This window comes from Micrasema longulum, unplaced genomic scaffold, assembly GCF_059751315.1.
Source record: "Micrasema longulum isolate JH-2025_06_02 unplaced genomic scaffold, ASM5975131v1 h1tg002085l, whole genome shotgun sequence".
NCBI lineage: Eukaryota > Metazoa > Arthropoda > Insecta > Trichoptera > Brachycentridae > Micrasema > Micrasema longulum.
The window spans coordinates 397-144,575 of record NW_028279252.1 but is presented as its reverse complement, the minus strand read 5'-3'; the positions used below and the strand labels follow the sequence as shown (position 1 = coordinate 144,575).

General features: G+C 33.6%; 6 protein-coding genes across 7 annotated transcripts in view; 4 read left to right on the top strand and 2 right to left on the bottom strand.

Annotated features, from left to right (window-relative positions):
* The window catches only part of qsm (Zona pelucida superfamily protein qsm), a 70,728-nt gene extending 5,974 nt beyond the window's left edge, over window positions 1-64,754 (top strand). The window contains exons 2-9 of the mRNA XM_088239171.1: window positions 48,614-48,709; window positions 52,646-52,752; window positions 54,077-54,213; window positions 56,440-56,520; window positions 57,418-57,567; window positions 59,901-60,048; window positions 61,614-61,746; window positions 62,178-64,754. Coding sequence (XP_088095297.1) covers window positions 48,614-48,709; window positions 52,646-52,752; window positions 54,077-54,213; window positions 56,440-56,520; window positions 57,418-57,567; window positions 59,901-60,048; window positions 61,614-61,746; window positions 62,178-62,413 — 1,088 coding nt within the window. The 3' untranslated portion in view covers window positions 62,414-64,754. The remainder of the gene's footprint in view (window positions 1-48,613; window positions 48,710-52,645; window positions 52,753-54,076; window positions 54,214-56,439; window positions 56,521-57,417; window positions 57,568-59,900; window positions 60,049-61,613; window positions 61,747-62,177) is intronic.
* Window positions 64,755-69,015: 4,261 nt separating this feature from the next.
* On the bottom strand, window positions 69,016-76,509 carry Prosbeta7 (proteasome subunit beta type-4). Its single transcript, XM_088239172.1, has 5 exons — window positions 76,265-76,509; window positions 73,910-74,116; window positions 71,934-72,069; window positions 70,935-71,083; window positions 69,016-69,268 (listed from the first exon to the last, which is right to left on the bottom strand). Exons 1-5 carry the CDS (start codon window positions 76,408-76,410, stop codon window positions 69,106-69,108), a joined length of 801 nt encoding a protein of 266 aa, XP_088095298.1. The 5' UTR covers window positions 76,411-76,509; the 3' UTR covers window positions 69,016-69,105.
* Window positions 76,510-78,147: 1,638 nt separating this feature from the next.
* RpL23 (ribosomal protein L23) lies at window positions 78,148-85,729 on the top strand. The gene is made up of 4 exons (XM_088239167.1): window positions 78,148-78,196; window positions 78,405-78,488; window positions 82,939-83,066; window positions 85,448-85,729. Exons 1-4 carry the CDS (start codon window positions 78,184-78,186, stop codon window positions 85,643-85,645), a joined length of 423 nt encoding a protein of 140 aa, XP_088095293.1. The 5' UTR covers window positions 78,148-78,183; the 3' UTR covers window positions 85,646-85,729.
* Window positions 85,730-88,044: 2,315 nt separating this feature from the next.
* On the bottom strand, window positions 88,045-99,877 carry CCT5 (chaperonin containing TCP1 subunit 5). Its single transcript, XM_088239170.1, has 9 exons — window positions 99,649-99,877; window positions 97,270-97,504; window positions 95,341-95,573; window positions 95,058-95,216; window positions 94,769-94,915; window positions 92,200-92,562; window positions 91,484-91,638; window positions 90,271-90,362; window positions 88,045-90,087 (listed from the first exon to the last, which is right to left on the bottom strand). The coding sequence occupies exons 1-9, from the start codon at window positions 99,754-99,756 to the stop codon at window positions 89,957-89,959; spliced, it is 1,623 nt and encodes a 540-aa protein (XP_088095296.1). The 5' UTR covers window positions 99,757-99,877; the 3' UTR covers window positions 88,045-89,956.
* A 923-nt stretch (window positions 99,878-100,800) lies between these two features.
* On the top strand, window positions 100,801-111,908 carry Nacalpha (nascent polypeptide associated complex protein alpha subunit). Of its 2 annotated transcripts, none has more exons than XM_088239168.1 (5): window positions 100,801-100,848; window positions 102,778-102,923; window positions 105,487-105,608; window positions 107,898-108,263; window positions 111,695-111,908. In XM_088239168.1, the coding sequence occupies exons 2-5, from the start codon at window positions 102,797-102,799 to the stop codon at window positions 111,707-111,709; spliced, it is 630 nt and encodes a 209-aa protein (XP_088095294.1). In that variant the 5' UTR covers window positions 100,801-100,848; window positions 102,778-102,796; the 3' UTR covers window positions 111,710-111,908. The 2 variants fall into 2 exon arrangements, with proteins under 2 accessions (XP_088095294.1, XP_088095295.1); XM_088239169.1 differs by having other exon boundaries at window positions 100,801-101,192.
* Window positions 111,909-113,996: 2,088 nt separating this feature from the next.
* LOC148273078 (acyl-CoA-binding domain-containing protein 4-like) lies at window positions 113,997-142,829 on the top strand (the record flags this gene model as incomplete). Its single annotated transcript, XM_088239166.1, has 2 exons — window positions 113,997-114,163; window positions 142,718-142,829. Coding segments are annotated over exons 1-2 (173 nt in total), but the record flags the coding sequence as incomplete, so codon positions are not given.
* Window positions 142,830-144,179: the final 1,350 nt, after the last annotated feature.

Genomic DNA, 144,179 nt, shown 5'->3' with positions numbered 1-144,179 from the left:
TTCTGAATTCGTTCAAGTTTATCGAGTCGCTCACAGCTTAAATCAGTCATGGAAACATCAGCGTAATCTAGAATGGGTAGTAATTCTTGTACATGATTAAAATAAAAATATAAATAACTTTGATTCTAACCACTTATTATGTACTTAATTACCGACCGGTTTCGAAGCCACACGTGATCCTTTATCGAGGTTTAATCAATAACATAATATAAATCCTATTAGATTTTTTTTTTAATGTTGTTGTGTTTAAAATGCCGCATGTACACTATATGAGTTAGGCTGTCTACCGCATCACCGTTCACTACGGCAGTTAAAATACGGGCACCGCCGTCCTAGGAAACCCTAGCTTTAGAGAAGAAAGTGGAATTGTGGATGGGTATTAAGAGAGTGCCTTAAGAATTAGAACGAAGAGGTAAACCATGAACTGATAAGCGTTTACGCAGGTATATAGGAGCGTTAGGACTATGAAGTACATTAAACAGAAGTGATAGTCTCTCCGCTGTTTAATTTTGAGCCATTTCAGTAGCCTACGATATACTCACACAAACACACTAGCATGTATTTCTGTGGATATCTGTCATTGGTTTTATTCTCTGTATATTTTTTTACATGTATTACTGTTGATATTCCCAATAAATAAAATAAAAAGAACCCTTATAGACAACATTATTTTTTGGTATGTGTATTTTTGTACATACACAAATCTGGATTTCTCCCGAGGGGGAGTAGGTATATATTTTTTTTATCAATATTGGTAAATAAATGGTACCTGTGTCGATATTCGCTAATAAGCGGAATGGGGAATGTTGTAAAAACGTAAAGTGGCCACTCAACCCAGCCAATGACAGGTCATAAGCCCTGTAAACGCTCGAATATCGATAATCCTGAATTTGAAAAAATTCTACCTCATCTCTGTAGGAATATTGATAAAAAAAATATGAACCCTTATAGATTATTACATTTATTTTACAAAAATATTTTATATTTTCTACTTTTAAAAAGTTTGTCTGAGTCTTTTGTTCAGTTTTGCCCGGTAGTTTAGTGTAGAATCTCGATGGACGTACTAATATCTTTTTCTCTGTAATATGACAGTTACATGCGAGTCTTGTAGTTCGGCCGAACTGAAACGGAAAGAGAAAACGCAATACCATCAAGATGCAGTGGAGTGGGACAAAAAATACTGTTAAACGAGACGAAAGTGTATTTATTCTGTTCTATAATAGGTAATGCTAGCAAAAAACCTTGTCATTCATTGTGTAATGATCGTTTTTTAAAAGTGATTGTGAAAGTTGATCTAAGCTACGAATTATTGATTTGGTATGGGGAGGGATGTGGAACGGGTAGATGTTTAAGGATAGGAATTTTTAAATTAATAAACAACACGTTGACCAAATAAACAATAAACATTAAATAGGATAACGCGATAGAACTTACCAATAACTATCAACGTGCTAATAAGCGACGTGATAACAATGAGAAACTTCAGCCCTACGGGAAATTGGATACAAAAAATGTTTTCTTACGCGGGGTAAAAATTAGAGCATTAAATTGTACGGCAAAGTTTCTTGAAAATGTACAGAAAAAATAATAAAAAATACTTTGATAAAAACGCACTACTTTAAATGACGTCACTGGTTCATGTGAATCGACCTATGATCTGAGAGCTATGGAAGATTTCCGGTCTGCTTGTCGCTTCTGGACCAATGGGAAGAACTGAATGAGAATAAGCGGAAATGAACCTCTGACGTCACACGCGGAGTTATTTCAGAAATACAAAACTTTAAAAAATCGCAGTACCGATAATACGATATGTAAATATTTAAAAAAAAAATTTGACTTAGTTTAACAGTCTATTAACAAATAAAAAATTTGAAAAAAACCACTGAACTTCCTCATTTCTCGCCATGCTTGTTTATCGTGTTCCCGATCACAATGCAACATCCGTGAACACCTAATATTCAATGTCAAAATATTTACGTTTCGCGACGTATAATCCTGCTGCGCAATCACTGTTGCTATTTTTTAAAAATTTATTTATCACGATATTCATTGCATTTAGCGGGGGCTGGCAAGCCAAATGTCAAGAAAAGCAGTCGCCATCGTTATTGTAATTTAATTGTCACTTTTTTGTATTAGATACTCCTTACTATTTTGCTGAAAGCCGATTTTTCGCCAGTGAACTGTAAACAAAACGGGACGAGCGTTGACTTAGAGATTACACACGCGTCGACTCATGACTGTGATAACTTAAGCATGTTCATTATTGTTCATTGTAACTAACTAACTAACCATCATGCCATTTCCCCGGAGGGGTAGGCAGAGAGGATAGAACGCCACACCACTCTGTCCTGGCACACTTCCTTTGCTTCCTTCACATTCATACATCTTCTCATGCACGCACGTCGATTATTCCGACTTTTCACATGACCACTTTCAAGAATTTGTTGTACTTGATCATGCCATGTCTTTCTCGGCCTTCCTCGACTTCTACAACCAGACACATTCGCATCATAAATCTTTTTAGCCGTTCTTTCATCATTCATTCGCTCCACATGACCGAACCATCGCAAAAGACCTTTCTTAATTTTGTCGATAATGCTTAACTCAGCCTTGCATTCTGCTCTAATTTCGACATTAGGGCACCTATCATACATTGTTTTTCCGCACATTCGCCTGAGGGATCGCATTTCAAAAGCATTCAGTCTACTTTCGTCCCTTTTTTTCCAACTCCATGCTTCGCTTCCATACATTAGGGTTGGTACCAGAACTCCATTATGAACTGCTAATTTAGCCTCTTGCGATAGACACTTATTTGCTACGACAGACTTTAAGGCACCATTAACTCTGTTACCGGCACTAACCCTCCTTTCAATATCCTTGTCCATATTTCCATCTCTAGTATAGTAACATACTACCCAGATATACAAATTCTTCGACCTGTTTCAAACTATCTCCATTTACTACAATCTTACATTCAGTCATAGTTACATTTCTTTCAAAGACCATGACGTTCGACTTTTGCACATTCATTAGCAAATCACTCTCCTTGCACACTTCGTAAACCAAAGATAGTGTAGCGTGTGTAAGGTATGAAAGAAGAATGTTCATTGTGATCGCTTCAATGCTTAGCATGTTTTTAAACACGTCCATAGTTATTTGTGATTGAGCTACTGAACGCTAAAGGGCCCCGATTAAACTGAGAAGTTAACATTTATCTTCAATTTTATCTACAAAGTAAAATTAAGTTTTCCATATGAAAAGCAGAATATGCGCACATTTTTTTCTTCTAAACATGTTCAATTATAGGTGACCGGCGAAGATACTTTAAATGTTCATGCAAATATACGAATTTTCGTACACAAATATCGGTTTTTCTTAATAGACAGTCGAAGATGACTCTGTTAACTTCCCATTCCCTTCCCATTTCAACCGTCCATGCGCTCAGTAGCTGCAAGACTTGTTGTTATCTAACTTCTAATTTTATACATTTGCTTTTTTTTCGTTTTTAAAATATCACTTAAACTCTAAACTTCATTGTCAAAAAAAAAAAATTAAAAAAAAAATGTAAATAGGGGCTAGATTTCTAATTGTCCATGCGCTCTGTAGCTGCAGGACGTTCTGTTATCTAGCTCGTATACATCATAATTGTAATATATCATAATTGGAGACGAGGAACTAGAATCCCAACCGTCCATGCGCTCTGTAGCTGCAAGACGTGTTGGGATATTTATTTATTGTTCAGCGCCCTTGAGGTGATTTTCACAAAAATGGCGCTGTATAAATTATCCAAACATTGTTATTATTATTATTATTGTAATCAGGGCCCAGGACCACAATAGAAAGTAAACAAAGTTATCTTCACCAATGGTTTGAGATTATCCAAATGTTTGTAAACAGGCTGGATTTCTTGTCATATCTAAAGTTGTTGCGACAGAGATATAAAACGTTTTTGAGAAGGGAATATGCAAGTCTAGGCATTTACAGGGCTTATGACCTGTCATTGGCTGGTTTAAGTGGCACTTTACACACTGTGTAACAGTCACCATTCTGCCTTTGTTAAAACATCCACATTTCCCTAACTCTTCCATCTGTTGACCTTTATGAAGTAGCTGAGATTCATTTGGCTGAACCAATTCACCTACTACGTAACTCCGGAAAACATTTTTTTAATTTTTATACTTCTACCAGTTAGTTTAATCAGCAATGATTTGAATATGTCCAAATGTTTGTAGACAGGCTGGATTTCCTCCCTTGGGATCTAAATTTGTTGCAACAGAGAGAGAAAACATTTCTGAAAAGGGTATATGGAAGTCTAGGCATTTACAGGGCTTATGACTTACGAATGCCTGGACTTCCGGTCTTACTGGAAAACTTTTATCCATCTCTGTTGAATCAAATTTTGAGTTATGTTTAATGTCTATAGAGTAAAATAAAGTTTTCTGTACGAAAATGTGTATATTTGGGAGAAAATCCGTTATTAAACATATCTAAAAATAATTTTTATTTCAATATTATTTTTTTTCTTACGGAAAATTTCATTTTACTTTATACAGGGAATTCTTTAAATCCTGACACATCCGAAACCACGATGATCAGTATGAGCAAGAAGACATTTTGGCACATTAAAATAAATTTTTAGAAAGAATAAAATTTACAAAAATAAAATATTTAAAAAAACAAATGGTTGCTTACTTCTGCAGGGAAGAAACGAGGAAGGGGGAGGGGGGAGTCTAATATACCGTCAACCGCGCGGCGGCGCTCCCCTCGTTTCTCCCCTGCAGAAGTACGCAACCAATTGTTTTCTTTTTTATATTTTCTTTGAAATACATTTGTTCGTTCTAAACATTTTTTTTAATATGCTAATATGTCTTCTTGACCATACTCATCATCGGTGTTTCGGATGTGACAGGGTTTAAAGAACACTCTGTATAATGGACTGTTAGCTAGAATAGAGATGTCTTCAATTGTCTTTAAAGTAAAAACTAATTTTCTGTACGAAAATGTGTATTTTGTTGGATTATTTTTATCTAAAGTAGGTTATGTCATATATTACAAACAAAGATATTCCATTTTTTTATAAAAGTGTACACATTTTCATTTAAAAATCGGTTTTACCTTATAGGCCATTGTTTTTGTGATTTTTCAAGTGTTTGTCTACTCTTTTCTATGGCCGCGTATTAAAAAAGGTAAAAAACTGGTTTAAAGGAATGCTTGCTCACTGATATTTTCTTTTGGACATGCCTAAGTTGAGTGTCGCTTGCAATTTATTATTGTTAATTAATTAAATGAACCTTGTCGGGAATCGGACCCGAGTTCTCTTGCGTGGTAGGCAAATGCGCTGAGCATTAGTCCACAAGACATATGAATATTCATGTAGGTATATTGAAAAAATCGCGTAATTTCCCCGTTAAAAAAAAGTTTTTAACAAACCAAAAAATTTAATCAAACTAACCATATTACAAAAAAAGTCTTTTTTTTTTTTAATCGATACACGATGTTGTGTGAATGAAAAGTACTTACATATGAGCAAATAATATTTTACAGTATGATGATATTTGTGCATAATATTATGAACCATAAATATTTTTTAAAAAAACAATTTTAGAATAGAATAATTCTCTATTTGAAAATGAATGACTCCTATGTGGCTTTGCATCATTTTGGAACAATTTAATAGTAATACATTCAAGTTTCCTCTCAAACATAACCATAATACACGCTTCACGTCTAATGATGGCTTGGCAGTACCAAAAGTATGTAATAAATATGGAAATAAAACTCTCAAATATTTGGTACCTAGAATTTTTAATTTATTACCAAAAGAACTTAAATTTAACTCACATTGTAACAAGAGCAGAATAAGAGAGTGGCTACTCGATCAAGAGTTTATGTATGAATAGTAGCTTAGGTGTAAATATTTTAATTTTTCATATATTTTCTTGTATTTAAAAAATAAATTTATATATTATTATTTGTATAAACATGTTTATTCTGATCTTTCCGGCTGTTAATTTTTATCTGTTATTCATTGTTTTTATAAATGTAAATAATATTATTAAGTTAGTATAAATATAATCTTCACCAACAAGCTACAAAAAGTGGCTTGATGGGATTTTAGTAAAATTATAACAAGTGAAATTTTTATAAAATTGTAAAAATGTATAATTATACTATAAGATAAAAAAAAAAAATATATTTTATGTTTTGGAATTCAACCATAAACAAGTACCTAGGTACATCCTTGCAAATATATTTAATTTATAAATTGTTTATCACATATGTCTTGACCATTATTTTAAATTTTGATATGTTTTTTTCTTCATAAATATTTTTTTCCATTTCGTAATACTTTTTAATTGCTTTAAATAAAATTGAATTTTGTGACTTTGCCTTTTTCCTAAATAGAAGTCTAATTTTGTTCTTTTCTCTAGTATTGTGATCGTGTTCATGCTGGTTCCGATCAATTTTTTTCCAAAATTCTGTCTTTTTATTAGAGTTTATAATTTTATGAACAAATATCATTGTATTGTAAAATATTCTTTGATTATATGTTAATAATTTCATTTCATTTACCATCGACTTAACCCTCGTGTATCTGTTTTTTTCAAAATGATTCTAAAGGCTTTATTTTGTAATACAGTTAGTTTATTTATGTTTTCTTTGTTTGATCCAAATAAAATGCCACTGCAGTAGTTAACGTGTGGTTCAATAATTGCTTTGTAAATAGTTTTGCAAGAGTCCTTATCAAAATCGTGAAAAAATCGCAAAAGCGTAAGGCTGAACACCTTACCTTCATGTAACAAAAATTATAAATATACGCTGCGATCGGTGTACCGATGCAGTGCCCTATGCACTATTAGGTACGGAAAGGGAATGATGATCATGATGATTCAAGATTCAAAATATTAAAAAATGATTAAATGAAAAACGCAAATCGGGTTGCGTGTGTACCCACGCGTTGATTTTATAAAAATACAAAATGGATAATCTTAAATACTTTTTTTGTCATCTTTTTTAAGGTGATTCTAAAGCTAGGGTTTCCTAGGACAGCGGTGCCCGTATTTTAACGGCCGTCGTGAACGGTGATGCGGTGGACAGCCGTCGTAACGTCGACAAGAGAGTGGTTTCCTAGGGAAACGGTGTTAAATGGTGTTGATAACACCGTTTTCATAGGAAACCACACTCTAGTCATCGTTACGACGTCTTTCCACCGCATCACCGTTCACTATGGCCGTTAAAATACGGGCACCGCTGTCCTAGGAAACCCTAGCTTAAACGATAATATGAAACTAATTATTCATAGATGGCGCTTTTATTATTTTTTATTTTAAAATGTAATTTATACGTTTATTTTCAATGGACATTTTACAAAACTTTTGGTTTGCGGAAACTTTACACTATATTGATTGTAACAAATACCATAACAATATAATGTACGTCCTTTTTACAAAATGCTGTACAAACCAAAAAAAATATTTATCTCCTTTTTTTATAATCAAAAATTGCATTTATCAATAAAAAAATATAAAAGCGCCATCTATAAAAATTAATTTCATATTTTCGTCTTAACTTTATTTACAAAAGCTAAAATATTTGACCACAAAGTTAATTAAATATATAAATAAAATTCGAGTGATACTTTAATCCACAAATTTGGAATATTCAGTGACCGGTTTCATCGCTTTCGCGACATCTTCGAGACTGGTATCTTTATTAAAGAGTTCAATGTATTTATACAAAACAGAGGTTAGGATAGATAATTCAAAGTTATACAAAAGTAAATTAAATAAAGTTATTTTTATCTTAAGGATCATTATCGAATTTTTTTCTTCGGGTTAACTAATGAGTTGATATGATGCTATTTTAATGAGTATTTTATTTGATGTTTAAAGCAAAACTTTCGTATATTGGAAAAACTAGTTGGACAAATAATAAATAAAAATAAATGCACCGCAGCCCTTTACAATAAAAATTCCTTAGCTAAGTTATTTTTATCTTAAGGATTATTATCGAAAACTTTTCTTCGTGTTAACTAATGAGTTGATATGATGCTATTTTTATGAGTTTAAGTATTTTATTTTATGTTTAGGGCAAAACTTTTGTATATTGGAAAAACTAGTGATAAAATTGGACAAATAATAAATAAAAATAAATGCACCGCAGCCTTTTACAATAATAATTCCTTAGCTAATTTGTTGGTAAATACTAAAGACAAAAAATATAAGTTTTCCAACTCAGGAACTTACCTTCTTAATTGTAACGACTGTAAAAATACATGCTACGTAGGCCAAACGGGTAGAGCCTTTAAAACACGCATAAAAGAGCACATACAATCATGGTCTAATAATAAAGATAATTCAAATTTTGCCAATCATTTAATAGAAAATAAACATTCCTTTGAATTAAAAAATAATGTAAAAATAATTCATATTGCACCTAAAGGCCATAAACTTGACAAATTAGAAATTCTCGAAATTAACAGATTAAAAATAAATCCGACGTATAATTACTTAATGAACAGATAACACACGTGCATATTCCATTACTTTACCCATTGTAATATAATTTTACAAATGACTGTTTACCCTTTGCTTTTCAGAAATCATTATTTACAAAACCACACTCACGAAAGATAGGACACTAAAAATAAAATAAAATACTCAAACTCATTAAAATAGCATTAAATATCAACTCATTAGTTAACCCGAAGAAAAAAAATTGATAATGATCCTTACGATACAAATAACATTATTTCATTTATTTTCATATAACGTTGAATTATCTATCCTTACCTCTGTTTTGTATAAATACATTGAACTCTTTAATAAAGATACCAGTCTCGAAGATGTCGCGAAAGCGATGAAACCGGTCACTGGATATTCCAAATTTGTGGATTAAAGTATCACTCGTCTTTTATTTATATAGTAAATTCCATTGAACTTCCATCGAGAATTTTCACTTACAAACTTAAATGTTTCACAAAGTTAATACTTGAAATATAAATAATAGTTTATGAACTAACTTAAAACATAAATAAATAAATGAAAATCTCCGACTTTGGTCGCCGATCGTTTTAAATTTGACCTTTGTCACCAGCTTCGTCTCCCATCTTTTCTAATGGTGCATTTTCCAAATGCAGATACGGCGTATAATTGTATATACAAGTTCCATGCCTGTATTTCTCGTTTGGCGGCGTGTGGGACGCGGCCGAGTCGGTCGCCGCGAAACCGGTCGGCGCAAGGTCGCCGGTATGGGAGACATCTTGTTATGTTGTAGAAATCGATGACTTACATGGGACGATCAAAGCGTACTTAATTATTTACCCAAATTTATTTCAACAGAGAGGGAAAACATTTTTGAGAAGGGAATATGGAAGTCTAGGCATTTACAGGGCTTATGACCTGTCATTGGCTGGTTTAAGTGGCCACTTTACACACTGAGTAACATTCACTATTTTGCCTGTGTTTGAACATCCATATTTCTTCAATTCTTCCCTTTGTTGATTTTAGTGAAGTTAAAGAGCTGAAACCTTTATTGTTGTGAAGAGATTCATCTGACTGAATTATTTCACATACTCAGCAACGCCTGAAATCAATTTTTCAATTTTTAAACTTCTTCTTGGACCAGTTGGGTTCATTACAATATTTGAGTTTGTCCAAATGTTCTCAGACAAAAGGCTGGATTTCACCCCCCGGGAGTCATTAAGATTAACAAATTACAACAGGGATGGAGAATATTTATAGTTATGTTTAGTTACATGTCAAGCATTGTATTAAAACAATTAATTAACATGCCCAGATACGAATGATTTTTCGTGTGTCAATGTAAATCACTCCTTAGACGTTACTACAAAGTTATGTCGTCACTTTTGCTGACAACTGTCATTCTAATCAAGCTATGATTTAAGAACTATAGGGGTTAATTCTGTACTTTTATACGAACTTCTTGACCTTCGCGAAACAAAAGCAGTTATGCTGATGACACCGTTCTATTTACAAAATTATTCACAAAATGCTTATCTTAACATCCTACATAAAAATAATTGTCTTCAAAATGCTCATTGTAATTGCCCAATACTGGATAGGACAGACAATGTCAAATACATTGGAGTTATTATTGATATAAATTTAAAGTGGAAACAGCAGATTGAAAATATTACTAATAAACTTAAGAGACTGTCGTATATATTAAAAACAATTCGAAATATAATTAATGTACAGGAACTTTTTAAGCTTTATTTTGCATTGTGCCAATCAATTTTGGAGTACGGTATAATCGGTTGGGGTGGTGCGAGTGACACAGTTTTAAATAGTGTATTTGTTGCAAAAAATCCATAATTTAAATAATACTCAGAGTCCCGATACAGACATCCACTGAAGAAATATTCCACAAATCACAACTTATGACACCAAAACAATACTCACTTATAGATTCAAAAACTACTCTTACTCTAATGAAAGACATAACCCCCACAATACATCACATACAAATAATATAATCACTAGATCCTCAACACATATACAACTTAAACAAATGCAAACTAAAACCACTTTCGGACAAAGGGATTTTGAGTATTATTCAATTAAAATCTTTAACCTACTTCCACTATCTATTAAAACAATTATTAACGAGAAAATGTTTAAAAAGGCTATAAAAAATGGATAGTGGAGCTAGGTAGAAGTAAAATGGATTGTCTCATTCGCCCATACCAATATTGAATCAACTGCTCCACAACTGTATAGCTTATGTTAGGTTTTTGTTATTTTAATTGTGTGTTTTGTAATATAAATAATATAGATGTACATAAATACATTGTTTTTAAAACTGTCTAAATATTTGTTAATTATCTTCGTTTTTTTTTTTAAGTTAGTCTTCTTTGTTTATTCTCAAACGTAATTTAAAAAAAAGTACATTGTTAAGTGTCCTCGGCACGGGAAACCCCAGTGAGGTCACATTATTTTTATTATTAATTATAGTTTTTAAACAAAAAATATAAATAAATAAAATATAAAAAAATACTGTTTGATTATCTCCATATTTTTTGCAGTATTGAATATGTCAAGACCGAATCATTGGGATTGGTGTTTTACGAATAATGGTGAAACGTCTGACTGACTCACAACGCGTGGGTTGCGGGTTCGATTTCGAGGTCGACGCACGCACAGAATTCACCTACCTTTTCACGCCCACAAAATACAAAATAAAACTTAAGATAGAATATGGAACTGCCTACATAGTTTATGTATAAAAATAAGTACATTCACGGAGACTAGAGCGCTGTGCACGTGCAGACCCGAGCCCACTGCGTGATTCAATTATATTATTTAGCGAGAGCCGCAACTTGTAAAAGAATGGCACCTTTCCTCTCAGAATTTCCCCTTAGCTTTGCTAAAAGCTGTATAAAACAAAATACGCAGCAGCGCTGGGAGGATCATTACCGCGCTTCTCCTACTGGTAAAATCACTAAAATGTTTTTCCCAACGCTGGCTGATGCAGCAAACTTCCGTCGTCATCACCAAAGTACTTTCGAAACGATCCAAATTTTTACCGGACACGGAACTATGAGAAGTTATCTATATAGGTTTAAATGAAGGAATGATGACTATTGTCCATGCGATGATATTTTTTCGCAGAGTATCGAACATCTGTTATTTCAGTGCCCATTTTTCAGTTTACAACGCCATAATCTTGAAGCAGAATCAGGAAAGATGGAATATCCTTAACAGATATCCACACTGTAGTTAAAAGTAGTTATCACGCGCCATTGTTCTTAAACTTTGCAACAATGGTGATTGGACCCATAAAGGTAATAAACCAAAATCAGTGATCGAACATCCCATTTTCAAACAAACATTTCAAGACAAACAAAAACGATTTTTTGCTTTGTACATGGCACGTAAGGTACAGGGGTCCAAAAATATATACAAAATGTTTAAAAAGATTCAATTATATTCGATTCATTTAATTAACATGACATTACATTACATTACAAACTTAAAATTTAAGACGTACTTATTATTAAAAGACATAAAGAGACTCTTGTCAAAATAGTAGGAGAATCCTGCTCCGGAAAACCCCTTCGGATATATGGAACAGATCAACGTCCAAAGCGATGTTGTTAAGCATAGCGGTAGCCCTTCCAACAGGCAAGGTGTTAAGTAAATAACAGCATTTATCGATTCGATATTATTCCTGGCCGATTACCTTTCGTTCCCATCCTTCCTTTGACCTATCCTTATGGTACCTACCTAACATCAAGAAAGAAGATATTCAAAATTAAAAGATTCGGATTTAGAACAAAAACAATACAACATTTTGACTTGACATAAAATCGGATAAAAAGTGGTTGGAATCGTCACGCGTCGTGGAAAACATTGTCTCATTGTATAGTTCATTTTGTGATCCAGTGCCAGAAATTGAAGAACATTCAGATTATATTAAAGATAGGTATCCACTCCATGTACCTATTCCTTTCTCAAATATTTCCCAATAACAAAATAGAATGAAATACGATTTTCATTTACAGTCCGCCTTTTCGTTAACAAGGTGGTCCTGTATATCGGAATATAAAACAATCTATGCTGACGCTGTCTTAGGTAATTATCAGGAACATACAAATTAATCATCAAAATCGCAGAATTATCGATCATACCGCGAAACAATCGATAAAAATGTGCATCGCATGATTGGCCCATTTCACACCACGTCAAAAATCTACACGGCAAGATGAAATACAAAACGGTGGATCAATATTTAGTGTCGTATTATTTATTTACTCAATGCCTGGCAAACGTAATAACCAGCTCACCATGAGACCGACCAATCTCCAGTCGATTTGCTTTTGCGGGATTTTTCCCTGATAATATTCGCCGAATTTAAATAATGATTTTAATTAAATTATCATTAAAAACTATTTTGTTAAGTTTTTTTTATTTTTTTTATTTATTTACAATTTTAAAAAGCCCGTTAGGGTTACATTAGAAATTTAATATCGTCTAGTCATTTTATGTCTCGTCTAGTCTAGTTAGTTCAGTCATCATGTGCTTTTTCAGATTGATTTTAAATTTGTCTCCAGTAAAAGTTTTCAAGTAGTAAGGTAGGTCGTTGTAGTGTTTAAGTCCATTATGTAGTATTTTTGACTGTCCTGTGTTTGTCTTTGCTTTTTCAATATGATAGTGTTGTTGTTGTCGGGTGTTATATTTGTGTATGTCAGCATTTTTGACTAATATTATGTCGTCGTCTTGTATGTTTCCCAGTGTTATTTTGTGCACAATTTTTAAAGTCTCAATTTTAGTCAAGTAGTTTATGTCAAACTGGTGTTTTTTTGTACAGTTCAGTCGTAGAGGTCAGGTAGGGTAGGTTGTATGTTAGTTTAAGAATTTTATTTTGTTGTCTTTGTATTCTCGTTATGTCTGTCTTGTTACCAGTTCCCCAGAAGGCGATCATGTAACTCAATTTACTTTTGGCATAGGCTTCGTACGTCATAATTTTTTCCTTTCTTGATATAAAATCTTTAATTTTGTAGAAGAGGCTATGTAGTGATGCCATTACTTTAGTGAGTTCGTCTATGTGTTTTGTCCATTTTAATTGTCTGTCCATTGTGAGTCCTGGGTAAGTCACATGTTCTAGTTCTTTAAGAGTTTCGTTGTTTATTTTTATGTTCATGTTATGGTTCTTCTTTTGTGTTTCGAAATGTATTATATTGCATTTCTTGGCATTTAGTGTTAAGAAGTTTTTGTTTGTCCATTTTAATAGTTTTTGCACGTCATTGTTGATGGTTTTAGTGGTTTCAATGTCATTTTTGTTTTCATATAAAATTCCTAAGTCATCCGCATAGATTGTTTTTTTTCCCATTATGTCACTGTGTACTATGTCGTTAATGTATATTATATAAAACAATGGTCCTAACTAACTTCACTGTTTAACTTATTACTGTACTGTATTATAAGGTAATTATATATACCTAGAATAATTATGATTGTAAAAGCAAATTACTCTACCAAATCCCAAAAGGAACACTCCCACACTACCAGAAGTCAAACTAGAGGATGGGTCATGGCGTCTACCGCAAACTCTGAATTCGGACAAAGAAATTTCAGGTTTCTGGGCCCCAAAATATTCAATATGTTACCCGAACATTACAAAACCATGACCCGAATCCAATTAAATAAATTTGTCAAAAAATGCTTACTGGATTTAGGCAGAGAAAAATCGTAAAACTTACTAAAAAACATTCTAAAATTATAAATGGTATATTTAAATATTTTGTAGCTCTATAAAAATTACAAGTAGGTAGTCACGGTATTGTTTATATTCGCATACAAATGTCTGCCTTAAAACAGGTTGTACCTAGTTAGGCAGACTAGACATGATCCAGAGAAATCTATTTCCTAAGTGTGCATGTAGTAGATAAAGTAATTATTAATATTGTATAACTGTATAGTAAATTAACAAGTAGGTAGTAATGTTATTTATTATTGTTATCAAAAACATTTTTCACTTTGTGGTATGACATTTTACACTTATTTGTTTATAAATTTGTACTAATGTATTTTTTATGTTCAAAGCATTAACTTTATGGTCAAACATTTTGATTAATCGTCGTTGCGCCGGCAATACGTGCAGCTCGAAAAACCTGCATATACCAAAATTTCATTCTACCAAGTTTTATTTTGACAAAATATTGAACTATATTTTGTTAAAACAAATTTGTTTAATCTTAATGAGAAGTTAAAAATATTTTTAAAAAAAACGCTTAACAGACATTGCCGGTGCAACGACTCAATGTTGGTAAATATTAGAATGTGGCGAGTTGTGAATTATTTCATAGGTAATCTGGTAATAATCTGGTAATCTTTTATATGTTTAATTGTCAAATATCTCCTTATAGTTTTTATGTATATTTTATTTTTACTTTTTATGTTTATTCGTTTACATATGTTTTATTTTTCTTTTAATTACTAGTATTTAAACGTATGTTTAATTTTCTAATTATATATGGTATATTTTCTAATTTATATTTGTTCTTCAATTTTTAATTATCAACGATATATTTTCAATTTTTTATTTATGCTTCAATTTTTATTATTATCGGTATGTTTTCCAATTTATATTTTTGTTTAATTTCCTTATTACTAATGCTATATTTTATAATGTGTATTTATGCTTCAATTTTTATTATTGTCGGTATCTTTTCTAATTTATAATAATTATGTCTCAGTTCTTTACTATTAATGTCATATTTTCTAATTTATTTTTATGATTCAATTTTTATTATTATTACCTGCATGTTTTCTAATTTAAATTTATATAGATTTTTTTCTAATATTATTATTCTTTGTATTTATTAAGCATCATTTGATGAAATAATTTTTTTAAAAAGACGTAAAAAAGAAGGTCCTTCCTAAACACAAGAATTTTCTAGCTAGTCGGGACCTGAAACGAAGAAACTCTGTACATTTTAAAACTGTGAAATACATAAATAAATAAATAAATCTCCATAAAATTCATTAATTTTTACGCGCATATAAGTAGACATTTTTTTTATTTCACATAAAACATTTTTAAAAAATAAATAATAATCTTTGCGTTCTTATGATTTACCCAAATATTTAATTTTGAGGGCTATTTTCAATGAGTTGTAAATAACTTACTATTAGAAAATGGGAATCAAGTTGTGGTAGAGTGGGATTCGAACCACAGACCTTTGGTCCTTGAGTCCGAGACACTAGCCAAAGGACCATAACCCGATTAATTACATTTTTTCTTTTCTATATAAATAACTCACTGGGCATAACCCGTGTCGAGGCATTCATTTACGTTATTTTTATATTATGTTCTAGTGCATAATGCATAAATACAATATAATAACTTAACTATTCACAGCTGTAATTACAATAACCAAATTCCAAATATTAAATGTATTTGTAAATCGTTGGACAGAGTAGATTTAATTAAATATTTAGGCATTAATATAGATGGGAATTTAATATGGACTAATCCAATCAAATTTACTTTTTTTAAAACTATGAGAAATATAATTAGCCTAAAAAAAATTGTAAAAATATATTACGCCATAAGTCAATCAGTTTTGGAATATGGGATAATTGGATGGGGATGTGCAAATGACTCACTGATCAAACAAAAAATAATTGCACAAAAAGCTTTAATAAAAATTATCTTAAGAGTCCCAATCAGAACTAGCTCCCTCGGTATATTTGAAAATCTTAATGTCAAATCTATAAAACAATTTTATCTAAAAGCTCTGTTACTATACGCACACAAACATTATTCTCTACCTTCCGTTACAAATACAAGAGTTACTAGATACTCCACCCTGATGCTGCAAAAATAAATAAATTAATACAACCTTCGGTCAAAGAGGATTGGCCTACTACTCGGTTAATGTGTACAATCTACTTTCATTATCCATAAGGACAATTAGTAAGTTCTCACAATATAAAGTTGCTATTAAGAAATGGATAGTGGAGGTGGGTTGCGCACGGATCGATGAGTGGATCAAGCCAAATAGGTAAAAAGTGTCTACTGTTTATGATATTAGGTCTATTGGTCTATATAATTTGGCGATCCATCGTCCGCGTACCTCTACGGGTAAATGGTGTGATGGTGGCAGTAGTAGTATATCTTGTTTTCTGAGTGTCTATATGCGTGTTGCTAGTAGTTTGTAATTGTTCCAAAAAATAAATGAAGAATTAATCTGTGACCGTATAAATTTACGCATGTTTTTAATCTGATTCAAAACGAACGATTAAAACAGTTACATAACGCAGATATTACTCATGTGTTCATTATTACGGCAGTTTGTTGCTTCCGCGGAACAATACCTTTCTCCAAGCCGAGCTGGTCAAGTTTAACTTTAATTACTGTTAACAGTAAACTTGACTGGTGACCATGACGCCATGTTGTGCATAATTCGGACGCGGTGCATTACGCGCGCACACGAGATGGGCGCCCATCAAAACTGTTAAGATGTTTACAATCTAATGAGGATCAGGAAGAGATGTAGTATTGACAAACGAACCATTACGCCGTTCCCTCGTGGGGGCAGGGTAGGACTTCAACGTCTGGAGATCTCGGGGTGTTGTTTGACGCTCAGTTATCTTTTGATCTTCATATAGTTAATCTATGTAATGCTTCCTTTAAAATGCTTGGTTTTGTTCTTAGAAATGCCAAGATCTTTTCTAACACTCGGGTTATTTATTTATTCATATTTTTTCCTTACAAACTATAATTAATAATAAAAATAATGTGACCTCACTGGGGTTTCCCGTGCCGAGGACACTTAACAATATAATTTTTTTTAAATTACATTTGAGAATAAGCAAAGAAGACTAACTTTAAAAAAAACGAAGATAATTAACAAATATTATTATTATTTATTATTATCTTTTTCTGAAATTCATGCATCAAATATTTTTGTGTACCAGATATTATGTTATTATCTTATATATACTTACTGTTAACTAATTTTTATTATTTGTTTTTAATAATAATTTGTTAATACCATTTTTTTATACGCATAAGTATATGTAAATGTATATATTTTTTTGTTTAAATTCTTTACAATTTGCTTTTTAATTCAATTACTTTTCTTATATCCATATTTTTTTTCTTTTTTACTATGTATGTAAAGTTTCACTTTTTATTTTGCATGGCAGGTATGCTTTTTATTGTTTCTACATGTAAACAAAAAAGCGTTGTTTATATTTTAAATTTTTACTTACTATGTTTGTACTTACCTGTATATTTTTTGTAAATGCCCCTTGGGCGTATTGTAAAATTAAATAAATAAATATTTAGACAGTTTAAAAAACATGGTATTTATGTACATCTCTATTATTTATATTACAAAAAACACGATGAAAATAACAAAAACCTAACATAAGCTATACACTTGTGGAGCAGTTGATTCAATATTGGTATGGGCGAGTGAGACAATCCATTTTACTTCTACCTAGCTCCACTATCCATTTTTATAGCCTTTTTAAACATTTTCTCGTTACTAATTGTTTTCATAGATAGTGGAAGTAGGTTATAGATTTTAATTGAATAATATTCAAAATCCCTTTGTCCGAAAGTGGTTTTAGTTTGTATTTGTTTAAGTTGTCTATGTGTTGAGGATCTAGTGATTATATTATTTGTATGTGATGTATTGTGGGGGTTATGTCTTTCATTAGAGTAAGAGTAGTTTTTGAATCTTTAAGTGAGTATTGTTTTAGCGTGTAATTGTTTTGGTGTCATAAGTTGTGATTTGTGGAATATTTCTTCAGTAGATGTCTGTATCGGGACTCTGAGTATTATTTCAATTTTGGATTTTTGTGCGACAAATACACTATTTAAAACTGTGTCACTCGCATCGCCCCAACCGATTATACTGTACTCGTATGAGGGCATTGTATAATTAATTTATTTATTTAACTTTTTGAATATAATATTATTTGTAGAAATTTCATGAAACGTGTTATATTATGATAAAATCCCTTCCGCCCCTCCCCTTTTTTTCCAACTACCCCACAAGATTTAAACATTTTATTATTGTAATGAAAATAATTGTAAATATTAGTAAGTATACAAATAATATATTATCAACTTACTTAACTAACACGGCCTTCACACAAAGAAATGTAGAAAAACTCAAATGCACACAGCGATCCATGGAAAGATCCATGCTTGGTGTAAGCCTAAGAGACAGAATAAGCAATGAAGAAATTAGGACAGAACCGCCCCAGCCTCCGAGCGGGCTGGGTGTGAAATATAGTTCCTCCCTGCAACTTTAGTTTAAAATTCAAAAATAGGTGTTCAATTGTTATAAACATTGAGTTAAGTAGCCAAGTGTGGACATGCTATAAACAAAGAGTGAGAAGAAAGATAATTCATTTAAAGCATTGTTTATATGAAAACAATCATAATAATGGATACTCAGTGATATAAATACCAGTGTTGTCAAGACAATGCAAATTACACGAAATTACTTTTATCATTAAATAAATAGTATATCACTAAATTAAAAAAAAAAAATAGCTTGACGATTCTTACTTGAAATAAATTTATATAACAATTGCATTCATAGCGTATCCGTATAACCATAAAAAAACAGTTAAAATTGACCGAAATTTATTAATGATCAGAAGTTATAGAGATAAATATAAACAATATATCCGCTGATCAAAGTCGCCTTACGATTTAAATGTCGCCCCATTTTACGGTCGCCATTTATTTCAAGGTTGGCTAGAGAGAGGGAAAAAATCATAGACAACAATACGCGCCGTTTAAATTTCTATTCGGCACTACCAACATTTCAAACAAATGCACGGTTCGTGGTGTACTGTTGGGTGGGTTTGGATGATCGAATTTATTACCAACCGAATAAAATAGCTTTTCAGAGATCTTGAAAATAGTAAACGAAATTTATGAATGAAATTATTGATTATTAGAGCTTTTATAAACACTAAAAGAGTCTTTGAGAAATCCTTTATATGTGCAACATGTTAAATCCGATATTCCTCCCGGGTGATAATACCCTATTACATTCTAATTTATGATAACAGTTAACAAATTAATAGAGAGCACAGACTAATAAAATAAAAACTTACTCGTATACACATTTTGATACATATACATACACACATACATATATATACACATATATACACATATATATACACATGTATATACACACACACGTACATACACCCATGCGCATACACATACATACATTCATAAAACATAGACAATTTATTTATAATGCGAAACTTCATGGTTGCCATCTGTATATGTATTTTTTTAAAATTATTCTTTATTTTCATATCTTATTTTCGACATCCAGTAAGAATCTCCAATCCGTGGTATGCATCAACTTTGCTGACTCCCTACGACCAATGTCGTGAAAGATTTTTTTTGTACATTTCATTAAAGAATGTAGGAGCTGTTATTTTAATTTTTCGGTATTTTTCATGTGTCAAACTTGTAGCTGTGATTCACCCATATTAAACATATTGTTTTACTAACCATAAAATGTATTGTGTTTTTACTGCTGAAATGTGTAATATTGCAGAACTGTTCCTTTGCCAAATATTACAAAGAACAAATAATACAAGCGATGACGTGCAAAAATGTCTTTGTTCCAAACCAGTTAGGAGCTTCTTGGGCATTCTGCTTTGCAGAAATACTGCTTTTTATAATGTCTCTGCATCGACGATTCGTAGCAGCCTTTTCCAACCTTTTTTAACGAAGGACCCCTAGGACAGGGATCGGCAAACTTCGGCCAAAAGAGCCAACATCAGCACTAGAGTAAAAATCATTTCGGGAGATATACACTAGTCCGGGCACGGGTAACCATTTTCTAGTCTGAGGCAGATTGCCAGTTTTCCTCCGAGTAGCGGGTTGGAACATCAAAATAACCATTTACACATACAAAAAATGACATTAATTTCAATTAATTTATTTGAATATAACGTATACATTATAAACATATGTTCAATATGTACATATTATAAAAAAGAAAAAATACATGAAAGAACTAAATCATGATCTTAATAATGTATCACTGTGGCTGAAAATTAATTAATTAAAATTAAATGTAAACAAAACTAAATATATGAATATAGGAAACAAAAGAATAGAAATTACACCATCAATGAGGAAGTTCAGTGGTTTTTTTTGAATTTTTTATTTGTTAAAAGACTGTTAAACTAAGTCAAAATTTTTTTTTTTTAATTTTTACATATCGTATTATCGGCGCTACGATCTTTCAAAGTTTTGTATTTCTGAAATAACTCCGCGTGTAACGTCAGAGGTCCATTTCCGCTTATTCTCATTCAGTTTTTCCTATTGGTCCAGAAGCGACAAGCAGACCGGAAATCTTCCATAGCTCTCAGATCATAGGTTGATTCACATGAACCAGTGACGTCATTTAAAGTAGTGCGTTTTTATCAAAATATTTTTTATTATTTTTTCTGTACATTTTCAAGAAACTTTGCCGTACAATTTGATGCTCTAATTTTTACCCCGCGTAAGAAAACATTTTTTGTATCCAATTTCCCGTAGGGCTGAAGTTCCTCATTAAGGATAAGAATTGCGTGACATGTTTTCTAATGAACGACCACTTTCCTTAACAGCGCCATTTATAGGCACCGCAATGTGGGCCTTACTGACGACTCGATAATTATTCTACAGGCGCAAGAAATCATTGCGTAAGAATTCTATGTTGGAAAATAGTTTTACTTTTATTGAATCATCTCGGTGTATAGGGTACTGTATTACAGTGGCAAGCCGTGATTGGTTCTGTGAAAATCAACTCGAACAACAATTATTATTAACCACGCGATATACGTAGCTTTATTCTACACTATTTTAATACAATATTTGTATAAAAGTTTATTAACAAATACTACCATGACATTCAGCAGTAACTGTCAAATAAATATTGCCAAAAACGGCCACTACGAATGCCACACGTCCTATGTGATACATAATTATTATTTGTCAACGGTATCCTATCTGGTTGCGCGAGTGGTTGGTGGGATTGAGTGGTTTGTGGCTGGATGGACCGCCAGTGGATGAAGATCCACCTATCCTACCCATCTTGTGATCTCTCAACTTTCAATGTTTGTTTATTCTCCTCGTCTCTATGGCCATGGGAAGCTACGGTTGCTATGGGAACAACTTTTCATATCCATAGCAACCTACATCAAAAATCATTTTCTTCTTCTTGATAATTTCTTACATTTGATTAGCTAGGCATTTATAATTAAGTAGTTTTAGTTTTTTTTGTTATTGTTTTATTAGTAAAGAACTACTTATGCTCTAAAAGATAAAAAATCTCCATCTTAGAACAGGCTGAGCCATGTTAGATGGAGCCTATCATAAACAGAGAATACTCCATTTTAAATTTATATTAATTAGTATTATATGGATTCCCTGTTATTAAATACAAGCGAACCCGACAGACGTTGTTCTGCCTAAACGTTAGCTTGCCTGCCATTAGCTTGTTGAACAAACATTTTTTTCGTAATTAATTACGCACGTTATTTATTTTAGACTTTTTAAAGCTATTTATATATTCGTAATACGGGTTTTTTTTGTTTTATTTCCACGTGTGATTGGTTAAGAGGCCTCATCGTGCTTAAATCAAAATCGTGCAAAAATCACTACTCTAGTGCCACAATCTATGGAGAAAATACGTAAATGCGTGTTGATGAAGAAAAGTCAGACAGCGTTTTACCCTGAGCCTTCTAAAATTATGACACTCAACTCATGCCCAACGCGAATTTAGTCATTCTTTAATCGCCAGCCGTGTTTTGATGTGAGCTCGACATTTAATTCGAAATCAAAAGAAAATAAAGAACTAAGATAGACCAGATCTTGTCTTGAGGTAGTAATTTTTTATTTTTTTTGTCCTACCTTTAATTTTATTTCGTTGTATTTTATTTCATTCGTATCTGTATTTAGTACGTGAAAATGTATTTACCACTGTCGGAATGGACTGTATAAATCCGTCAATAAATAAATAATAATAAAAGAAAAATGACCGTGTCGTGAAAACGTGCAAAAACTTTCCGGTTAAAAGGAAAAATACTTTTCATTGAAATGTAAGTACCTAAGTACTTGTTTATGATTGAATTCCAAAACTAAACATTTTCAATATTCAAATATTGGATTTAATTACATAGGTACCTTGGTACTTGTTTGTGGTTGAATTCCAAAACATAAAATAATAATTTTTCAAATAAAGAATTATTTTTGCAAATGTCAAACTCTACGCTACTTACCGGCAGTGGTGCATTCTATGTAAGAATCCGATTTTCAAAAATGTCTCGAATGTCGGATATTTTTTTTTAAACATTACTAATAATCCATTTTGTCATTAACCTTTACTGGCAGCAGACAGCTGTGATAAGATTAGGTCACAATGTAACGAGAGATATTGCAATTAAGCGTGGAGTGAGACAAGGCTGCATATTATCGCCCTTACTTTTTAACTTATACTCGGACAAGATATTTAAGATGAACAAACATTTACATATGTCTAGAAAACATATGTAAATGTTACATCTGTAGAAACACTTAAAAAAATTAAAAATAATGTATCTAAGCCTTTGCAATATATTTACAACATATGTCTAGAAAATGGAATCTATCCGAAATCATTTAAATTATCTACAATAGTACCAATTCACAAAAATGGCTCAGCTTCTAAAACAGATAACTATCGTCCAATTGCTCTTACCTCAAATATATCTAAAATTTTTGAAAAATGTCTAAAAAACAGAATCATGGATTATCTAGAAGGTCATAAGAAAATCTCCCATAATCAATTTGGCTTCCGAAAAAAAATTAGCACTGATGATGCAATTTATAAATTAACTAGAGAAATATATTCCGCAATAGATAATAAATATAAATGTTTGGTAATTTTCCTTGATCTTAAAAAAGCCTTTGATACCGTTAACTTAATTAAATTATCAAATAAATTAAAAAACATTGGTATAAAAAATAAATGTCATAAGTTATTAACTAGCTACCTATTTAATAGGACACAAAATACAAAAATAGAAAGTGAAATTAGCTTGCAAAGAGAACAACAACATGGTGTTCCACAAGGGACAATTTTAGGTCCTCTATTATTTTTAATATACTTAAACGAACTATGTGATTTAAAAGTAGACGGAGAAATATTGTCCTATGCTGATGACACTGCTATTATAGTATATAATAAAACATGGGAGTTAACATTTAGTGATGCTACAAAAAGTATAACAATTGTTAATAACTGGTTGGAAAATAATTTGCTTAGTTTAAATCAAGAAAAAACCATGTATTTGCCCTTTCAAATCTCTAATAAGACTGGCCCTTCACAAAATTTGTCAATTAAAATACACGATTTAAATTGTAATATAGATATCTGTAATAAGTGTTACAAAATTAGCTCAGGTGAAAGTTATAAATATCTGGGTATCCACATAGATTATAGGCTAAAATGGGAAACACATATAGCTAAATTAACAGACAAAATCAGATATTTATCTTACGTTTTCCAAAGATTAAAAAATATTTTAACTTGTGAAAAATTAAAAATGCTGTATTACGCTCTAATTCAGTCTTCTGTTACATACGGCATAATTGGATGGGGTGGAGTTTTGGACGCACATAGTCGCCCTGTAGAAATCGCACAGAAGAGTATAGTTAAGATAATGTACAAAAAGCATAGACTATTTCCTAGTAACGAATTGTACATAGAGAGCGGACTCCTTAATTTAAAAAAGTTATATTTATTACAATGCTTAAAATATGTACACAAAAATAGGGAATTGTTTGGCAATAATTTAAATAGGACTAGTAGCAGATCAGAAAGTGTACTGTCGGTTCCAGGATGCAGAACTAGGTTCGCACAGAGACACTCTTTCCATGTTGGTCCAAGATCTTTTAATCTCCTACCCAAGGAAATACAAAATATAGAATCCCTTCCAAAGTTTATAGCGGCTTTGAGGACTTGGATCAGCATGGAAAATACAGATATACACCTATTGTGAAAGAGTCGTACAACAGCATATTCTAAACTTTGATGTCTTAATTACATTGTTTATGTCATTTTCCTGTTATTTCTGTATGATTTTTAATGGCATTGTCATATTTGTGTTTGTATACAAAAAATTCACCAAAAACAATAAAAAAGGAATGGCCCACGCTCAGACGTTTAAGTCTTTGTGGGCATTTTTTCCAAATTTAAGGCTATGTTTATTTTTAGAATATGTATTTTTTCTCTTTTTCTCTTCTAATGTTTAATATGTAATTTAATATGTAATTTAATATGTTTAATATGTAAAATATGTAATTTAATACATGCATAATATGTAACAGTATGGAAAAATAAACAAAAAAAAAAAAAAAAAAAAAAGAATGCTCTCTCTGATGTCAGAAAGGGAATAAGAATTAACGGCGAAATTATCAATAACATCCGATATGCTGATGATACCGTTATCCTGGATGACAAAACATCTGTCCTTCAGGAACTTCTTAATAAAATTGACGAAGCTGGTAGAGTAATGGGCTTGAACATCAATGTGGCCAAAACAAAGATGATAGTGTTTAGCCGAAACCCTCACAATAATGCTGTATTGCGAATAAATGGTCAAGCAATAGAGAGAGTGACTAACTTTAAATACTTCGGCAGTCAAATCACTTCTGATCTGGATCCGGATAAGGAAATTAGATGCAGAATAGAAATAGCACGATCAGCATTCAATGGCATGAAATCATTCTTCTGCAGTGATAGTCTTAATTTAAAACTGAGACAGAGGATGGTCAAGTGCTATGTGTGGTCAATACTGCTCTACGGGGTTGAAACATGGACTCTCAAGGTGAACTCCATGAACCGATTAGAGGCTTTTGAAATGTGGCTTCACCGGAGATTGCTGAAAATCCCGCGGACAGATTTAGTGACCAACGTGGAGGTGTTGAGACGAGCCAGTGCCGAAAAAGAACTACTGTCCTCAATAAAACAGAGAAAACTCGCATATCTGGACCATATCATGCGCGGAAGCAAATATACGCTTCTACAGCTTATTATGATGGGAAAGATCGAGGGAAAGCGTGGGATTGGAAGGACAGATGTCCTGGCTGAGAAACATCCGCGACTGGACGGGAGTGCGCGGGGTCGAGGCGCTGTTCCAGTTGGCGCAGGACCGGAATGCCTACTCTAGAGTGATCGCCAACGTCGGGGAGACCTGATATGGCACAGAAAGAAGAATAATCCATTAAAAATATGTTAACATGTAGAAATTGTAAGGAAATTAATCAATTCAGCATCCATTGAAAATAATAGATGTTTGTAAACGTTTAAATACAAACTTTTTTATTTACAAAAAAACCACATTCTCTAAATTTTTTGAAATATGGATTTCAGTCGAATAGGGTCGCAACCCTGGAAAATCGGTGAAAAAACATAAATGCCTCTAACTTTTTTTCTACTCAATATATTGAAGATGTTATTGTTTGTAAATCTTGAGTACGTGAATTAGAAAATTTTGCAAAAAACCGCACGTAAATTTGCCAAGCCATTTTCGAGTTTTTGCGAGACACAACACAGCGATTCATTTATATATATTTATTTATTTATTTATCCATATTTTTTTGCTTACAAACTATAATTAATAACAAAAATAATGTGACCTCACTGGGGTTTCCCGTGCCGAGGACACTTAACAATATACTTTTTAAAAATTACATTTGAGAATAAACAAAGAAGACTAACTTTAAAAAAAACGAAGATAATTAACAAATATTCAGACAGTTTTAAAAACAAGGTATTTATGTATACCTATATTATTTATATTACAAAACACACAATGAAAATAACAAAAACTTAACATAAGCTATACACTTGTGGAGCAGTTGATTCAATATTGATATGGAACAATCCATTTTACCTCTACCTAGCTCCACTATCCATTTTTTTTAGCCTTATAGATGTATACTAATTTTATGCAATAAATTTATAAAATAAAAATAATTACAAAAAATGTAACAGTCCGCTGTAAGCGTTTAAATATTTAACAAAAATACGGTAGTTAAATATTATTATGCTAGCTGTATAAATTTTATACATATAACTCAGAACCGCCCACCTTGGGGAATAATTTCATAGTACATCGGCGTTGTATCGGCTTGCAGTACCTCATATTGGCTACGTTAGTCTCACGGCCTCTAGGTATCGAATACATGTCACAGCGAACTCCCTGTCATAAACTACTGCTCTATATTAACTCTATGCTCTATGGGAATACCACAATCGTCGTAGAAAACGCATTTTTAACTCGTATTTACGTACTAAGCATTTGAGCGATCACAATGAACAATAATGAACATGCTTAGTGTTATATCCGATGCCTAGACTTCTATATTACCTTCTCTTAAATGTTCTTCATCTCTGTCGTTATATGTTAATATCTTTCAATCAATGTTCCTTCCAAAGTTTTAAGAAATAACCCTCTTCTTCACACACCTCTTGTTTCATCTAATTATAGGCAAAATTCATATTTATGGCGAACTTTTAATAATTTTAATGTAATTAATAAATCATTAAACATAGATTTATTTGAAAATAATCTTAATAGCGTGCGGCGTTTGCTTTCGAAATAACTCGTAGTATTTTTTTCTTTTCTTTTAAATTTACATTTAATTACTATTCATTTTATGTTCGAGAATCTTTTTTAACTTACTGTGATGCTACTTGTGAAAACCTGTAATTGGCTTATTTGTTATTTGTTTTGTTATATAAATATGAGATAATTATAGCTGTTGGTTATCCAAATAAATAAAATAAAATAAAATAAAATAAACAGCTCCCCAGAGAGTGAATCCAGTCCTTGTCTGCAAAAATTTGGACAAACTCAAAATATTGTTAAATTTAAAGAAATTTTTTGAACACGTGTAAAAACTGCATTAAATGTTAATTAGTATGAATGTATTATTATTATATTATGTTTTTTTCTTTATGTATTCTATGTTTTTTTTTCTCATTTACTCGTATATTCAAAATTATATAAACTCTTATAAATAAACAACTACAATAGTATTTCATTAAAATTATTTATTGACTATTCTTGATGGAATTCCATTGTACTGATGTAATAACTTATATTTACATATAAGTTATTCATTTAAAAAATACTTGGTACACTTCCACTTATCTACTGGTCTGAAGTCTGAAGATGCCCATTAGAGGGTGAAAGCGCTAATTGGTCAAAATAAATAAGTGGAAGTGTACCAAGTATTTTTAAAATTAATAACGTATATGTAAATATAAGTTATTACATCAAGACTTGCAGTTGACTGGTTTATTATACTGTGAAAGAGGGCGACTGTTTACTAGGAGAGACAAATCTAGAATGACTTGCCAAGCTGTGTGGGTATGCAGACGACTGTAGATATATTGTTGTCACCAACAATATACCTACATTCCTTACACTTAAGTTATCGCGGTCATAAGTCAACGCGTGTGTAATATCTTTTTGTTTTCCTCGTAAATAAATACAGTTCATTGGCGAAAAATCGGCGTTTGCTATAAAAAAATAATACAATAAATTGCTAAATATTATTAAATATTTGTACATAACCACTTACCGACTTTTCTATGTCTACCGGTTTCGAGATGGACACCAAATTAACCAACATGCAAAACCCACTATACACCTTCACCATAGTTGTTGCACAAAAATATAAAACCAACACAACATGCATTTTAATCAGTGCATGTTTGTCCTAATCAGTGCATGTGCTACCGGTTTCGAGATGGACACCAAATTAACCAACATGCAAACCAACATGCAAAACCCACTATACAACTTCACCATAGTTGGTGCACAAAAATATAAAACCAACACGACATTCATTTTAATCAGTGCATGTTTGTCCTACTCAGTGCATGTCGTGTTGGTTTTATATTTTTGTGCACCAACTATGGTGAAGTTGTATAGTAGGTTTTGCATGTTGGTTTAATTGGTGTCCTGACGAAGAGACGGATACGTCTCGAAACCGGTAGACATTGAAAAGTCGGTTAGTGGTCATATACAAATATTTAATAACATTTAGTAAAATGTTTGACCACAAAGTTAATGCTTTAAATATTATAATAATAATAATTATGGGTAACTTATACAGAGCCATTTTCGTAGAGCTCTCAAGAGCGCTTTACAAAGTGATTATATAAAGATATAAATTTAATTTTAACTTTTTAATTTATGAAAAATAATGTACTTCTTAATGTAATCCGCTGTGTGATAAACTCATAAGTCTGAAATAATTGCCTGATCAGAATGTGGTTAATCCTGTCATTGTTTTTAATTTCATCAAAGACCGTAACTTACAAGAACCATATCTAAATGTATGGATAGCGTTGCGAATATTGATCACTTTACCTGTAACGGTTGCTAGTGGGGAAATGTGCTTTTCTAAGCTTGAAATGATAAAAACTTATCTACGATCGACAATATCTCAATCTAGATTGACAAACTTGGCATCTTTGTCAATCGAAAACGAAATTGCGGAAAACATAAACTTAAGTATGTAAATAAAAGAGTTCGTTAAAAGAAAGGCTAGAAAAGTAAAAAATATTCGTATTTTTTAAATAAATGGTTATTTCATTATAAACCTTGCCTTTTTCGTATGGGTTTAAAGGGGTGGAATCCCGCCCAGGGCGCTATTAGTGCTAAAACCGGCCCGGCGCATGATGAAGGATATTTATTTTATTTAAACGCCTTGTAGGCTTTTACATGTTTTACATATATTTATATATAAAGAACAGACATATTTTACACAAAAGTAGCAAAATATTGAAAATAAAGTAATAAGAAAAAGAAAATAAAAATATATAAAACTAAACTAACATATAGTACATACATACATATATTCCAGTAGAGAGAACAGAAGTTCATTTTTTCCCGTCGGTTATATTAAAAGAATCTTAAAATTAGAAGAATGTAGAAAAATAATAATTAAGAATAAAGATATAAGTTAATAAAAGGTATAAAATATAAAACAACATAGTATTTAAGTTTGTAAGTGAAAATTCTTGATGGAAGTTCATTGTAATTTATTATATAAATAAAACACGAGTGATACTTTAATCCACAAATTTGGAATATCCAGTGACCGGTTTCATCGCTTTCGCGACATCTTCGAGACTGGTATCTTTATTAAAAAGTTAAATGTATTTATACAGAACAGAGGTAAGGATACATAATTCAAAGTTATATGTAAGTAAATTAAATAAAGTTATTTTTATCTTAAGGATCATTATCGACAAATTTTCTATGGGTAAACTAATGAATGGATATAATGTTATTTTAATGAGTTTAAGTATTTTATTTTATTGTTGGTTAACTCATTAAAATAACATTATATCCATTCATTAGTTAACCCATAGAAAATTTGTCGATAATGATCCTTAAGATAAAAATAACTTTATTTAATTTACTTACATATAACTTTGAATGATGTATCCTTACCTCTGTTCTGTATAAATACATTTAACTTTTTAATAAAGATACCAGTCTCGAAGATGTCGCGAAAGCGATGAAACCGGTCACTGGATATTCCAAATTTGTGGATTAAAGTATCACTCGTGTTTTATTTATATAATAAACAACATAGTATTATTTAAAAATGTAAATTTGGAGATAATAAATTGATACACTGCCTTTTAAAATTCAAAAGTGTTGCATTTAATATATCTATATCGTTTGCGTATTCGTTTGCCAACACATGAATTCTCCTCATGGGCGAGTGTGCACTGTAGTTAGTTGTAGATACATTTATATAGAAGAGTTTATTAAATCGAGTAATCTGGCCGGGCGGCGGGCACTTAACAGTTCGGAACAGTCAAATATTGAATTTAATATTTTAAATATAAATAACAAATCATTTAATTTTCTTCTAGTTTCTAATATGTGTAAATTTAAATATTGATTTAAGTATGTATAACTAATATGTTCAACTGAAATACCTAATTTAAAATTAACGAGACGTAAAAATTTATTGACAAATTACAACAGGGATGGAGAATACCTTAAATAAGGGAATATGGAAGTCAAGGCATTTACAGGGCTTATGACCTGTCACTGGCTGGTTTTAGTGGCCACTTTACACACTGTGTAACGTTCACCATTTTGCCTATGTTTGAACATCCATACTTCTTCAATTCTTCCATCTGTTGATTTTAGTGAAGTTAAAGAGCTGAAACCTTTATTGTTGTGAAGAGATTCATCTGACTGAATTATTTCACATACTAGGCAACGCCTGAAATCAATTTTTCAATTTTTAAACTTCTTCTTGGACCAGTTGGTTTCATTACAATATTTGAGTTTGTCCAAATGTTCGTAGACAAAAGGCTGGATTTCACCCCTCGGGAGTCATTAAGATTAACAAATTACAACAGGGATGGAGAATATTTATAGTTATGTTTATTTACATGTCAAGCATTGTATTAAAAAATTCATTAACATGCCCAGCTACGAATGATTTTTCGTGTGTCAATGTAAATCACTCCTTAGACGTTACTACAAAGTTATGTCGTCACTTCTGCTGACAACTGTCATTCTAATCAAGCTAAATTTCAATTTTTAAGACGCCCTGTAAAAGCCTTGACTTCCATATTCCCTTATTTTCTAATGTTATTATTATTCTTTGAATTTATTAAGCATCATTTAATGAAATTAAAAATAAAAAAAAACACATGAAAAAAATAAGGTCCTTCCTAAACACAGGAATTTCCTAGCTAGTCGGGACCTGAAACAAATAAACTCTGTACATTTTAAAACTGTGAAATACTAAATAAATAAATAAAATAAATTTAGGGTATTCTCCATCCCTGTTGTAATTTGTTAATTTTAATGACCCCCGAGGGGGTGAAATCCAGTATTTTGTCTATGAACATTTGGACAAACTCAAATATTCTCAAATATTTATGTTGAATTCGTTCGATATTATTTATAAGCACTTTATGATATGGTGACCATATAACCGAGTTGTATTCAAGTTGGCAACGTACTAAAGCAACATATAAAATTTTCATTGCATAGACTGAGTCAAATTCTCAAAGTCACGAGTAACTCGAAAATGCCGACTTTGAAATGATCTAAATGTAGCAATTACCCCGCGACATGATACTTTTAGAAATCACAAAACAACACATGTGACGTTCATTCCTTTGTATGTATTTCTCATATTTATATATAAATTATGCCTTGTACTCGTATGTATGTCACGTGACCATTGCATTGTCTTAATGTTTTAGTAACGGGAAAATGGCGGCCAACAACATATCATTATAGTCAATAAACTTATTTTAACTTCAAATTTATGGTAGCCGTTCGTCAGAGAATAATCATTATAAAATCACGGACTGTGCAGATCATTTAATCATAAAAAATCATTATATTTGCAAGTGTGATTTTAATAAGAGAAATACAGCCCTACGTAAAACTGGATATCAAAAAAAGTTTCTTACGCGTGGTAAAAATTAGAGCATCAAATTGTGCGGAAAAGTTTCTTGAAAATGTATGAAAACAAATGAATTATTTTGAATTTTGACAGTTGGATTCCCAATTTCAAAAAATGCCTCAGTCCATTTTTGTAGTTCTGAGATATTTAAAATTTAAGTGTTTATTTTGTTCCTGAAATGTTAAATGACAGAATTTCGGAAAATTGAAAATACGTATTGTCAAGTTTTTCTACTTCTTTATTTTATTATAAAAAAATACGAAATTGTTACACGTTTAGTTACAAAATTACTGCTTGTAAAAAAGTTGATTTAGGCCTAAGGTCAGGACTTGGGAATTTTTCAAAAAGTATTTTAAGGACTAAGGGATTTTTTCTCAGGGTAAAAACTCTTGGACGAAGAGATTTTTAGGACTTGGGGATTTTTGAAATTATTTTTTTAATCATTTTTCAAGTACAAAATTCGATATGGATAAATGTATAGTTGGGGTGAACCGTGTATAGAAGCGATTATGCGCAGCTTACCATTATATTTGAGTAACCATAATAATGTTTTATTGTAACTTTATTTACAGAAAAACAAATAAATAATTAATATTTATTTTTAATCATTTCCACCGTTTGTATTTTTATCCTAATATAAATATAAATTTTAATAAAACGCGCCCAGCGCCTGCGGTGAGCCAAGAAACTAGCCGATTATTCCAGCTTATTTTTTCATACGAATAAGTATACTATATTTTGAATGTATTAACCCCAGTGCGGGTTTTTTCTCCTAGATTAAACTTGTTGAATACACAAATTATTTGAAGATTCTTGATTTGGAAAACAGTATTTCAAACATTATTTCGTAGGGACTATTTTTCTTTGAGATGGTACTTTTGACAAAGGACCATAATTACTTTTATGCGTCATATTGCAGGACATACAGCGCTCCACGCGGCCGTTTTTAGCACTATTAATTACTAGAACAATTCGGCCAGTTGACATTTCAATTGAATACCTAATATCGACTGAATTCATAGTGGTATTTTTTATTTATTTATTTAATGAATTATATATTAAAAAGTGGATAATATATCTATATAATATAATATATCACGAAGTTACATCGTTTGAGTTGATTTCATGGATGAGAGTTGTTGTATCACACAGAACCACAGAAAAATATCAATTTATGGTATATATTACTTACATTATATTATGTACCTCCTATGTAGGTACAAATATATGATATTTTTGTGTAGCTTACCTATAAATAAAATACCATTCGCCACTGATGTATAGTTCACAAAATGCTCTACACGGCAGTGTTGCCAACTCAAAACCGGTAAAATTGGACTTTGAAATTGGGCATCCACATAATATTAGGTGTTGGATGTTGGATTGTGATCGCGAGTACGATAACAACCATGGTAAGAAATTGTTACCACGTCGATAGTTATTTGTGATTGAGCCACTGGTGTCACTGAATGAAGTCAACGGCGATGCAGAATTACTGAAACGTGTTATACCAGGTGACGAGACATGGGTTTACGGATATGACGTCGAAACTAAGGCTCAATCCTGACTGATGTGAAAATACCCTATTTCATTCCGCTCGTTTCGTCGATGGACATATTGGTACAAGAGAAACCGCCACTCCGCATCTTCGCGTTTCTCAAGGCGAATGATGTACTATTGTGTTCGCATTGTTACCAGCCCATTGTTTGGCGTGCCGGTAGTCGAGTGGTTTGGAGCCTAGTAATCGGTGTCGTGGGACGCAGTTCTAGCCCGACCTTGTTCTTATTAATTAAGGGGAAAATAGAGATGTATTGTATCGTAAAGAAACATGAGATAGGTGAAAACCTGAGGGCGAATCACCTGTTATTATGCGAGAAATGTCAAAAGATTCTCAACGGCGCGGCGCGGCTGTTGCTTAGAGAAAAGGTGATTAAAAATTAAATATTTTATTTATTCAACTTTTGTACATAATGTTATTTGTACTTTGGCCAAATGGCAATTTCTTTCAACCAACCAAAAAAAAAGTTTTTTTTTTATAATTCAAGTTACAGAACACTCGATAGAAAAAAAAAGATTAAAAAGCTAAAGATATAGAAAAATAGAAATAAACGTATTTGTTTATAAATTACCTTAAATCAAAACTATTACTCAATGGGAAAAAGGAAAAAAGCGGAAAGAGGAAAAAGGAAAGGAGGAGAGATTAAGGAAGAGAAAGGAGATGTTTCTTCAGACGTGATTTAAACAGAGATAATGTAGTAACATCTTTGATGGTGGATGGGAGATGATTTCACAGTCGAGCCGCGTGGACACTATATGAGTTAAAGGAGAAAGAGGAATTGTAGATGGGTACTAAAAGAGTGCCTTGAGAATTAGAACGAAGAGGTAAACCATACACTGATAACCGTTGAAATTTTTCACGCAGGTATATAGGAGCGTTAGGACTACGAAGTACATTGACCAGAAGTGAGAAGGAGGTATAGTCTCTCTGTTGTCTAATTTTGAGCCATTTCAGTTGCCTACGATGATCAGAAATGTGCTCATATTTCCTAAGACCAAAAATGTACCTTGTGCATGTATTCTGAAGTCGTTTAAGTTTATCGAGTTGCTCACAGCTTAAATCAGTTATGGAAACATCAGCGTAATCTAGAATGGGTAGTAGTAATGCTTGTACATGATTAGAATAAAAATATAAATAACTTTGATTCTTACCACTTATTATGTACTTAATTACCGACCGGTTTCGTAGCCACACGTGATCCTTAATCGAGGTTTAATCAATAACATAATATAAATCGCATTAGATTTTTTTTTTTTTAATTAAAATTAAATTAGGCCAATATATTAAACCCTCTTAAAATAGTACAAAGATGAATTATTAAAGTAATTTTAAAGAAACCCTCAACATTCTATTCTATTCAACAAAGTCTATATAACATATTTGAGGTTCATTCATACAGTAGACACTCTTTATAAAATAAATTCCATTTTACAAATTTATAAGGTAGAAAAAATAATAAATCTGAAGATGAAAGAATTGAAGGAATATAGATGTTCAAATATGGGCAGAACGGTAAATGTTACACAGTGTGTAATGTGGCCATTAAAACCAGCCATTGACAGGTCATAAGCCCTGTAGATGCCTAGACTTCTATATTACTTTCTCTTAAATATTCTACATCTCTGTTGTAATATGTTAATCTAAACAGCTCCCCAGGGAGTTGAATTCAGTTCTTGTCTACAAAAATTTGGACAAACTCAAAATATTGTTGATTCACCTTAATTTAATTCACATGGCATAATTTAGTTGAAATCCCAAAAGTTGGGTTATGTGTTGTTTCTGAAACACGATTCAATTACGATACACCACAAATTAAAAGAGTATGAAATAGTTTCAAAAAATTACAAAATAAACATAATACAAGGTGTAACCGACCCGTTACAGGGGGGGGTGGCGGCTTCGTCTTAGTAAGCTCTAATTTATCCTAAATTCTCCGAATTATTCACATTACTTAAAGAAGAAACTTTTTGATGCTTGTGTTCTCCCTGTACTGACATATGGCTGTGAAACTTTTGTGTTCACGAAAAAAATTTTACACAAATTATTAGTGACACAGAGAGCCATGGAAAGGAGAATGCTGGGTATTTCGTTGAGAGACAGAAAAACCAATACATGGATTAGAGCGAGAACAAAGATCACCGATGTGGTCCATAGGGCTGCCAACCAGAAATGGAGCCGGGCTGGTCATATAGCCAGAATCACAGACTCTAGACCTGGAATGGCGACCCAGAACGGGTAGAAGAAGTGTCGGCAGGCCTCAGACAAGGTGGTCTGATGACATAAGACGAGTTGCAGGAAGTGGTTGGATGCGGTTGGCTCAGGATAGGGAAATATGGAGACTAAAGGGGGAGGCCTATGTTCAACATTGGACAAGAGACGGCTGATGATGATGATGATGATAACGTAGCTACGTAGCTATGAGCGTAGACATGTGTATTGTGACGTACGCTTCCCCTTGTTTCATATCGATGTACCTACCCAAAACTTGAAGGGGTGGGGTCGGTAGTATATCTTCGTAATCGCTAGAGCGAATTTATCTTCAACTATACCGTCAAGGTGAAGGTATAATAATAATAATGTTTGGATAATTTATATAGCGCCATTTTTGTGAGAACCACCTCAAGGGTGCTGTACAATAAATAAATATCCCAGCGCGTCTTGCAGCTACAGAGCGCATGGACGGTTGGGATTCTAGTTCCTCGTCTCCAATTATGATATATAGAAGCTAGATAACACCACGTCTTGCAGCTACAGAGCGCATGGACCGTAAGATATCTAGCCCCTATTTACATTTTTATTTTTTAACATTTTATTTGACAGTGAAGTTTAGAGTTTAAGTGATATTTTAAAAAACGAAATGAAAAGCAAATTTATAAAAATAGAAGTTAGATTACAACACGTCTTGCAGCTACTGAGCGCATGGACGGTTGAAATTTTAGACCCCATTTACTAAATTTAGATATTTTATCTGACACTTTATATACATATACAATAAATATACATATATGGCAATTTCTTCCTAGCTACCCAAACTGTTCAGTTTGAGAAAATTATAAATACATGGACATATTGAATCTTACAATTTTATACAAAAATTAAAAGCAAAGATTAACAAAAATAAATATATATAAAAAAAATTAACGCTACTATGAAGAGAGGAGAGGGGATGGGAAGGAAAGAAGAAGGATAAAGGAACAATTTAAATATTTATATAGTGACAAAGAAGGGCGTCTCTAACATTAGTGGGTAGATTATTCCACAATCGAGCGGCAACTAATGTGAAAGAGGAGGCAAGCAAATTAGAGCGATGACAGGGTATTAAAAGGGTTCTCTCGTTACTAGAACAAAGAGATAGTCCGTGTTGTGAAAGAGGTTGGATGAGCTCTCTCAGATAAACAGGCGAAGTGGGATTATTTAAAATATTATGAAGAAGTGATAGGATGTGAATGTTTCTTCTATGCCTGATACTGAGCCAATGTAGTTGCGTGCGATACTCGGTTATGTGGTCAAATTTGCGAAGATTACAGATATAACGAATACAAATATTCTGCAATCGTTCTAACTTATCGAGCAATTCAGAGTTAGCATCTGGATAACATACATCCGCGTAGTCAAGGAGTGGAAGAAGTAAGCTCTGGACTAATATTATACACTATCTATATAAAGATATAACTAATACAAATATTCTGCAATCGTTCTAACTTATCGAGCAATTCAGAGTTAGCATCTGGATAACATACATATAGTTGATATTTGATAGTTGATAACATTTACATAATATGATAAAAATAATATGATAGCTAACATCACAAAAAGTCTTGCAGCTACAAAACGCATCGACGAATGACGTCATTGTCTTCCTATCATAATCGAGGCCCTGATGCGGCGTGCGGTTTGTGGTGGGCTGAAGCTAAAAATTTGACCTACTGTTCTATAAAATAAGGCTCTGAAAACAATTTTAAGAATTAACATGTTAAATACGCAAAGATAATTAAAGCAAAACAGTACTTTCGAAGACAAATAATATAAAAAATGAACAATGCTATTATAATAGACAATATGCATTATAGACATACATATGTTAATGGGGTCTTCGTGAATTGCGGGTATTTTTATTGCATATAATATATGTGTATTTGTTCAATAACATCTGTACACATAATATTGTATTTCCTGTTACCTCCACTCTCTAGCGAACATGTTCACACTTTTTTTTAATGTTTAAAATAATAACACATTTTTAACCTTTTAACTGTTTCCGTTGTCCTCTCCGCTACACCAGTGCCTCGATTATGAACGCTATCTTCATCTGCATATTTTTTTATTTACTTATTTACACTCTATCAAAATACAATCCCATGTTCACTTTGCCCAGCTAACAAGGGTACATATCCCGTTCCAAGCTAGCCAATTACATTTTAATATATTATAATAGTTAACAAATTAATAGAGAGCACAGACAAACAAAATATAAACTTATTCGTATACAATTTTGATACATATACATTCAGACATACACATATATACACACACGTACGCACCCATGCGCATACACAGACATACATTCATAAAAACACAGACAATTTATTTATGCGAAACTTCATATATATGTATATTTGGATAATTTATATAGCGCCGTTTTTGTGAAAATCACCTCATGGTTGTCATCTATAAATATATTTTTTTAAATTATTCCTTATTTTATTTTCGAAATCCAGTAAGAATCTCCAACCCATGGCATGCATCAACTTTTCTGACTCCCTACGACCAATGTCATGAAAGAGCGAGGTCAACACCTTCCGCAACTTGACAACACTCCCGTCTTTCCACGTAATAGTGTTGTCTCGATGCCAGAACAGTGTTGACCCCTTCACTTAGTATCAGATCCCTATTAGAGTATTTTGTATTATGGTTGTGGTTGACGCTTGGGTAAATGTGTCTCTATTTTTTTATTTATTTATTTAACTTGTTGTACATAATGTTATTTGTACATTGGCGGGCTTATTGCCAAATGGCAATTTCTTCCAACCAACCAATAAAATAAAAGTTTTATTTTTATAATTCAAGTTACAGAACATATTCAATAGAAAAAAAAGATTTAAAATTTAAAGATATATAAAAATAGAAATAAACGTATTTGTTTATAAATTACCTTAAATCGAAACTATTACTCAATGGGAAAAAGGAAAAAAGAGGAAAGAGGAAAGAGGAAAAAGGAAAGGAGGAGAGATTAAGGAAGAGAAAGGAGATGTTTCTTCAGACGTGATTTAAACAGAGATAATGTAGTAACATCTTTGATGGTGGATAGGAGATGATTCCACAGTCGAGCCGCATGGACACTTTATGAGTTAGAGAAGAAAGAGGAATTGTGTATGGGTATTAAGAGAGTGCCTTGAGAATGAGAACGAAGAGGTAAACCATGAACTGATAAGCGTTGAAATTTTTCACACAGGTATATAGGAGCGTTAGGACTATGAAGTACATTGAACAGAAGTGAGAGGGAGTGATAGTCTCTCCGCTGTCTAATTTTGAGCCTATTTGTGTGTAACCACTACCGTTCTCAATATATACTGTTGAATAATATTCAGTACTCTGAATTCTTTGAAGAGCAAGTCACTTGGATAACGAAATGTTTTTTTTTAAATGACTCGGATTAAAGATTTTTGTGCAATTGCTACAGGTTCGAGAGCCGTTTTTGCGCAAGCTGCCCAACCAATTAGACCGTAAGTCAACACAGAATTTGTCAGTGCATGGTATCGGCGTTTCAAGTCCGGGACTTTAAGTATATTTCTAAATGGGATGAAAAAATGTATCAAGCGCTTATTTTTTGCAGTTATAGTTTCAATTTGTTCATCCCACCTCAAATACTGGTCTATGGTTATTCCAAGATATTTTATACTTTGAACACTACTCAGTTTTTTGCAGTTGAAGTTCGTGAATTTCATTAGGTTGTCGAGACGGTATACTTAACTTCTGTACTATCTGTATCTTACCTCGGTATGTTCTACCCACTTGTCATATCACGTCATATGATTGAAACAAGCCAATGTGGAATGACCGCAAACAATTACTCCGCGTTCCTTACGTCATTAACATTTAAAATAGTTCTCATTTATATTTTAAATAGGCTTCTGTAGTAAAAAGTGCTCACTTCAAAGCGATTATAAACTCCAATAAATCCCAATTCAAGCAAATAATGCTCGCTTGAACATGAATTTTGCACGACTTTTGGAAATCACACAGACGGTACGCTTAACGATCGTCTGTATGTATCTACCAATCGACTACAAAGCCGGCTCCGTCTCGATACATACACTCGAAAAGATAGTAAAACAGATGGAAAAAATATAATAACTAAATTATTATTTTATAGTGGTAACTTTCTAACGCCTAGATACTCTTATTTGTTAATAGGATAAAATTTAGCGACCTTATTTTCACATCTTGGCGTTCGTTTTATCAAAGTGACAGTTATGTCGGAATTTAATTCGACCTTAAAATTTACTTATTTCTCCCTCATATTTTAATAGGTTTTTAAGAAAAAAAGTGCCAACCTCAAAACGATTAAAAACTTTAATAAATCATAATTAAAGGAAAAATTGCTCGGTGGAACAAAATCTTAGAGAGTAGATATGTGTACCGTGACGTACGCTTCCCCTTGTTTCATATCGATGTACCTACCCAAAACTTGAAGGTGGGGGCTCGATAGCATATCTTCGTAATTGCTTGAGGGAATTTATCTTCAACTATACTGCCAAGGTGAAGGTACGACGTCTTTATCTTCCCATCATAATCGAGGCACAGATTAAATACCCTTTTTTATATACCAACTTGTAAAAACAATGATACATTTAATTCATTTATTAGACGTACCTGTAAAAATTATAATGGACTCAATATTAACGTAGACATTTTTAACAGCACATTGTATTTATACAGAAAATTTCTTAACTAAGTTTATTATTTGGAATTTTTGCTGAACCTACATCTTGAATGATTTATAATATGTACATTTTTTTTTTTTCCAAATTTTGAATTATTAAAACTACCGAAATGCAAAAAGTTTACACTCCGCGGAACTGATCCCGTTGAGCGCCTGGCTAATATTGACGAAAACAATGGCTAATTAAAACATTACAAAACAAAGTGGAACTCACGCCCTTAGATGCTTATTTAATAAGGCTTAATGCACATTATAAAATTTAATTGGACTGATTTTCTTACTTAAATATGAAATGACAGCCGGTTTAGCGCAAAAAAATGACTTTTTCAAAAACCTCAAGCCTTGGTTGAGGGCTAAAAGTAGTATCAAATATTTTTTTTTTGATATTTTTTGCATTCCGAGGAATCCAAAAGGCAACTTTTTAAACCCCTCTCATTTCGAAATTCGGAATAAAATATCGACCCACCCTAACGGATATACAGGTTGTTCTTTAAACCCTGTCACATCCGAAACCACGACGATCAGTATGGGCAAGAAGGCATATTAGCATTTGAAAAAAAAAATAGAACAAAGAAAATTTGTAAAATTATACATTGGTAAAAAAAAATGGTTGCTTATTTCTGCAGGGGAGAAGCGAGGGGGGCGCGGCCGTGCAGTTGACAGTGTATCATACTCCCCCCTCCCCTCCTCGTTTCTCCCCTGCAGAAGTAATAAACCTTTTGTTTTTTTTCTGCATTTTATTTTTTAAGATTTTAGTCGTTCTAAAAATTTATTTTAATGTGCCAATGTGTCTTCTTGCTTATCGTGGTTTCGGATGTGACAGGGTTTAAAGAACACCCTGTATAAAGATTTTTTTCATTTATTTATTCATATAAAGATACACATTACAAAAAAATTTAATGTGATTTCGTAGCTTTATGAATGTTTGTATTTACTTTTGGTGGATAATTTAAATAATAAATAAAAATAAACCCACTCTAACTTTACCGTGTCGTGTGAATTTGTTCGATCGGTGTGAAGCCGGACACACAAGATAATTATTTAGCGTTGCTTCCGCAGTGGATCATAGCGCGTTGCATTGTATCGAATTGAGATGGTGTTTGTTTAAGACCTTGAAGAAGAAGATGATTTCATAAATAGACAGTGTTGATATCCGTTAATTCAGATGATGTCAGTATTATTTATATTTATCGTAATATAATTTATCGACTACCTGTCGAGAATGGACGAACAGAGCGATAAAATTATCGCACGCGCGCTTACCGCATTTTTTAAATCGTTGGTTGAAAATTGAAATTTCCTTGAATTGAAACTTTTAACAGCCTTTTCAACCAATATATCACACAGAACTACTATTTTTACTATTTATTTATTCATTTTTTCCCCATTGTAAACAATGATTAATAATAAAAATAATGTGACCTCACTGGGGTTACCCGTGCCGAAAATACTTAACAATACTCTTTTTTTTTTACATGTGAGAATATACAACGAAGACTGAATATACAGCGATTGTTAACAAAATGTTTAGACAGTTTGAAACACTACGTATATATGTTTTTATTTAATTTATGTATACCTACATTATTTATATCATATTTATTTATTTAACTTTTGTACATAATGTTATTTGTACATTGGCGGGCTTATTGCCAAATGGCAATTTCTTCCAACCAACCAATAAAATAAAAGTTTTATTTTTATTATTCAAGTTACAGAACATATTCAATAGAAAAAAAAGATTAAAAATTTAAAGATATATAAAAATAGAAATAAACGTATTTGTTTATAAATTACCTTTAATCGAAACTATTACTCAATGGGAAAAAGGAAAAAAGAGGAAAGAGGAAAGAGGAAAAAGGAAAGGAGGAGAGATTAAGAAAGAGAAAGGAGATGTTTCTTTAGACGTGATTTAAACAGAGATAATGTAGTAACATCTTTGATGGTGGATGGGAGATGATTCCACAGTCGAGCCGCATGGACACTATATGAGTTAGAGAAGAAAGAGGAATTGTGTATGGGTATTAAGAGAGTTCCTTGAGAATGAGAACGAAGAGGTAAACCATGAACTGATAAGCGTTGAAATTTTTCACACAGGTATATAGGAGCGTTAGGACTATGAAGTACATAGAACAGAAGTGTTGTTTTCGAGTGATTTAGTGTTAGATAATTTAAGTCGGACATTTTTTTACTAAGTTTAAGTCATTTTCAGCCTTTCCAAATACAATATCCCACGAGAGATAGTAAAACAGTATCATTAGCAAAAACTGTTGTAATTGGCTTAGGCTTAATGAATTTGATGAAATTCAAGACTGGTGAAACAATTCACCAGTCTTGAAGATGCCTACTTAGGCGAAAGCGCTCGTTGGTCAAAATAATAAAAAGTAAAACTAAACCAAGAAGCTTCATTGATAAGTTTATTTTTAATTTTATCAAAATCATTAACTATGGAGTTTTATCAAGAAATATCAACAAAAAACTTAAAATATTAGTAATCAAACATAAATCTAATTCTCGCTATAGCGTAGATTTGTGTATTCCATCTTCTAACCACCTAAGTAAAGAGTTGACCTCTCCGAACCAAACTATAGAAAAGGTCGATCATACAAAATATCTAGGTATGCACATTAATAGTTACTTAAGATGGAACATACACGTAGATAAGGCAGCAACCATAAATATTATTGATAAATAGTAGATTTTGACTTCTGGTAAAACGGTTGGCAACATGCAACAGAGATCTGTCATCACTTTTAGCAATAAGTATTTTGTAAATACATATATCTAAGGTCCAGCTCAGTTCTACGTCTCTCCAATGAAGACAGATTAAGAGATTGCTCTATTTCAAAATAGGAATAACTACCCCTTTGCAATCCAAGCAACCTTGCCACTTTTCTTAGAAAACGGTGTTGGACAGACTCGATATGGTCAATATGAGTCCTGTAGAATGGAGACCAAATAGGAGAAGCGTATTCTAGATGCGGTCGAACTAGTGAGCAGTGAAGAGTTTTGATGATATTAATATTTTTGAAGTCCATCGTCATTCTATTGATAAAACCAAGAAGTTTGAGAGATTTGTTTATAATATTATCAATGCGTTTACGATATATGAGTTTGAGAAAACACCCTCAAAATTCAACAGTATTGTGTGTTTTAGTAAAAAAATAAACTTCAAGTAGGTTTTGAGACACCTTTATAACTAAATGAGATCAGTGCGACAGAAGATATTCTAAATCAGGTAAAAGAGTTTGTGTATCTAATCTCCGATGACAATGGTAAGTTAACAGAGTTATCTTTGACTGTCCTGATAAAGAAAAACCGATATTTGCGTACGAAAATGAGTATATTTGCACGAAAATTAAAAGTATTTTAAGTTTGGCTTCGATTGACATATTTTTATTAGCAATTACTGTGCTTAGTGCGCCGTTCATTTTGTTGCCCGCATTCACTCTCCTTTCAACATCTTTTTCTACTCTTCCATCTCTTAAAAATGCTTACCAGATACACAAATTCTTCCGCTCGTTCGAGACATTCGTTGTTTACATTTATTATGCAGCCAGTAATCTCACTCCCCCTTTCAAATACCATCACTTTTGACTTACTTTCGTTCACGCATAAATAAATCATTTAAGAATATGAGAAAATATATAAAAAAACGGAAAATAGGAATGAACTTACGAAAGGGTAAATAAGACTTGATAATACCTAAAGACTTCTGTATTTCTTTCTTAAAAAGGTTTTACGTCTTTGTTGAATATGTATCTCTGAAAATATGATCGGTTATCCGAGTAATCCGTACATTTTATGCTAATTTTTAATTTCCTAACCGCAATTTAGTGTCATAAATAACTTCAGCCGTCCATACAATGTTGTTACTTATTTTTAATTGCATGGCAGGTCTAAACACGTCTGACATCTCAATAGAGAATGAGAAAATTCCGTGTGAAGTGTATCAATTGTTCGTACCATAATATATTTGTTAACTAGAAAATGTTGTGGAGAAATTTTAGGCACTCAACGTCTGTGGGAATCGATTTAAACGTATTTTTTTGACTAGCATCTAAAGCTTAAGACTGGCTGCCCTCATAAGCAAAACGGTAACACCAACGTTTTGAGTATGTCCAAATGTTTGCAGATAGGCTAGATTTATTCGTTAGGGAGTTATTTAGATCTAAGTCTGTTGCAACAGAGAATGAAAACATTTGTGAGAAGGGAATATGGAAGTCTAGGCTTTTACAGGGCTAATGACCTGTCATTGGAAGGTTTAAAAACTAGCGAACCCGACAGACGTTGTCCTGCCCGAACGTTGGCTTGCCTGCTATGAGCTGGTTGGACAAACGTTTTTTCGTAAATAAGGACACGCGTTATTTATTTTGGACATTTTTGAGCTATTTATACATTCGTAATAAGGGAGAGTTTTTCGTTTTATCTCCTCATGTGATTGGCTAAGAGTTCTCGTCGTGCTCAAATCAAAATTGTGCAAAAGTCACTGCTCTAGTCCCATAATCCAGGGAGAAAATACGGGAATACGTGTTAATGAAGAAAAGCCAGAGCGCGTTTTACCCTGAGCATCCTAAAATTATAACACTCAACTCGTGCTCAACGCGAATTAAGTCATTATTAACCGTCAGCCGGATTTTGACGTGACCTCGACATTTAATTCGAAATCAAAAGAAAAGAAAGAACTAAGATAGACCAGATCTTGTCTTGAGGTAGTATTTTTTTTTCTTAGTTTCAATTTCATTAAGTTCAAAAAATTGTATTTAGACGTTCAAGTATTTTATTTCATTTGTACCTGTAATTATTATCAGAAAATGTGCTTAACATTGTTGGAATGGACTGTATAAGTCCGTCAATAAATAAATAATAACGAAAGAAAATTGACTGTGTCGTGAAAGCGTACAAAAACTGTCAGGATAAAGGGAAAATAACTTTTTATTGATTGGTAGGTACCTAGGTACTTGTTTATGGTTAAGTTCCAAAACATAAAATAAATCATTTTCAAATATAGAATTCTTTTTGCGAATGTCAAACTCTGCGCTACTTACCCACAGTGGTGCATTTTGTGTAAGAATCCGTTTTTAAAAAATGTATCAAATGTCAGTCAATATTATTTAAGCATTACTAATTGAAAATAAGTTAATATGTAGAAATTAAGAAATTGTTTGGAAATCAATCAATTCAGCATCCATTTGAAATAATTGGAGTTTATAAACGTCTAAATACAATTTTTTTTTATGTACAAAAAAATAACGCTCTCCGATTTTTTTGGAATATGCATTTTAGTCCAATGCAACCCTGGAAGTTCGATGAAAAACACAAATTCGCTCCTAGCTTTTTTCTGATTAACATATTGAAGATATTATTATTTACAAACCTTAGTCACGTTAATTAGATTATTTTGCAAAAATCACATGTAAATTGGACTATAGTCCTTAAAATATAGCTTGATTAGAATGACAGCTGTCAAACTAATTTCATTAGTGATGGGAAATTACTGATCACTGATTAAATCGATTTTATCAGTTATTTCATTCAATCATGAAACTCTGTTTCCGAAAATTGATATGAAAAACGCAAAAACAAGCCTATTATAATATGTTTAACACAATTATTCACCAAAAAATGAGACATTTATAATTTTTTCACGAACAACATCAAATGAATTATTTTTTTATCAATTTACATTGATCAATTTGTCCCATCTCTAACGTTTTTTCAAAATGATGTAACCTTGTAAGAACGTCGTGAATAATTAAGATTTTTTTAGTTTTAAAGCTGATTTTATATATTAATGTTGATTTAGGTTTCAAGCATTGTATAAAAAATAAATTAACACGCCAGATAAATGATTTTTCGTGTGTCAATATAAATAACTCCTTTGGCGTTACTACAAAGTTATGTCGTCACTTTTTCTGACAACTGTCATTCTAATCATGTTACATTTTAAGGACTATAGTATATGATTATGAAACAATTATAAATAAACTTATCAATGAAATCTATGAATAAAATGATTTTGTTCCCTGTTAAAATACTTATTTGATTTTATCTCCAAAATATGTTAAGAATTGTATAAAAACAGTAAGTGTTGTAAACAATTCACCAGTCTTGAAGATGCCTACTTAGGCGAAAGCGCTCGTTGGTCAAAATAATAAAAAGTAAAACCAAACCAAGAAGTTTCATTGATAAGTTTATTTATAATTTTATCAGAATCATTAACTATGGATTTTTATCAAGAAATATCAACGAAAAACATCAATATTACTATGGTATATAGTTATAATATTGTATGCCTATATTTTTTTATCTGAATAAACTAAAAACAAATTAGTTAAATTGATAAACATTATTTTATTGTTTTTCTGATTTCAAATTGCGATTTCTCGTTTATGTGAGAAGGCGTCCCATCATCACTGTTCATCTGGCGATCTTTGATCCAGGAAACTAAGCAAAAAAATTAAACCCGTTGGCGACTATCACACGACTATAATTGTAATCGACATAATTGTCACAATTATGTCGAACGCTGTCGACGTCGGGTTCGTTAATCTTTATTTTCTTGAACACCGGCGTGTTTTGCTTTGTTCAAATTGTTTTCATATATTTATTATTTTTGTTTTCTGTTTCCGGATGAGGTAAAAATCCTGAAAAATTAATTGAATGGATATATGCTTTGGCGCATGCTTGAGGTTCTAGGTTCGGTTTCTGGCAGGGTCAACGAAAAATAATTATTTTGATGCCGGTTTACTGCAACATTCACTGGCACCTGAAGCGTAAGACTGATCATCTTACCTTCATCTGACAGACGATTGAAATACGCTGCATTTGTCGCATCAACCCAGTGCTCTATGTACTATTTGGTGAACGATATTTTGAGTTTGTCCAAATTTTTGTAGACAAGTACTGGAGTCCGAGACACTAGCCACAGGACCACAACCCGATAGTAATATGTTAACCGGGGCGTTTTTATTAGTATTTTTACTCAAGTCATCAACTATTACTTTCATTTCTTTAGTTAAGGGTTCAGAAGGATTTTAGCCGGTTTGATATTCTTGCACAAATTAATATCTAACTGTATAGATGCCCATGATATCCTTGCTCAGATAAACCTTAATGTACCTCGCCGTAACTTGCGCACCAATCCTGTCTTTGCTGTGGGAAATTATAAAACTAACATCGGATTCTTTTCCCCTCTGCCAAGGACCCTAAGAACAGTGAACGAAACCTCACTAAACGGTACTGTCGATGTGTTCCTACAGCAAAGGCAAGCATTCAAGAAGCAGGCGGTGTTGTCACTCCTGATTCGCGATGTCGCATTTGCCATGTCTGCCTAGATTATGCCATAATTATACCTTTGTAAATTTAAAATAGTTTAGATTAAGTGTTACTTTAAAATATTATCAATTGTTGATAAATTACCTGGTCCATGAAGAAGTATAGAAATTGAAAAAATAACATTTTCAGGCGTTGCCTAGTCTAGTATGTAGGTGAAATAATTCAATTGGATGAATCTCACCCGCATAAATAAAGGTTTCAGATCTTTAACTTCACAAACATCAACAGATGAAAGAATTGAAATAATATAGATGTTCAAATGTAGGCAGAATGGTGAATGTCACACAGTGTCTAAAGTGGCCACTTAAACCAGCCATTGACAGGTCATAAGCCCTGTGAAGCCTGGACTTCTATATTACCTTATCTTAAATGTTCTTCATCTCTGTTGTTTAACATTTTAATGTTAATATAGATGTACCTAAAAAAAATATCATAAACATAAATACGTAGCGTTTAAAACTGTCTAAACTTTTTGTTGATTATCTCTGTTTATTAAGTTAGTCTTCTTTGTTAATTCTCAAATGTAAACATTTTTTTAAAGTATATTTTGAGGTGTCCTCGGCACGGGTATATTATTTTTATTATTAACTATAGTTTGTAAGAAATAAAAAATGAATAAAAAATAACATTGTAATTTTAAAAAACCTGTTATCTGTAAATATTTTTCAGAGACCGGTGATTTAACACATTATGATATTCATATTAAAATAAAGTTGCTTGATTTCAATTCACTAATTGGTTGTTTTTGTTTTCAGGAAAGCAGGCTAATGTGACATGTGAAGCTGAGACTATGATGGTGGTTGTACCACTAAGTGAAGAGGGAGAAATGGCGTATTTGGATCAACTTAAAGGTAACAACTTTATGTCTAATATCTTGCCAGTGCCTCGATTATGATAGGATGATAAAGACGTCATACCTTCACCTTGGCGGTATAGTTGAAGATAAATTCGCTCTAGCGATTGCAAAGATACACTACCGACCCCTCGCCTTTAAGTTTTGGGTAGGTACATCGATATGAAACAAGGGGAAGCGTACGTCACAGTATACATATCTACGCTCTAAAATGACATAGCTTCAGTATGACGTCATAGTTGAAGATAAAAGTCTCCCGACCGTCTACAAAGGTATAGATCCGATACCCCGACCATCAAGTTTTGCTGTAAGTATTACGGGTCTAGCACCCCTCGATACGTTTATCTACGCATTAAAAGTGTCAAAAATTTTGTTCCACCAAGCAATTTTTCCCTTAATTATGATTTATTAAAAATTATAATCGCTTTGAGGTTGGCACTTTTTTCTTAAAAGCCTATTAAAAATATGAGAGTGAAATAAGTAAATTTCGAAGTCGAATTAAATTTTGACATAACTGTCACTTTAATAAAACGAACGCCTAGATGTGAAAATAATGTCGCTAGGTTCTGTCCTATTAACATATAAGAGTATCTAGGCGTTAGAAAGTTACCACTATAAAATAATAATTTAGTTATTTTATTTTTTCCATCTGTTTTACTATCTTTCCGAGTGTATGTATCGAGACGTTATAGGAGCCGGCTTTGTAGTCGATCGGTAGATACATACAGACGATCGTTAAGCGTACCGTCTAGGTGATTTCCAAAAGTCATACAAAATTCATCTTCAAGCGAGCATTTCTTGCTTGAATTGGGATTTATTAGAGTTTATAATCGCTTTGAAGTGAGCGCTTTTTTTACAGAAGCCTTTTTAAAATATAAATGAGAACTATTTTAAATGTTAATGACGTAAGGAACGCGGACTAATTGTTTGCGGTCATTCCATTGGCTTGTTTCGATCATATGATGTCGATATGACAAGTAGGTAGAACATACCAAGGTAAGATACAGATAGTACAGAATTTAAGTATACAACAACAACAACAACAAACCATCACGCCGTTTCCCCGTAGGGGTAGGCAGAGAGGATAGAACGCCATAACACTCTATCTTGGCATACAGACCTCGCTTCCTCTACATTCATACATCTTCTTATGCACGCACGCCGATTATTCCTACTTTTGACATGTCCATCTTCAAGTATTTGATGGACTTGATCGTGCCATGTCTTTCTCGGTCTTCCTCGTTTTCTGCATCCATCAACATTTGCATCGTAGATCCTTTTAGCCGTTCTTTCGCTGTCCATTCGCTCTACATGTCCAAACCAACGCAGCACCCCTTTCTTAATTCTGTCAATAATGCATGTCTCAGCCTTACACACTTCACGGATCTCGACATTTGTGCACCTATCATACATCGTTTTACCACACATTCGCCTGAGGGATCGCATTTCGACAGCATTCAACCTACTTTCATCGTTATTTTTCCAATTTAAGTATACCGTCTCGATATATACAGTGAAGATAGCGTTCATAATCGAGGCACTGCTTTTAAAACTAGTTTACTACGTTAAATATCTGGGAGTAATTATTGACAGAAATCTACGATGGAAGGTTCACGTCCAATCGCTGGTTTCCAAATTAAGAAAGCCGTGTCGTGTGTTCTGCTCACTCAGGAACATCTTGGACATTGGCACTCTCAGAACTGTGTATTTCGCTCTTTCCAGTCAGTGGCAACCTCTGGTATAGTGGGCTGGGGAGGTTGCGCGGCGTCTATCATGAACCCCCTAATAAATGTACAAAAATTAATTCTTAGTGATGCTTCGATGTTCCCCAACTTTCCACCTGAGACATTGTTTCAATCTATGAAGGTACTGGACATTAGACAATTAAAAAATAATAGTAATTGACACATTTCTGGCCATGCGGTTACGTGAGGAGATCCCAGCAGAATGCTCGTACGAGGTTTTCCTGTAATTTGAAATATTTAATACCAAAAACACGTATGACTTTCGCTCAAATGTCCTAGATGAACGTATTAAGTTCTCCGAAACGAAAGCCATTTTCAGACAAGCTTGGATTTTGATTTCGAATAAGGGAAGATACCATTGCAGGAGACTGCTACGAGACGTTGCATAGATTTATATACTATCAAGCGTGTTGTCCAGTTGTTTATTAAAATTTATGTTTACATAATAATTTTTCTTTTTAGTACTCTTCAATAATATTGATTGGTCAACTCAATGCTTTTCAGGCATTGTACACTGATAACAGAGGGAATGAGAGTTTAGTGGACTGTATGGAAATTGTTACTCACTTTTAAAGTTCTTCCGATTGTTTCTTTATTTTATTTATTTAAATCTTAAAATAGGGCACACATATCATACATATTGTTATGTGTGTTCTAATAATAACATTGCAAATATATTTAATTTATAAATTGTTTATCACATATGTCTTGACCATTATTTTAAATTTTGATATGTTTTTTTCTTCATAAATATTTTTTTCCATTTCGTAATACTTTTTAATTGCTTTAAATAAAATTGAATTTTGTGACTTTGCCTTTTTCCTAAATGGAAGTCTAATTTTGTTCTTTTCTCTAGTATTGTGATCGTGTTCATGCTGGTTCCGATCAATTTTTTTCCAAAATTCTGTTTTTTTATTAGAGTTTATAATTTTATGAACAAATATCATTGTATTGTAAAATATTCTTTGTTTATATGTTAATAATTTCATTTCATTTACCATCGACTTTACCCTCGTATATCTGTTTTTTTTTCAAAATGATTCTAAAGGCTTTATTTTGTAATACAGTTAGTTTATCTATGTTTTCTTTGTTTGATAAAAATAAAATGCTACTACAGTAGTTAACGTGTGGTTCAATAATTGCTTTGTAAATAGTTTTGCAGGAGTCCTTATCAATAAATCTTCTGATCCTTCCTTCTTATATGGAGCACTTCACTATTGCTGCAGCACGGATACCGGTATCGTGTAGATGATGATGAACTGTACAATTTAGGTTGTTTATATAACATTCACTTCATTTTGTACGAAATATGCTGACGCAGGATAGGATAAAGATTTATCAGAGAGACAACTTTTCACGTGTGACTTACTTACAGGACGGTAGAAGCACAAGAATTTGAAATAGGAAGGATTTGGGAAGGAACGGGATATTATATGAGTTGCAAGTATAGAAAATGTAAATTCAGTACGCAACAAATATGCACGCTTCCACTTTCCATTATGTTGTATCCCAACTCAACACAGGGCTCTTGGCCTCATAGAGTTAGTGATACATGATTATTTTTTTGTAATATGAATCTTAATATGAATATTTTTTTTTATATTTAATATTTTATTTTAGAGTAGTTACAAAAACCTATGTTTTTTCACGCTCAAATGTTCAGTCTCGCCAAGCCGGCGGTCACCACGAATGATGTCATTGACTCGCTGAATGTTGCATGGAGTCACTGCAGTCAACGGCCTGCCGCTCCGCTTTTCGTCAGTATGCGGTGTTTGTCCTTCAGCTTCGTTACAGCGTCGAACCCATAGTCTAACACTACTGGCATCTACTGTAGCATCACCGTACACATTTTCGTCTTTCATGAATGCGAATTGGTGTTTCACCTTCCGCATTCAAGAATTCAATCACAGAACGCTCTCTGAAAGGAACATCGATGTCGGCCATTTTAAGCGTCTGCAGTATTGCCGCCTGTTGACGCTGAAAGTTACTACTGAAGTAGATTGTAGTAGAAGGTTTGAGGATAGCGCCAATTTCAAAATCTTCACTTGACTAACTTTATTTAGGTAAAAAAAATGGAGGCATTAGTTTTTGGCTGACCATCGTGCACGACAATGATTTTTTATAATTTGATCTATAAATAATAAACGTCACTGTGTGATACTAAAACGTAATTTAAATTTGTAATGCAGGATATCCAGCATGTGCCCCATCTTTAGAAGAAGGTTCTGCTGTCTTCAGATTGGACTTAGAAGATGTTCACAAATGCGGAGTCACCAGAATTTTACATCAACCTACGGTAACTATACCAATCACTATTGCTACTTTTACTGCCATCGTGCTATTTATTTTTATAGCCCCGCCACACTATGCTCCTTGCGCTGCTCATCACTTTGCTCCTCGCATTGCTGCCCTCTTGCCCAAAGTTGCCCTCTCTGCCTACTCGCGCAATTAATCGCGGCGCTCCGCACTTGTTATTTGTCTTTCTATACAATGGATGATGAAACTGTGGCAGCGTGCGCGCTATGCATTTTTAGTAAGCTAATTATATCAATGTCATACAAAAAAATATACATCATTTAAAAATGACGCGTGCGTCTTGTGTGAGCGCTCGATGAGTACTGCGACCGCGTGATTATGTGGCCAGCCACTCGCGCTCATATTGCCGGTCCTTTGACTCGCGCTCGAAAACCGACAAATTAGGGAGCGGTGGTCACGACGAGAAGCATGACGTGCGGCATGACGAGTAATGTTGTCACACTACGTCTCTGCCTCCTTTTCTCGCTACTTCCAATGTCTATCATAAGAGAGTACTTCAGTTCAGTTCATGTGGCCCTTAAATCATCGAGCCACTCTCGAGTCTACTTCGCACCGAGGAGTTGTAAAGAGTTCTCAGTACATGTATATGTATCAACAAATTACAACAGGGATGGAGAATACCTTAAATAAGGGAATATGGAAGTCTAGGCATTTACAGGACTTATGACCTGTCATTGGCTGGTTTAAGTGGCCACTTTACACACTGTAACCTTCACCATTTTGCCTATGTTTGAAAATCCAAATATCTTAAATTCTTCCATTTGTTGATTTTATGGAAATTAAAGAGCTGAAACCTTTATGTTGTGAAGAGATTCATCTGACTGAATTATTTCATATACTAGGCAACGCCTGAAAACAATTTTTCAATTTTTAAACTTCTTCTTGGACCAGTTGGTTTCATTACAATATTTAAGTTTGTCCAAATGTTCGTAGACAAAAGACTGGATTTCACACCCTTGGGATTGTTAATCTCAATGACTCTAATAATCTTAATGAAACTAATATATATATATTTAAATATTAGTATATGTTTATTTTGTATAAGTATCTAAAGTGTTAAATAAATTTATACCATTCTTTCGCTGGAGATAAGTCTGCTTCGCGGTGTAATGATTTGAGCATTCGCCTACCTCGCTTGAGATCCTGGGTTCGACTCCTGGCAAGGTGAATGTACAATATTGGGTTCGATATTTAGGTCAGTATTTCCTTGGCATGCGAAGCGTAAGATTAAACACCTCACATTTATTATATAACAGATTATCGAATTGCACAGATCTAATACGTGCTATTGTTCAATTTTCTAGGGAAAGAGAGTGGTCTACCACAAGATAGTGGTAGAAAGCGACGCAGGAAAAGAGGTTCTATATGTTCGCTGTTCTCTCGGACCTCCGCGCAGACTTCAGCGCGATCTCGAGCTACCGGCTGGCTTCCAGGAACCTGAGTAAGTCCACGTCTTGATAAAACCTTAGGGTTATCACCAGAACCCTCGCAGGGCACTGCAGACTGAATAAACACCTTGCTAGAATGAACATCTCTAAAACTTCTAGATGTAGGCTCTGCAATGCGATGGTGAAACACCGTAACACATTATATGTGAATGTATGCTTCATATCATGATAAATACATAATATTTCAAATATCTGCCTTCTAATAACATACAAAATGATAAATCAAACCGCTCATACACGCGTTTGTGTAATATTCATGTAAAATAGTGAATTGAACAGAAATGTTGCGTCTCATGAAACGAAATAATACGGACCAAAATGGACACCAAGTCGTTGGAACAATAGGCATCATCCCCCAGTAACTACACACGTGCGTTTCCAGAAATTATCGAGCAGCCAGTGGGCCACATGGCGACGGTATCTACCGACTGTCTACAAAAGCTTCTCTTCGGACATCTATCTCCCTTTGTTAACCATGGAGTTGAAACAGTGTTTTATTTATTTAGTTTTTTATTGCTTACTTCTTGGCATGAACACTTGACAAACTTACTACTATGCTCTATTTTTTGTAAATTTATTGATATCATTTTAACTTTGCTAGAATTCCACTCGTCCATGCGCTTTGTAGCTGCACGATGATTGGTTATCTAGCTTTCATATATCAACTTTAAAATACCTCAATTTTGTAAATGGGGTCTAGAATTCCAATCGTCTATGCGCTTAGTAGCTGCAAAACATGTTGTAATCTTACTCCTTTTTATTATTCATATTATTTTATTTTTTTAAGTTTCATTAATACACTAAATTTATTTGTCAATTTTTAAAATGTGTAAATGGGGGCTAAATTTCTAACTGTCTATGCGCTCTGTAGCTGCAAGACGTTCAATAATCTAGCTCCTATCTGTTATAATTTTTAATTGATCTTAATTGAAAACGAGGAACTAGAATCCCAACCGTCCATGCGCTCTGTAGCTGCAAGACGTGCTGGGATATTTATTAATTGTACAGCGCCCTTGAGGTGATTTTCACAAAAATGGCGCTGTATAAATTATCCAACTATATATATATCACAAAAGAAGACGCATCTTCGGGGGACCACTGGTAAAATCTGAGGATGTGAAAGCACTCGCCATGTACCTAATAGTCCGCTACTTTAAGGACCTTGGGTTAGAGAAAGTAGATTTAGAAATGGATGAGCCTTTTTTTTTTCAAATAAAAAAATAATGTAAATGATTGCTGAAAGACGTGCTAGGATATTTATTTATACAGCGCCCTTGAAGTGAGTTTTACGAAAATGGCGCTATATAAATTATATTAGAGCACTTGCCCTTCGTTCAGTAGGCCGACTCTCTAAAGACCTTGGCCTAGGGGGCTAAAATCATAGAATTAAGAATAGTCCAGATGGAGCGTGGAATAATATTTGAATACACCGGACTGTGTCCAAAAAACCCCCAACTTTCGCCGCGCGCATACGTGAAGTTGCCGCGTAATTTTGCCAGATCGCGAAAAATTTACTCATAACACAAATGTAAAAACTATTATAAGCAATTTGTTAATTTCTCTAAAATTTTATTGTACACGCGGAAACATTGATTGACACAACAGAGTAGATAAGTAAAGGGTCATTTAATGAGAGTAATTTATGAACTTATAAAATAAAACAAATTTTATTTGACATAAAACGGATTTTTTATGTCATGTTAAATAATATTTGATGTTATAAAGATAATGTCGGTCAAATGTCCACCGCGGCGTTGTTTAATCCAAGAGGTCCAATGTTCATTAATTCTCTCAAAAGATGAGCAAAGTAGCGTAAAAAATTTGACTGCCCTGGCAACACAGACAAAATGTCCATTTTGTTTTCTTTGACAGTCTGACAGATGGAAAAATGATTAAATTTTTAAGTAATGCATTTGCTACTTACACATGAAATGTGATCCCATCCTGTTTCGTTAAGATCCCAGCAGTATTTCTACTCTTTAAAACGACACAACACGGCATAGTTGAATTTAAATTGGGTACTTGCGTACTGAGCGACGTCTACAAAGAAACTAATGGGTCCAAATGTAAAATTACTCATTTAAGAGTAGTTTAGTCGCCTCCTGTTTGATGCACGTATGCGGTTTCTAGACTATTTTTAATTCTATGGCTAAAATATTTTTTTATGTAAGTAACATAAAAATGTAATGAATGTTACGATAAAACATATTTTTTTGCAGGAATTTAGAAATTACAACAAGCTTAACGAAGAGAGCTCCCGAACCACAGCTAGGAGTTGCAGTTAGCCAGGATGGAAAAGAGTATGTAGAATATTTATTTTTACTAGCAAGCAACAGTCGGCCATTCGGGCCTCATGTAATCGGCCATCCGGGCCTCGTTTTAACGCCCTGCGGGCCTCGTTTATCGGCCCTACGGGTCTCAATTTTTGGCTCTTCGCGCCTCGGTTGATTAGGAAATCGGTCACCTAGAAATATCGTCCTTCGAGTCTCACTTTTATTTTGTTCGGAGCAATCTATTTAGATTATTACATTTGTAATAAAGAATAATATCTCACTCGAAGTAATGCTACAAAAATTACACAATTACAGAAATATTTCATTTATACGTAATAATATTGGTGTTTTCCCACCACAATATTTCATAGTCATAGGTGAAGCGTAAGACTAATCATCTAACCTTCATGTAACAAAAATGATCAAGATACGCTGCGATTGGTGTACCAATTCAGTGCTCTATGCACCATTCGGTGCGGAAAGGGAATGATGATGATGTGGCCGACTGTTAAATACAATTTTAACAGATGAAAATTACTCTGATTTAGGTTTGATACCACGATAATAAGGCTCAAATTCCTGTGCGCGAGGTATAATGGTCAGACGCAATCACTCAATTCTAGAGTATTAATATTATAGATTTTCCTATCCACAATGGCGGCCTTCAATCTCCCTCAGTATTTTACATCAAAAATTAATTTGTCTTAATCTGTTCTAATTTCGAACTTTGAACTTGTGACGTCAGACACAAAGTAATTTAAAAATTTAAAAACTTCGAAAAATTGTAGCACTGATAATAGGATACATAAAAATATTTAGATTTTTTTTTTTGGCTTAGATTGAGGGTCTATCGACAAATAAATATATAAAATGAAAACCAGTGATTATATGTGCTATATTATTCAATCTTTTTTGGTTTCGCAGAGTGTCAGGTGAGATCTCCGTGAGGCCGGGTACTCCGCTGGCCATGAGAGTGTTCCTGGATGAGGGATCCGCGCCCGTGTACGGACTGATGGTCTCCCATCTCCAGGTGTCTGACACGGCTTCGCAGCAGGAAACCATCGTCTTCAATGGGTAATTTCTTGCTCATTCTACTAATGGAAGCAGCATTTAACCAACTCCACCTAGACTAGTGATGGAACAAATGCTAATTAGCATTGATTGTGAATTCATAAATAAGCGTTAGCAGCTGCTTCACGCATCTGCTAATTCAAATGAGTTAAACTCCACAGGGGTGATATTCTGAATCTTCTCGCAGGAGTTGAGAAGATTTCTACTGTAGAAAACGTGGGAATTTTATTTTTTAGGTGCGACTACACCTTGCTTCATGTTTTTTAATTTACTACATAAACACCATAATGCCATAATTGCTAATTAAGATATGTCAATCGAGGCTAAACTGGCAGTGCACTACGGAGATTTAGTCCCAACACTTATGTATGGAAGTGAATTATGGAACTGGCAGAGGAAGGATGAAAGCCGAGTAAACGCTGTAAAAATTAGATCTCTGAGACGAATGCGTGGGAAATCAATGTATGACAGGATTACGAATGATGAAATCTGAGTCAGGAATAATTGTTAAGATTAAGAAAGGGTCTCTGAGATGGTTTTGTCATGTAGAACAAATGGATGACGAAAGAATGGTAAAACAGGTATATATGTCGAGAATGAACGGTAAGGTGAGACGAGGACGACCAAGAACGACGTGGCATGATCAGATAAACTAAAACTTATGTCTGGTCATGTCAAAAGCTGACAGAACCGAAGGGCATGTATGACAAGATGTATGAATGTGGAAGAAACTAGAAATGTATGTCAAGATAGACATGTGTGGCGGTCCATTATCTCGTAGTAGTAGTATACGCCATAAACTAATTACAACAGTTACATGAAGAAACATAAATACAAGAAACCGAACAAAAAGTACATAAAACTATGTATCAAAGACAAACAAGGGCAATAAAATAATGCTTTACAATATATGATAAACATTACTTCGAGCTAAACCATGCGAATGCATCTTCATCCCACACAGTTTTAGTGGCAAAGAAATCTACAAAAAGCCTGAAGATTTACCCCGAAGAATTCCAAGTTGTGTGACGAATTGACTAATCTACACATTCTGGACATTGGGGCATAAAAACAAAAGTTGCTCTTAGAAGATTTGATAAATAGCAGAATTTGACTTCTGGTGACACGGTTGTGAACATGAAAATAAATTGATTGCAACAGAGATGGGACATCACTTATTGCAGTGGTCGGCAAATTAAAATGTACTTATATCTCTTTTGTGTTTTTAAAATAAGCTTCTGTGATGAAAAGTTGCCACCTCCAGATCATTTAAAATTCAAATAAATTCAGAAAATCAACTATAGTCCTTGAAATATAGCTTGATTAGAATGACAGCTGTCAAATAATTTCATTAGTGATGGGAAATTACTGATCAGTGATCCCTGATCAAATCGATTTTATCAGTTATTTCATGCAATCATGAAACTCTGTTTCCGAAAATGGATGCAAAAAACGAAAAAACAAGCCTATTATAGTGTGTTTAACATAATTGTTCACCAAAAAATCAGACATTCTATTTTCATGAACAACATCAAAAGAATATTTTTTTTATTCAATCAATTTACATCGATCATGTTGATTTATGTTTCAAGCATTGTAATAAAAAAATAAATTAACACGCCCAATACAAATGATTTTTTGTGTGTCAATATAAATAATTCCTTTGACATTACTACAAAGTTATGTCGTCACTTTTTCTGACAACTGTCATTCTAATCATGTTACATTTTAAGGACTAGAATTTACGTCACACAAAGTATGACTTATTTCTACAAATTGTCATTTAGGTTTATTATTGTATTATGGATAACTTATATAGCGCCATTTAGTAGTATAAAACCTCAAGGGTGCTTCACAAAGTTATTCTGTGAGTATATTGACTTTAATTTTAAATTTATGTGCCTAAAACTTTTTGGTAAGACAATTTATTTTATTTCTTTATGGACTTATTTAGTCCATTTAACACTGGTAAATACAAAATACCACTAAAGAAAATTGAAGCTAGGACAAAAAAAATACTTTTAATTTTTATACTTCTTCATGGACCAGGTGGATTTATCAACAATATTTTGAGTTTGTACAACTTTTCGTACACAACAACTGACATAGAGCAGTTTTCCTGCTGATTCTGCGGATAATATAGTCTATTTTTCTGTACATATCGGCAGTTTAGCAGCTATCTGCTTTCTATTCAATAACTTCTAACTTATGTTTACAGTCTGCATTACATAATGGGTTAAACGGCCTGTAAAGTATTGCAGACTACAATTTGCCAAATATATAAATGATTTTTATTAATATAAGTTTTCCCTTCATCACCTATATCTCATCTCCAGATGCTCGGTGGACCCGTACCTGTTTGACAACTTCGTGACTACGGATGGAGACTCCCTGGAGGCCAGATTCCGCGCCTTCAAGTTCCCCGACACAACCTACGTCCAGTTCCGAGGGACGGTCCAAGTCTGTCTTGACAAATGCCAAGGGGTAATTTTTTTCCGCTTTCGAGCATTGTATTTTCAAAAATATTTGTGCACGTCTAAATGTTTGTTTTGATAATATAGGTTAAAAAAATCATTCCAAACCTAAGCGTGAAAAAAAACGCGCGTCCGGAAGGCAGGTACTAGGAATACCCCAAGTAAAATGCTATAAATACAACTTATAAAAACAAACTTACGTCAATATGATTGTCATGTTAAAACCAGCATTGATTGTATACAAAACTATTTACTAATGTTTCAAGTTTTCTTCGAAATTCATACATTTTCATAAAATACTGTTGCGAAAGGATGGTATTTGACATTACGCTGCTCTCTCTGTTACACGTTGAATAGCACTGTCACGCAACCTGTTATTTGGGAGGTTCAGCAGGGAGCTGGGAATGCATGAAATCCGGATTCGTGTGGTTATTTCTGGAAATAAGCGACCAATTAGCAAGGATATGTGAGAACTGGCCAACGTATCGATGGTCACTAAACTGTAGAGTTAGTGAATTGTTATGCTTGCTGTTTGCAGGCGGGAAAATCAAAGAATTGTAAGAATAATGATTCGCATTCGGCTCATAATTTTGATACATTCTTACCATTATCGGGTAGGATTGCCTCGTGGTGTAATGGTCAGCGTATTTGCTTACCATGCAAGAGGTCTCGGGTTTGATTTCCAACACGGTTAAAATGAAATATTTATTGAAAAGGTTGTCATATATAATATTTCATTTATTTTCATTTATCATTTATCATTTATTTATTCATATATATGTACATTACAAAATAAAATATCTTAATTCATACATATATAAATAATTAGGTAAAATTAAATATATGTAAAAAAAACACATTAGTATACATAATATCCAAAGAATAATATGTTAAAAAAGTAAGAGAATCTTGTAACGAAAAACTCCCTCAGAGACGTGAAAAATGTCAATGTCCAAAGTGATATTGTTCAACATAGAGATAGCCCTTCCAACAGGCATAACCATTGGCAGTTTGGTCCTGTATATTGGAATGTGAAACAGTCTATGTTGACGCTGTCTAAGGTAATTATCAGGAACATAAAAGCTAATGCTCCGCATAATTTCAGGGTTGTCAATAATACCGCGCAACAATCGAAAGAAGTGCGTTGTTAAATACACATTCCTTCTAGTCTTCAAACTGCTGTAACCAAGCATACCCTGGAGAAACTCAGTGGGATAAAGCCATGGATAATATCCGCACTCCCTCATAGTCCTTGGACTTCAGAATAAGACTGATCATCTTACCTTCATGTAACAAAAATTATCAAGATACACTGCGACTGCGACACGGTACAAATTACTAGTACATAAACACATATTTTTTCTACGAAACACTCAGTTTACTCTGAAGATGGCTCCTGCAATGGTAGCCGTGACGTCGGAATGAATGCAGCTTACACTGGATCACCCAAAAAAGACGCATATTGGTGTGATGGAAATCTTTACTTATGAATTTAAAAAAACCTCTTCAGAGTTTTATACTACCTCATTGAAAACATTGTTATTGTTGATTTGTAATGTCGTGTTTCGGTTGCAGGCACAGTGCAGCAACGGAGCAACCGGCTACGGGAGGAGACGGAGAGCTATCCGAGGCGACAAGGAGAGTAACCGACTATATGAGATATCTCTGACCACTTTTATCAAAGTCGAAGATGATACGAACGAAGCCGGTATGCATAAATTACTCTGATTACGTTTTTTTTTTAAAATCTAAAATAAAACTAATACTTTAATTTTAAATACTTACCTGTATTTTAAAATCATCTGGTGATGAGTGATTCTTCTTCTTCTTCTTTTTTGGCTTTTTTCACAGGCAAATGCAGCCCTGGTGAAGGATAAAAAAACCATTTACGTTCCTAACATTTTTTTTACTTAATAAATTGAAGATTTTAAGAGCTATAAATATGGTCTTGACTAAGATCTACATTTTGCTGAAAACCGCACGTTAATCAGTCGAGTAGTTATTCAGTCCATCGAGGACACGCATACGAATATTGCCTTTTATATAGATTTAAAATGTTATTCCACTAAAATGCCTTGTTCATTCCTCAAAAATGTTCATAGTGCAATTAGTGATGGTAAAAATCATTTTCTTTTCTAGATGATGTTAGCAAGCTTCTCCGGAACTTGAAGATTGCCAACCAGATGCTGGACGACCAGCCCATCGCCGGGGAGAACTCCTCGGGAGAGGTCCTGGCAGCCACCGTTAGAGAGAAGCCACAGTCACATCACGTGCCGCGGGACCTGGCTTCCTCGAGTAGCAGTGTCAGATTCTTTAGTTGTCAAATTGCGCTTATCCTAACCTCACTTCTAACTACTGTCCTAAGGAGATTTTAAATGCGGTACTATACGGATCAGAAAACTTTACTGTGTTATGTTGCTAGCACTTTTTGCAGACGTTTGAAAATGCATTGAAGTGTCTATCATTTTAATATCCTGTTATTTTGACACAATATTTTGTCTTTTTATTTTATTTTATATTATGTAATTTATATTTCTGTTTCTTTTTCTTTGAGAGGAAGTTCAGTGCTATGGAAAATTGGATAAGAAAAATGTTTTCTTGACCGCCGTAAAAATTTTCTATATCGATGGCGCTACAGCCCATTTTGAGCCTCGGCCTCCTGCAATTTTCGCCTCCAACTCTGTCTATCCTCAGCTGCCGTCTTCCAATTTGCCACCCGAGTGTCTGCCCTAGAGGCGGTTCCTTAGTATGTGCATAAGTGGAGTGCACTGCCAAGTAAAAATATGTGTCAATAAATTAGTTATTTTATTGATAGTAAAAATATGTTATAGGTACAAAGAAACAGGTATTCGTTGCAATATTATGCTCGTAAACATCATAATATTCAATACTAGCGCCAAAAGATCTAGCGAAATCGACTAGCGGACGATTTTCTCATCTTGTCTACGCATGCGCAATCGTCCCAGTGCATATTCTGTTTTGTACAATTCTTTACCCTGAATTTGTATGAAATATACCATATCTCCTAAAATCGTCATTTGAACGAGACAGACAATGCTTCATACCAGTGAATCATGCGTTAAAGGGAGACGATAAAATACATACTCCGGACATTGCCAACGCATGTGCAGATTTGAAGTTCGTTTGTAATGTCACTTTAAACATGCGTAATGACATGATATTAGTACGAATTTAGTTGATTTAGTTAATTTAGTTATCTATAACGTGCGTATAATGTTAGGCGAATTTAGAGTTACTGGTTCTGATGCGCGGGCTGTCATACTATTGCTCGTGTATTACGTCAGACCTATCATATTGTAATAGTGTTAATGAACTTATTATACAAGCTAACAAAATGTAAAGAAATGCACTGCCAATGTTTTCGGTCAGGAGCCGCCACTGGTCCACTCACTAATCTTTTAGCATCAGACAATCGGGCATTCGCTGTACATGTCCGGCCCATCTTAATCTAAGCAACTTCATATGTGCCGAGAAGCTCGGGGCCTGGTATATATTGTACAGTTCTTCGTTATACCAAATGTGCCGCTGATTATTCTTTCTCACTGGTCTGCAGATTCTTCGGAGTACTTTTCGTTCAAAAGTGTCCAGCATTTCAGCCATCTTTACTGTCAGTGTTAGCGCCTCACACCCATATGCCAATACTACTACTAGTACTACCATCACGCCATTTCTCCTCAGGGGTAGGCAGAGAGAATGGACCACCTGATAAATTAAACTAACCCTGATGACGTACACTTCAATTTGTTAAGAAACGTTGGCAAAAATGCCATTGACATAGAACACAATAACCAACACAAGAATAGAATCGGGTTGTAATCCCAGTGGCTAGTGTTGCGGACTCACGGATCAAAGGTCCGAGTGTCTACCCCAACTTGATTCCCATTTTCTAAAAGTGAGTAATTTACAACCCATTGAAAATGGTCCCAAAATTGTAATATTCGGGTAAATTGTAAGAACGCAAATCTTTTATATAAAAACTAAAAAAGAATCCCCGAAAAAAACTCGTGTGAATTTCTTAAGTTTTCTGATCCATGTAATATGTGCATAACTTTAATATTTCTAAAGATGTTGCTTGGAGACGTATGTTCTCTGTTTGTGTTTGCAATTCTTTTCTGATTTCTCAACACATTCGTATCATAATCGGCGTCATTTCTGGCGTGCTTACACAGACTCCGACAATGACATAAATAAATAGATATGTTACAAGCGTGTACAAGTCACCATGTTTTCTCTAGCGGCCCTTTGCCGTGATCAGACATGACACCGTGAAGAATAATGGCGCCGCATCTAATGAGCTTTCCATAACGCGCATTTCGAGGGTGCGGCGGTGAACCTAAACCCAAGTTGCCTCTTGCGGGCTCCCCCCGTCCTGGAAAGCCGTCGATGATGATCTTTCGGCTTTATTCGGCGCAACTAAGGGCAGCGGGATTGACGCGGGAGGAGGTGAGAGTCTTATCCATATATATATAGTTGGATAATTTATAAAGCGCCATTTTTGTAAAAATCACCTCAAGGGCGCTGTACAATTAATAAATATCCCAGTACGTCTTGCAGCTACAGAGCGGATGGACGGTTGGAATTCTAGACCCCATTTACAAAATTTAGGTATTTTAAAGTTGAAATATGAAAGCTAGATAACCAATCATCGTGCAGCTACAAAGCGCATGGACGAGTGGAATTCTAGCGAAGTTAAAATGATATTAATAAATTTATAAAAAATAGAGCATAGTAGTAAATTGGTCAAGTATTTGTGCTAAGAAGTAAGCAATAAAAAACTAAATAAACAAAACACTGTTTCAACTCCATGGTTAACAAAGGGAGATAGATGTCCGAAGAGAAGCTTTTGTAGACAGTAGGTAGATACCGTCGCCATGCGGCCCACTGGCTGCTTGATAATTTCTGGAAACGCACGTGTGTAGTTACTGGGGGATTATAGTCTTGGCTAGCACTAATGCTAAAGTCTCCTGGAGGCGTTTGGTGATGTCCACATGCTCCACTTAAGAGCAGATATGGAAAAAGAAAAAAGATAGTGGAATGAGAAAATGCTTTAATTACATTGTAACTGTGAAAAAACAATACATGTGCTGTCTACGTAAATTCAAAATATTCAGGAGGGGCAAATCTTTACACAAATCGAGTATGTCTCATCTGCTGTATTGGATTTAGGGACATACGACGTGTTCAGGAAATAACGGGAATTTTTAAATATCACGGGTTTGGAGAGTCCGATTGTCAACATTTTTTAAAATTATGTTGGTGTACATGCCCCTGAAGTGTGCTAAAATTTTCAGCTGTATTCATTGTTTACTTTGTCTGTGGCAGCTGCTAAGGTTGGACATGTTCGGCGTGCTCGGCGATTTTCGTCCTGGTGATCCAAAAGGCCTCCACTGGGACGATTGAGCCTTAGTTTCGACGTCATATTCGTAAACCCATGTTTCGTCACCTGTTATAACACGTTTCAGTAATTCTGCATCGTCGTTGACTTCATCTAGTGACACCTGAGCAACTTCCATTCGCCGCTGTTTTTGTTCAAAATTCAACAATTTTGGAACAAATTTTACTGCCACGCGTTTCATACCCAAAACATTCTAAAAATTTCATGGCATAAGCCAATCGATATGTCGACATCATCAGCGGCTTCTCGGATTGTGATTCGACGATTATTCACAACCATTTCATTCACCTTTTCCACGTTTTCATCGGTTGATGATGCGCTGGGGCGTCCGGGCCATTCGTCATCTTCAACGTCTTCATGGCCATCTTGGAAACGCTTAGACCACTCGTAAACTCTTGTTTTAGTCATAGCAGACTAACCATAGGCCTTTTTTAACATTTCACACACTTTGTTATACTTTATTTAATTTTTTACACAAAATTTGATACAAATGCTTTGATCCATTTTTTTAACAAACGAAAATCGCCGAGTTCATTAAAATACACCTAACCTTAGCGGCTGCCGCAGACAAAGTAACAATGAATACAACTGAATTTTTTTGCATACTTCAGGGGTATGAATATCAACATAATGAAAAAAAAATGACAATTGGTCTCTCCAAACCCGCAAAATTTAAAAATTCTCGATATTTTCTGAACACACTTCATATATTTAGGGTGTTGCACTTAACTAGGCTGAAACTGACTGACTTTACCACTCCAGAACGTTGCACTAGATTTCTCATCAATAAACTAGTGAAAACAACAATATATTCGAGAGTTGCAGACAATGAACACCATTCACAAACTCTGTAGTACGCAGGGTTATCGATTTGACGTTCACTTCAAGTTTTTACAAGTTATCGAGCAAACGCCGCAACTTCGTACTAATTGGTTAGTTTTAGGTTCACTTTTTGTCTATAGAATGAGCAGTAAGGGCTACGTTCAATACAATATTGTATGAGATCTCAAAACTGACCACTTTTACCATTTGCGTGCAAAAGTTAGACCTCCGCTCACCTCATATCTCAATGTTGTCTTAGAAAGAATTTGCAATACAAACATAGAATTGAAAAAAGTATTCACCCAATGTCTTTTTATAACACTATTAATTGAATCTGTGATTCAAAACCTTTATACTATTTTATATTTACACATGACTCATCTTGCATCAAAGTTCTTGGGATATGTTATTTGAATTTAGAAAAAATTGGGAGCTTTATAATTCAAAATTAAACACAGGTTTTAAGTCATAGTAATATGGATGTTTTTTGGATTGTTTACATAGTTGCAAATTCTTGAAAATTAAATTTAATATGTGAACAATTACATGTAGTAACTTGACATTCAATCAGATTTGAGTATAAGGCTGGCTTCCACATAGGCATAAATGCCTGTTCGAGGGAACCTGTACACAATCATATGTAAATTTATGATTAAAACAATATATTCAAACCTTAAGGCGAAACAACTGTCAGATATTTTTGAAAATAAATTAAATTCGTAAACACAAATCAGTGTTTGCTTTAATATTAAGTTGCTTAGATGGATTTCTAGAAAATAAATTCCAACTCAATAAATAAGTACTTTTATATTTGAGTCCTATATAATATGGCAATAATATATGTAGATATTTTTGTATGTGTTGCCATCAGCGAGAGACTTTTATTATAATTTGTCAAGATGACTTGTGTATTTTTATAAATAATTCTTTTATCACATACTGTGTGAAAAATCTTTTTATTTTACAAAGCTTATTCTATAAATATGTTCAATTTAAAATATCTAACCTGTTTATATTTGTGTTTGATTCCAAAATGGTGAATTCAATTTCAAAGTAACCTAATGAGACAATTTTTTTACCTAATAAAAAAGCAGGGCGCACAGGAACTAGAGTTTGGGGCCCATATAAAAAATTGTGTATTATTTTAGCAGAAAATATTTTACATTAATTTCATAATCGTGATTGAAAGTTAATGAACTTTTATTTCACTGACCGCAGATGAGATGTAAGATATTGACATAGTTGTATACCATTTTACGAGTACAGTTGTCATGATCCGTCATTTTAATTTTTATATTTTGACACATCTGACTAGCAGTACTTTTTTTTATTGATTTTTAATATGATTATTAAAAACAGATTTAATTGTAATAGTCTACTAGAATTTGATCACATTTTTATAGAAAAAAGTGTTTAATTTGAACAAGCATATTATTGACACAACAAGCCGCCATTTTAACTTCAGTATGGCCAGACATAAAAAATACTCAATATTTTGGTAAGATAAAGAAAGTAATAATGGACACAATATGCAAAGAGTGCATTAAAAATTATATAAATTTCAATTTCTAATGGGCCCATTCCTCTTATAAAAACTCCTTTTAAATTGTAAATCAAATTGTGTCAAATTAATAATCGTTGATCAAGTACTTTTTCTACTTGTCTGTTGAATTTAGTTTCATATAAATATTATATTATTTTTTTGTGTATTAATTTCTTAGCTGTCGTTGTATGAGTCAGTTAAGAACTCTTTATGAAGACCCCCAAACAAAATGGTGTCTATTACTAGTCTTAATAATTAATAATTATGTTTAATCTTCTTAATTTGTTTGAATAACATTCTTCGCTATAATATTGCTTCTATTAACTCAAGCAATATTAGGATTAAGTTTTAATGTACTTTTAAGTAATAAAGCATTGTTAACAATTCTTCATGTGTTTTATTTTTTAAGACACATACGATTCCAAAATAGCAGCTTGCCCACCACATACCACACTCCGCATTTAAAGAGCTATGCCTCCATGGCGATGCCCACATACGAGAATTGCTCATTTCTGAACGAGAAAAGCTGCCCGAAGGAGCTCTCTGTAACCTGGCAACCTTGCCATATTTATGCTGAAAGAAATTTATACAGAAGTACAGAATGGGCCATACCATAAACTGAACCGAAAGATTAAGGAATGGGAGCAAACATGAGTGGTATAACTGTGTATTGTCTTCTGTATGCGGATGATGCCGTGCTTCTTGCTAGCAGCAAAGGAGACCTGCAATTCTTGGTAACAAAAGTCTACGATGTATGCTAGAAAAGCCATTTGCTTTTTAATGTTGATAAATCAAAAGTGATGGTTTTTGAAAGGGATGAAAATATAACTAAATGTGAGATCAGTGTGAACGGAGATATTCTGAATCAGGTAAAATAATTTGTGTATCTGGGAAGTATGTTTACTAGGGATGGAAAGGAGGGTGAGTGCCGGGAACAGGGTGAACGGTGTACTGAAATCTACTTTGGCAAACAAATGTTTATCGCAGGAGGCTGTACTAGCAGTTCACAATGGAGTTCTTGTGCCAACTCTAATGTATGGGAGCGAAGTATGGAATTGGAAAAATGATGGATGAGAGTAGGTTAAATGATGTCGAAATGCGATCTCTCGGGCGAATGTGTGGTAAAACTATGTATTATAGGTACACAAACGTCAAGATCCGTGAACCATGAAAAAAACAGAAATGAAACATTTGAGTAATTACAAAAGATTTATTATATAACTTTCACACTTTTGAAATTATACCATAAAAAAGCAGAAAATACAAAGTAAAATAAAAAATATAGTCTAATTATATCCAGTGATCATGTGCGCCAAGCCCCACTCGTGATTGAGCTGAAGGGGGCCCTCCACAGAGCAGCCATCCGCACTAACAATGCCCAGCTGGTACTTGGGGAAGGAGCGAGCGTCCCGGTAGAAGAGGACTTCCAGGCACTTTGTCACCAGCTCCCTGCGGAAGAAAGATTAACAGATGAAAGAAAGTTTACTATTGAAATCCATTTCAACAGAGAGGGAAAACATTATTGAGAAGGGAATATGGACATCTAGCATTTACAGGGCTTACGACCTGTCGTTGGCTGGTTTAAGTGACCACTTTACACACTGTGTAACATTCACCATTCTGCCCATGTTTGAACATCCACATTTCCTCAACTCTTCCATCTGTTGAGTTTTGTGAAGTAAAGGAGCTGAAACCTTTATTATGTGGGTGAGATTCATCCGGCTGAACCAAATCACCAACTAGGCAATGCCTGAAAACAATATTCTCTTCCCTGTTCATCGATCAGCATGGAATAAACTATGGCCTAAATTCTCCAATGACCCGCCTTTGTCGTATTGTTAACTCAAGACAAGATCTGGACTTTATTGGTTTAAGTTTACAACGATTTAAACGAGCACTAAATAGAGTCCAGATCTTGTCTCGATGTCCCTTATGTTTGTCAATGCTTCTTTCTTTTTTTTTTTTTAATGTTTTAAACTATTCTTTTATTGTAATATTTAAACCTTATAAATTGTATACATGGACAATGTCCGTTAATAAATAAATAAATAAACAATGTTTTCCCTCTCTGTTGAAATGGATTTAAATAGGATTAGGGAGGAAATCCAGCCAGTCTGCAAGCATTTGGACATACTCAAACATTGTCGAAAGTTTACTAAACTATGTTTTGAGTGTGTGCAAATGCTTGTAGACTGGGTTTTATTTACCCCCTAGGGAGTTTATGGATGAACTCGTACAAGCATTACTACTACCCATTCTAGATTACGCTGATGTTTCCACGACTGATTTAAGCTGTGAGCAACTCGATAAACTTTAATGACTTCAGAATACATGCATAAGGTATATTTTTGGTCTTAGGAACTTAAAACCCACTTGTTCTCTAAATCATATGAATAAATTCGTAGCACGTGACAACAAAATAAATTATTTTAATTAAATTACAAATTTAAAAGCTTCAATTAAATTAACTTAACAATAGAATCACCATGTAAAGCGCCCTTGAGGTATTTTATTACGAAAATGGCGCTATATAAGTTATCCATAATAAATAAATGACCAAACTCACTCAAAATTAGACAGCGGAGAGACTATCACTCCCTCTCACTTCTATTTACTGTACTTATACAAGATGGCGCAAAAGTTGTCACTAGATGTTCTTTGGCTGTAACTTTTTAAATGAATCAAAAATTTTGGTTCTGCCTTTGGATTGTGTTTCGTTACCGCCAGAATTGATGATCATATGGGCCCGATTTATGGCATTTGCATCGCTTTTTCCAGATCATCCGGAGATAGGCTCTTGCATTCTTGACGAATATTCTCTTCGGGGGCTTCAAGAGTCCGAGGCTTGTTGACATAGACTTGCGATTTCGAGAAACCCCACAAAACAATGTCTGAAATGGTTAAATCACCAGAATGAGGCGACCCGGAAATGCAGCCCTCGGAATATTGGTTGTGATTCGTGCAGTATGCGCCATAGCTCCATCCTGCCAGTACCACTTGTTTTCTAATCTCAGTTCATCCAATTAAAGAAGGAGAAAGTCGTTGAGCATGGCTCTGTAGCACTCCTGCAGAATTTGCTTTATGGCACATCGGACAAATAGTCTGGGGTACTCACTTGGCCTTGGCTACGTCCATCTTCTTGCCGTGCTCCGTGTACTCTCGCAGGAGGGGCTTGGAGAGCTGAGCGGCGATCCCCGTAGCGATGCAGTCGTCCTCGTAGGCCGTGCCCAACATATCCACAGCGCCTAAGAATGGCTTGCCGTCCTATTTAAGCAAAACAGAAAACAATATTACACAATATTCCGAGTGTGTCCTAATGTTTGCAGACTGATACTGGGATTTAATTCAGGTTTTATGTAAATAGAACGAAATCTCCACAGACATACGAACTACCTAGTGAGACGTGTTTTGGTGACATGAGTGAATTTCAAGATTATTGCGTTATTCTTATTGGAAAATGGTGGATGACCGCTCACGCCTTGCAGCTTGTTAGTGAGTTTCTGACAAAAAAAAATAGACCGCATTAATGCCCCAGACACTGTATTTATTTCACATAAAACTTCTGTTGTTTTTTTCATTTCTATATGAACACCTCACTGGGCATAACCCGAGTCGAGGCATTCATTTAAATTATTTTTATATTATATTCTAGTTACAGTAGTTGGTATCTGTAATAATATATGCACACACATAAATGCATGCAAACAAAGATCTACATATAACACCGAATATGCTACTAAAAATATACAAATCCTATAACAGACCTACTCTCAAATACGGTTTCCAGATATGGAATCCCTATTTTGTTAATTGTTATCTTCTATTTGTCATCTTAGACATGTTATATTTTTTTTTTACTTTTTTGCAGTTTTAAAAAAAAAAAAATTACTTTTGACTAATTTGTTCAGTTTTAATTATTCAGTTGAATTGTTCACTGCTGTGATTATTTCTGTAAAACTTTTTATTGTAAAAGGTTCTTTGAACCGCTGATATATAAATAAATAATTGTGTTCGGAATACCAGCCCAGGTGGTGTTTGTTGCTTACGCGGATTAACGTACCCCGATTACGGTAAAATAAAGACGACAAGAGAGGAAAGGGATAGACGTTCATACCTGCATTCCTGCGATGACATAACTGTTCCAAAGGGGATCGAACTTGCTTCTTCGATTGTACAGAACCCTGGTCAGCCAGCAGTGCATGGAGCGGGGCTTCAAGAGCATCTCATCATCGAGACACTGCTCGTCGATACTGCAAAAAATTCAGAAAATTTGGTAACTAAATTAATTTGATCCCAGGAATACTTTCCTTTTTTTTTATTAATAAATTTCATAAAAAGTACATGTTTTTGTAAAATTCTGAACATATCTACTTTTACACATCTAGTAAATGTTATCACTGTACTACTACTACTACTACTACCATCACGACATTTCTCCCGTAGGGGTAGGCAGAGATAATGGACCGCCACACACGTCTATACTGGCATACATTCCTAGCTTCTTCCACATTCATACATCTTGTCATACATGCCCTTCGGTTCTGTCTGCTTTTGACATGACCAGACTTAAGATTTTGGTTTATCTGATCACTCCACGCCTTCCTTGGTCGTCCTCGTCTCACGTTGCCGTACATTTTTGCCATATATACTTTTTTTACCACTCTTTCATCGTCCATTTGTTCTACGTGACCAAACTATCTCAGAGACCCTTCTTAATCTTATCAATTATACTTGACTCAGATTTACACTCTCTCCTGATTTCATCATTCGTAACTCTGTCATACATAGATTTCCCACACATTCGTCTAAGAGATCACATTTCAACCGCGCTCCCTCGGCTTTCATTTTTCCTCTGCCAGTTCCATGTTTCACTTCCATACATGAGTGTTGGGACTAAAACTCCTTGTGCTTGGAGAGTGACTTACACTGTTTTAGTTGTTTATTTATAGGAGTTTATATACGAGTACATGAAAAAGAAAAATAAAAACATGGGATATATAAAGAAAAAACATAAAACAATAATACATTCATACTAATTAAAATTTTATCGGGAATCTTTTGAATAGGGATTTCTCTTGAATCGGATTATGGTCCTGTGGCTAGTGTCTCGGACTCACGGATCAAAGGTCCGTGGTTCGAATCCTACTCTCCTCCAACTTCTAATAGTTCCCATTTTCTAATAGTGAGTTATTTACAACTCGTTAAAAATGGCCCTAAAAATGAAACATTTCGGCGAATCGTAAGAACGCAAATATTTTTCTATTTAAAAAATTATACTTTAACCTTGTAACAAATATTATAAAAGTTTAAAATGTTGTATGCAATTTTCCAGTCCTGAAGATGCCTTCTTAGGCGAAAGCGCTTGTTGGTCAAAATTGAATAAAAGTGAAACTAAACCAAAAAGTTTTATTAATAATTTTATTTGTAATTTTATCGAAATCATTAACTATGGAATTTTATCAATTTATAAGGTTTAAATATTACAATAAAAGAATAGTTAAAACATTTTTAAAAAAGAAAAGAAGCATTGACAAACATAAGGGACATCGAGACAAGATCTGGACTATTTATTTAGTGCTCGTTTAAATCGTTGTAAACTATTGAAGCTAGATTACTAATCCTCTTGCAGCTACAAAGTGCATGGACGAGTGAAATTCTGGCAACTTAAAATTATCAATCAATTTACAAAAACAAACATTGAGCATAATAGTAAATTTGTAAAGTGTTCGTGCTAAAAACTAAACAATAAAAAACTAAACAGATAAAGCACTTATGCACTATGAATAACATAACAGATAAAAATATACGAAGGGTAGCTTTCGTAGATTTTGGGTAGTCACTAGTCACTGTCGCACGAGTGCAAACACATGTTGTTTGCTAAATTCCTAGAAGATGGTCCGGTCGATGTGTAGTTTCCGGAGGGGGAAAAGAAGCCTTTTGTTCCAACGACTTTGTATCCATTTTAGTCTGTATTATTTTGTTTTATAATGAGTATGAAATTCCCGCTCAATTTTATTTATTTTTTACATTATTATTAGACAAACGTGTGTATAAGAGTGGTTTGAGGATCGACAATTGACAAACACTCACATCTTTCTCTCCATGATGTCCTTCATGTACTGGAAGTCGGCGTAGTCTCCTCCCGCAGCCACCAGCAGGTTCTTGTTGAGGGGGAGCACGCGAGGGCAGTCGCGGAAGCGCGCCAGGGAACCGTACGACCCGAGCATGTCCGCTCCGATGACCACTCCGCCGTCGTACTTTACGGCAATCACCGACGAAGCCGTCGTGATGGGAGCTCTAGAAAGATAAGAATTTGTTGGTCTTATTTTACATAATTACATATTTAGATATTTTTTCCACAATTAAAATATTGTAATGTAGAACAATCCTTAATGTCCACTCTGCTAGAAATCAAACACAGGACATCAAGATTGGTTAGCCTATGCATTACAAATACATAAATTTATCAAGTTAGTTCAAAAAGATTATAAAATTTAACAAACACATATAATTTAGACAGCATACATAAGTTTTACGACCACTATATTTATTTATTCACACTCTTTATCAAAATACAATTCCATGTTCACTTTGCCCAGCTAACAAGGGTACATACCCCGTCCCAAGCTAGGCATTTACATTTTAATATATTATAATAGTTAACAAATTAATATAGAGCACAGACAAACAAAATATAAACTTATTCGGATACACATTTTGATTCATATACATACAGACATACACATATATACACATATATATAAATATACACATATATACACATGTACATACACCCATGCGCATACACATACATACATTCATAAAAACATAGACAATTTATTTATGCGAAACTTCATGGTTGTCATCTATAAATATTTTTTTTTTTTAATTATTCCTTATTTTTTATATTTTATTTTTGACATCCAGTAAGGTTCTCCAATCCGTGGCATGCATCAACTTTTCTGACTCCCTACGACCAATGTCATGAAAGAGCGAGGTCAACACCTTCCGTAACTTGACAATACTCCCGTCTTTCCACGATTCTGGCATAAGGTTATGGACCTTTTTGCCTACGTTATAGTGTTGTCTCGATGCCAGAACAGTGTTCACCCCTTCACTTAGTATCAGATCCCTATTAGAGTATCTTGTATTATGGTTGTGGTTGACGCTTGGGTAAATGTCTCTCTTTATGTGTGTAACCACTACCGTTCTCAATATATACTGTTGAATAATATTCAGTACTCTGAATTCTTTGAAGAGCAAGTCACTTGGATAACGAAATGTTTTTTTTTAAAGGTTATATGGCATTGTTTATTGATGACCGATCGGAACAACATTTTCAGCCAAAACCAAATTTCGCTTTCTGCTCTGGTTTCGGTCGAAACCGAAACTTATTTAAATAAGTCAAAAGTCACTTCAAAAAGCCCAAAATAAAGTGTGTTTATTGTTAAACCTTAAGGTGGGTACAGACCGGCGTTACGCGACGTAATGTAACGTTTGCAACGAGCATGTACGTAATGCCGTTTGCTTTAAAAACTAGGCGGCATGCTCGTTGCTCTCCCGTGCTCCAGATTTGTTGCCACTCGCAGTCAAGAGTCGTGAAGACTCGCAGCGGCGTACTGACTGGTTCACCAAAAAACCGTTAATCATAAGAATGCAAATATTTCTATTTTTTTTTAAATAACAAAAATAAATAAATTTTAAATATTTTTATTAGCAACAAAACGATTTGTAAGTAAAAAAAATTTCATTGCTTTTTGTAAAAACTTAAGACAGCCTTTGTAGATTGAATGTGATACTCCTTAACGAGCCAATGACAGGTCATAAGCTCAGAAGATGCCTACACGTCCATATTACGTTCTCAAAGGATTTCTGGGTCAGTTAATATAAAATGAAGTATAAATAGAAACAATTGAACGTAGTTATGCAGAAAGCAGCCAGTCCACAATTTTGAAAATGAGATATTGATGTTATCGGGTGCAGTAAGGTCAATTCTTTGTTCTGCTAAAAACAGCCAGACCGCTTTCATACAAAAACTTGTTTTAATCACCTTCTGAAAATGGTATTTCTCAATTTGCAGAAAACACCCACAGTACTAGAAAATCTTAACGAATTAAAAAAAAAAACTAATATATTCCTTGTTTATCATTTGTTAATGTCAAAAACATTTCAAATGTTGTGGAGATTTGTTTATTCACTCTTTTCACAGAGGTGCTATTATCTCAGTTTCACTTTTCTATGGCTGGCTGCTTTCTGCATAACTACGTTCAATTGCAAAACAAATATTTTTCTTGAGCTGCCGAAAATGGCTGAGCATCGATGGTTGACGTATGACTGGCAGATTTTAGGTTATGTTTTGGATTTCAAAATTCATCTCAGTCTATCGTTATACATTAAGTATTATTCGTAATTTAATTGACGGGTTGTATGTTGTGTTAAACTTACTGTGAACGTTTAGCGTAGTCTTGAACGCCGGAAAAGTTTTTCATGTCACCGCTATTTGTAATTCCACCGGGAAAATTGTATGTCGCACCAGGAGAAGGTCCATTGTGCCAAAATGGAGGAGCAGAAAATCCTGAAGTAAATGCCATTGTAAATTTTAACGATATCCTTTATAAATTATGTTACTACACTTGAACAATTAAACATATAAATTGCCCTAACGAGATGACAACTGAAAATTGAAAATCACAGAAATTGTTGGAAACGATTGCTCTATTTCTATCTCTGCTTATTATTCGCTTTTGTCAATGGTAAATGCTGCCATAACAGAAAATACAAAAGCTTCGTTATTTTTTTACATTCTCCACTGTTATTGGGGAAAAAATACCTTTTTGCGCAATTAATTATTCCAATAAAATTTACGTTGTTTTGATTGAATTAATTATTTTTTAATCTCTTTTCATCATTCCCTTTTGCACATCCAGTGGTCCATAGGGCACTCCATTGGTAAACCAAATGCTGCGTATTTCGATCATCAGTTACATGAAGGCAAGGTGATTAATCCTATGCCTCAGGTATCAGTCCCAGAACAATGAAATGTTGCAGTTTAAACAACCTTCAAAATCAGATGTCCACCCTGCCAGGAATCGAACCCAGGGCCTCAAGAATAATAGGGGAACGCATCGCGACTACTACACAATGAGGTGAACTTATATATCTACTCAATTTTATTATTTATGATTTTTATCTGAGAGCAAGCATCGAGTTGAAAACACTCGTCACGGGTCCTGATTAAATTTCCAAACAAAACTGTATTCTTCAACCTCTTGGACACCACACACCTTTGTATTCACGAAAATAACAATATTATAAAAAATATTATAATCAATCTACATCGACTTCCTTATATATTTATAACAAAAGAAAAAGGGGAGTAAATTATTTTTATGCAGTAAAATACAAATATATTTTTATACTCCTATCATCACTATAGTTTCTAATGACCGACCGATGTTTCAGTTTTGGCCGCAGTTTCAATTTCAGCCAAAAATTGTTCGAAACTTTGGTTCAGCCAAAACCTGAGGTCGGGATATATTGGTTTACTTCGGCCATACTCTGAAGCATATTATATGGCTCGTGGCTTTTAGTGAGTGCTAAAATGTTTCGTATTCATATTTTTATCATTAATCTATAACTTTTATAGTCAATAAGTTAAAGTCCCCATAGTGTACATTGAAGAACATAAAACCTAATAAAAACAAACCAAAAATAACGAAACTTATTGCATTTATTTAATTGTGTATTTTTTTAACACGTTTTTTGCATAATTTTGGGGGTCTGGAAGTGACCTAAAACGATTTTAAATAAGAATCGGTTTCAGCTGAAACTAGAGCAGAAGCCGAAATTCGGTTTCAGTATGTCTGAAAAATTTTTTTTGGTCGGTTACTACTAATTTAAATATTTAAAAAAAATATTGTGGCCGGAAAAAAACGTGTTTTCAAATATCTTAAACTAAAAACAATCATTTAAGTTCTACGACATGCTAAAATATAAAAATTAGTATAAATTTTACAAAAAATGAAATGAAAAAGAAAAATATTATTGAAGCGCGGCATAATAATAATGAAGAAAAACAGTTTTCATGAAACATTAATAATCGGAAAATCTTCAATGCTTTAAGCTTTGAATTAACATGAATTAGTTTATTTTATGTTGTTGACCTACTGAAATTGAACGCAAAAAATTAAAAAATAATAAAAACATCGCAAATGAAACTCCGCAGTACCTTTGAGCAAATATAAATTAAATGTTGCCATAAGTAAATATAAACTGTAGATTTTCAATTCACGGTACCGGAAGTTATGGAAAAAAGAACGTTTCTCGTCCATTTGTAATTCCTTTTTGCTGTACTACACGGCAAAATGTCTAAGAGAGGTAAGTTTTAAGTGAAATCCGTAACCATCCGCGCTAAACAGTGGTGTTTTATCAAGATTCTTTTCATCCGACCAGTTTATATGCTGGATGAGTCGTCAATTCGTGTATTTATTACCGAAAACTCATATTACTGTCAAAGTAACCTGTACTCGTAAGTTCACGTTTGCGGAGAATGTCACTGACAGATGTGTTATTTTCCTTATTTAAGGACGTGGTGGAGCAGCGGGAGCTAAATTCCGCATTTCCCTGGGTCTCCCGGTAGGAGCGGTAATCAACTGCGCCGATAATACCGGTAAGTCTATTGTCAAAAACTAATTTACAAATCTTAACCTTCAAAAGTCAACGCGCTGTCGTCGCTCAGTTGTTTGATAACTTTTTCGTAAACTTTCTTATAAAATTGATGAGAATTAAGTTATTTCTAGTTTTAATTTACAAGAATCATGTTGTTTCCAGTAAGATCAATATATTTTATGCTCAATATCGTGAAAGCAATGATGATACCAAGGAGTTTCGCTAATATTTTTGTATGACTCCCAGTGATTTTACATACCTTGGCAGACTGAGCTTTCTTGTATTGAGTGAGAATATAAACATCCAAAATAGGAAACAAGTTATATTTTAGCATACCAATAATGTTTGTTAATTTGTTGTTTATTGGTGATTAGTTAAGACCAGTGGCGAGCGGTGATTTTTTAAATAGGTAATCTACGAAAAAATGTTCATTAATTTGCACCTACATACGAGTAAAATAATTATAAATGCTTTATTTTTTCGGTGATTCTGTGAAAATCGACTCAAACAACCCAGGGTAATCGGCTAGTTTCATCGTTCACTGAGAACGAGCTGGGCGCACTTTATATATATTATTTTATTATACAGGATGTTCATTAAACCCTGTCACATCCGAAACCACGATGATCAGCATGACCTAGAAGACATATTGGCGCATTAAAATATTTTTTTAGAACGAAAAAAAAAATATATATATTTATGAAAAAAAGCAAATGTGTCTTACTACTGCGGGAAAGAAACGGATGGGGAGAGCTCCCCTCACTTCTCTCCTGCAGAAGTAAGCAACTATTTGTTTTTTTAAATATATATATATTTTTTTGTTCTAAATATTTTTTTAAATATGCAAATATGTCTTCTCGCCCATGCTGATCATCGTGGTTTCGGATGTGACAGGGTTTAAAGAACACCCTGTATATTATTTTATTTATTTTACAAATCACTTCATATACCATACCACTTATTGAAAACTATGGAGATACCAACACAAATGGAGTCATGCGTTAAACATATTCTCATCACATTTTGTTGTCCTGTTCAGAAACTGTATTATATATTGTGTTGTATATATTGTACTAGTGGATTTTTATATGTTCGCACGTTCGCTATACTTACACAGACGCATTGTGTAGTATTAGTGAATAAGCCCGTGGTATGACATCGCACGGCATACGCATTATGAAAATAATCTCTGTCTCTCTCGCGCTTATGAGCGTGTCATAGACATCTATTGCTTTATTAGTTGCTAATGATATGGTAATACAATATACACAGGATGCTTCTGCGATTTTTAATAGTAAAAACATAATAATATGTACAAATATTAAGTTACGGATTAAAAACACTGGTTTATAAATCGGTAGTCAGATGGCAGAAGGGACCATCTGTATTTTTGTTTATGTTTTAGTTTTCAAAAGTTTTAATCAATATTTCAGTAAATACACGCAGAACTTTTTTTTTTAAATCGGCATCATTTAGAATGGTAATTTATTGTTGAAAAGCAACACTAAAATATTTTAGTTTGCGGATAAAAGTCTTGAAATTGAGACGTATTTCAGCTCTCCTGAACATTTTTGAAAATTACAGATGGTCCCTTCTGCCATCTGACTACCGAAATATATAGGTATTTTTATTTGATCAAATCATGAATAGGTCGATTAAGTAGTGATGGCGCTTTCGCAAAATTTAAACAAAAACATTTTTAATGTACAGAATACTGATTTTAAAATTCTCGATGTCATATTAAATGTTTTTAAAATATCTTTTGGATTAGAGCGAAAAAAAACAATTACTTAAGAAAATGTTATATATTTACGAGTATTTACTTTTAAACATGCATGTTTTTTATTTAATATTTTGTGTTCATCATAATTATAATTAATAGAATGCAATAAAAATGCCCAGTACAAATTATATCGGAGAAAATATGTATACACACTTATTGATAAATAATAAATCTTGTTATTTATATACTTAAAACAATCTACACAATTTCGCATTCTAGTTCTAGAGTAATTGACTATAAAAAAAAAGCATTTTTTCAAATTTAAATTGTCCCTTGTTCTCGAAGGGATTATAATTAGTAAAATGCAACATTTTAAAAAATGATTAAAAAATATATAAAATAATGAAACAAAGTATTTTAGTTAATTAATATTACATTTTCTTAACCAATTGTATTTTTTTTTTCATATACACAACCCTCTAATCCAACACCGAATTTAAAAAAAGATAGCACATTTGGTTAAAATTTAGTACAATTTTAATCAACATCCTGTAGATTTTAAATGTGTTAGTGTGAGTTTTCTGAACGTGCCAGCTTAAGTTAAACCACCAGTACGTAATTGGTGCTGTGTTAGGTTTATGTTTTTAATTTTTTTTTATTAATTATCACAAGAGTTAAGTCCACAGCATGTAAGTTATAAGAATCATTAGAAGGAGAAAATTACTAATTTACAAATGATGATCTAGGTCAGTTGTGTCCATCCGAATTTGCACCAAGAGCTACTTTGAAACCATTGCGATCTTCGCGGGCACCGCCCAGTTTAACTTCAATCTTAACTGCTCGAGACTCGTTTTGCTCCTCCTACATTATGTATTCTACTAACTGATATTTATGACTACTTAATATTTAATTTTTATTTTATTTGGGATTTTTACAGCCATTACATAAACAAAATAAGTAGAAAAATATTAACAATACTTAAGCCAATTAAAAAAAATCCACTGTAAATCTAATGACACGATGAGGAAAGAGTTTACGTGATTGTATGTGTGTGACGTTTGTATTTATGTGTATGTGAATGTGTGTATGCGTAAATGAATGAGGGAGGGGTGCGTGTGTGTGGGTGCGTAAGTATAAAAAATAATTGTTTAAAACTTGTAAATATATTAAAAATGGTACAAAAAAGAGCTTGGTAAAAAGTTTGAAACCTTTTTATTAAATTAAATTTTAAAATTAGTTTTAACTTTGTTATTTATTTTAAATATATATTTATAAATATTTAAAAATTATCTTTGACTCTTTCATACTTCCTCAAAATACTAATTCATTAAATTTCTCTCAAATGTCATAAATTGTATTTTTTTTAAAGTATGTAAATTTCAAAACCGTATTCTGAATAATGTGCGACGAGCCCCGTACAACACGAATACGGTAGGTAACCACAAAATGCAGTAAATACGATATAACGTCAACAATAAAACAAGGTTTGACAATATAATCAAACGTTGATTCAAAACGAATTATTATGAATAAAATTAATTTATACAGTTAGGTAAAATAAAAGAAACTTCATAATAAAGCACATTTGTTTTAAATACAGAAAACATTCGGAAAAATCAATTTAATGTTATATTTGACTATTAACATTTTCGGATTTCTTCCTAAAATCCGGTAGCTCTGATGTGCATGCCAAAATCATGTTGTTTTGTACATGCTCTTCAGTCAACATGTTGCTGTATTTGTTTTTTATTATTTTTAATTGGGAGAAAGCCTGTTCACATAGTAAACAGGTTGACCCAAAAAACGCCTTGACAATTAGTGCACAGTTGAGTATGTTTTTAAATTCACCAATATACATATAATGAGTTAGAAACTACCTTAAATATATCTTCTCATCAAGACCGTCGAAATAAATCTGACCTTCTAGTCCTATTTAAAATTCTCAACTCACTCTTTGATGCGCCTGAACTACTGAGCTCAATAACATTAGATATCCCAACTAGAAACCTCAGACAAAACATACTCTTTCATACCGATAACCACAGAACTAACTATGGTGTCCATTCCCCTACGCCCAGAATTATTAGGTCTGCCAACAAACATACCAGTCTCGATTTCTTTGATAACAAGTTGTCTTCTTTCAAACGATCACTAAATCAAATTTAATTATAAACACCTCTCTCACGCTTCCACTCCCTTAAAGTTTACTATATACCACTGAGTCTTTCTACTTTTTAATTATAATTTTATATGTATAAATATGTCCTTAAAAATGTCCATTGGGCATATATATAAATATTTGATTGGGTCCAGGATCTTAAAAACTGCACCGTTTTCGTTAACAGTACTTTTTAGTGCAATATCACCACGGAGTGTAATTATTTCCAGCTTGATTTTCGCTTTATTGATACATGTATTTTCAAGTGTCAAAAATTACAACATAAACTTTGCAATTCAATATTAGATATTCTTCTGTCCATCTTTTTGTCTGCGGGCGCCTAAAATATAGGTCGCGAGCTACCAGGCGTCAGCGAACACCACTTATCTAGGTTTACAATAATCCCAAAACCCTGCTCTTGAAGAAGTTAACAAGACTCCAATGATATTAATGCTTCTCGCAGTGTCTTCGTACTAACAAAACAGTTAGATTTTAACATTTCTTAATATAAAATGAAAATTGTAAGGCCATGTATCTTTCTATAATAATGCGGTGATCATTGAATTCCAGGTGCCAAGAACTTGTACGTGATTGCCGTACATGGCATCAAGGGACGTCTCAACCGGCTCCCGGCGGCCGGCTCTGGTGACATGATTGTGGCCACAGTCAAGAAGGGAAAGCCAGAACTCAGGAAAAAGGTAACAGATCCACGACGCAAACTAATATCATAGTCTAGATTGGTGGATGGTGACGAGGCGTGTCGGAGGTGACATGCCGAGATATTTCAGGTGATGCACATCATTTACTGATGATCTGCGTGATTTTATGAGACCTTATTTTCGGCGTCGAATAATATTAATATAAACCAATTTATTTATTTTATTGTAAGTAGTGAAACCGAATGCCTAAGAATGTTTGTAACGCTTGTGATTAAAAAGTACAAAATAGCAGCCTACAATGAGAAAGTTCAGTGCTATGAATAATATGACTCCAATAACACTCCGCCCATGACGTCACAAATTGTCATCAGTGAGTCAAAAGTAGAAAAGTCCCATTGCCGTCAAAATACTTTTTTAATGGCTACCCGGGAACCAAAAATCTATCAAACACATAGCAACGCTATATTTGATTGGTCGATTCATAAGAACCTGTGGAGTAGTTACATTTTTTTTTTTACATTTTTGAGTAATTTTGCAGTACAATTTGAGTGCTCTCATTTTTATCACGCGTAAGAAAATATTTTTTATGCACTTTTTCCCGTAGTGCTGGTATTCTGAATGCCCTTGTGAGAAAGCATTGCTAGCACGTAATTATTATTTCTACTTATTTAATTTAACAATACGCCCAAGGGGCATTTACGAAAATAATATAGTTAAGTACAAACATAGTAAGTAATAATTTTAAAAATAAACAGGTTTTTTTTTATACATGTAGAAACAGAAAAAGCATGCTGCAATGCAAAATCAAAAGAGAAAAAAATATATATAAATATAAGAAAAATGATAGAATTAAAAAGCAAATTGTAAGTAACTTGTAAAAAGTTTAAATAATAAAATGTATTAATAAATTAATATTAAAAATAAATAATAAAAGTTAATTTACAGTATGTATATAAGATATTTAACATATGGTACACATATTAAACATATTTGAAAAATTAATTTCCGAAAGAGATGAGATAATAATAATACACATCAAAAACAGAGAAAGAATTGCATCGAAAAGAAAGTTTTATTGTGACTTTAATAATTAGTACGTACATTCGCAATGCTTTCTCTATCCCCGAGAGAACATTCAGAATCGCACTGCAAGGAGTGTAAACGAAATACGATAGTGAAAATAACCGTGTTAAATTAAAATTTCATGTCAACCTTTCCGGGAATCGCAGTTTTAGTATGTATGTTAATAGCCATGATGAAAACCAAGGAGTTTCGCTAATTGTTATATGACTCCCAATGTGATTCTACAACCTTGGCAGACTGAGCTATCAAACCACCATTTATTTATTTATTTTCCTACGAGTATGAAGAGAGTGCATTTTTTTTCTTACCAAAATAATCGGGAAGTTAAGTGATTTTAAAAACGTATCCCCTTTCTTTATGCATCGTAATAATCATTTGTTTTACAAAAACGTTAACTCTCTGGCCAATGAGCCTAGTACTACTTCTATACCCATAGTCCTTAAAATATAGCTCGATTAAAATGACAGCTGTCTAACTAATGTCACTAGTGATGAGAATTTACTGATCACTGATCATGTACCGATCAAATTGATTTTATCAGTTTTTTCATGTAAACATTAAACTCTGTTATAGTGTAAAAAATAAGACATGAAATACTTTTTTCATGAACAAACAATTTTTTTTTTTTATTCGATCAATTTACATTGATCTAATTGTCCCATCTCTAACATTTTTGCAAAATGATGTAACCTTGTAAGAACGTCATTAATATTTAGGTTTATTTTAGTTTTAAAGCTGATTTTATATAATTATCCTGATTTATATGTCAAGCATTGTATTAAAAAAATAAGTTAACATGCCAGATACAAATGATTTTTCGTATGTCAATATAAATCACTCATTAGACATTGCTACAAAGTTTTGTCGTCACTTTTGCTGACAACTGTCATTCTAGTCATGCTATATTTTAAGAACTATAATAAATCATCTTTCGAAGAAGTCGAATATTCAAATATACATTTTTTTTAAATAGGCAATAATGCATTTAGGAAGGTTTTATCAGCATACCGACGAAATCAGCCCATTTTTTTGTTCAGGTCCAGCGCTGATCGCCTTATAATAAAATTTCATATAATAATAAAATACCAAACAATTTTTTTTCCATGTAGAGGAGAAATGGATTTATGGAATGAACCAAAAAAAATAGAATATAGAGGTTACAGGGAGCGAGTAAATATAAAAAATGGCTATAGTCAGGATCCGTTCTGGTGGTACACCAACAAAACTGTATATTTATTATGTTGGCGATGTTAGGAACTTAATATAAAATCAAACGCTGATATGATTACATGTTTATTATCTTTTTTGTAATCTAACCCGTTTCTCTCGTGTTCCAGGTCATGCCTGCCGTGATAATCCGGCAGAGAAAACCCTTCCGAAGGCGTGACGGCACGTTTATATACTTTGAGGACAATGCGGGTGTCATAGTGAACAATAAGGGAGAGATGAAGGGCTCTGCCATCACAGGACCCGTGGCTAAGGAGTGCGCCGATCTGTGGCCGAGGATTGCCTCCAACGCCAGCTCCATAGCCTAGTACACCGCTTCACAAACCCCCGGGAGACATTTAACTATAAAAACATGTATTACAATACACAATAAAAAAAGTATAAAACTTTAATTCGTTTTTTCTTGAGTGTGAATGGAGAGAAAACAAAGTCTATATTTATTTTTGGGGTTGTCTTCTTTCTTTGCCCCTACGAGCCCATTGCAGATGAAAAAAAACTCATAACTCGTCAGTCATATTATATTTCTGTTCTGTATAATCGAATGACCCTTTTTCCCCGGTTCTTTATGTAGGAAACATCCATTTGAAATTATAAATATCAAGAATTTAGTTTTTAAAAATTGATCAAAAGCTCAGTTAAAACTTTGAGGACTTTAATAAATTATCGTTTTTTCCTGAAAATGAATGCTTTATTTTTTATAATTAGTAAAGAACATATTGAAAGTATCGTCCATTGCTAGTGACTACTTACTCCCATCTTTCTGGCAGCGTATGAATACTGTCTTGAAAGAATGACTTTTTATTAGGATTGAGCCGTTCTTGGCACCTTCACAATGGAAGTATTGGTCAGCCAGGTCATGAGTCATCGATCAGGACAAGTCTTAATCCGAAGGAGGATTTCCCATTTGAGTGTTTTCAAGTACATTTTGACTGGCTTTGCAACATGCAGCCAAGTGTTGCATGTTGCTAAATAACTTTGTAATGGCTCGCATTGCAGCTGTTTTTTATTCAATGCTCGGCTCAAATGCGTCAATTTTAGTCGATAGTGATCTCTCGTGAAGGTTTCATTGGGTTTGAGAAACTCGTAATACGCTACCCCCAGAGCACGAGTTTGGAACCATGGATATTCGGCTTTGCCGTCGGTGTTGATGCTTGGCTGGGCTTACCCTATAATTGTATAATCTTAAGGTAATCATCAATCAATGTATCCACTTTTCATCATCAGTAACAATGCAAAGAAAAAATCTTGCTTTTTCTGCGTTTGGAGAAGCTGTTCACATGTGAAAATGTGCCATCTCGGCTTCGATTCGTACAGAACTTGGGTGCACTTACTTTTAAATCATTCCTAATGCTTATTAACATTTAGCAGCTGTTATGTTATCAACTCGGATGGTTCTGCATGTTCATTTTGCGTCTGAATCAAGTTCATCGAGTAATGCTTCTGATTCTTCGTTTTCAAACTTTTTCGGTGTTTTCGTCTACAAAAACTTCACGTCTACGTGCTTCAGCTGGAGATTTAAAAAAAAGAGTAATGTAGTAAAATTCCCTGTGAACTCTTTTTTTGGACGAAGTTTGACATGTTCAACGCTATAAAAAAATGTTTTTTACACTTCGGCAGGACAACATGTCGTTTCAAGCCTAATAATGGTGGGCTTCACAAGTAAGTTGGCTGTTGTATTGCCCAATGTAAAAAGGCTAAGATAACACTGTCTGTCTTATCTAACAAACCATCATACCGTTTCCCCGTAACGGCAGACAGAGAGGATAGAACGCTACATCACTATATTTGCATACAGATCTCGCTTCCTCTACATCAGTGGAAGCCGAACCGTGGCGCATGCGCCAAACGTGGCACTTTGAACGGTCACAAGTGGCGCATTGCATCCTTGTGGCCATTATTTTAAAATAGGCACCATAACTGAATCCATATTTTTAATTTTAAAAATTCGAGTTGTATGGTGCATCTGACCTTGTCTGTGAAAAAATTGGTGCATGGTATACGAAATGCTGACCACCACTGCTCTACATTCATACATTTTCTCACGCCGATTATTCCGACTTTTAACATGTCCATCTTCAAGTATTTGTTGGATTTGGTCATGCCATATTTTTCTCGGTCTTCCTCTATTTCTGCATCCATCAACATTCGCATCGTAGATCCTTTTAGCCGTTCTTTCGCTGTCCATTCGCTCTACATGTCCAAACCAACGCAGAGCTCCTTTTTAGATTTTGTCAGTAATGCTTATCTCAGCCTTACATAATGTACGGATCGTACGTAGTTTTACCACACATTCGCCCTAGACCGCATTTCAACAGCATTCAACCTACTTACATCCGTTTTTCCAAGTCCATACTCCGCTCCCATAGATCAAGGTCGGGACCAGCACTCCATTGTGAACAGCTAATTTTAATATATATTTTAATTGGTTGGTTCACTTCACCTGCAATGGGCTCTTAAATCAGTAATAAATATTAAGATTTATATCGTGATATAATATATATCCTCTGACCTTAGTTTGTCTACAATTTAGTATATTAGTAAAACAAGACACCCGATTTGTATAATTAAAGAGGGAAAATAATGAAGGAATTCACAGATCAATGACTGCTTAAGAAATCATTTGCACAATAACAATCTGGTAATAAATGACAACGTCCATTATTATTGAAATTTCTATTTATCTTATAGGAAAAAGAAAACACACATGTAGTTTAAATATGGGCCAATTTATTCAATACAAATGTATAAAACAAAATATTTTGACCTAACGATAAAGCTGGTGTTAATTAATATTACAAAAAAAGATGAATAATGATTATGATTTGGTGAATTTTGTGACGGTGAATTAATTAAGCGATATTAAAATAATCATCGGGTGATGATGCGATCAGCACCCCTGGCCCAAGCACAGAAAACTAATGGTCGAATGTAAAGGACATACATTCTTGCATGATGCATCTGCAGGCAGAAATTATTGTACTGGAGACAAAACGTATTTTCCTCATTGGGAGTGACGTGGTTTGGAGAATTATCAACAGTTACCTATCCCATACTGTGTTTGTACACGCAGTATGATTAAATATATGAGGCGTGTTAGAACAAAGCGACAATCTCCACCATTGGTCTCAAATAAGTTTGATATGGCGATGGGTAAAGGAACAATAATACTCTGGACAACTGCAAATGTTTCAGGACCATTCGGGGGTTAAGGGTCATAAGGGCGAAACTACAAAAACACAGTTTTGAGATAAATGATAAAAAAGTTTTCAAAAAATAATACAGTCTTTTAAGGGTAACAAATAAAGAAAATAAAAAAAAAAAGTCAATAGAGCATAAAATATTTTAGAGACAAAAAATATGAAACTACGCTTTCGTCTATATGACCCTAAATTGCGCTTACATTAGTAAATAACCAAATTGATGTAAAAGGTGTTTTATTCTACTGACTTTAAACAAAACGCTTCATTTGTAGTTTCACACAAATTTATCTAGGTAACTACTTATCGGATGAGTTTCATCTTTTTGTCACTAGCAGGATATTTTGTTTGTATATCAGATTAGTACTTAACACAAAACAGCATTTTTTGTAGTTTCGCCCTTATGACCCTAAGCCCCCGCATTAATGCCAGTATCTCATACATTTTTTATTGCAACTACGCAGTCTCTTTTACGTTATAAAACAAAGCAGAACCAACTAGTAATTTAAATAAGTCCGTAATTAACCGATTAATCACAATAAAATATACATAGAGAGTAAGTTCTGGCTACAATAAGGTCATTTCATGTTTTTAAAAAAAATAAAATGTTTTTAAACGAGCAAAAAATCAAATCAAGGAATCAATATTTTTTCCTTGCAATGTCATAAATTTTCTATAAGGTTTAAAATATGCATATTTTGAGTTGCTCAAAAATGAGACACTTCGCGCCCTGTGGGACAACTTAGAAGCTCGGCAGCGGTCATAATGCGTGATGTCAAAATGACACGATGCCAACTATGAGCCATTTATTAAAAAATTATTATAAACAAAAACATGTTTTGAATAAATCGATAGTTATATCATTAGAATCATAAATATGAAATATATTTTTATATTTTTTTCCGAGTTGTGAAAATACCCTATTTTTGTCAAAAATAATAAATTATCTTTGTAGTCTGGACAAAGTACTAAAAAAACATTTACTGCATGTTCAAAATGAAAAAAGTGGAGAATGCAATCTTTGTTCGGACACGTCTCATGTGTAATACTCATAAAAAATACAAGATTTTCCACTTAGCAAGTAAAATAAAATGATTAGTAAGTGGAAATAACTTTAATATTTAGCGCTAATTCTGTTTAGCGACAACTAAAAATTACAACGTTCGAATACAGAATCGTCTCATGTCCAGCAATGAGATGTTTCATGACACCGTAGAAACAAAATAAAACATCTCGCATAACATTACGTCTTGTAATGAAATGTTTCACACCACGTCACGCCTCGCAATAAAATATTTCAAGTAGCGTCATGTCTAGCAACGAAATGTTTCATGTGGCGTCATGTCCCGCAGGTTTTGGAATGAAGTGTGTCGAATGGTGCGAGATTCAGGTGGCGCAAACAGAGGTGATGTGTGGGTGGGCCTAGCCGTCATTGGGCGACCTGACGTCGTCGATCTTTAAGATCATCTTGACAAGTTGCGTGGCGAGGGCAATCTGTTGCTTCTTGCTGTTGAGTGACTCGATGACGTGCATCGCCTTCATGTCATTTGAACCTGAAAAATGAAGTTGAAAAACTCATTTAGATGCAAACCGGTGTCATGAATGGTAAGAATCAATAGACTATAAACTGAGGCAAATAAAAAAAAAAATGTATCGTATTATCAGTGCTTCGTTTTTAAGTTTTGCGACTTTGAAATTACTCGGCCACTTTTATAATACACGGTGGAAGTACTGACCGTTACTCATGCAGTCCACCCCGAGTGCCGGATTCTTCTCGGAGATCTGACGAGCCTTCAGCTCTGATAGCACGTCAATTGGGGACAGCCCACTGGAAAGATAGAAATGTAAAGATTAATCCAATTATGGTCCTTAAAATATGGCTTGATTAAAATGACAGCTGCCAAACTAATGTCACCAGTGATGGGAAATTAGTGATCACTGATCATGTACCAATCGGCATAAACGGCAAATCTGCCTTTTACAAAAATTTGAGAGTTGAGGAAATGTGGATGTTTAAACATGGGCAGAATGGTGAATGTTACAGTGTGTGTGGCCACTTAAACCAGCCAATGACAGGTCATAAGCCCTGTTAATGCCTAGACGTCGTTATTCCCTTCTCAAAAATGTTTTCCCTCTCTGTTGAAATAAATTTAAATATGCATAACTCCCTAAGGAGGAAATCCAGCCAGTCTGCGAGCATTTGGACATACTCAATCATTGTTGAAGCTTAAACAATTCGATTCAATAATAGTACAGCGAATCCCCAAAATAACATCCCCACAATTTACGTATAATTTTTGTAGTCCCATTGAATTTTGAATTTTTTAGTACATTAAAACCCAGATTGTTTTTTTTTTTTCCCTAAATGAACATCAGAAAAATTTGCAATCCGCAGTAAAAACTGACAGCTCAAGAGCCTGAAGTCAATATTATGTATCTTTTTTGGGTAATACCGTGTATGTTGGATTTGATCCGACGTTTCGGCTACCATTGCAGGAGCCATCTTCAGGGAAAACTGTGTGTTTTATAAAGAAATGTATGTGTTTATGTACTAGTAATTTGTACCGTGTCACAGTCAGCAGTAGGCACATTTCTAGTTTTGTAGGAAAGAATAATTATGTTTATGTACTAGTAATTACAAATCCAACATACACGGTATTACCCAAAAAAGATACATAATATTGATAACAGTGACCGTGAAAACCTTCGCACCTATTTAGCCTGAAGTCAGTTTATATCATGATGTTGGTATAAAGTATAAAAAAATATTTAATGTTTATTTATTATTACAGTTTGTTGCATTTTACGAATATTTATTGCTGCCATTTTTGAGTTTTTTTACAACTAAAGAGTCTGAAATTAGTCTCCGTCATAATACCGAGTTGTCGGTAAGTTAAATCAATAATGGAATTATCGGTAGACGTTTACAGTAAATATCAGATTACATACCTGTTCTCGGCGAGGGCCAGCGGGATGCTCTCGAGCGCATCCGAGAAGGCGCGGAAGGAGTGCTGACGGAGCCCCTTCTGCTGGTCGGCCATGGCTGCCGCGGCCAGCGAGCACGAGACTTCGGCTGCGCCCCCGCCAAACACCACGCGGGAGTCCTGAAATATACAATACAAGAGTCACACCACACTCTAGACATGGACTTTATAACTATTCATTAACACGTTTGAAGTTATGCCGGCTACAATTGTCAAAATCGTGTCTCTTGTTTTTGATTTAAAGGCTATAGCCGTCATTCCCTTAATGAGACACAAAAGCTATAACCATCATTTCGGAGACACTATTTTGACGGCTATAGAAATCATTTCCAAGACACCATTTTGACAGATATAGCCATCATTTCCAAGACACGATTTTGAAGGCTATAGCCATCATTTCCGAGACACTATTTTGACGGATATAGCCATCATTTCCGAGACACTATTTTGACGGCTATAGCCATCATTTCCAAGACACCATTTTGACAGATATAGCCATCATTTCCAAGACACTATTTTGAAGGCTATAGCCATCATTTCCGAGAAACAATTTTGATGGCTATAGCCATCATTCCCAAGACATGATTTTGACAGCTATAGCCATCATTTCCGTGACACGATTTTGACGGCTATAGCTATGACTTCCATGACGTTATGAATAATAAAATTAAATAGCCATACCTGCACCAGAGAGCGGACCACGCACAGAGCGTCGTGCATGGACCGCTTGGCCTCCTCCACCGCCATGCGCGTGCCGCCGCGCACCAGGATGGTGACGGCGCGCGTCGCCCCGCAGCCCTCCACCACGGTGACCTGCTCGCCCGCCGTGCCCAGGTTGAGCTCGCGCACGGCAGAGGCGCGCCCCAGCTTGGCGGGCGACAGCTCCTCGAAGCGCGGCACGATGCGGCCGCCGGTGGCGATGGCCACCAGCTCCATCTCGGGCCCGCCGACCCATCGGATGGCGGGCAGGTCCTCCGACAGCAGGAGGTGGTTAGCCTCGTCGTCGAAGCCCCACTGGCAGAGGGCCAGGGTGGCGCCTGCGTCCTGTAATGAAAAGTCTTACTATTAGATTGATAAAAAATTGGAACATTTTATTTTCATTTTCTATTGAATATATTTTGTGACTTGAATTATATAAATAAAGCTATTATTTTATTGGTCGGTTGGAAGAAATTGCCATTTGGCAATAAGACCCCCAATGTTCAAAAAATTAAATAAATAAGATAAAGGTTTCAGCTCTTTTACTTCACAAAAGTTAACAGATTGAAGAGTTGAGTAAATGTGGATGATTAAAGATAGGCAGAATGGTGAATGTTACAGTGTGTAAAGTGGCCACTTAAACCGGCTAATGACAGATTATAAGCCCTGTAAATGCCTAGACTTCCATATTCCCTCCTCAAAAATGTTTTCTCTCTCTGTTGCAACAAATTTAGATAAAAATTAATGTGTTTAAACTAGATAATGAATTATGGCGTTGTTATGATGTTGTGGCAACCGCCAACAGATTTCCGGTTTCTAGGGTAGCCATGTTTTTAGACATTAAGCGCGTTTGAGGTACAAATTGTAAGCGATTCAATTTTTAAATATCAGAAATTAAAAAAAACTGCCGTTCCTACAAACTAGATGTTTCGGAAAAAACTTAAAACCCACTTGTTGTCTAAATCAGTGCTCCGCAACCTTTTCTCACCTACGACACACCAAAATTCTTCCTAAAATTACGCGGCACACCAAAAGCTAAGATATATAGGTATTAAATTGATACAAAATTTTACAATCATTTTTAGTTTTTTATTTGAATTACATATAACTATAACATTTTTTTTTTTACGAAATTTTAAAATTTTACCGCTGTTTTGGAACATTTCCAGGGGAGAAATTTTCAAAACTCAGTCAAACCAATTAAAAAATAGCTATAAAACCAGTTAAAAATAGAAGCTAACTTAACTAATGTGATACCTGCGCTTGTTTCAATGAACACAAAAGTTTTATATTCGGCTCGATTTTTGACAGCGCAACCCGAAGTTCTTGGTCAAGACCTTTTAAGCGTGACCGCTTATCATTTTTGATTAATACAAGCGTTGAAAAACTTTGCTCACATAAATATGTTGTCGAAGATGGAAGTAGTGTTAAGATTGCTTTGTCGGAAATGCGAGGATATTCTTTTTTAACGTAAATCCAGAAAACATCTAATGGAACTTCGGAGAAGTGAAGTTTTAGAGTCTTGTCATTACTGTATCCAGCTCACGGCACACCAGTGTGCCATGGCACACCGGTTGCGGAGCACTGGTCTAAATCATTTGAATAAATCCGTAGCATGTGACAACAAAATAAATTGTTTTAATTAAATTACAAATTTAAAAGCTTTAAATAACAAATTTAAATTTATTTATCTATAGTATCACTATGTAAAGCGCCCTTGAGGTATTATATTGCGAAAATGGCGCTATATAAGTTTGGTAATGTATCCAAAATAAAACAAGTTTATTGGATTGTAATTCTACTTTATTTTTTATAAAATATACAAAGGGTATATTGTGAGGCGTTTCGTCTTGTTAGGACATTTTCAAACAAACTAACTTAAATATTTACAAAGTTTCCTTATATACTAAAAATAATTGCTATTTTATGTTTGTGGATTTCTATACAAGCCAAAATAAGTACAGTAATTAAAATTTAATTAGGGTTTACTGAGTATATTAGAGGAATATTTTGGTTATATTGGGGAAAAACCTTCCATTATTTAAAAAGATTTGTAAGGGTATGACTTTAAAATTAATGTAATAATTATAAAAATATTGATTTCATTTATACAGGTTTATTTTGAAAATTATTGTTGAAATTCTACATTGATGTATCCAATATAACCAAAATATTCCTCTAATATACTCAGTATACCCTAATTGAATTTTAATTACTCTACTTATTTTGGCTTGTATAGAAATCCACAAACATAAAATAGCAATTATTTTTAGTATATAAGGAAACTTTGTAAATATTTAAGTTAGTTTGTTTGAAAATGTCCTAACAAGACGAAACGCGTCACATTATACCCTTTGTATATTTTATAAAAAATAAAGTAGAATTACAATCCAATAAACTTGTTTTATTTTGGATACATTACCAAATTAAATATGGAATTCTACCAATTATCTGCATACACAATAAATAAGCTATTTAAGTTATCCATAATAATAATCAAAGTTGGGTAAAGCTTAAAAACCCACCCGATAGTAAGAGTTGATTGACGTACCTTAACTTGCTTGACCATCTGCCGGAACTTGTCCTGTTCGTACTGGCGGAGGGCCTTGTAGTCTTCGGTGGAGCCGACGGTGAGCTTATGTTTGGTCTTCGGCTTGGGGGGCTCAAACGGGCAGGTGAGGATGGCTATTTTCACGTCCTGAAATCATAATTATTATTCACAGCATAATTACAAATCTCACAACTCTTTTATCAAAGCTTTTCGCAAATATCTCAGTACAATGGAGATTTCTGAGTTTGCTTCCAATACCATCAAATAATAAAGAAACAACATGCTTTACCTTGAGGAATTTGGGCATCTGCGGGTGGCTCATCGTCTTGTCCAGGACGACGCCGTGCACGAGCAGGGAGTCCTCCAGCTTGCCGCCGACCTTCCCCTCCACCTTCATCAGCTCGAAGTTGACGTCGCGCTTCTCGAGGTCGGCCACTGCCAGCACGGCCTGAGGAAGGAGAGACCGATGAATGATTCCACGTTCACCCACAATATTTGTTAATATTTATTCATTTGACCATTGTAGTCTGCATTAGTTTACGGAACATAAAATGAAAATCAAGGCGAGTTACCTCGACGGCTATCTCGGCCATCTGCCGGTGGCAGCGGTTGATGATCTTGCTGGCCAGCGTGGTCATGGCCGTCCTGACCAACGGCTCCGGGTTGGCGCGGTCCACGGGGAAGGGCTCGGCGATGGTCTCCAGGTGCGCCAGGCACGCTCGCGCCGCCTCCTCGAAGCCGTCGGCGATGCGCGTCGGGTGGATGCCCTTGTCGATCAGGGCGAGAGCCTGCTCAAGAAGGGCGCCTGGAATTTGTCGATAATTGTATTTAAAATAAGAGTGCGCCGATAATTATCATTGATAATTGGAGAAAGTCCAGTTTTTGTGTCAAAAATGTTTTTTCTTTCTGTCGCAACAAATTTAAATATAAATATTTCAACTGTAAGAAATCAAACACTGACTTGACTCTACTGAACACTTTATTTTATTTAAACAAATATAAAAACAAAAATTTCGTGACAATTGTTTTCCCTTGTTTGGGCATTTTTAAACTTCATTTTCCGACGAAACATTTGTTTGAAAATACCCTCACAAGGAGAAACAATTGTCACGAAATTTTTGTTTTAATAATTGTAAATATAATAACAAAGTGTTCAGTAGACTCAAATCAGTATTTGCTTTCTTATATTATAAGTTTAAATATGGAGTTCTACAAAATAAACACCAAATCAATATTTTTTCATTTAAATTATTTGTTGACAATTCTTGATGGAATTCCATTGTAATGATGTAATAACTTATATTTCCATATAAGTTAGTAATTTAAAAAATACTTGGTACACTTCCACTAATTTATTTTGACCAATTAGCGCTTTCACCCTCTAATGGGCATCTTCAGACTGGTGAATATTATACAGTGTAAGGGTAATTTGTATAAAACTAAATATTATCTTAAGTGTAGGTACATTTAAAAATAAGTTGAAAAAGATACAATACGCAATATTGCAATGGAACAGAGTGAGACAAATTATTGAAACATGTGTTGGCGGCGGTGTACTTTAGGAAAATATTCTATTATTTGAAGTATATTTATTGTTTTATTACAATGTACAGGGTCTAACTAAGGGGGCTAATGTGGGTGAGTTTTTAAATTCTATCTGCTGATTTATTAAAATTCTATCGCTATTATTTTTTATCCTATTTATTTCTAAAATTTCTAATCTATCAACTTTTGACCTTTATGTCCTACATGTAAAATTTTAATGTTTTTTGTTTTATTAAAGTATGTTTAAATTCATTTAAATGTGATGCATAGTTTGATAAGTCGTTATTTAATCTATGTGAAGCTAAATGTTCTTTCACTCTGTATTTAATAGCTCTCCCGCTTTGTCCTATATATGAACTAGGACAAGTACATGTTAGTTCGTATATTCCGCTATTTTCCGATTTGTCGACCTGATCTTTACTATTAATTAATGTTTGGCCCAAAGATTTTTTATTATAAAATGAAACTAAAAGATTATTTTTATGTAAAACTTGTTTTATTTTATTGCTAGTATTTCCGATATAATTTAATTTTACCCACTTTTTACTATTATTTTTGTCGATAGTCCTGCACATGATTGAGACATTGTATTGTTCTTTTAATAGTTTTATTTACTTACTTTTAATAGATAATATTTAGTTTTATATAAATATGGAAATATAAGTTATTACATCACCAAATCAATCAATAAATATTTCATGTTGACCTGTCAGGAATCAAACTCCAGACCTCTTGCACGGTAGGGAAATGTCCTAACCACTAAACCACGAAGTGAAAATATCTTATTCAATTTAATTTAATTTTTTAAAATGGAAACTAAAGATGTCTTTACATCACTAGTAATGCTTACGGAGGAATCCACGACTTGAAATGATATTTCTTCGCGATTGTGTCGTGTTTATTTAATCTAATTCACGTCGCACAGGCCTCATTCACTAAAATGTATATCCCCTTACCGGCGAGCACGACGACGCCCGTGGTGCCGTCCCCGATCTCGTCGTCCTGGCTCTGGGCCAGCTGCGCCAGCAGCTTGGCGATCTCGTGGCCGGCGTCCATCAGCTTGAGGATGGTGGCCCCGTCGTTGGTCACCGTCACGTCCCCGTCCGGAGACACGAGCAGTTTGTCCAGCCCGCGCGGGCCGAGGGAGGTGCGGATCATGGCGGCCGTCTGGCACGCGGCGTTGATGTGGGACTGGAATAATTACGTACATTGCAGATCAGTTTGTATGTTCCCAATAACTATGTTAAGCAGTGGGCGAGCGGTGATTTATTTTACAGGTAATCTACAAAAAAGTGTTCATACATTTGTACCTACATAATGTAATATACATAATGTGCAAGTAAGATAATAATAAATGGCTATTTTTCTGTGGTTCAAAAAAAAAGTGTCGAAAATTTTGAGGTTAACTTTTTTTTTCTTAAAAGCTTATTAAAAATATGAGAGAGAAATAATTAAATTTTGAAGTCTAATTAAATTCTGACATGACTGTTAGTTCCGGAAACGAGTGGCTAGATGCAAAAAACAATGTTGCTAGATTCTGCTCTATTAACATATCGTGGATATACAAGGAAAACCGGTTAAATGCAAAAAAACAGTTTCGCGTAAATTGAATTTTAAAGTTTGGTTGTTCATTCAAAATCAAGTTTTGTTTTTTTTTTTAATTATTTATTATTCATGAAACATATTTTTATACATTACAGAATTTACATTAAATAAAAAGCAACAAAATTGTAAGAAAAAAAAAAATTAAGTAAGATAAGAAAAATAAAATCCACATTTAGCTGCTTTTCCTTGTGAAGAAATTTGTGCTGGTTGAGTTAGCCGGCGACATTGTCTAACTGAATTTGAGTTGTATCAAATTCAACACTGTCTTCGTCTTCAGATAAAGCATCCATCACATTAGCAGAAGTTGAAAGCCTATTTTACCAATGATGGAATTCTTCAGGAATGACTCCTGTTTTGCACAACTTGAACAAGTCTTTTTTATGATAGTTTTTCGCTGTAGTGAGGTTTCATTAAGGCAAGATATTTTTACTTCAATGAAAACTAGCTAAGCTCATAGTAGTTGTTTTTACTTGTAATAAAAACTTTGGATGTGATATTGTTTTAGTAACGAAAACCAGACAAAGAAACTTAACCATTTTCCTTGTATATTCATTATTAAAAACGTAAACTTTAATTCCAAAATAATCACTTAAAATCATTTGAGTGGTTTTCTTAGTAAAGATTTGAGAAGAAATGCTATATATACGTTTATGCTCGCTCTAAAATTCTTGGAAGGTAATATCATTTAACTGATTAAACCTGTAAATAGAGGATAACGATTTGAAGTCAATGGTATTCATAGCTCAAATATGCCAAAAACGTAGTTAATCGGTTTTCCTCATATACCCACGATATAAGAGTATCTAGGCGTAAGAATGTTGCCACAATAAATTTAAAAAAAATATATATATATATATATATTATTTTATTCAGAAAACATACAGTCATACAAAATGAGTATGTTTTTTATAGAATATATAAATAAAATAAATACCGAGGAAGATACAGACAGTACAGAAGTTAAGTATACCATCTCGATATATACAGATGAAGATAGCGTTCATAATTGAGGCCCTGGGCGTTTACAAACAAATTTTAAAAATCAGTTCAGTTTTGGGGTGCAGAAACGGGACAATGAAACGTAGATTTTAGTTGGGCATAATCAGTCCGACGTGCAGTCATCTTTTTCGCACAGTATTCGCTGAAGCGTTTGCGAGAGAGTTACAGAAAAATAGTATTTAAATACATATTCATGAAAACTGTCAGCCATTGCCATTGTATATTCTTTTAATATTTTATTTTGAAGGATTAAACATTCTTCATGTATTATACACTGCTTTTCAAGACATGTACTTATAACAGTAAATATTTATTAGGGAAAAAGACCACATTCAAAAAGGTTTGAGGCGTGTTGTATCGTATCACATGACTAAGAAATCACATAACCTTAATATTGTTTTCAATAAACCTATAAGAATCCTTTAAGTTATCAACTTTTGCTTTTTTAATGTGTTATAGAGAATCATATAAAAAAAATAAAGATCTAAGTCATTTTAATGCAAATAAACTAGATTTACAAAAAATGTGTGAACTCCCACTCAAGATTTTTAGAACAATCTAGATTGTTCAGATTTTGACAGCTGATTTTCATTCTACCTTTTAAGACAATAAAAGAAATAAATGGGTGTTTAATCAATGCGGAAATCAAAAACCAAATACGTTTGTTACATAGAGGCGAGATTTTATGATAATCAATTGTGTATTATATTAATTATTTGAAGTATAATTACTTTCAGTGCATCGTTGCCGGTGAGCCTTTTTTGTTGCTCCTGATCCCTTATAATAATAAAAGGACGGCCGAATTCGTCAAAGGCAACCGTCCCAGGAAAAGAAGTCATGGTGACGGTCTTTCACAAAATCAGATTTCACAGATGTCCCACGATTACACTTTTATTTTAATATTTTTGACCCTAGACAACCATTTGTATTTTTAATTTTGAAAACCTTCTGTTTAGTATTGCCACCTCGCTAAGATAAATGTAGGTATTTTGTTCCTTTTTCAATGATTTGCGGGGCAATTTGAACCATAAAGAAAAATCTCTCAGAAGATTTACAAATAATCTGCAGTGAGATTCTAAACGCTATTTAAAAAAAAGCGTTGCCAGCATGTAACCAGTACGTAAAAAAACGTGCTAGTAGCAACGCTTTCTACACCTCCTTAGAAAGTATTCAGAATCGCACTGCTGATTTGAAATCCAAAGCGAATGTCTCTCATGTGTCACGTCGTCACGTGTCAAATCGCATAAAAACATTTATTTATACCTCATTGATGACAACATGAACGTTGAATCAGTGTTCACTATATTTCTTCACCATTGAGTGAAGCCATTTTTTTTTACAGCGCAGCGTTACATACTCACTGAATGCAGAGATATAAAATAAAATAATTCATTAAAAAAAAACCCCTTCCCAAATTTAAATCGCCACGTGCTGTTTTATTTTATCATGAAAAATGTATTTGAAATACTAATATATAAAAACAGATAATCTTCTTCATCTTTAAGAACCGCTTCCTCTGCAGAAGTTGGCGATCATCAGAGCTATCTCCACCTTGTTAACTGCAGCCCCAAACAGTGATGTGGTAGTTTTTTAATATCACTTCCTAAGATTTCGGAGCTAGGAAATCCTTCAACTATTCGGTTTTCTTTTGCTTTGTGTTCTTCCCTGTATTATTAATTCTTTGAGGTGGTATTATTCTCATTACATGGCCATAGTATTACACATTTCTAGTTTTTACATTCCCAAGTAACAGATACCGATAAAATAAAAGTATATTATTTCATGAACATACCAAGTCTGTGTTGGGACATACCTACTCAATCAAATAAATTAAATTAGGAACTGAATATTTCATATTATTCGTGATGGCAACATCGACATTTCTTTTAGTCAAAAAAATAAGTCTGTGCAAATTGTGAGTGTTCTTCGAGGTAAAAATCTTTAAATATCATATCCATCCATCGCCAGAAATTAGTGCGAGTGTTCGACAATTGTTTTTCCAACCTTTTATGTAAACTCTTCTTCCGAATTTTACATTCATTTGCAAACATTTGCCAAGAAATATCAAAAATAAAAACATGCTCTATCGGAAAGTGTCCTTGTTTACATGAAAATTGGAATATACTATGTTTAATTTGGAGTTAAAAATCAAAAGCTGACCGTTTACTTGCACTTTGACCCATCTTTCATTGGAGTGCACACACGATACTTGTGATTTTGATTTAATTATGTTATCAGTTGTTTAATTTTAACCTTTTGAAACCCGCCATTGCCGGTAAGTCGGTTATTCTTTCTCATGCCGGTGTTTATTTTTAACCAAAATCCCTTCTCGATTTCATGGTGTCCATGGTACAAAATTTAAGAAATATTATAGTTAATTCTCTAGTTTTTATTTGATTTGGTTTTGTGTTCTAACTTCAATAGTAAGGTAATAAAAAATATCTACTAAAGTTATTTTGGTTACTTATCTTTTCTCTTGCTAAAATTTATACTGTCTTCGATAAACAGGATGTGGGCCTAGATTACAATGGGAAGTTATCAGAGTTATCTTCGACTGTCTCTAAAGAAAAACCGATATTTGTGTACGAAAATGAGTATATTTGCATGAACATTTTCGTCGGTAACCTATAATTGAACATGTTTAGAAGAAAAAATTGTATGCATATTCCGCTTTTCACACAGATGTACAGGTTACATTAATATATTTTTTTAAATAAATAAAATGTTGACAAAGTAGGGCCTGCATACAACGCAAAGTATTTTACAAGTATAATACGTTAAAGTTACAACAACTCAACTCAAATAAATAATATTAACATTAAAAAAATAACACATATTGAGAACAACAAAGAAACGAAGCAAGTTTAGCACCTTTATAACTAAATATAGCTCAACAATATATATGCCAAAAACCTTTTCTTACACAAACAGAATACATATATTAAAAAACGCTTTTAAGAATAAAAAAAAAATAGTGAATCTACTAAGGGAAATAAGGTCATTAACATCACATGCCATGCAGATGATGCTGCCATAGTGATGATGAGAACATATCCATCTCAGTTAGTAAACATTTGGATGCCTAAGAAATGTCCGTATAGTACAATGAACACATGATTATTGGAAACATAATTCGGATATACAAAACGCGTGTCAGACCAAATCATGGTGTATACAACAGAGGCGAGGATAGATAGAAAATAAAAAATACGAAAAACCAAGCAGAAAAACTAAATAGAAAAACCAAATAACTGCTCAGAACGTCAGATATGAAAGTACTAAAGGCAATCGCAGGGAAACCCCAATCTACAAGAAGATAGATGGAATTGCGATACCCAGTGCATAGTAAATAGATAATGGAGAGATTACGTCAATAATTCCATTAATGGACAGCTCAAAAATCCCCTATACCATTGCCCACGATATCCCGGCCGTTTGCCGTCTGCCCGGAAGACCACCGAGGAGAGGGAAGAACAGCTGAAACTCAGTCTCAGGAGTTAGCTTTTAGCTGATGCCAAATTAATCGATCTTAACCGAGAAGAAGATTAAGCTTTCAGAAGTAATTTTCACTCAGATCTTCCAATGTTAATATTCAATTTATTAACAGAAGACCAGATTGCCGTGCAATATTCAAGATGGGGGCGTACGTATGTTATGTATAGCGTTTTTACTTTTGCCGTAGATAAAAATTGAAGATAAATGTTAACACCCCATTGTAATCGGAGCCCATGTGTAGCTGCCAGATTAACTACCACAATAAACTTCGTATAGACACATATAATAGTAATGAGAGATTTTCTAATATACGATTTTTGTCCCTCCTGAATATTTTCACAAATGGTTTGTCTGCTGTATTCTAGACTCCTCACATAACCCACAATGCCGGAACTGACAGAATTGGACAAGGCTTCGGTGTCCACCGCTCCCGAGAAGGTGGAAAAGAAGGCGGACACAGCAGAATCAGACAGCGACTCCGATGACACCATCCCAGAACTGGAAGACGCAGGTCGGTCCCAACTTTACAATTAAAAATGTATAAGAACTAGATTATTTTTTTTGCAGCTGGTAGTTTCAGACTGGAATAAATTGCCAAGCCTAGTTTTTTTTATTTTTTATTTATTTATTTTAAAGAAACAGTCAACAATGATATAATAACATTTAAAAAAAAAATACAGTTTAAATTTAAATTTAGTCTAGGCATCTACGGGGCTTATGACCGGTCAATGGCTGGCCCTGTAGATACCTAGACTTCTATTTTTATTTTATTAACGGACATTGTCCATGTATACAATTTATACAGTTTAAATATTACAATAAAAGAACAGTTTTAACATAAAAAAAAAAGAAAAGAAGCATTGACAAACATAAGGGACATGGAGACAAGATCTGGACTATTTATTTAGTGCTCGTTTAAATCGTTGTAAACTTAAACCAAAAAAGTCCAGATCTTGAGTTAGCAATACGAAAAAGACGGGTCATTGGAGAATTAAGGTCATAGTTTGTTCTATGCTGATCGATGAACAGTACTTCATTGTTTCTGAACCTACGAGTCGGAATATTGAATTTGACTTGTCCCAGTAATGATGGAACATTGATTATACCATTTAGTATGCCGAACATATATATGGAGTCAATATTAGTTCTACGTTTTTGTAGACTAGAAATATTTAACATGGACTCTATATCAGCATAAGAATAATTACCTCTCTCTAGTCCAAGCATCCACGCTAATTTTCGAAGCGAGCGATGTTGGACTGATTCAATGTGATTTATGCAATTGACATAGAATGGAGACCAGACCACTATTCTAGGAGGCATATTCTAGAAGAGGGCGAACAGTCGAGCAATAAAGAGTTTTGATTGTACGGACATGAGTAAAATCAGAGGATATTCTGTTAATGAAGCCAAGTAATTTCAGTGATTTATTTACTGTATTATCTATATGCTCGTTGTATGTCAGTTTATAGTCCAAAACTTAAACAGAATGCTTTTTTTAGATCCCCTACCAAAAAATTCAATCGATAGTTAGGCGGTATTGCAGTATCATCGACGATTTGTTGCCTTGTACGTCTTTGTGGGACATGAAATATTATAAATTATTCACCTTCTTGGCAATCAAATACACAGTTCACTGTTTCAACTAAACATCTCTCTTCTTCGTACAACGAAAGTAGTTTTAGTTTTGCTTGTTACAGTAAATCATATCTATTGGGATATTGAACTGGTAGTTAATGTGTCTTAGAAATCTTCTTTGTATCGATTCAAGAAGTTTGATGTGTACTTAATATATAAATACCATTACACCTGTGCTAATATGGTATTTATTTGAATTTAACCAAAATCACTTCTGCATTTATGCTATACACCATTTTGGAATAATACATTACAACAATTAATTACAAAAAATGTTTCTTGAACATTGAATGAAATACTGCAAATAAATCCTGTCTTTTGTTCTATCAGCATATTTAAAAAAAAAAAAAAACCTTTATTTGCATAAATAAACAATTAACAATACATTCAGTAAAAAAATGGGACACGTAAGGTTGGACATGTTAATCTTGTTTGTTTGTTTTGTTTTTCTTTCTTCATGGTTATGTCATACCATATTTATATACTATAAACTTTTAAATCATTAAAAAAGGAATGGCCCACGCTCAGACGCTGAAGTCTTTGTGGGCATTTTTTCCAAATTATGTTATGGCTTAATTTTAAGATGTATTTTTAAAATGATGATGAAAATAGGTTAAATGCTGTCGAAATGCGATCCGATGTATGATACGTGCACAAATGTCGAGATCCGTGAACTGTGTAAGGCTGAGATATGCATTATCGACAGAATCAAGATAGGGGTGCTGCGTTGGTTTGGACATGTAGAGCGAATGGACAACGAAAGAACGGCTAAAAGGATCTACGATGCGAATGTTGATGGATGCAGAAAAGGAGGAAGGCGGAGAAAGACATGGCACGAGCAAGTCCATCAAATACTTGAAGATGGACATGTTAAAAGTAGGAATAATCGGCGTGCGTACATGAGAAGACGTATGAATGTAGAGGAAGCGAGGTCTGTATGCCAAGATAGAGTGGTATGGCGTTCTATCTTTGCCCACCCCTACGGGGAAACGGCGTGATGGTTGTTTGTTTGTTTATTTATTAAAGTGTATTTTTGTAATTAAAATTCTATGCAAATATATGCATGGAAAAATAAATAATAATAATTTTACAATGCAACGAACATTTGGATTAAAATATTACTCAGGCTCTGGATATCTCATAAACAGGGCTTCGTTTACGAATGCTATCTACCTCGGTATGTTCTACATACTTGTCATCTTGACATCATATGATCGAATCCAACCAATGAGTGACCCTAAAATTTTTGTCCGCGCTCCTTACTTCCCGAAGTCCCGATTTAATTAAAGGAAACAAATCTGTCATTGTCCTTTTTTAGTATACTTTTTCTAGATGGAAGTGCGTGGAACGTTTTCTCCGTGTAAAAAGAGGCTCGGTGTGCTTAGAAGGAGCAATATTTACAACTGAAAGTTTAAAAACACATCTTTCTTCCGCAGGTGCACCGGGAGCTGATGGTATAGTGAATCCTATCGCCGGTATCGACAGCGTGTCCAAAGCCAAGCAGTCCAGGGGAGAGAAGAAGGCCAGGAAGATTATGAGCAAACTCGGACTTAAACCCGTAAGTTATCCATTTTATATACAGTAAGACCTCGCTTAACACTGTTTTAGTATTGCGCGTGTGTTATACGGGGTACTCGTAAGTAGACCCGATCCTTTCGGGACGTGATAGTCGGGTTCAGTAGAAACTAATTTGACTATGAGGTACCCTGGTCTAAAGCTAAGCCTCTTTGAGATACAGTAAAACCTCATTTTTACGTTCCTCGATTTTACGTCTTCCCGCTTTTTACACCGAAATGTCCAGGATCCATTTTTCTTCATGCATTATCGTACAAATATTCCCCCAATTAACATTTTTTATCACCCCGGTTTCTCGCTTAAATTTTTTCGGAATTCATTTGATGTGCCAAAAAAGACAAAATTATGTCGTAATAATGATGCCGCGGCCCGCGCGCCGCTGCGTGTGCCACGCGAATGAAAAATAAAAACAGGTGAACAACTAATAAAGGATAAATTATTGTCTTAACCTAAATTCAAAGCAGTTGCAGTGTAATTGACCTTTTTGTTCAAGTGTCTTCTTTAGGGTTAGTCTTAGTTTTCATCTGAACAAAAACGTCATATTGACTTGTACAAATCACGATGCGCAGTTGACAAACGTTTAGAAACAATAAAGTTTTAATATCATTAAATTGCGATTCAATCAACGTTTTCTCAAGAACATTTACCTAAATTATTTTGTGGCGCATCTAATGGTGCATTGGGCACTGCATTGGTACACCAATTGCAGTGTATCTTGATCATTTTTGTTACGTAAAGGTAAGGTAATAAGTCTGATAAGGTTGTAAGTCTTACGCTTCATGTGCCAGCCCGGGGACTATGAAATATTCTAGTGTAAATACACCCTTTTAAAAAATATTTCAAATCAACCATGTCGGGAATCGAACCCGAGACCTTTTGCATGGTAGGCAAATGCGCAGACCATTACACCACGAGGCTGATGAATATATTGAAAATATAGCAGCTTGCCCACCACATACCGCACACCGCATCTGAGGACATAAACTAGATAAAATACAGAATAGATTCGTTAAACTTCTGGATCGTAAATCTCTTACATATTTTGACTCTTACGAAGACTCTTCTTCCTTTCACAGTTTAACTTCCCTTACTAAACATTTCTGATTTGTCTTTCCTCTTCAAAATTTTAAACAATTTTATCGATAGTCCATATCTCTTGGAGCGTATTTCAATCAATGGTCCCGTAAAGTCAACACGACAAGTTCATTTTTTTAATAATTTATTGCCAAAAAAAAATTATGTTCAAAACTCGTTTATTTATCGTAGCTGCTCAAGATTTAATTTACTTTGTCCCCATTTAGATATTTTTAATACAAAATTTTGTGACTTAAAAAAAAAAACTTTTTGAAACACTGTAAAATAAAACATTTGTCAGTGTGTAATAAGTTTATGTTCCTTTAATTATGTTTATTTTATTATAATATCAAAATGTTGAATTGGTCAACTATATTATGAAAATCCCTCTCCTCCACTCCTCCACTCTATTTCCTCACCCCTTAACCTTCTTACGAGCTCTTTTTTTTATCATGTCTTATATAATATATTATTTTTCTCTTTACTGTGTAACATGTTCTCTCATTATATTTGTGAAGAACTTTAACTGGATGTATGTACTATTTTTTATATTTTGTATTCTTATATAACAACTGTTGTTTTTCCTTAATAAATAAAAATAAAAAATAAGTCTCCTTGGCAGTGCCATACACATGGAAAATTTGCTTGTTGTCAAACGAGAAAAGCTGCCTGAAGAAGCTCTCTGTAATCTGGTAGCATCTTTGTGCTGAAAGAAAGTAATCCAGAAGTACAAAATACGTACTTCATTGGATTGAGAAAAGAGGGAAGTGAATTCTTCACTGACTGGGATAAAATTGATTGGACATGATCAATTCGCTGAAATGATTACAAAACTTTTTAAAAGCCTCGAAATTTTTTTGGAAGCCACCAGATCTGTATATCCGACAGGACCTATAACAGGGCCACGGATAGTAGCGAGAAACTCCATTCGGCAATCATAGAGAGAGGGAAGGGACAAGAGCACAGGATGTGTTCAGAAGATTGGTTAGGATATCCGCAGCAGCACGAAGGGGAGTCGATATTAAAAACAAATTACTTTTTATTAAATTTACCATGACCTGATAAAAACTGCGTAGTCCAGTGATCGGGGATAACCCATATTAAAAGTATAAACGAACATTAGTTTGTTTACAATTCAATTTTATAATTTAGGTACTAACACAACAATAACGAATATTAAAGAATGTTACGATTCCAGGTGCTGGGCGTGAACCGCGTCACCATCCGCAAGTCCAAAAACATCCTGTTTGTGATCAGCAACCCCGACGTGTATAAGAACCCGACCGTGGACACGTACATCGTGTTCGGCGAGGCCAAGATCGAGGACCTGTCGCAGCAGGCGACGGTGGCCGCCGCGGAGAAGTTCATCGCGTCGGAAGGCGCGCCGGCGGCGGACGCGGCGCCCGCGGCCGCCCCCGCCGCCGCCGCCGAGGACGAGGAGGAGGACGCGGCCGGCGTGGACGAGAAGGACGTGGAGATCGTTATGTCGCAGGCGGTGGTGTCGCGCGCGCGCGCCGTGCGCGCACTCCGCAAAAACCAGAATGATATTGTCAACGCCATCATGGTAACAGCGCTTTTTTACATTTATTTATTTTTTTTATGTCTATCAAGAAAATAAGTTCTGTTTATATTTATTGCCATTGCAGTTTCATGCTGATTTATTTATTTATTAACGGACATTGTCCATTTATACATTTATTTAAAATTAATTTGAAAAAATGTGTTCTTTAGAAATTTTGAAAAAAATTACAATATTAAAAAAAAATTATGTTAATTCTTAAGATGTATAAACTAACTTAATAAACCGTAAATAAATCATAAGGATGGTGCTTGCATGATACATTTACACACTGTAACATTCACCATTCTGCCTATATTTGAACATTTATATTCCTTCAATTCTTTCATCTGTTGATGTTTCTTATGGTAAAATATTGTTGATCAATCTACCTGGTCCATAAAAAAGTATTGAATTTGGAATTTTTTTTTTTTAAATCTGGCATTGCCTAGTATGTAGGTGAAACAATTCAATGAGATGAATCTCACCCGTATGAATAATGGTTTCAGCTCGTTAACTTCTTAAACATCAACAGATGAAAGAATTTCAGGAATGTGGATGTTCAAATATGGGCAGAATGGTAAATGTTACACAGTGTGTAAAGTGGCCACTTAAACCAGCCAATTACAGGTCATAAGCCCTGTAGATGCCTAGACTTCTAGACTGTTATCTTGGCAGAATTAAAAAAAGATTTATTTTACACTTTTTATGATCGTAAAAGCTTCAGGATCCCAAACAATTTTTTTTTTCTGTAGTGGGTTTTTTTACTCAGAGTAATAATGCGCTACCCGCTTATAGAGATGCTTTCTTCTTCAGTCTCAATCCTGGGTATCGGTTTGCAGCAAAGTCCTGCATCTCGTCCTCCACTGCTCTCTATTCTCTGCAGCCCCCTTCAGCTCAACATATGAGGCGCAGTTCATATCCTCGCACACTTGCTCCAAATACTCCTGTCGGGGACGCCCTCCGTGATTTGTACCCTCAGCCATTCCCTCTATTATGTCATGCAGGAGACCCTCATCGCACATAATGTGGCCGATCCATCGGGCTAGCTTCTCTGAAATGGTTTTGATTAGGTGCCTCCCGTCTTCGATTCTACCGAGAACCTCGTCATTAGTGATGTGGTCTCTCCGGGAAATTCCTAATATTCTTCTGTAGCACCACATCTCAAAGGACTCCAGTCTTTTTTAATCTCTTTCTGTAAGGCACCATGTCTCACAACCGTACATCAATATACTCCATACGTATGTCTTGGCAAGTTGCTTGTGGAGTTTTAGGTTTATATAATATTACACCTATATGTTTATGCATTTGTATAAACCACTTTAATTATGAGTTACACTTTGACCTGTTTCGAGGTTACTACCTCATCGTCAGGAATCAAACTAACTTATAATTACACGCGTTGCTATTTATATTATGAAATATTGCATAAAAGAGACATAAAAATTAACCCTTACGCTGCTACGCAGTTTTTCAAGAATCTAATCAGAAATCTTATTATTAATACATTTTAAAAATATTTTATCGAATACGTTGTTTTCCAAACACACTACTGGTTTAAAAATTAATAGCAATTCCAAGAAAAATCTTCCATTTCATAAATATCTAATTCAAGCCCAGTGGAGTGAGCAAGATAGACAACTCGTGCCGCCCGCAACACATTCTCGTACAGCGGTTGTAAACCTTTTCTTAATCGAAAATAAAAACAAACAAAAATGATCTCGCACAGCAATCTCAAGGCGCATTGTTTTAATAGTTATTATTGAAACGACAGTATTATGATGGTTTTTTTGTTGATTGCGGGGCAAAGTGCCCTTATTATCAAAGCTACCACTTCCATCAATGCATGCTAAACAAAATTTGAGTAAAATATATCTTGGATGATTCTTATGAACAAGTGACGTCGTTCAAAGTAATTCGTTTTTATTAAAATATTTTATATTATTTTTTATTAATTTTTAAGAAACTTTGCTGTACAATTTAATGTTCGAATTTTTACCGCGCGTTAGAAAAATTTTTTTGTATTAAATTTTCCGTAGGGCTGAAATAGGTACGAAACTGAATAATAACCCGTCGAATAAGTAATTTTTATGTTTTGAAAATGTTTTATACCACTGACGGTTAAGTGCAACAAGCAGTTCCCGAATTCATTTACCCTTTTGCGAATTATGACGTCAGCATCAGTCTAGTTAGAACTTTATGATAGGGATTAACAACAACGATATATCGTTGTTTAGCAGTCTAAGGGTTAAAGAAAGAGAGAGAAAGAAGATAAAATGAATCATATCGGGAATATTTTTAAAAGAAGCCCGAAGTAAAATTTAATTGATTATTTATTATTTGAAGTTTTTGGTTAATGGCTTTACTAATTTAAAATCGTTCTAAATTGTCCAAACGAAAACCATTTTTATTGACATGCAAAATTTCTACACCCGTTTCTTGATTTAAAATCATGGTTTTCGGATACAAGATGATTTGCGAATTCTAAAAAAAAATTTTTTTTTTTTTTTAATAAAAAGAAGGAAATATTTGGCTTTATATTATTTACCCAAATATTTCGATTTTGGGGCCATTTTCAACGAGTTGTAAATAACTCGCTATTAGAAAATGGAAATCATGTTGGGGTAGAGCGGGGTTTGAACCTCGGACCTCTGATCCGTGAGTCCGCAACACTAGCCACGGGACCACAACCCGATTTTACTACGATTTTACGATTATTGAGACATCTTAAATGTTCTTTGATTCTAACTTTAAATTTACGTTAAGTTTTTCCAATATAGAAATTTGTGCAATTTAAACAATTTAATTTATAAATTCCCGAATGAATGAATGAATTTATCACCCTTATCTTTACAATTTGATAATATTTTACCTATATAATTATTAGTATAAAAAGCTGGCCTAATATTGTTGGGTAAATTTCGATATTATTAGAAAATGAATTAATGTACAAAATTCTACGCCATTATTGTTAGAAATATTTTGGGAACTATATAAGTATTTTTTCCTATAGTTTATTTTAAGTTTTTTTATTAAAAATATTGTCAATTAAATTTGGTTCATAACCATTATTAAAAGCAATACTCTTTATAGTATTTCATTCTAAGCCAATATGATTTTTTTTCTTAATCTTGGTTTTTTGTTAAACACAAGCTTCGCTTGATGTATACGGCAGTTGACTTCTCTTATAGTTCTACCATCCCAGGTGATCCTGCTTCCAAGGTACACAAACTCTTTACCGTTTTTCAGAGTTGCTCCTGATATTAGTACATTTATTTGCCGCTCATTACAGGTTAGACAGAGATGCCATTTTGCTATTCTGCACAGGACAAAAGCCTTACAAATTTTTGGTGGTGTTTTTGTTCTTATTGAGTACTCGGAAGTAGCTCAAGGCAATCATACATCCTTATTAATGATTTAATTTGTTTCTTCCTCAGGACCTCACGATGTAGTCTACTGCCTAGTTTAGAGGTTATATTAACACTAAGTTGGAACGCTGCTTCTCCCGAGACTTGCTCCCCACGATACTGCCCGATACTGTCGCAAGTGTGTAAATACTGTCACAAGGGGGCGATGATGGGATGGTCATCCTGTATTTTTATTTGATGAAATGTTTATTATAAGTAACATTAAAATGAACAAAAAAACTGACACCTTTGTTTCATTATTATTATTGTCCGATTCTGTTCTTTATTTTATATTTTTCAATCATTAATTTACAATGCAGGAAAAAAACATTTTTTTAAAAATCAGATAATAAATATGAGACAATATTACTACTAAATACTATTTTTATGTTAGTGAAATACATATATTTACATTTGTCGCAACCGAGAGGGAAAACATTTTTCAGGAGGATTGGGAATCTAGGCATTTACAGGGTTTGTGACCTGTCATTGGCTGGTTTATGTGACCACTTAACACACTGTAACATTCACCATTCTGCCTATGTTTGAACATCCACATTTCCTCAACTCTTCCATCTGTTGACTTTTGTGAAGTAAAAGAACAGAAACACAGTTACACAGTGTGTAAAGTGGCCACTTAAACCAGCCAATGACAGGTCACAAGCCCTGAGATGCCTAGACTCCCATATTCCCCTCTCAAAAATGTTTTCCCTCTCGTTTGCAACACATTTAAATATGAACAACTCCTTAGGGAGAAAATCCAGCCAGTCTCCAAGCATTTGGACATACTCAAAACATTGTTACATATATTTTCATTATATCCCGTATCTTTAGGCTTCTTGTCCTGAGTTGGATCGAGGCTTAGTCATTAATCCTGTTAACATTACTTGAGGCGCTGAGCCTAATCATAGGAGTTTAAGCAAAATTTAACATTGATTTAATCTGAATATGTAGTTAAATGTTGAAAAATCATATTTTAAACAGTAAAAAATACTTACCTAAGCTCCAATTTGAAAGTTGGAAACTAAATAATATTAAACCAAGTTAAAACAGTCACGAAAATAGTGAAATCTCAGATATAACGAGGAAATATTTGTTGATATTTTAGTTTATGGTTTTCTACATCCACTTGTATAAAGAGCTTCTTCTCGGACATACCGAACAAAAATAATAACAATGCGAATGTACAAGAATAAAATAAATTGATAGCTGTAATAATAAATTGTAAATAATTAAATTGTAATAAAAACATCTCGAATTCATTGATATATATATATACACTTAATCCAACACTGAAAACCCGTCCTGTGTTCCATTCAACTTAAGTTCCGGAACTTAATTTGTAGTCTGTAAATGTGAAGCAGCATAAAAAGGAAAAATTCACAGTAAACTGGCATAGACCAGGGGCGGCAAAACTTTTCCATGAGTGGGTAAAATTAGTTTTTTTCTTTTTTTTTTAACCCATGTCTCCTATAGGTTGAGTAATTAAAACAATTAATTAACTTTGAAATTTACAAGCAAAATTTCCATAAACTCTTAAAATATATATTTATAAAATAAACAATAAAATAATACAGTGAATAAAACAGATCTCATCCTAAACAATATTATTATTTAATGGGAAATTTGTTGTTGTTTATTTGAAGATATTTTTTTATGCGAGGTGCATAGTTAGTTATGTTTAATCTTACACATGCAGCACACATATGTCTATCTGAAATAAGGGAAAAGTCCACGCTACGTCACATGCATTATTTATATCTGTGAAGTTGGTGAGACTTTTCGATTCGTTTTTCAATCTCTGTCATGGGAACGGCGTATTGTAAAAAATACCGTTGACGCTGGACACTCTTTTTTTTGCTTTTTACTTCGTGGCTTGGATTTATCAGAATTTTTGTAAATTTCAAGGCGAGGCTTATCGTTTTTTAATTTTTTATTTAATGAAAGCTTTACAGAAAAACAATTGTATCTAAAAGTTCAAGCGGGTTAGATAATTTCTCACACGGGTCCCTCGTTCGTAAATAATAAACAGTTAGTTTTTTTACTCTACTACGCATTTTGCACGGCAATGTTGACGCGTCAACGCTTATTTTTCCAAACCTAATTTCAAACTTTCGTCATATGAAACACCATATCTATTTAGTTATACTTCAATGCTCAAATTCAGTTCTTTTCAATATTTCAAATTTTAAAAAAAATAGCTAGCTACTTCTCCCTAAACTCTGTAGAATGGCTATTATGTGCCGTAATTTACGCAGCTGGCAACATTAAGCCGTCGCCCTCGACCACAGATGATTACATCACCAGGAAATTTATCTATGCAAGAGCGACAAATCGCGACTTGTCAAAGTTCCGAACGCCAGTGTATTTTGTTGACGGTATTTTGCGAGCATTGTTTACAGTGAATTAATTATTAATAGTGATTGAATTGTGCCAAAATGACGACGGAGGAAAAATTCCACGCGGCCATTAACGTCATCAGGAGCCTGCCAAAAAGCGGTGAGTTCAAATTTATAACATTTAAGTGTATTTATTAGCGATTTCACTTTCATTACAACAGTGGTTCTTCTCTACGAGTACAATTCGTTTCCACATCCTTTCCCAATTAAATTAGTTGATTGCAATCTATTCCACGGTTTCTCTTTTGCATTATCAAATCAAATATATTTGTAATAAGTAATTACCAAACCAGAGAATACACGAATGTCTGTTTTGTATCTTGATATTGCGCCTTAATCAAATACTTTAATCAATAATAATTACCCCTTGAACTTAATAAGCATAAAATATTTATGGATTGTAAAATTGTTTACATTACTTGAATGACAAAAGTGACAAAGGATTGTGAGTGCGGTTTGTCTTTATCTTAGGTGTAATTAATTATTCTTTGTTTATTATCTTTTGTGCATAAGTATCTATTGTAATAATAATATTCTAATGCACCGGAACCTCTTTTTATACGGGAGATAAGTTCACACAGTACCGTGTAAAAAAAAAACAATGACATAGAGGTTTTCTTGTATAAAAATCAATTCGGGATTCTAAAAAAATTAAATAAAAAATATTTATGTTCAAAGCATTAACTCTGTGGTCAAACATTTTAATAAATGTTAGTATATATTAGTATTTAACCACTTACTGACTTTTTATGTCTGCCGGTTTCGAGACGTATCCGTCTCTTCGTCAGGACACTCGCTACATCACCAACAGACTGTTTCACATTCCAATATACAGGACCAACCTGCCAATGGTTATGCCTGTTGGAAGGGCTATCTCTATGTTGAACAATATCACTTTGGACATTGACATTTTTCACGTCTCTGAGGGAGTTTTTCGTTACAAGATTCTCTTACTTTTTTTTCTTTTTAACATATTTTATTTTTATTATTATTTTTTAACATATTGTTCTTTGGATATTATGTATACTAATGTGTTTTTTTTACATATACCTAATTTTACCTAATTATTTCTATATGTATGAATTAAGATATTTTATTTTGTAATGTACATATATATGAATAAATAAATGATAAAAAAAAAAAAAAAAAAACATGCAAATACTAAAATACACTTTACCATCACCGTACTATACATAGTATTTACGAAAAAATACATAAATTATAGTCCTTAAAATTTAGCTTGATTAAAATGACAGCTGCCAAACTAATGTCACTAGTGATGGGAAATTACTGATCACTGATCATGTACCGATCACTGATCATGTACCGATCAAATCGATTTTATCAGTTTTTTCATGCAAACATTAAACGCTTGTTTCCGAAAATTGATATAAAAATATAAAAAAACAAGCCTATTATATTGTGTTTACGACAATTATTTACTAAAAAATAAGACATGAAATACATTTTTCATAAACAACAAATTAATATTTTTTTATTAGATCGATTTACATTGATCAATTTGTCCTCTCTCTAACATTTTTGCAAAATGATGTAACCTTGTAAGAACGTCGTTAATAATTATGTTTGGTTTAGTTTTTTTTTAGTTTTAAAGCTGATTTTATTTATTTATTTATTTATTATACGGCACAAGTGCCTTTTACAATATAAAATATACAAAATATTGAGTTAGTTAGTTATACAAAAAAACAATAGTAAAACATGGGTATAAAAAGAAAAATAACAAGAAATATATATACATGTATATATGTCAGCATACAAAATATATAAAATGAATAATCACCAGATCGTAATTAGCATAAGTAGCTTTTGCAAATAATCCGTTAATCATTACTATAGAACATCATAAAACATATAATTATGTTGATTTATATGTCGAGAATTGTATTAAAAATATGAATTAACATGCCAGACACGAATGATTTTTCGTGTCTCAATATAAATCACTCCTTAGACGTTACTACAATGTTATGTCGTCACTTTTGTTGACAACTGTCATTCTAATCAAGCTATATTTTATGGACTATTCGTGCAGAGTTTAAGGGGATACAAACACCACCAAGTCCGAACATGCACTAAAATTAGGTTAATAACATTCAGCGATATGTTGCAGAATGTGTGGTGGTGGGGATTAGGAAGGCGAGGAGCTAAGGGTTGAACGTTACACGATTGGTTATTTTTTAAATAAAAAAGTAGGCTATATTGAAAAGATATTTTATTATTTATTACGGGAAATACTGGAAAAAATGAAAAAAATTAAAGTATGACTAAATGTGAAATCTCTGTGAACGGGGTTATACTAAAACAAGTACAGGAATTTGTGTATCTGGGAAGTATGTTAACTAGGGATGGAATGACTGAGAAATATATTGAAAGGAGGGCGAGTTCCGGGAACAGAGTGAACGGTACACTTAAATCAACCTTAGCAAATTAATGTTTGTCGCATGAGGCAAAATTAGCAGTTCACAATGGAGTCCTGATCCCGACCCTGATGTATGGGAGCGAAGTACTGCCTTAGAAAAACAGGGATGAACGTAGGATGAATGCCGAAATGCGATCTCTCAGGCAAATGTGTAGTAAAATAATGTACTATAGAAGCACAAATGTTGAGATCCGTACATTATGTAAGGCTGAGACAAGCACTATCGACAAAATCAAGAAAGGAGCTCTGCGCTGGTTTGGACTTTTAGAGCGAATGGACGGCTAAAAATATTTACAATGCGAATGTCGACGGATGCAGAAATAGAGGAAGACCGAGAAAGAAATGGCATGATCAAATCCAACAAATACTTGAAGATGGACGCGTTAAAAGTCGGAATAATCGGCGCACGTGCATGGATGTAGAGGAAGCGAGATCTGTATGCAAATATAGAGTGATGTGGGGTTCTATGCTCTCTGCCCACCCTTACGGGGAAACGGCGTAATGGTTTATTTGTTTTTTGTTTGGAATATTATTTTTTGTTTTGAAATAAATGTTGTTTCATTTAAATGAATACTTAAGTATTTTTTTATTATTTGAATGTAAAATTTTAACTACATACTTACTAAAATCGTAATAATCTCGATATTATGTTATATCTCGTCTTTATTATTTTCATATTTTTTTTTCACAATGTAATATATGTAAATATAATTTTTACTTGCTGAATTCTCAAAATATTTGTAAATAACATCTTTTTAACGATAATAATAATAATAATTATGGATAACTTATATAGCGCCATTTTCGTAATAAAATACCTCAAGGGCGCTTTACATGGTGATTCTATTGTTAAGTTAATTTAATTGAAGCTTTTAAATTTGTAATTTAATTAAAATAATTTATTTTGTTGTCACGTGCTACGGATTTATTCAAATGATTTAGAGAACAAGTGGGTTTTAAGTTTTTTCCGAAACATCACTTCACTTTCACAGCCTCGCACCTCGATGTTTTGAGTATGTGTCCAAATGCTTGCAGACTGGCTGGATTTCCTCCCCAGGGAGTTATTTAGATCTTAATTTGTTGCAACAGAGAGGGAAACTATTTTTGAGAAGGGAATATGGAAGTCTAGGCATTTACAGGGCTAATGACCTGTCATTGCCACTTCACACTTTGACGTTCATTTATAAGAGACAACGGCATTTATCAGTATAATTTATCGTTTAGTTATCTTCCCAAATACTTGGACTTCAACAAACCACGAGTACAAGTGGAATTACAGCAATTAAAAAATATATCAGTCAATTCTAAAATGTTTGAGTATGTCCAAATGCTTGCAGACTGGCTAGATTTCCTCCCTAGGGAGATGTTCATATTTAAATTAGTTGCAACAGGGAGGGAAAACATTTATGAGAAGGGATATTTACAGGGTTTATGACCTGTCATTGGCTGGTTTAAGTGGCCGCTTTACACACGGTAACATTCACCATTCTGCCTATGTTTAAACATCCACATTTCTTAAACTCTTCCATCTGTTGACTTTTGTGAAGTAAAAGAGCTGAAACCTTTATTAATCCGGCAGAACCAATTCACCCACAAGGCAACGCCTGAAAATATTTTTCCAATTTTTATACTTCTTCTTTTAGCATTTAGTCAATTCAACGATGTTTTGAGCATGTCCAAATGTTTGCAGACTGGCTGGATCTCCTCCCTAGGGAGTTATTTCGATCTAAATTTGAGAAGGGAATATGGAAATCTGTTACGCAGTGTGTAAAGTGGCCACTTAAACCAGCCAATGACAGGTCATAAGCCCTGTAAATGCCTAGACTTTCATATTACCTTCGCAAAAATGTTTTCCCCCTCTGTTGCAACAAATTGAAACATCTTTTTTATTCAAACACGTTTCAAATACGTTAATTTCATCTTTTGACACGCTGTTTTTACCTCAATTTGATGAAAACTCGCCTCCATTAAAAGAGTTGCTCATTTTGACCTTTGCTTATTACCTATTACGAATTTAAGTGCACGATTTCTGTATTTAGCAGCCATTTAATAACAAATATGTCGCTTTAATAAAACTAAATTATTCTACAAGTTGCGTCATTAAATATTTTACTTACAATTTTCGCCTCAAATGATACTAAAAATAATTTTATTAGAAAATGTGAAAGAGATGTGGTATTTACTATGTACGAGGGCGGATTGAAAATGAAGCTACCTAAGTAGGAAAAAAACTTTTTTTTTTCAAAAACCATTTATTTCTCAACATAGTCTCCTTTTACTTCGACACACTTAGTAAGACGATATTTCAAGTTTTTTATACCATCTGAATAATACGATTTCGGGAACCTCTCAAAATACGCGTTAGTTTCGGTAATCACTTCTTCGTTTGAGCTGAATCTTTTTTCTGCGAGACATTTTTTCAAGTTTGGAAACAGGAAAAAGTCACAAGGAGCTAAATCTGGACTATAAGGTGGATGATCAACCAATTTGAAGTGTATTTCACGTAATTTTAGCATCGTATCTAATGCTGTGTGAACCAGTGCGTTGTCTCGAAGAAAAAGCACCTTTTTCTTTAAATGTGGTCGTTTTTCCTTGATTGCATCATTCAATTGATCCAATAATGCACGATAATACTTTCCTGTGATTGTGGATCCCTTTTCAAGATAATCGATGAGCAATATTCCGAGTGCATCCCAATATACAGTGGCCATAACCTTGCCAGCCGATTTCACTGCCTTTGCCTTCTTCGGAGCACTTCCACCAGCTTCCACCTAGTGTTTCGATTGATTTTTGGTTTCAAGTGTATAGTGGTGCAGCCACGTTTTATCGACAGTTATTAATCGACGCCAAAAATCAACAGGATTACGCTTTATCATGTCCAAACACTGCTGTGAAGTGGTCTCTCGAACTCGTTTTTGTTCGACACTGAGCAAACGCGGCACCCATCTTGCCGATAGCTTTTTCATATGCAAATGTTCATGCAAAATGTTGAACACACGTTCATATGAGATGTTTACCAATTCAACAATCTCACGCAACTTCACTCGGCGATCATTCATAACTATATCGAGGATTTTCTTGAAATTTTCTTCAGTAACCACCTCTTTTGGCTTTCCTGTTGATGGTATTGTTGCAGTGCTCGTTCGGCCGCGTTTAAATTCAGCAATCCAACATTTGACCATGTAATCTGACGGAGCAGACTCACCGTAATATTTATCGAGCTTTTCTTTAGTCTTTTTCGCCGTTTTCCCTTTCAAATAATAGTGTTTAAGCTGGGCGCACTTCATAGATATATTTTTTCGGTACCGGCAAGGGCTGGTATGAAGGTCATACAAATGTAAATAAGATATTGTTTTTTTTTTTAAATTTATTTGGAAGTTCAACAAGAATACATAAAATACATACATGTTTTAAGTAAGCATAACTAACGTTCTTTACATATATTCTCAATTATAAAACTCCAACATCTTTCATAAATTATATAAAATAAGAGTGTAAAATCAATTTAAGTAATGATAAAGATTAAGTTTAGTGAAAGGTAAAAATAAAGAAAGATTTTTTTTTTTAAAGAAAAGAAAAGAGAAATTAAAAACATATAAGATATAATAAAATAGACTAAAATTAATTTACATACACACAAATAAGGATTAGGCATTTGATTTAAGATACATAGTAATGTTTTTTTATAACCATTTGCTCTATCATGATAAATGTCAATGTAAACTTTTTTTGTTATAAATTAAATATTACAACCTGAAAAAAGTCTGAAAACAATGTCTGAAAAGTCAACAGATGGAAGAGTTGAGGAAATGTGGATGTTCAAACTTGGGCAGAATGGTGAATGTTGGAAAAATGGCTAAATGATAGTATCGAATCTTCTGAACTTGGGCTGACTGACTACAATATTTTTAGATGCGATCGTTCTACAACTTATGGCAAGACGAGAGGAGGAGGTGTTATGATTTGTGTCAGCAAAAGAATATCTTGTAATGTAATTGATTCATCAAACTGTGTAGCTGATCAAATATATTTGTGTGTTAGAATTGGTCACAAAAAACTTGTAATTGGGTGTGTCTACATTCCTCCGACATCGTCAATTGATATTTACAAATCCCATTCTGACATGGTGGAAAAAGTATCGGTAGTTTCTAACTCTATTTTCATCTGCGGAGACTATAACTTGCCTAAAGTAACTTGGATCAACGACAATGAAGGCGTTAATGTGGCAAACCCCATATCTGTAAATGCTTCTCTAATTGTTAACATTTTCTCATATTTAAACATGTTCCAATTGAATTCTATACTTAACTGCTCAAACTATTGCCTTGATCTAATCTTTAGCAATAATTCTAATTCTACTGTCATTGAATCCATTGATCCATTATTACCAGTCGATAAACATCACCCTCCACTTTCTGGAGATATTTGCCATTCATTTTCTAATAACTTACTCAAACCTAATGACTCATTATATCTTAAATTTAAAGATGGTGATTATGCTGGCCTCAGTCAATATCTTTCAGAAATTGATTGGAACAGTATTCTAAGCAATTCTCATATAAATGATGCAGTCATCTTATTTAATGATAAAGTCGCAATTGGGATGGAACAATTTATCCCAAAAGGAAATTTTATTCAACCTAAGTTTCCAAAATGGTTTAGCTCTGATTTAAAGACTCTGATTTTGAAAAAGAAAAGGATCCACAAACTTTATAAACAAACTGGGAATCTCAAATTTTATCAACAATTTTCTCAACTAAGAGAACTTGCGAAGTCTGAATCATCCAATTGTTATAGATCATACATCAATGAAACTGAAACAATGTTGTCCATAAATCCCAAAAAGTTTTGGAGTTTTGTTTCTAATAAGCGTTTCAATAACGATCTGCCAATAAGTATGTTTCTTAAAGATAAACACGCATCTAATGGTACCGACATAGCTAATCTTTTTGCAACGCATTTTTCTTCAGTATATGTTAATAATTCTTCCAATGTTAATTCCTTATTTAGCTATACTAATACTGTAGACCTGAATAATTGTGAAGTGTCAGCTGAGGATGTCAGAATCGCTCTAAGTAAACTTGGTAATGGTAAATGTATTGGTCCAGATGGTATTCCTGAAATACTACTATCAAATTGTAAATCTAGTCTTGCCAAGCCTCTGTCTTTACTGTTTAATATGTCTTTAACAACGAGTGTATTTCCTGATATTTGGAAAATTTCTATAATAAGACCGATATTCAAATCTGGTGATAAATCTAACGTAACTAACTATAGACCCATTTCAATGATATCTCCTGTACCTAAACTATTCGAATCAATTATTACAAAAAAAATAACACCTATATTTAAAAATGTGCTGATTGAGGAGCAGCATGGATTTAGGACAGCCAAATCAACGACGACCAATTTGCTTTCTTTTACTGATACTATTTTTACAGCGTTCGAGAATAATCTTCAAGCTGATGTACTGTATACAGACTTCTCCAAGGCCTTTGACAAAGTTGATCACAACATTTTATGTGCTAAACTTCGTGCTGTAGGCATTAGAGATCCCTTTTTATCGTTTTTAAAATCCTACCTCTCACATAGAAAACAAAGTGTAAAAATCAATAACTTCATATCAAATAGCTTCCTAGTAACTTCTGGTGTACCACAGGGTGCCCACTTGGCCCCTCTTCTATTTAATATGTTTGTTAATGATGCTGCTAATGTTTTTTCTTTTACAAAATTCTGGCTTTTTGCTGACGATAACAAGATACTTAAGCTAATTAAAAATATTGATGACTGTGTCAGACTCCAAGAAGACATAAATGCATTTCATACTTGGTGCAAAACTAATAACATGGAACTTAACATCGATAAATGCAAAATTATTTCATACCATAAATGTAAACATCCTTTTATTTTTGATTATAAACTTAATGGCCAAGTTCTTTCGATTGTCACCTCTATAAGAGATCTTGGAGTGATCCTAGATAATAAACTAACTTTTCTGGAACACTTTGATAATATAGTAAACAGATCCTTAAAAATTTTAGGCTTTATTAATAGAACTACGTCTGATTTCCAAAGCATGCTTACACTTAAAACACTTTATTGCTCTTTAGTTCGCCCTATTCTTGAATATGCATCTGTAATCTGGTCCCCTCATTATGCTGTTCATATCAAGCGCCTTGAATCAGTTCAACATCGTTTTATAAGAAAAATTGCATGGAAGATGGGATTGGAAAGAGGAGACTATTCATATTCTGATATGGAGAGGTTTTTAAGCATATCAAGTCTTGAAAAACGCAGATGCATTGCAGATATAATCTGCATGTATAAAATTATGAACTGTCTCATTGATGCCCCTGAAATTTTGCAAAAGATTCTTTTTAACGTTCCCACCCGTAGACTAAGAAATAATGAAATGCTTTTCCTCGGTCACTACAGGACCAATTATGGTGCACAGTCGCCTTTGCCCAGAATGATCAGGCGGGTGAACGATCATCAAGATCTTGATTATTATGGTGTAAGGATGTCTTTCTTTACAAATCAGCTAAAGAATCTGTATAGTTAGCCTATGCTTTTTACTTAATCTAAAAAATCTATCATCTGTCTTTGCTGCTTATTTCTGTTCCTTATATTTTTTTATTCCTTTGTAAAAATTTCTTTTAATTGTAATGTTTATAATGGACTTTGTCCGTAAATAAATAAATAAATAAATAAATAAATAAATGTTACACAGTGTGTAAAGTGACCACTTAAACCAGCCAATGACAGGTCATAAGCCATGTAAATGCCTAGACTTCAATATTCCCTTCTCGAAAATGTTTTCCCTCTCTGTTGAAATAAATTTAAATACTAAAATAATATTAAATTTTACAAATTTAAAAAAATCGTATTCCTACATAAGTACACCCCTTCTGTTGGTGAGAAGACCGGAGTTTGACGTTTGCAAAAAGAACGCCATTTTTGGAATTCAACCATAAACAAGTACCTACTTAAATTCAATATTTGAATATTAACAATTTTTAGTTTTGGAATTTAATCACAAACAAGTACCTAGGTACCTACTTATCAATAAAAAGTCGTTTTTCAACGTTCGGGCAGGACAACATCTGTCGGGTCAGCTAGTAATTTTATATAATTCTTCGCCATTCTTATAAACAGATTCCAATGTATTGAAAAAAAAAAAATTATGCTCGGGGCTCTGAACTGTGATTGGTCAATAGAATGGCATTAGAACTATCGTATTCTAGCAATTACCGTCTATTTGGCCTATCTGCATAATATAATATAATATTCTGACTGACTGTCTACTTCCAACTTTCATGTAAAGGCGTTATGCACTTTCCCTTTCCGGCTTCAGACTGAAGTTTCTGCAAAGCGATTTATTTATTTATTTTATGTACGTAAGATATTTACAAATAATGAGTCTCCATTGGGAGAAGACAGCTCTTTTAACTTTCATTGAAAATATCACATAATACGAATATACGGATAAAAATATATGAAATGGATTTGTTTTATTTTATTTTAGTTATTTATTTGGAAAAAAAACAGGTAGTTTATAAACAATTCGTTTTGTCATATATTGTATGAGTCCAATTAAAGTTTTTCACGACTATTTGATACTTTTTGTAGACAAACTAATGACCATATTAAAAATATATAAGAGGATATAAAATATATTACATCAGAGATGAAGAACATTTAAGAAAAGTTAATATAGAAGTCTAGGCATCTACAGAGCTTATGACCTGTCAATGGCTGGTTTAAGTGGCCACTTTACACACTGTGTAACATTTACCATTCTGCCTATTTTTGAACATCTGAATTCCTTCAATTCTTTCATCTGTTGATGTTTGTAAAGTTAAAGAGCTGAAACCTTTATTTATGCAGGTGAGATTCATCTAATTAAATTTTTTCACCTACATACTAGGTAACGCCTGAAAATGTTATTTTTTCAATTCATATACTTCTTAATGGACCAGGTAATTTATCAACAATATTTTGAGTTTGTCCAAATTTTTGTAGACAAGGACTGGATTCAACTCCCTGGGGAGCTGTTTATATTAACATATTACAACACAGATGAAGAACATTTAAGAAAAGGTAATATAGAAGTCTAGGCATCTTCAGGGCTTATGACCTGTCAATGGCTGGTTTAAGTGGCCACTTTACACATACACTTTACACATAACATTTTCAGGCGTTGCCTAGTATGTAGGTGAAATAATTCAATTAGATGAATCTCACCCGCATAAATGAAGGTTTCAGCTCTTTAACTTCGCAAACATCAACAGATGAAAGAATTGAAGGAATATGGATGTTCAAATATATGCAGAATGGTAAATGTTACACAGTGTGTAAAGTGGCCACTTAAACCAGCCATTGACAGGTCATAAGCCTTGTAGATGCCTAGACTTCTATATTACATTTTCTTAAATGTTCTTCATCTCTGTTGTAATATATTTTATATCCTCTTACACATTTTTAATCTGGCCATTAGTTTGTCTACAAAAAGTATTAAATAGTCGTGAAAAACTTTGATTGGACTCATACATTATATGACAACACGAATTGTTTATAAAGTACCTGTTGTTTTTCCAAATAAATAACTTAAATAAAATAAAACCAATCCATTTCATATATGTTTATCTGTATATTCGTATTATGTGATATTTTCAATGAAAGTTAAAAGAGCTATCTTCTCCCAATGGAGACTCATTATTTGTATTATTTGTAGGCATTCATATTCCCTGAAATATGGATTTCCTCCCTAGGGAGTTGTTCATATTTAAATTTATTGCAACAGAGAAGGAAAACATTATTGAGAAGGAAATATGGAAGTCTAGGCATTTACAGGGCTTATGACCTGTCATTATAATAATAATAATAATAATATTTGGCTGATTTAAATAGCGCCATTTTTGTGAAAAATCACATCACGGGCGCTTTACAATTGTATACCTAAACTTACATTCTAACTAAGCTACTACTACTACTACCATCACGCCATTTCCCCGTAGGGGTAGGCAGAGAGAATGGACCGCCACACACGTCTATCCTGGCATACATTCCTAGCTTCCTCCACATTCATACATCTTGTCATACACGTCCTTCGGTTATGTCTGCTTTTGACATGACCAGATTTAAGATTTTGGTTTATCTGATCATGCCACGTCTTCCTTGGTCATCCTCGTCTCACGTTGCCGTTCATGTTCGCCATATATACTTGTTTTACCATTCTCTCGTCGTCCATTCGTTCTACGTGACCGAACCGTCTCAGAGACCCTTTTTTAATCTTATCAATTATACTTGTCTCAGATTTACACTCTCGCCTGATTTCATCATTCGTAACCCTGTCATACATTGATTTCCCACACATTCGTCTAAGAGATCGCATTTCAAACGCGTTCACTCGGCTTTCATCTTTCCTCTGCCAGTTCCATGTTTCACTTCCATACATAAGTGTTGGGACTAAAACTCCGTTGTGCACTGCCAGTTTAGGTTCGATTGACATAATTTTTATTAGAAATTACTGTGCTTAGTGCTCCGTTCATTTTGTTGCCCGCATTCACTCTTCTTTCAACATCTTTTTCTACTCTTCCATCTCTTGAAAACATGCTTCCCAGATACACAAATTTTTCTACTTGCTCGAGACATTCGTTATTTACATTTATTATGCAGTCAGTAACCTCACTATCCCTTTCAAATACCATCACTTTTGACTTACTTTCGTTCATCGCCAATTCGCTCTCCAGGCATACATCATACATTCTAGAGACTATTTGCTGCAAATCAGCCTTGCTGCTTGCTAACAGAACTGCATCGTCAGCATACAACAAGCAGCTTACTGAAAAATTATCCATTTTTGCTCCAATACCCATACATTCTATCTCTTTCATACAGTTGTCCATGTATTAAGTAGTTTCCTATTAAGTAGTTTCCTATTAAGTAGTTTTCTATTAAGTAGTTTCCTATTAAACACAAATTGCGGAAAACTTACAAACGCATTTATTAAAATACTACCTCGAAATGGTAGTATTTTAATAAATGCGTTTGTAGTGTCTAGAGTCGATTATTGTAATAATATCTACGCAGGTCTACCAATGAATAAAATAACTCGCCTACAGGCTGTACTAAATGCCGCAGCGAGACTTATTTTTGGAATTTCTAAATTCAGTCATATCACTCCACTACTTCGGGAATTGCACTGGCTACGTTTTCCACAGAGGGTGGAATACAAACTCTGTTGGCTTTTGTATAAGTCACTGCACAACTCTGCTCCAGAATATCTAAGGGAACTCTGCATTCCAGATGAACTAGCTGACAGACGTCTTACGCTTAGGTCAGCTACATCTGCGTCGAAAGGAAAAGTTATTATACCTCTACGCAAACAGCGCACTAAATTCGGCGAACGTGCATTTGCGGTCGCAGGCCCTACGGCATGGAATGCTCTCGCAGCAGAAATCCAAAACTGTGAGAGTGAAGTTATATTTCGGAAGAAACTTAAAACCCACTTGTTCTCTAAATCGTTTGAATAAATTCTTAGCATGTGGTTGAAAAGTAATATGAAAAAGTACATTATTTTTCTTAAATTAAAAAGTTAAAATTAAATTTAAATCTTTATATCATCACTTTGTAAAGCGCCCATGAGGTATTATATTACGAAAATTGCGCTGTATAAGTTATCCATAATTATTATTATTTCGATATTCATCCAATTATTCTATAGGAAAGCGATGACTGTACAATAGGGTGGGCCGATATTTTTTTCCGAATTTTGAAATGAAAGGGGTCTAAAAAGTTGCCTTTTGGATTACTTGGAATGCAAAAAATTTCTAAAAAAATATTCGATACTACTTTTGGCCCTTAACCTGAGCTTGAAGTTTTCGAAAAAGTCGATTTTTGCGCTAAACCGGCTGTCATTTCGTATTTAGATAAGAAAATCAGTACAATTAAATTTTATAATGTGCATTAAACCTTATTAAATAAGCATCTAAGGGCGTGAGTTGCAATTTGTTTTGCGATAAATGGGTAGCATTGTTTTAATAGGCCATTGTTTTCGTCAATATTAGCCAGTCGCTTGACGGAATTAGTTCCGCGGAGTGTAAACTTTTTCCATTTCGGTAGTTTTAAAGCGCGTTTGAATTTGGAATGTATTTAAGTTATTTCTTTACTAACATAAAATAATTTTATCAATATAGATAATTAACAAAATGTTCAGACAGTGATAAACTTCAAACCTCGGTTGAGGGCCAAAAGTAGTTTGGAATATTTTTAAAAATAATTTTTACGTTCGATGTGATCCAAAATGCAACTTTTTAGACCCCTTTCACTTTGATGTCTAAAAAAATAAAAAAACCTCATACATCATCGGCCCACTCTACTGTACAAGTGCATAATATACCATTTTATATATATATAAATAGTTGGATAATTTATATAGCGCCATTTTTGTGAAAATCACCTCAAGGGCGCTGTACAATTAATAAATATCCCAGTACGTCTTGCAGCTACAGAGCGCATGGACGGTTGGGATTCTAGTTCCTCGTTTTCAATTAAGATCAATCAAAAATTATAACAGATAGGAGCTAGATTACAGAACGTCTTGCAGCTACAGAGCGCATAGACAGTTAGAAATTTAGCCCCCATTCACACATTTTAAAAATTGACAAATAAGTTCATTGTATTAATATTTAAAAAAAATAATAATATAAGTAATAAAAAGGAGTAAGATTACAACACGTCTTGCAGCTACTAAGCGTATAGACGATTGGGATTCTAGACCCCATTTACAAAATTTAGGTTTTTTTCAGTTGATATATGAAAGCTAGATAGCCATCATCGTGCAGCTACAAAGCGCATGGACTAGTGGAATTCCAGCAAAGTTAAAATGTAAGTTTGTCATGTATTCATGCCAAGAAGTAAGCAATAAAAAACTAAATAAACAAAACACTGTTTCAACTCCATGGTTAACAAAGGGAGATAGATGTCCGAAGAGAAGCTTTTGTAGGCAGTAGGTAGATACCGTCGCCATGTGGCCCACTGGGGCACTGGCAACTTGATAATTTAATAATTTATTATTTATTTTAATTTATTAATTATTTAATTTATAAAAACGCACGTGTGTAGTTACTGGGAGATTCTGCCTATTGTTCCAACGACTTGGTGTCCATTTTGTTCCGTATTATTTCGTTTTATGAGACGCTACATTCCTGTTCAATTCACCTTTTTACATGAATATTACACAAACGCGCGTATGAGCGGTTTGATTGATCATTTTGTATGTTATTAGAAGGCAGATATTTGAAATATTATGTATTTATCAATAATACCCGTATGCAGAGACAAACCTTAAGGTGAGGAGAGTACATTATATTGTCTTCACCTTTGGGTTATTCTCTGCATTTGAAATTAGAATGTACTTTCCTCACCTTAAGTTTTGTCTCTGCATACGAGAGACAAACCTTAAGGTGAGGAGAGTACATTCTATTGTCTTCACCTTTGGGTTATTCTCTGCATTTGAAATTAGAATGTACTTTCCTCACCTTAAGTTTTGTCTCTGCATACGAGAGACAAACCTTAAGGTGAGGAGAGTACATTATATTGTCTTCACCTTTGGGTTATTCTCTGCATTTGAAATTAGAATGTACTTTCCTCACCTTAAGTTTTGTCTCTGCATACGAGAGACAAACCTTAAGGTGAGGAGAGTACATTCTATTGTCTTCACCTTTGGGTTATTCTCTGCATTTGAAATTAGAATGTACTTTCCTCACCTTAAGTTTTGTCTCTGCATACGGGTATAAATGTCAGTTCACTTTTAGCAGCACTGTTGTAATTTATTAATTATGGGTGTAGTGTTCCCAATAGCAAAATTTAGGTGCTTTCGCGTCAAAAGCTGATGCATTCTTAACCGGTTTTAATGGATTCATTAAAAAAATTATGATTTTAAGATTACAGGCGCACTATTTTTTTGAAAAGTTTCCATTGTTCACTATTTGTCACACAGTTTGTTAAGAATAAAGTATAAAACAATGCTATTAAATATATAGTCTTCTTCTTCTTTCCTCTGTTTGTCTAAAACATGACTACACTACTACACACTAACGACTTATAAACATTAACTCATTGTTTTCTAACATATAACAACTTATTTTCAAATTTATTTTAAGATTATAAGCTGCGGTTTGAGAGGAACTATATTTCACGCCCAGCCCGTACGGTGGTTGAGCGCGAAATTTTAAGAGTATTTAGCTGGGCGTAAATACTTAGTCTTTTGAACACATGGGTTAAATATCTAAATTTATTAACAATTACTTCACGGTGATGATTTCACCAGACTACAGCCTTAAGGTACATATATTGTATCTCAATGTTGTAAAGATGTTAAAATAAAATAGGATAAGATACATTATAGTTGGGCCAATTTGACACTTCATCAAAATTCAACAACATAACCTTGCAAGGGCGGTAGTAAAATATTATTTATTTTTTCGAATTTAGAACTGCACAATTGCTTAACTTTTTTCAATTACGATTACATATTTATTGTAATAATGACAAAAGAAGGTAATTTTCTGATTTATTTTCACTAATAAACCATTCTAAACATAATAAACTTTTTCTGTTCTTAACGTCGTTATAATGTTGCATCAGTGAACCCCTTTTCTTTTTAAACACTAGGGACGTTACCCAGAAAAATAGAATGCTGACAGTTTTGTTAAATTATGTACATATCTTATTTTTTTATTTTTTATTATTATTTTAATCTTAAAGTAGGGCACACATATCATACATATTGTTATGTGTGTTCTAATAATAACATTGCAAATATATTTAATTTATAAATTGTTTATCACATATGTCTTGACCATTATTTTAAATTTTGATATGTTTTTTTCTTCATAAATATTTTTTTCCATTTCGTAATACTTTTTAATTGCTTTAAATAAAATTGAATTTTGTGACTTTGCCTTTTTCCTAAATGGAAGTCTAATTTTGTTCTTTTCTCTAGTATTGTGATCGTGTTCATGCTGGTTCCGATCAATTTTTTTCCAAAATTCTGTTTTTTTTATTAGAGTTTATAATTTTATGAACAAATATCATTGTATTGTAAAATATTCTTTGTTTATATGTTAATAATTTCATTTCATTTACCATCGACTTTACCCTCGTGTATCGGTTTTTTTTCAAAATGATTCTAAAGGCTTTATTTTGTAATACAGTTAGTTTATCTATGTTTTCTTTGTTTGATAAAAATAAAATGCTACTACAGTAGTTCACGTGTGGTTCAATAATTGCTTTGTAAATAGTTTTGCAGGAGTCCTTATCAATAAATCTTCTGATCCTTCCCAAAATTGATATTTTTTTGCAATCTTATTTATTACCATCTTAGCGTTTTGGTGAAATGTAAGTTTTGAATCCAACATTACACCTAAATATTTAATTTCAGTGACTTCATTGAGTTTTTCATTTTCTATTACAATTGATGGTGTAATTTCTATTCTTTTGTTTCCTATATTCATATATTTAGTTTTGTCAACATTTAATTTTAATTTATTAATTTTTAGCCACAGTGATACACTATTAAGATCATGATTTAGTCTGTCCATAATTGTTTTATAATTTTCTCCCGATATATATATTAAGGCATCGTCTGCAAAGAGTCTTATTTTTGAATATTTTAATGTTTCGACAATATCATTTATGTATATAATAAACAAAACCGGTCCGAGAACCGATCCTTGTGGTACTCCCAATGAAATTTTGAGGGGCTCGGAAATTTCATCATTCACCTTCGTTATTTGGTATCTATCGCCAAGGTACTCTTCAAACCATTTTATAGTTTTTCCTTTTATTCCTATTTTTTTCAATTTTTTAATAATTATTTCTCGGTCTATTGTTTCGAAGGCTCTTTTAAAATCCAAGAAAACTGCAATTACGAACATGTTCTTATCGGTTTCCTCTTTCCAATCTTCTTAAACCAAGTTAATAGCCATTTCACAAGATTGATTGGTTCGAAATCCACATTGTTCTTTGCATAATACTTCCCATTGTTCCAAAAAATTAACTAACTCATTCTTTACAATATATTCCAATAATTGTTCATATTTTGGAAGGGTGTTTATGGGCCTGTATTCTTCACACTTCACTGAATTTTTTATTTTTGCTATTGGGATGACACATGATGTTTTCCATGATTTCGGGAAGACTCCATGCAATTTGTTCCTTAAATTTAAGATAGAAAATAATAATGGGATAGGGATTCGACTCATGATTTTGAAAATAAAATTACAGTACCTATAAGTACTTTTTCATAGCAACTGAATTCAATTGACATATATTATGTTTGAAGTCCGAATCGATTCATTCGCTTTAATCGATGTTTTTAAGCAGGTTACCTCAGTATGAAGCTAAAACCGACAAATGTCAAATGTGACCTATTAAATTGGCCCTACTATATAATAATATAAAATAAAACATACATAACGTACATGTTCATGTACTCGTATGTGAGATTTAGAAATCACAAATCTTATTACCTTTATTTTTACTGCGTTTTACCTTTATAATGTTTAACCATATCCATTAAGTATGCCTACCCTTTACTGTGTTCTACTATTATATGTCTTTTAACTTTGTTATTCATTTTGTACAAATTGACTAGAGCCCTTAAGAAATAAATAAATAATAATATAAAGTAATAACGACAATTATTATTTTTAAATAAGCAAAAAAATACGATAGCAAATTATTCCTCGATAATGAAGCTTTAAAACCGATCGATAAAAAATATATAAAATAAGTGGTTAAAAACAACTACTACTACTACTACCATCACGCCATTTCCCCGTAGGGGTAGGCAGAGAGAATGGAACGCCACACACGTCTATCCTGGCATACACTCCTAGCCTCTTCCACATTCATACATCTTGTCATACATGCCCTTCGGTTCTGTCTGCTTTTGACATGACCAGACTTAAGATTTTGGTTTATCTGATCATGCCACGTCTTCCTTGGTCGTCCTCGTCTAACGTTGCCGTTCATTTTTGCCATATATACTTGTTTTACCATTCTCTCGTCGTCCATTCGTTCTACGTGACCAAACCATCTCAGAGACCCTTTCTTAATCTTATCAATTATACTTGTCTCAGATTTACACTCTCGCCTGATTTCATCATTCGTAACCCTGTCATACATTGATTTCCCACACATTCGTCTAAGAGATCGCATTTCAACCGCGTTCACTCGGCTTTCATCCTTCCTCTGCCAGTTCTATGTTTCACTTCCATACATAAGTGTTGGGACTAAAACTCCGTTGTGCACTGCCAGTTTAGCTTCGATTGACATATTTTTATTAGAAATTACTGTGCTTAGTGCTCCGTTCATTTTGTTGCCCGCATTCACTCTTCTTTCAACATCTTTTTCTACTCTTCCATCTCTTGAAAACATGCTTCCCAGGTACACAAATTCTTCTACTTTATAAAACTTTATAAAACAAAGTTTATTTAAATTTATTTTAAAATCCATAATTTTCTTAAAACATTTCTTGTATGAGTAATAGCGGTTAGCTGCGAGTATTTGAAATACTCGAGTTGTTTGACATGTCAGTATGAAATACTCAGTTTCATAATAAGCAAAAGGAATATCTAAATACCTCCATTTCGAGGTAAGTATTCCGCAATTTGTGTTTAGTAAGACACTACTTAATAATGTCTACCTTTGGGTTCAGGCAGAGTTTCTCTAAAAGTAAGGTATTTTATTGCTAACCAAACCAGTAATTTAAACGAAAAGTATTACCAAAGACATAATGAGGAACTTCAGCCCTACGGGAAATTGGATACATTTTTTTTTTCTTACGCGGGGTAAAAATTAGAGCATTAAATTGTACGGCTAAGTTTCTTGAAAATGTACAGAAAAAATAATAAAAAATATTATGATAAAAACGCACTACTTTAAATGACGTCACTGGTTCATGTGAATCGACCTATGATCTGAGAGCTGTGGAATATTTCCGGTCTGCTCGTCGCTTCTGGACCACTGGGAAGAACTGAATGAGAATAAGCGGAAATGAACCTCTGACGTTACACGCGGAGTTATTTCAGAAATGCAAAACTTTGAAAAATCGTAGCGCCGATAATACGAAATATATAAATTTTATTTTTAAAATAAAATTTTGACTTAGTTTAACAGTCTATTAACAAATAAAAATTTCAAAAAAAAAAACTACTGAATATCCTCATTTTAAGTAGAAATAAAGGAAAATGTCACAAAAATTTATGTGATTTAAAATGCTTGTATTTCTTTTCAAAAACAAAAAAATTAAATTTGTCCGCGGCCACTTTCATGTTCAATTTGTTATCTTTAATGTATTGCAACAAATTTTAGTTCAATACTTAGTCTTTATTGAGATCCCAGATACCTAAGTTTAGTCTAAATTTCAAAAGGCGTAATCTGCCGGTCTAAAACAGAAATACCTTTAAAAAGATTGTTTTTATCTAATTTATGTCTTTTTATTTTTTTATTATGGCGCGATTAAAAAAAACATTCGTTTTAAAATGGCAAAATCCTATGATTTCCCAATTTTGCGAGCGTTTTACCAGACTTAAGACAATTAAATAGTGTTGAAAAAATGAGAAAACAATTGAACTGGATAGGAATAAAGAAAAGACTATTGTATAATGTATTTGTATTTATATATAAAGTGTTTAATAATCTCATGCCAAAGTATTTTATAAGTGAAATTATATTAAATAGAAATGTACATAAATATAGGACAAGAAATAGAAATAGGATAAGACTACCACTTAAGAAAAAAACAAAATCACAAAATAGCTTAATGTATAAAGGGTTAAAACTGTATGATGAGATGCCTGAAAGTATGAAGAATGAAAGAAAACTTACGGATTTAAAAAAAAAATGTTATGTTTATTGTAATAATGTAGTTATGTAAGAAATATTTAATAAGTATTTGTTATAATTGTAAATATATTAGTTAATATACAATGTAATATTAACTAACTTAAGTAAATAAATAAAAAATAAAATTAATTATTCACGAAAAAATTAGACATTTATACTTTTTTATGAACAACATCAAACGAATTATTTTTTTATTCGTTCGATTTACATTGATCAATTTGTCCCATCTCTAACATTTTTGGAAAATGACGTAGCCTTGTGAGAACGTCATTAATAATTAGGTTTATTTTAACAATGTTTGAGTATGTCCAAATGCTTGCAGACTGGCTGGATTTCCTCCCTAGGGAGTTATTCATATTTAAATTTATTTCAACAGAGAGGGAAAACATTTTTGAGAAGGGAATATGGAAGTCTAGGCATTTACAGGGCTTATGACCTGTCGTTTGCTGGTTCAAGTGGCCACTTTACATTTACACACTGTAACATTCACCATTCTGCCCATGTTTGAACACCCACATTTCCTCAACTCTTCCATCTGTTGACTTTTGTGAAGTAAAACTAAAAGTTTTACTATTTAAGTAAACATAAGACGACTTCTCATTGGCTAAGAATGCACCAATTACAGACAGCGCTTTACAAAAGGATGCAATCGTTGCGTTGGAGCTGGGTATTTGTGTGTTCTTACAGTTAGTAAATTTGAAATAACTAACTAAGAACTAACTAACCATCACGCCATTTCCCCAGATGGGTAGGCAGAGAGGATAGAACGCCACACCACTCTGTCCTGGCACACTTCCTTTGCTTCCTTCACATTCATACATCTTTTCATGCACGCACGTCGATTATTCCGACTTTTCACATGACCACTTTCAAGAATTTGTTGTACTTGATCATGCCATGTCTTTCTCGGCCTTCCTCGACTTCTACAACCAGACACATTCGCATCATAAATCTTTTTAGCCGTTCTTTCATCATTCATTCGCTCCACATGACCGAACCATCGCAAAAGACCTTTCTTAATTTTGTCGATAATGCTTAACTCAGCCTTGCATTCTACTCTAATTTCGACATTAGGGCACCTATCATACATTGTTTTTCCGCACATTCGCCTGAGGGATCGCATTTCAACAGCATTCAGTCTACTTTCGTCCCTTTTTTTCCAACTCCATGCTTCGCTTCCATACATTAGGGTTGGTACCAGAACTCCATTATGAACTGCTAATTTAGCCTCTTGCGATAGACACTTATTTGCTACGACAGACTTTAAGGCACCATTAACTCTGTTACCGGCACTAACCCTCCTTTCAATATCCTTGTCCATATTTCCATCTCTAGTAAACATACTTGAAATAATTGCGTAAATAATACGGAAATACTTTGGCCTGGTAAATGATAAAATTTCATTTTTTCATTTCATTTTTTTTTTGCACCACAACAGGCCAGGAGGCCCAATTACAGTGGTGAATTACATTACAGAATAACCAGACTTGAGAAAAATCACATTTTATATTTTGTGTTCTCACCGGGAATCGAACCCGGAACCTTCCGTGCGCGAGTCAAGCGTCTTGACCACTACACCACGGAGGCCGCCAATGACATTGTCTTTCCTGAATAGGAATAATGTATTGTAATTTTATTTTAATGTTACATCCATATGTTTTAGCTAGATAAACTAGGGTAGTAGCATTGACTTGTAGGATTTATTTGAACTTTTTATTAAATAAATCATTATACAAAAGTGTAGAATATGTAAGTCTATGATAATATGAGCAATAATTAGCCTAGGTATTGTGTAATTATATCTTGAATTAGGAATTTGTGTATGGAATAAAAATAGACCATAAAAAAGGGATTGTCCTGATTGATTGAAAATTGGCGCGCCCAGATGTAGTAAAAAAGGGAATGGCCCCAGGGGTCGAGGGTAATTATTTAAGCTTAGGTTTCTGAGAGAGACGGACAGTTCCGAACAAGAAGGCGCAAGAAAGAGACGAACGGAGATCGCCCAAAGAAGAAATTCGAGACACCATCTGGAGATTATACAGTGATTCACCGCTTTATTTTTAACAAACTGTTCTTTGTTATAATAAAGTGCTTGAGTAAAAAGTTCATCAGTTGTTTGACTTGAGAAGGAAAGGCGACCCCCTCACCTGAAAGTTCTGTCTGTGCTGGTTTTCACGTACCACTGTTGGTTTAAGCACGTATATTTTTTGTAAATGCCCCTTGGGCGTATTGTAAAATAAAATAAATAAATACTCAAGCTATGTCATTTTAAAGCGTAGATATCGAATCAGTTCAGCAAAAATTCATAAGGAAAATTGCGTACAAACTAGGAATCACAAGAGATCGCTATAACTATATCGACATGGAACTTTTGCTGAATATATTCAGTCTCTCACAACGTCGACTTAATGCAGATTTCATTTGCGTGTTTAAGATACTTATAGTCCTTGAATGTAACATGATTAGAATGATAGTTGTCAGAAAAAGTGACGACATAACTTTGTAGTAACGTCAAAGGAGTTATTTATAATGACACACGAAAAATAATTTGTATCTGGCGTGTTAATTTAATTTATTTTTATTACAATGCTTGAAACATAAATTAACAGTAATATACAATCAGCTTTAAAACTAAAAAAAACCTAATTATTAACGACGTTCTTTCAAGGCTACATCATTTTACAAAAACGTTAGAGATGGGACAAACTGATTAATGTAAATTGATCGAATAAAAAAATATTATTTAGTAAAAAGTATAAATGTCTCATTTTTTGGTGAACAATTATGTAAAACACTCTCTAATAGGCTTGTTTTTCGTTTTATATATAAATTTTCGGAAACAGAGTTTCATGATTGCATGAAATAACTGATAAAATCGATTTGATCAGTGATCAGTAATTTCCCATCACTAATGAAATTTGTTTGACAGCTGTCATTCTCTAATCAAGCTATATTTTAAGGACTATAATAGTTTATTTGATGTCCCGACTATTCTCCAACAAACATCTCTTAATGTTCCTTCACGTAGATTCAGAAATTATTTATTTAATTAAAAAATATCATTTTCAGGCGTTGCCTAGTACGTAGGTGAAATAATTCAATTAGACGAATCTCACCCGCATAAATAAAGGTTTCAGCTCTTTAACTTCACAAACATCAACAGATGAAAGAGTTGACGGAATATAGATGTTCAAATACGGGCAGAATGGTGAATGTTACACAGTGTGTAAAGTGGCCACTTAAACCAGCCATTGACAGGTCATACGCCCTGTAGATGCCTGGACTTCTATATTACCTTCTCTTAAATGTTCTTCATCTCTGTTGTAATATGTTTGTTGTATTTCTTCTATTATTTGTTACTGTATTATTATTGTTTTTCGTTGTATAATTAGTTTAAATTGGACATTGTCCGTAAATTTGTTTTATAAATAAATAAATATGTGTACCATGACGTACGCTTCCCCATGTTTCACATCGATGTACTTACCTAAAACTTGAAGGTGGGGGTCGGTAGTATATCTTTGTAGTCGCTAGAGGGAATTTATTTTCAACCATACCGTCAAGGTGAAGGTATGATGTCTATATATCCATCATAATCGAGACCCTGAGATACCAATCAACTGAGGCCCGCAGGGCCGATCGGACCAGGCCCGAAGGGCCGGATTTCTTTTCATGTAACAGTCCGCTATCGCTGACTCGTATTTCTTTAATAAAACGATTTGCTATCAATGGTTCAAAGTCTTTAATGCGCGTCTTTAATTTTATAGATTAAATATTTATAAATTCCACAAACGAGGTCGTTATATATTGAATTATTAATAATGATCGATTATTAATTGATAGTACGTAGTTTATGTTAGTAGATTAAATCTATTTTTTCATTTGAAATTTATTTTTTAACCCTTACGGATTATTACATTAATTTTACAAAAATAATAAATAATTTTTTATTTTTACTCTGTTGTTGATAATTATATTTTTTACCCCTTTTGAAAAGTTTGTCCGAATCTTTTGTTTAGTTTTGTCTGGTAGTTTATTGTATAATTTCAGTCCGTTTTACTTTGTCTTCTAAAAGGAATTGTTATCGCGTCGCTCATGTGATTGAGATACTGGTTTGAATTTTTTTTTGACATGACGATGACTCTCACAAAGTTGTGTTTGCAATATTAATTTTGTGTTTTTTTTCTATCTGTGAAGCTTCGGCGCTAATTGCAGTGTGAAAATAATCTTGATTTACCAGTTGATTATATAACACAATAATATTGTTGACCTTTAGTCTAAAATCAGTAAGTCGGCTTAGTAAAAAAAATAATGTATTATCATCTATCTTCAAACCAGTTATTGCGTAGAGTCACCTATTGGTGATTTTTAAAAGCTAGCATGTCATTTATCCAAGATTCGAACCTAGTAGCGTAAAATATATTTTTAAATGTGTAATTTTGAATTCCCGCCAAAACGGTCAACCCTTCGGCCACGCCCCTAATACGTCACGATTCACGTTTATTTGTTCTTCGCCACTGAACTTTGTTTCGAACATTATCACGAATCTTGACGTCACAACAACCAAGGCCAAGCACGTCGCGTTTTTCTACGAACGTATTTTCATTGATTTTCTTTTTTACATTTATGTATGAAAACATTTCTCCCTAATATCCATATTGATTTTGAAAATACAATTATTTATTCTTAATCCATTTTATATATTTTTATCTGTATTCGTAGTATGTGATATTTCGTTATTAAATTAATTTAGTTATTTTTTAAAAAAATTTAATGTTTTGCATACATAATTGAATATTGAAGAATATATTGTATTATTTACTATACTAAACGCCGATTTTCAGCACTTTATTGAGACTGAAAAAACCCTAAAAAATAAACTCTTTTTAATTTACAATATTTTGTGTTTGTCCAAATGTTTGTAGACAAAGACTGGATTTCACAAGGAGTCATTAAGATTAACAAATTACAACAGGGATGGATAACATTTTAGAGAAGGAAATATAGAAGTCTAGGCATTTACGCCCTTATGACCTGTTATTTACTGGTTTAATAAGCCTTGACAGTGTACGTAAATTTAAGTCAAAAACCATAGAAATATTAAGAGAAGCAGATATTTAATTATTTTTATTATTAACATGTTACAACAGAGATGAAGAACATTTTAGTGAAGGTAATATAGAAGTCTAGGCATCTACATCGCTTATGACCTGTCATTGGCTGGTTTAAGTGGCCACTTTACACACTGTGGAGCATTCACCATTCTGCCCATATTTGAACATCTATGTATATTCCTTCAATTCTTTCATCTGTTGATGTTTGTGAAGTTAAAGAGCTGAAACCTTTATTATGCGGTTGAGATTTATCTTATTGAATTATTTCACCTACATACTAGGCAACGCCTGAAATGTTATTTTTAAATTTCTGTACTTCTTCATGGACCAGGTGGATTTATCAACAATATTTTAAGTTTTTCCCAAATTTTTGCAGACGAGGACTGGATTCAACTCCCTGGGGAGCCGCCAATATTAACATATTACAACAGAGATGAAGAACATTGTGTAAAGTGGCCATTTAAATTAGCCAATGACAGGTCATGAGCGCTGTAGATGCCTACACTTCTATATTACTTTCTCTAAAATGTTTTTCATCTCTGTTGCAATATGTTCATATTGGCGGCTTCCCAGGGAGTTGAATCTAGTCCTTGTCTACAAAAATTTGGACAAACTCAAAATATTATTTTATTATTATAAACATATTTTTTCATTTCTTATCTTTTACATTTGTTATATTTAAAAAAAATAAATTTTATTAATAAATTTCATAATTTTTTAAAAAAAAAGTTAAAAAAAAAATTCTATACATATCTACTTTTACACATCTAGTAAATGTTATCACTGTAACTCGAAAAAAGAGACCAACTCTCGTACTTGGAGAGTGACTTACACTGTTATAGTTGTTTATTTATAAGAGTTTACATAATTTTAAATACAATTACATGAGAAAAAATAAAAACATAGGATATATAAAGAAAAATCATAAAACAATAAAACATTCATACCAATTAAAATTTAATGTAGTTTTTATACCTGTTCAAAAAAATTCTTTAGGTTTACTTTCAATTTATTTTTTGTTATATTATTTTTAATAGTTTTTAGTTCATTGGGAAGATTATTATAATTTTTTAAACCTTTAAGACAAAGCTATTTGACTATGACTTGTGTGGAATTTAGGAATTTTAATATTATGTTGGTATCTGAGTGACTTATTCATCTTAATTCTTTTATTTTTTCTTCTTTATAAATTTGTATAATAGAATTTATTTTATAAAATGTGTCTACTGTATGAACCTTAAATATTTTATATAGACTTATATTATTGTCTTAAGTGTAAATAATATTTTTTGGTGTGTGCACGAGTGCCTTTTAGTGCCCTACACTAATATATAGGGTTTTTCAATTGGCGCGGGTAGATTTTAAAGCCCGTGGCGGCCATTTTGTCTTGATGACATCTGTCAAATATTTTTTTTATTATTTAGTTACTTATGCCAAATCCCCATGGCAAGTTACATAATTGAACAGCACGTTCAAATGATAAAAAAATTATTATCAAAATGAGTGTTCGTTAGTTCAAACGTTGCGCGCATTGCGCCCATTTTACGGTAGACGTGGTGGCCCTTCACAGTCAACTCTTCACGTTTGGTGGCCAAATTTGAGACGACCGGTTCGGTATTCCATCAGCCAACACCCGTATGTTCAAGGAACGCAAGATCGGCCGAGAACATCGCCGCTGTCCGTGAAAGTGTACAGCAGAACCCGAGGCAGTCAATTCCACGCCGTGCACAAGAACTCGGCCTTTCGCAGACTTCAACTTGGCGAATATTGCGTCGGGACTTAGGCCTCACCCGTACAAGATCCAACTGACGTAGGAGCTCAGAGTTCAAGACCATAGACAACGCCGTTTGTTCGCTGACTGGCTTCGAATCGTTCGGAAGACGACCCCAATTTTTGCCAAAAATAGCCGTTTATGGGACCACACCAACCACGCGAGGTTCACCAGGCGATAATGCATCCCTCAAAAAGTTACTGTTTGGTGTGGTCTTTGGGCCGGCGGCGTCATTGGTCTGTTCTTTTCGATCGACGTTGGTGAGGCGGTCAACGTCAACGGTGAGCGCTACAAAACAATGATTACCAATTTTTATGGCCCAAATTGAACCATATGGACCTAGACGACATGTGGTTCCAGCAGGACGGCGCTACGCGCCACACAGCGGACGCCACGATTGACATTCTGCATGAACGATTCGAGGGTAAGGTTATCTCTCGCAGGGGTTATCTGAATTGGCCACCAAGGTCATGCGATTTGACCCCGCTAGACTTTTTCTCGTGGGCTTCTTGAAGTCACAGGTCTATGGCAAATAAACCACAATCGACCGATGCCCTAAAGGTGAACATAACACAGGCCATCGCTCAAATTCAGCCGGATCTACGCCGAAGAGTCATTGAAAGTTGGGCCACTCGGATCCGCGCCAGCGTAAGAAGCCGGGGCGGGCAATTAAACGATGTCATATTTTTTAATTTTTTTTATTTAAATCTTAAAGTAGGGCACACATATCATACATATTGTTATGTGTGTTCTAATAATAACATTGCAAATATATTTAATTTATAAATTGTTTATCACATATGTCTTGACCATTATTTTAAATTTTGATATGTTTTTTTCTTCATAAATATTTTTTTCCATTTCGTAATACTTTTTAATTGCTTTGAATAAAATTGAATTTTGTGACTTTGCCTTTTTCCTAAATGGAAGTCTAATTTTGTTCTTTTCTCTAGTATTGTGATCGTGTTCATGCTGGTTCCGATCAATTTTTTCCAAATTCTGTTTTTTTATTAGAGTTTATAATTTTATGAACAAATATCATTAATCATTGTATTGTAAAATATTCTTTGTTTATATGTTAATAATTTCATTTCATTTACCATCAACTTTACCCTCGTATATCTGTTTTCTTTCAAAATGATTCTAAAGGCTTTATTTTGTAATACAGTTAGTTTCACACTTAATGGCACATATGGGCCTTTCAAATAAAAAAATAATTTTATTTATACCCCACACACAACTTGTTTTATTTCATTTCAACATCTACTCGCCCTTATTGAAAAATCCTTCACAAAGAAACTGTGACTATTTCTGTACATACTGTTTGTTCACCCAACAAAATTAATAAATAATTGATCCTTTTAATTAATCTTGTTTTCTGGCACTATACCATGGTGGTTTTTGTTACAGGATCTTACCAACCGAGCCACGACCTGATGCTTCGTTTCTATTCCTATTTTAAGCAAGCAACGGAAGGTCCCTGTACCAAGCCAAAACCTGCCTTCTGGGATATGGTTAATAGGTAAAATTCATGCATTTTTAACTTCAAAACGGCAAAAAGTGGACCCCTGTGTTTTATCCTCTAAGGCAGTGCTCCGCAACCGGTGTGCCGTGGCACACTGGTGTGCCGTGAGCTGGATACAGGTGTGCCGCGGTCAAATTCAATGTATTTTGACATTTTAGTATAGAAAAATAATAATTATTATAATATAATATAATGTGGTTTATGTTGAGTGATGAAATCTGGCGGGACATCTAGCGGAAAAATTGACGGAATCTGACGGGATTTTCTGTAGATTTTAGCGGGAATGTAAATGACAAGGTGGCAACACTGAGCGGCTCAGTTCAGCGCTGTCAAAAATCGAGCCGAATATAAAACTTTTGTGTTCATTGAAACAAGCGCAGGTATCACATTAGTTTAGTTAGCTTCTATTATCAACTGGTTTATAGCTATTTTTTAATTGGTTTGACTGAGTTTTGAAAATTTCTCCCCTGGAAATGTTCCAAAACTGCGGTAAAATTTTAAAATTTCGTAAAAAAAAAAATGTTATAGTTATATGTATGTATGTATGTATACCTTTTAAATAAAAAACTAAAAATTATTGTAAAATTTTGTATCAATTTAATACCTATATATCTTAGCTTTTGGTGTGCCGCGTAATTCTAGGAACAATTTTGGTGTGTCGTAGGTGAGAAAAGGTTGCGGAGCACTGCTCTAAGGTACCGATATTGATTTATTTTGTTAATCAACGTCCAAGGGTAGGACATAGTATCCGTGATCTGGTCTCCCTTCTATGTAGGCCGGATAAATCATATCGAATCGGTGCAACATCGTCTGCTAAGAAAAGTAGCATGGCCAATCATCCATGCTCGAGAGGGGAGACTACACTTACGGAGAAATGGACTCAATGTCACTTGTCACTCAATAACATTGACTTCATATTTATGTTTAATTTACTGAATGGCTTAATTGATGTACCATCGTTACTGGAACAAGTGGCATTCAGTGTTCCAATCTGCCGGTTGCGAAATAATAATGCGCTGTTCCTCGATCAACACAGCAAAAACTATGGCTCGCATGCACCAATGTCCCGATTGTGTCGTATTGTAAACTCGAGACAAGATCTGGACTTTTTTGGTGTGTCTTTAAAGATTTAAAAAATCACTAAAATAGACCGGATCTTGCCTTGAGGTAATAATTTTTTTTATTGTCCTAGCTTTAATTTTATTAAGTTGTATTTTATTAGTGCCTGTATTTATTATAAGAAATTGTATTTACCATCGTTAGAATGGACTGCATAAGTCCGTCAAATAAATAAATAAAATAATTTGAATGATTAAGTTGTAATTAATAAACACATACAGTCGGGGT

What these genes read in the sequence shown, in the direction of transcription:
- Prosbeta7 (XM_088239172.1), bottom strand. Translation starts at nt 76,410, where the DNA reads ATGGCATTTACTTCAGGATTTTCTGCTCCTCCATTTTGGCACAATGGA. An exon ending in GACATCATGGAGAGAAAGAT is followed by an intron (nt 72,070 to 73,909) that starts GTGAGTGTTTGT and finishes AATTTTTTGCAG; the next exon opens with TATCGACGAGCAGTGTCTCG. An exon ending in ATGGACGTAGCCAAGGCCAA is followed by an intron (nt 69,269 to 70,934) that starts GTGAGTACCCCA and finishes TTTCTTCCGCAG; the next exon opens with GGAGCTGGTGACAAAGTGCC.
- RpL23 (XM_088239167.1), top strand. An exon ending in CAACTGCGCCGATAATACCG is followed by an intron (nt 78,489 to 82,938) that starts GTAAGTCTATTG and finishes ATTGAATTCCAG; the next exon opens with GTGCCAAGAACTTGTACGTG. An exon ending in AGCCAGAACTCAGGAAAAAG is followed by an intron (nt 83,067 to 85,447) that starts GTAACAGATCCA and finishes CTCGTGTTCCAG; the next exon opens with GTCATGCCTGCCGTGATAAT.
- CCT5 (XM_088239170.1), bottom strand. Translation starts at nt 99,756, where the DNA reads ATGACTTCTTTTCCTGGGACGGTTGCCTTTGACGAATTCGGCCGTCCT. An exon ending in CCGGCAACGATGCACTGAAA is followed by an intron (nt 97,505 to 99,648) that starts GTAATTATACTT and finishes TAATTATTCCAG; the next exon opens with TCCCACATCAACGCCGCGTG. An exon ending in TGGTCCGCTCTCTGGTGCAG is followed by an intron (nt 91,639 to 92,199) that starts GTATGGCTATTT and finishes TGTATATTTCAG; the next exon opens with GACTCCCGCGTGGTGTTTGG.
- Nacalpha (XM_088239168.1), top strand. Translation starts at nt 102,797, where the DNA reads ATGCCGGAACTGACAGAATTGGACAAGGCTTCGGTGTCCACCGCTCCC. An exon ending in CCCAGAACTGGAAGACGCAG is followed by an intron (nt 102,924 to 105,486) that starts GTCGGTCCCAAC and finishes TTTCTTCCGCAG; the next exon opens with GTGCACCGGGAGCTGATGGT. An exon ending in GCAAACTCGGACTTAAACCC is followed by an intron (nt 105,609 to 107,897) that starts GTAAGTTATCCA and finishes TTACGATTCCAG; the next exon opens with GTGCTGGGCGTGAACCGCGT.